At 44.9% G+C, this 118,492-nt stretch overlaps 4 protein-coding genes and 1 pseudogene across 8 annotated transcripts; 2 read left to right on the plus strand and 3 right to left on the minus strand.

Annotated features, from left to right (window-relative positions):
• Positions 1-875: 875 nt before the first annotated feature.
• LOC129840021 (mucin-5AC-like) lies at positions 876-55,579 on the minus strand. The gene is made up of 6 exons (XM_055907824.1): positions 55,152-55,579; positions 37,050-37,787; positions 36,665-36,746; positions 10,423-10,580; positions 7,765-10,254; positions 876-5,018 (listed from the first exon to the last, which is right to left on the minus strand). Exons 2-6 carry the CDS (start codon positions 37,684-37,686, stop codon positions 4,087-4,089), a joined length of 4,299 nt encoding a protein of 1,432 aa, XP_055763799.1. The 5' UTR covers positions 37,687-37,787; positions 55,152-55,579; the 3' UTR covers positions 876-4,086.
• Positions 55,580-59,232: 3,653 nt separating this feature from the next.
• On the minus strand, positions 59,233-84,151 carry LOC129840022 (mucolipin-1-like). Of its 2 annotated transcripts, XM_055907827.1 has the most exons (14): positions 83,873-84,150; positions 73,179-73,450; positions 72,697-72,864; positions 72,250-72,406; positions 71,424-71,505; positions 70,976-71,072; positions 69,154-69,253; positions 66,448-66,554; positions 65,859-66,008; positions 65,576-65,677; positions 65,375-65,497; positions 64,709-64,915; positions 63,779-63,909; positions 59,233-63,490 (listed from the first exon to the last, which is right to left on the minus strand). In XM_055907827.1, the coding sequence occupies exons 1-14, from the start codon at positions 83,916-83,918 to the stop codon at positions 63,454-63,456; spliced, it is 1,779 nt and encodes a 592-aa protein (XP_055763802.1). In that variant the 5' UTR covers positions 83,919-84,150; the 3' UTR covers positions 59,233-63,453. The 2 variants fall into 2 exon arrangements, with proteins under 2 accessions (XP_055763802.1, XP_055763801.1); XM_055907826.1 differs by having other exon boundaries at positions 65,375-65,677; positions 83,873-84,151.
• Positions 84,152-85,141: 990 nt separating this feature from the next.
• On the minus strand, positions 85,142-87,308 carry LOC129840025 (trafficking protein particle complex subunit 5-like). The gene is made up of 3 exons (XM_055907830.1): positions 87,235-87,308; positions 86,569-86,841; positions 85,142-86,305 (listed from the first exon to the last, which is right to left on the minus strand). The coding sequence occupies exons 2-3, from the start codon at positions 86,836-86,838 to the stop codon at positions 86,009-86,011; spliced, it is 567 nt and encodes a 188-aa protein (XP_055763805.1). The 5' UTR covers positions 86,839-86,841; positions 87,235-87,308; the 3' UTR covers positions 85,142-86,008.
• A 1,507-nt stretch (positions 87,309-88,815) lies between these two features.
• LOC129839604 (uncharacterized) lies at positions 88,816-95,952 on the plus strand (annotated as a pseudogene).
• Positions 95,953-98,090: 2,138 nt separating this feature from the next.
• Positions 98,091-113,934, plus strand: LOC129839569 (ras GTPase-activating protein nGAP-like). 4 transcript variants are annotated; one of them, XM_055907094.1, is made up of 18 exons: positions 98,091-99,304; positions 100,323-100,462; positions 100,700-100,778; positions 102,423-102,490; positions 102,678-102,745; positions 102,834-102,966; positions 103,225-103,323; positions 104,068-104,736; positions 104,852-104,996; positions 105,119-105,263; positions 105,424-105,660; positions 107,201-107,402; positions 111,227-111,318; positions 111,452-111,770; positions 111,963-112,073; positions 112,712-112,902; positions 113,028-113,112; positions 113,252-113,934. In XM_055907094.1, exons 1-18 carry the CDS (start codon positions 98,680-98,682, stop codon positions 113,366-113,368), a joined length of 3,525 nt encoding a protein of 1,174 aa, XP_055763069.1. In that variant the 5' UTR covers positions 98,091-98,679; the 3' UTR covers positions 113,369-113,934. The 4 variants fall into 4 exon arrangements, with proteins under 4 accessions (XP_055763069.1, XP_055763070.1, XP_055763071.1 ...); XM_055907095.1 differs by having other exon boundaries at positions 102,837-102,966; XM_055907096.1 differs by lacking the exons at positions 98,091-99,304; positions 100,323-100,462; positions 100,700-100,778 and adding an exon at positions 101,144-101,450.
• Positions 113,935-118,492: the final 4,558 nt, after the last annotated feature.

Raw genomic sequence — 118,492 nt, forward strand, 5'->3', positions numbered from 1 at the left:
CGTGGGGAATGAACCCACAACCCTGGCGTTGCAAGCGCCATGCTCTACCAACTGAGCCAACTGTAGCGTTTTTTGACAGAGGCGGCATTCACTGGGTCTCTTCTTGGCGAGAGTCACATGCCATTTCAGCATACCACCCTGCATCCCACTGCTGGCTTGCTTCTGAAGGTAAGCGGGGTTGGTCCTGGTCGGTCCCTGGATGGGAAATCAGATGCTGATCGAAGTGGCGTTAGAGGGCCAGTAGGAGGCACATTTTCCTCTGGTCTAAAAAAGATCCCAATGTCCCAGGGTAGTGATTGGTGACATTGCCCTGTCTGGCAAGCAAGACTAAGAAAGACCAAAAACATTCTGGGCTCCCGAGTGGCGCAGCGGTCTAAGGCACTGCATTTCAGTGCATGAGGTGTCACTACAGTCCCTGGTTCGAATCCAGACTATCACATCCAGCTATGATTGGGAGTCCCATAGGGCGTTGCACAATTTGCCCAGCGTAGTCTGGTTTTGGCCGGGGTATGCAGTCATTGTACATTAGAATGTGTCATTGTACATTAGAACCTTTTAACTAGGCAAGTCAGTTAACATATTTTTTAAAAAGCATTATCCCCTTCTTGACATTTATGGACTGTAAATCTAAGCAATGTAACAGACCATAAGTAGAATTCAATCTGTTCCGATTAAGTGGACATATGCAGCACTGACCATGAAATGCAGTCTCCACAGATCTTCTGCGCTATGGATTGAATCTAGCCCCAAGGTGGTATTTGGAAATGAGCTGACTTCTCTGTACTTGCTATGGCCAACACTTACCCTGCGAGGGCCGCAGGCCACCATTTTAAATAGGTCATGAGTTGGAAGTGTTAATAATGAAAGAACAACAATGGCAAAAGAAAATCATTTTATTTTCTCTAAATAAAATGCATTGAAACATTGACAAACACATCAGTCCTTCACAGTCACAGAACCTCAAGGAATTATTACGTATTTAAACAAGCTGCCGTAATTTGAACTCCAATGTCAAAATGCCAACCTAATTTCAACAAAAATAGACATTAGAAGGGGGTTTCCCTTCATTTTAAAATAAAATTACAGAACTTTACAAAAAGAGGGGAAGACTCCACATCTTTCAGTACTAGTGATTCCCAGACATGTCAATTGGGTGTGATAGTTCTGTAACTTGCATGATATTGTAATTTACTACAGTGTAATTTCTACACCAGCTAGACGTGAATGTTTGTAGATGGTTTGATCAGTTACATAAAATACAAAAATGTACCAAAGCGTGTTCATGGAAGCACGGGCACTGAACACGGTCTAGTCACTTCATATCCCCTGATAACTATCGAAAAGATCTTTAAGAAATGCAGGCAAAACATCATACAAACAAAAGAAAAAAAAAAGGTCTACAAGTGTAGTGCCGACAGAAGTTCAAAGGTCACATCTTGGAATTTAAATAAACCATTACATCTACAACCATTAACCTTCATTCTCTAAAACAGGATCTGCTTAAATCTATAAATAATGTCACCTCTTCATCTACCGTACTTTAAAATATTCTCTACAAAATAAAAATCCAGTGGGTTCACGTCATTGCAATAAATGGTCCGAGTCTCCCCTTTTGGTAATACTATACACTAACAATATACAAAACACTACAGTGAGGAAACATTTAAAAACACACGAGATAAAGTCCAGCTTTGACCGATGCCTTGTGCGAGTCGCTTTGGGATTTTGGAGTAGAAGTGGCAGAGCCCTCAAATCGGAATGTACCAAACTGCCTTAGAAAATGGCAGCCACTTGGCTACACATGGAAAACGGCTTGAAAAAGACACTGGAGAATCTAGCTACCATTTCTATAAAAAAAAGGGCCCTTGCTTGCTGTGCCTGTGGTGGAAAAGGGTTTGATTCCCAGATACCTATAGTATCTACTAGCTCTGGCCTCACAGCAGAGTGGTTGTATCAACAGTCGAGTCCATCCCTATGGTATATGAAGGAGTGTCTCAGCGTTCACAGCTCTTCCAACCCCTGTTGGGACAACCACCCGTTTCTGTCCATCCAGGATCGTTGCCCCACACAGTGGACTGTCCTTAGGGCTCAAAGTTCAACCACAATTACAAAATTCATGTTTCTGCTAAATAGATGACACTCCTGTTGGAAAATCATCTTCAGCGAGGCTTAATGCAAGTTCCCATTTGAACACAAGTACCCTAATAGTAAAGACAGTGTTTGACTCATGTCAGATCAGGTTTCAAACTGAAGGTACATGGAGCAATAAATCAATTTTCAAACGCTCTATAAATCTATAGTATAGGCTTACTCATTTACTATATTCACAATCCACTGAGGTAATGCAAATTGTTTTCTTCACATGCAGTACCTTTCCACCCAGACACATATACACATCCACAAGGTTAACTCTGTACCACCATCCTTCAAATATAGTTCATGACTAACCCCTATATTAACCCGCAAAAACCCATGACTGGTCCCAAATCGGTTTGTGTCCATCTTGGCAATCTGTTGGTGCTGACCATCTGCCTAACGCCTATGGTCTTCATCACACCAAACAACCATAGGAGTTGGGCAGATGGTCAGCACCAACAGATCTGGTACCAGGCTAGTACCCAGCAGCCTCACAGAAGAACCGGTTATATCCCCAGAGTAATCTACTCAATAGTCTGTGTTTTCTTACACTCTGACCCTCTTCAATTACCTACTCATTTCTCCATTACCTCATATCAATGTCATGACCACTCCCACCCCCATTATGACATCATCCGTAACCACAGAAACAAGACCAAACATGAGGAAAACCACCCAGGATATGGGGCCAAGTCTTCAGAACAAAAACGTGAGTGCTTCTGACAAAGATACTAAAAATAAACCGATATTTCCGGTGGCCTTCATCGGAGTCAGCAGTAGCATGCAACAGAAACAATCCATTTCATTAGCACCCAGGTGTATTTCACTAAGCTGGATCACAAAATAGATCCTGCTTAGTGAAATACCACCCTGAAATGGTGGCATTCATCATAGAGATGATAAATAACCTTATTCTAACAGATACGGCCAACCAGTGTTCCACCTCAGCTGGTTCGAAGGCCTCTGGTTTGATGTCAGAAAAACACAGGAACTTGGCACATAGAAATAGAATCCCTAGAAAGGATAAAGGCCCTCAGCAATTGGAATGGGGATCCTGTGACTGTTCTAGGGATTCTATTTCTATGACTTGCTGCTCTCGAGTAAATCAAACCGTTTTGAAGCACAAAGCTAAGCAGGCATTGAGTGAGTGACAGGTTCAGGGTGATCATTATAGGATACTGGTCTAGTCAAGTGCAGTTTTTCATCAGTAATTCAGACCAATAATCATAAACCAAGTCAGTAGTGCAACATCTTCAGTGTTAACTGAACCACCTAGGACCCCCCATCAAAACATATTGCGTGTGTGTGAGGCTAGTGGTTAGAGCGTTGGGCCAGTAACCGAAAGGTTGCAAGAAAGAATCCCTGAGCTGACAAGGTAAAAATCTGTCTTTCTGCCCCTGAACAAGGCAGTTAACCCCGTGTTCCTAGGCCGTCATTGTAAATAAGAATTAGTTCTTAACTGACTTGCCTAGTTAAATAAAATGTTAAAATCCAGTAGTTTTAGCTTCAGTGGCTAACAAGTTGTCACTATTCTACCCAAATAGCTGGCCCAGAAGCTTCAGTCACCAGTCTAATCAAGGTAGTAACCCTCTGGGGCTGCTGGTGTGTAACCTAACATCGTTTTGGCATGAGAGAGAGGTGTAAATCCCAGTGTGAGTCAGTCTGTGATTGATATGACCGTGGTGTCAGTGTCCTTTGCCACCCATTCAAAAGGGATCATGTTTGAAAATACAGTGGTATAAGTTCAGTGTATCAAACAGTAGTGTTGTATTTGCAGTGGTGTTGAATGGCAAGTAAAGTAAAAGTAGCGTTGTGTACAGCAGTGATGTGACTGACAGACCTGGAATAATACTGTGGAGCAGTGTGTGCGACCATTAGTGGTGAGTCTTCACTGTGTGCGCACACACACACACACACACACACACACACACACACACGTCTCTACATCCCTCAGTGGTGTGTCTCCAGCTCCACCACTGTCCACTCACCCTGGGGGGACTGGCCGGGGGCCTCCGGGGAGAAGCTGCTGACCGACGTGACCGTGGCTGAGGGAGGGGTGAGGGGGGGCAGCAGGTTGGGCCACAGGCTGGCCTCCAGGGGGCTCAAGGTGCCTCCGGGCAGCAGGAGCAGGGAGGAGCAGCCGTCGCCCGTCAGCAGCAGGGTTTGGTTGATCAGCTGCTGGACAATGTCCACTTTCTTCCCCCAGTCCAGGTCCAGGGGAGACGGGCATTCTGGGGAGACGTCCCGGGACTCTTCCTGCTCGGCGGAGTCTGGAGAGGGACTGAGAGTGGAGGTGGAGTTGCTATCAGCTCCGTCCTCATCCAATACCTCTCGACGGTCACTGTTACCGTCAACCTTTTTCTCCAGCCGGGCTTCTTCGCGTTGTTCGAGCTGGACATTAACCTCAATTTCCTTCCCCTCTTCATCACTCTCCAGGGCTTCATAAATGGTATGGAGACCAGAGGAAGGCGAAAGCAGCACTGTTGCCTGCCCTTTTTGGGGCTGTTGTTGCGGTGACGTCTGCTGTGCCTGCTCCTCCAGCTCCTGCTGCCACTGCATGATCTGCTGCCTCTGCTTCAGCTCCTCCCTCAGCTTCTCCTCCTCCTGCTGCTGCTCCGCCTCCTTTTTCTTCATCTCCTCTCTCTTCTTCCTCACCTCTTCATCCTTTTCTTCTTTGGGTTTTCCCTGCTGTTCTCTGCGTTGCTGCAGTTCTAGTAGTTGTTGCTGGTGCCGTTCCAGCCTGCGGAGCTGGGGGCTGGCCTGTAGGCGAGGGCTCCGGGGGGGCAGGTCAGCACAGGTCAGCCTGGGTGGGGTCAAGAGGTCACAGTGGGGGTTGGGGTGGTGGTCACGGCGGTAGTGTGGCTGGGGGAGCACGTTGAGCCCTGCGAGGAAAAAGTGGAGATCACACCCGGTGGGAAGCGTGCGTTAGAAAGAGAGAAAGACAGACAAGTGAGAGGGAGCAGTGCAGTGTGGGTATTGTAGTCTACCAAGGAGACGTTAGTGGGAGGAGTTTAAGACCGAGTGATGTAGTGTTCTGGTGTTCTACACACGCAGTAAATATGTAGCGTCGAGATATTGTAATTTGCCTGTTAGTGGCTTGAGAAGTGATGTATTATGTATCATCACAGGCAACTTACAACTATTATAGTGTATGGGTAACTGCCAAAATAAAGGAAATGCCAATGTCTTAATAGGGTGTTGGGCCACCACGAGCCAGAACAGCTTCAATGCACCGTGGCATAGATTCTACAAGTGTCTGGAATGCTATTGGAGGAATGCAACGCCATTCTTACATGAGAAATTACATTTTCGGTGATGGCAGTGGAAAATGTCAGGCGCTGCTCCAAAAATCGCCCATGTGTGTTCAACAGGGTTGAGATCTGGTGACAGATTGCCAAGGCATATGGCTGACATTTTCCTGCTCATCAAACCATTCAGTGACCACTCGTACCCTGTGGGGGGCATAGCCACGGTAGCCAAAATAATGGCCAACCCAGCATATTTATACATGGCCTAAGCATGATGGGATGGTAATTGTTTACTTAACTCAGGAACCACACCTGTGTGGAAGCACCTGCTTTAATATACTTTGCAACCCTCATTTACTCAAGTGTCTCCATTATTTTGGCAGTTTTTCATACAATTCTGTTTGAACGCTAAATTGACAATTGTAGCTGGGCCTAATGGTTTAGGATAGCCCAAGTGTGTCTATATATGACTACTGAACCCAGGAACTACCTCCTCACTCACAAGGTATCATGGGCAAAGTGTGCAACATTGACAGCCTGAAAAGCAAAGCGTGTAAAAAGAGGTGGGGGCAGGGGTGAAGTGAAGCAATGGGAGAACAGGAGAAATGATGACAGCAGGGAGAGGCGAGAGGGGCGGGGCATTGGCTGGGGAAGTTAAAAGCAGAGAGCAAATATAGCAAACCATTTTCATTAACCTTTTCAAAATGTGACTTCCCAAAACAAAATACGCCGATAATATTTTTTTGTGTGCAATAAAGCAGCCCAACTTCCTGTATATGCAGTAACTACCAACTATAGTCTTGTGAAATTGGAGAAAAAAAAAGCTTGTGAGCAACCAACCATTTCCTTCAGTCCCCGTCGGGAGCTGGTGAGTAAGTGAAACATGCAAGACAAGACCTTTCACCATGCATCAGTACATAGACAGCAGCACCACCACATGTGAACTGGACTGCGTCTGAAATGCCACCCTACTGCCTATATAGTGCACTACTTTTGACCATGGCCAGTGCATTATTTAGGGAATAGGGTGCCATTTCGGACCAAGCCCTCAAACCAAACCAAAGCCAATGAGTGTCAGTCAGTGACATGCAAACAAGGCGTCCCAAGGGTAAAGTAGTTAAACAGTGCGGTTAAAATGGTGTGGGGTGGACATGCACTTATAGATATAACAGAGACATCTCAAACAATGTAGAGGCCAGGCAGAACGGAAACAAAAAAGGCAAAACACACATTACTAGAGGAAAAGAAACACTGGTGGGTATGCTCTTCTGTTCGGATGATGGTGAACCTTCTTGACGTTGTTTCTCAGTTCGTTTGGTGATGGAGGAATCCAGTGGAGCAAGGAAGGGTCACTCCACCAGGTCTTACATAAGGGGGGGGGGGGGGGGTCACAGTGCAGAGGAGCAGCAGCTGAGGGAAGGTGGGAGTTTGATTGACATACTCCATAATGTCTCTGTTGAGCCCTATTCTAGATGGTGGGAGTCGGGTGAGGAGTGTGTGTGTGTTTATAGGTATGTGAGGATGTAGGTATGAATGCTTCCTTGCTGGGAGACCAGTAGTGCTTTTGAATCCATATGCCCCACGGGTACATAATGTCTCCCCACATAAGGTTGACACAACCTTGACTCCCATGTTATAGGACTTAATATATGTGATAGGTACAAAATGTGCCATCCAAACTCCCCAATCCCCACTTGAATAAAACTGTCCGGGAGAGAGGAGTCATGTTAAATATCTAATCTTTATTTAAAGCTTGGTAATGGTAAATACTCCAAAAGGACAAACGTAAGAAAGAGGGGCAGTCTAACCTTAAAGTGCAGAAGGAAAGGGGGAGTGCTTGGGGGAGGCGGACAGATGTCTGTTTCTTAATGATGGAAAACAGCAAGAAAATACAAGATTAACATTCATCTGCATTTTCTTGTTCAGTAAAAAAGTAGCGGATAAATACAAAGTTTAACATTTCGTTCCACATTTTCTTTCGTTATGTTTCTTCTTGGTTTTCTTAAGAGCTGCGTCACAACAGCCCAGTCAATGCAAATCAAACCAAACCAGTTCATGTTTCAGATCTGTTCATTAAAAAGAAAAACACACATTCTAATAGTAATAGTCGTAGCTATTGCACATACAGGAGTTAAGCCATATACTCATAAGGTAATATCATACGAGGGAAGTGGCACTGCTGTATTGAAAGTCTTTATTTCTTCCCGTCCCTATTTTTGCTCAGTTTTTTTATTAGCATTTTGATCACATCCACCCCAGTTGAAGGTTGGGGACAAACAATGATGACTAAAACAGCAGAGGGCTCTGGGGAGGGGTGGGTAAAAGGTGTGTTACTGGGTATGTAGGGAAGTAGGGGGGGGGGGGGGCGACTATACGTTACCTGTGAGAGAGTTCTCAGTGTTTTCACAGACAGTGGAGTAGTAGGGCGGTTGGGTGACACGGGGGCCCTCCCCGGGCTGCTGGGGGGCCACGAACAGCGCAGGGTCCAGGGGTTTCAGATCCCCCATGTCCCCTAGCTCTGTCTCAAGCGTCCCACACAACATGTACTGCTGCTCCTCTGGGTTGGAGACTAGAAGGGAGTCTGCCGAGGCAGCCTGTTGCTGGGGCGACGGCATGGTCAGCTCCTGGATGAGTGACGGGTCCTTGGCCTCCTCAGGCAGCTCCTCCAGGGAGAAGATGCCGGGGCTCTTGGCGCAGCTCTCAGCCGTGGAGTGGTTATTGGAGTTGGTGTTGGACGCCGTCATGTCATAGGCGTAGGATGCCGCCGAGTTGGCAGACTGGGGGGTGTCTCCGCCCTCGTCTGTGCCTCCACTGGTCTCCTCCCCTTCCTCCAGGGCAGACAGGCAGCGCTGGGCGCCGGGCTTGCTGTCAAAGGCGGCAGTGTGGATGCCCTGGCCCAACTCGTCCAGCTGGGCCTCGCCCTCCGTGTCGCTGGCCTCATCCTCCGTGGTGGAGGAGGACGAGGGGTTGGACGTGGGTGATGTGGCGGGGTCCCCTGGGACCTCGTTTGCTGGCAGGGTCTCTGCCACCTCCCCGTCTCCGTCCTCTCTCACCAGGTGGATGCCCAGGTCCTCCAATTCAGGCTGGAGGGAGAGCACGGGGGCCAGGGCAGCAGGCAGGGTGTGGAGCTTCCCCCCCTCAGAGCGGGACTCCACCCCGGAGCTGCTATTGTAGTCACAGAGCTCCTCTGGGGTGCTGGTCTCGCTGCTGCTGTGGACAGCCAGCTCCGTAGCGCTTAGGGTGCTGGAGTGTGACATGCCGTGGCCAGAGGCAGCTATGGGGGACAGGGAGTGCAATGGGGCTAGGGTCTCTTTCTCAAGTGGAGATGCAGGGGCAGGCTGGTGTGAGGGCTCATGCAGAGCTGGAACAAATGGTGTGGCAGGCAGCCAGGGCTGAGCAGAGTACTGGGTGGGTGTCTCCATATCAGCCTGCCAGGGGTCTGAGGGGCTGGTAGGGGTCTGCAGGGGGGAGGCTGAGGCAGCCTGGGGGTGCGGCTGGGCCCAGGGGTCAAAGGAGTTGGGGTTGGGTTGGTCCCACTGGGCGGCCAGGGCAGAGGGCAGCAGCGGGGCAGGCAGGGCTTGGTTCAGGTTGTCCAGTCTCTCATCCTCCGCAAAGTCATCCTCGTCTGCATTCCCGTAGCTCTCCAGCCCGCTCTCTGTCACCCCCTCACTGGCCATCTCCACATCGTCATCCTCATCCTCGTCACGCCTCACTCTTCTCGGGTCATCCGCCCGTTCCGAACCCACCTCCATGTCGCACACCCGGTCTCCGTCTTCATCGTCGTCATCAAAATCATTGGTCGGGATGTCGGGCACCTTCTCGAAGTCAGGCGAGCCAGCCGAGGCAGACATGCCCTCCATGTCGATGGCACCCTTCAGACTGGCGTCTCGTAGGTCATCCATACTCTCTGTGCCCTCCAGGACGCCCGGGGCGCTCAGCTCCGACGCCCCCTGCTGGCTGCAGCTCACCTCAGAGTCCAGCTCCGATAGCAGGGTGCCGCCTGCACGCCACCCTGAACCCGCAGGGCCGGCTGAGCCAGGCCTGGACTCTTCCGTGGGCTGGGAGCCGCTCATTTCTGACACAGACACCTGCTGGCTGCCCTCCCGCTCCTCGTCCTCTTCTTCATCCATGTTGAGCTGGGCTTTCTCTGAGGCATCCGGAGGGCTGGATGTAGCCCTAGCTACTGCTGCGGGGATGTCCTGGTGTAAGGTCTGGTCTGGTGCTGGCTGTGTCAGGGCTGCTGGGACAGTCTCTGGTCGTTCAGACCTCTCCTCCTGTGCAACAGTGACTAGTGAGTCCTGTGGTGGAGCAGGAGCCAGTCTGAGTGGGCTCTGTGGTGGAGATGGAGAAGTAGTATCCTGAGGAGTTGGGGCTGAAACCTCTTCTCTGGGCTCCAGGGCCACTGCTGGCAAAGACGCAGACACTGGTGCTGGGACTTCTGAAGCTGCCATTTCTGGCTCCGCTGCGGCTGTCATGGCGACTGTTGCCACGGCAGCTGCTGCTGCAGACTTGGGAGCTCCAGGTCTGGCAGTGAAGGGCAGGACAGACTGGGTTGGTTTGAAGGCTCGTTTGACCGACTGGGGGGTGGTGCTGCCCATGGGCTTGTTGCTGGGGGAGGTAGGGGGGGTCTTGCCCTGGGGCTGTCGTGTGGCAGGGGGCCGCGTGGTGGGAGGGGCTTTACGTGTGGGCAGGGGCTTGGGGTCCTGTGATTTAGGGCGGGCTGGCTTGGTGTCTGCCGCCTTGGTGGGATGGGGCCTTTTGGAGGCGGGCTCGGGTCTGGAGGATGCAGTCGCTTCAGGTTTGGTCGTTTTGGTAGTGGCGGATGTTACCGGATTTCTGGCTGCGGTAGTGGTTGCTGGTCTGCTGACATCTGTAACAGAGCAGAAATAATTTAAACATGTTTATCTCTTCAACGAAAAATATAAAAATGGTACCTTCAAGTTGATTTTGAGATACATACAGGTGATGCTCACAAGACCAATCCAAATAGAATCAAGTGGGTTTCATTCATGGTACAAAACTTGTAAGGCATGTGCACCTTTCTTGGCAGGGCCTGTAGGTTTGGGTGCCTGCGCTGCGGTAGTCCTGCCAGTAGAGGGGGCTGTGGTGCCGACTCTGGAAGCTGCAGGTCTGCTGGAGCCTCCAGTGGCTGGCTTGGATGTGCCCATTAACAGTCCAGTGTGACCAGTGGCAGGCCTGGGGAAGAACACACTTTATTTAGCCAGGTAGGTTATGGAGAACACATTCACATCAACAATAACCTGACCAAGAGGGCGCAATGATGGGCTCCCGAGTGGCGCAGCGGTCTAAGGCACTGCATCTCAGTGCTAGAGGCATCACTACAGACGCTGGTTCGATTCCAGGCTGTATCACAACCGGCCGTGATTGGGAGTCTCATAAGTCAGCGCACAATTGGCCCAGCGTCATCCAGGTTAGGGTTTGGCCGGAGTAGGCTGTCATTGTAAATAAGAATGTGTTCTTAACTGATTTGCCTAGTTAAATTAGGTAATTATTTTATAATTAAAATGATAAAATAACACCGACAGATGGCTGCCTCGTTTCTAGCTCCTAGGAAACTTTGTAGTATTTTGTTTATGTATTATTTCTTACATTGTTAGCCCAGAAAAATATGCATCTTACATACAGCTGGGAAGAACTATTGGATATCAGAGTGGAGGTAACTCACCAGCATTACAACCAGGAATACAACTTCCTCGAAGCAGATTCTTTGTTCGCACCCCCAAGGTCGACACAAAACAACACCGGCGAAGGAGAGGTACTCGGAGCAGTCTTCTAGTCTGATTTAGGAGGCACGCCCCACCACCCACCACTTCTGAGTATATTACTCGCTAATGTTCAGTCTCTGAATAATAAAGTTGACGAGCTCAGGGCGAGGGTGTATTTCCAGAGAGACATCAGGGACTAACACTCCGTTTCATGGAAACATGACTCTCTTAGAACATACTGTCCGAGTCGGTCCAGCCAGTTGGGTTCTCAGTTCATCACGCAGACAGGAATACCTATCTCTCCGGGATGAAGGGCTGGGGTGTATGTGTCATGATTAACAACTCATGGTGTAAGTGTGATAACATACAGGAACTCAAGTCCTTTTGTTCACCCGACCTAGAATACCTCAATCAAATGCCGACCGTATTATCTCCCAAGATAATTTTCTTCGGTTGTAGTCACAGCCGTGTATATTCCCCCTCAAGTCGATACCACAACGGCCCTCAATGGACTTTATGCAAACTGGAAACCACATATCCTGAGGCTGCATTTATTGTAGCTGGGATTTTAACAAAGGAGATTTGAGGAAATGGCTGCTGAAGTTCTAGGAACATATCAACTGTAGTACTTACGTAAAAACTCTCAACCAACTTCTGGGATGCCTACCACACCCTCCTTTTGGCAAATCTGACCACAACTCCATTTTGCTCCTCCATTCCTATAGGCAGAAACTTAAACAGGTAGTACCCGTGCTAAGGACTATTCAACGCTGGTCTGAAAAATTGTAATCCGATGCTTCAAGATTGTTTTGATCACGCGGACTGGGATATGTTCTGGATACATTCCAAGAATAATAGACAAATATACTGATACAGTGACTGAGGTTATCAGGAAGCATATAAGATATGGTTGTACCATCTATTAAAACCTACCCTAACCAGAAACCGTGGATAGATGGCAGCATTCGCGCAAAACTAAAAGCGTGAACCACCGCATTTAACAATGGCAAGGTGACTTGGAATATGTCAGAATACAAACAGTGCAGTTATTCCCTTCGCAAGGCAATCAAAACAGGCAAAGCGTCAGTAAAGAAACAAAGTGGAGTCGCAAACCAGCGGCTCAGACACGAGACGTATGTGGCAGGGTCTACAGACAGACTACAAAAGGAAAACCAGTCACTTCGGACACCGACGTCTTGCCCCTGGACAAGCTAAACACCTTCACCCGCTTTGAGGAGAACACAGTGCCACTGATGAGGCCCGCTACTAAGGATTGTGGGTTCTCCTTCTCCATGGTCAACGTGAGTAAGACATTTAAGCGCATTAACCCTCGCCATCTGAGCCAGCAGCCTTGAATCTCAAGCCACGTCCTCAGAGCATGCGCAGACCAGCTGGCGGGTGTGTTTATTGACATATTCAATCTCTCCCTATCCCAGTCTGTTGCCTCCACATGCTTCAAGATGTCCACCATTGCTTTCTTGGGAACAGAAACAAAGGTAACTGAACTAAATGACTAAAATCGCCCTGTAGCACTCAGGTCATTCTCATGAAACCATTAAAATACCATGGCAGTAATGATTTTAAATATAAAAACATCTAACTTAGTAATATAACAAAATATAATAAAGATGTGTTCTCTACCTTGAACAGAGTAATTTCAACATAGGAATGAATTATTCTTGTATTTTATTGCATTTTCTGCTGAATTTTTCATTACAACAATGCGTCCAGCTCTTTGGAAAAATTAAGTGCCCATGACTGTTTACACAGAGAATTTTAAAAATAAAGTTTGATTTTTGAATGAAGCAACACATCTGCCAGTACCTTCAAAATGGCTACCAGTTAAGCAGATCTCTTCATATTTCCAGTTAAAAGTTAAACATTCTTTTGTCAGACTGCATACACGACAGTATTGATTATCATTACCGATACAGGTAGTTTAACATTTAGAAAAACGTTACATTTTAAATCTATGAAAATATACTTCATTAATCTCTAATTATGTACATCGAATAAAAATCTGTTTAGTCATCATGTCTTCTCTATTGTTAGCAAAACATGCTAAGGTTCGTCATCCTCAGCTCTCACAACACCATTCTCACTTAGCGCTGCAATTTAAGGCCAGTTGCGGTAGAGAGAACTTGTGTTTCGGTAATGAGAATTTAATCAGACTATATTAAAAAATATATATAATGAACTATTCATTTAAATATGATTTACTAATTGTTGATATTTTGCTTTCTGTCCTGTTTAATTGCAGACAGTCAGCAAGTGACAAAAAGAAAGCTTTAGCGAAGGATAGGCTGACAATTGAGAAAAAGTTGACATCAACCCGGAACTGCTGGAAAAGTACAGAAGGCGAGAGATAGTTTAGGTGTTGGAGGTTACAACAAGCGTAATTAGTATATATAGTCTACAGGAAGCCTACACCCTCATACAGTGTCTGTAGGATGTCAAATCCCTACAGTGTTAGGAAGTATACACATCCACCACAAACAATCAGTAAGCCATTTAGTTTATACCATAGGATGTCCACACACAGTCTAAGTGTAAGCTATTCAGTCCCTTCTATCGGACACACACACGGTCAGTAAGCCATTCCGTCTCTACTATAGGATGACGTGTACATAACAGCAAGATTTTTCCCATGTTTTGAGACATGCTAATTTCATGTCATGCTTCCTTTCCATTTCCAGATATCAAAAGCAAAATTGTAAACTCAAAACTCAAGATCTGACAAAAGAAGCAACATGAAGAAAAAAAGTGCCAGGAAAATTCAAAAAAGGTATTTCAGAAAAAAAACAGAACAGAAGAAAGAAAACACTATTGAAATTGAGATCAAAGTTGCGCTACACAGAAGAGAAGCTGCTGGAGAGGACCAAAGAGATGATCAACCTAAAGAAAATACTTGATGATGGCCAAGAGGAAGCAGGTAATTGTCAACATGGAAGGCAGAGCGGTCCAGAAGAGAACTACAAAGCGAAGTCATCAGAGAACATTACCCAGTAACCAGCCAGAGAAGACTAATGCGTAAACTTGTTAGCCACTTTTTCACTTTCGTAAACTTGTCTCCACTGTAATAAAATGGGAAATCCAGAGACATTCGGACAAAGGGCCAGATATTCTGAAAGAGAGCCTTAATGGAAACTATAGCAAATCTTAATATAAGATGTGTCTGAGAATCCAAGGCTCAATTCTTTAAACTTAAAACCATTTTGGATTGGCCAGCGACGAGTCAGACAAAGAAACATGCTTGCAAATGGCATGAACACTTTGGCTTGAAGATAAAGAAGCTGCACCAGCTTGGGGTCATAGAAACATCATCCCCAAGGGACACTACAGGCCAGTGTGTGTAGTGATGATGACATGTGCTGTTTTTATGTGTTCTATTTTTTTATGTACTTTTGAAGCACTGCAAAATTAAATTGATTGTACTTGAATCCATGATTGTGCCAATATTCTAATTTATTTTCTACATTCAATTTTTGTTTAAACATACCTCAGCCTTAGAATACTTATGACCAAAATCAACCTCAATTCCGAAACCTATGTATCATTACCGCAACAGGTGTTCGTTTTATTTTAATTTAATGAAAGGAAAAACTGTAGTTTGCTTTTAATTGCAGGCTTGACACAATTTTGAAAATATGTCATGTTTCAATGAAATATAAATTAGGTTGTAGATTTCGGAAGGTGTAGCGGTAATGAGCAGTCAAAATCAAATAAAAATGTTAATTTAAAAATATATATTATTTCAGAGTTTCAAGTAACTGTGCATGGCTTAAATTCCTTTAAAAAAATGAAAATGTATTAGCTTTCCAAATGGTCTTGACGTTTTCAGATTAAGGACTTGTTTTGGAAAATATGTTCAAAAAGGTGTTAAAATGTCAGTAAATGTTTTTTAATTAATGCTCAAACACTTCAGACGTTGTTATTAATGCCTAAAAAGGAAATTTGATACAAGTCTTTAAAGATTTCATGTTTGAAATCTTTGAAACCAAGATTGTGAGAATCACCCACTCCTGTCATCATGAAATGAGAGACTTTGAGAGACTAGTCAAGGATCATATCACCTCCACCTTATCACCCTAGACCCACTTCAATTTGCTTACCGCCCCAATAGATCCACAGATGATGCAATCGCCGTCACACTGCCCTATCCCATCTGAACAAGAGGAATACCTATGTAAGAATGCTGTTCATTGACTACAGCTCAGCATTCAACACCATAGCACCCTCCAAGCTCGAGGCCCTGGGTCTGAACCCCGCCCTGTGCAACTGGGTCTTGGACTTCCTGACGGGCTGCCCCCAGGTGGTGAGGGTAGGAAAACAACACCTCCACTTCACTGATCCTCAACACTGGGGCCCCACAAGGGTGTGTGCTCAGCCCCCTCCTGTACTCCCTGTTCACCCATGAGAGCGTGGCCAAGCACGCCTCCAATTCAATCAAGTTTGCAGATGACACAACAGTAGTAGGCTTGATTACCAACAACAACGAGACAGCCTAAAGGGAGGTGGTGAGGGCTCTGGGAGTGTGGTGCCAGGAAAATAACCTCACTCAACATCAACATAACAAATGAGATGATCGTGGACTTCAGGAAACAGCGAAGGGAGTACCCCCCTATCCACATCGATGGGACCGTACTAGCCGGCAACCACCAGGTACTCAACCCTGCACCTTAGAGACTGCTGCCCCATGTACATAGTCATTGAACACTGGTCACTTTACAATATCTACATATGAAGTAGGGTAAACATTACTATTCTAGTCAAGGATCATCCTATAACTACTGCTCTACATTTTCTATTCATAATGTCTACACACACACACCATCATATACATTACAGCCTGACATTGCCATATCTCCATCTTAATTCCTTTTGGAGATTTGTGTGTATTGTTAGGTATTATTGCACTGTTGGAGCTAGAAACAAGCATTTCGCTACACCCGCGATAACGTCTGCTAAATATGTGTATGCAACCAATAAAACGTGATTCGATTTTGACAATAGAAGACATGAGATTTTTAAGAGTAGTCTTGCCATACAATAAAAACAGACCTGTTTGCTTTAATGAAAACTGAGTTCAGAGAAGACCCTCAAGGGCTAAATGGACACCATCTGCTGTTCACAAGAAGGAATACCTACTGACATTGCACAGTGTACAAACATATTTTGAGCTGTACCCGGTTTGCCCTCAGAACAGCCTCAAATATGTATCGACTCTAGGTGTCAAAAGCTTTTCACAGGGATGCTGGCACATGTGTCAAGTTGGCTGGATGTCCTTTGGATGGTGGACCATTCTTGATGCACACAGGAAACTTGTGAAAAACCCAGCAGTGTTGCGGTTCTTGACACTCAAACCGGTGCACCTCGCACCTTCTACAATACCTGGTTCAAAGGCAGTTAAATCTTTTTTTTACCCATTTACCCACTGAATGGCACACATACAGAAGCCACGTCTCAATCTCAAGGCTTAGAAATCCTTTAACCTCACTAGGGTTAGTGGGACGGTAGCGTCCCACCTCGTCAACCGCCAGTGAAACTGCAGGGCGCCAAATTCAAAACAGAAATCCCATAATTAAAATTCCTCAAACATACAAGTATTTTACACTATTTTAAAGATACACTTGTTGTAAATCCAGCCACAGTGTCCGATTTCAAAAAGGCTTTACGACGAAAGCACAAACAATTATGTTTGGTCAGAGCCAAGTCACAGAAAAACAGCAATTTTTCCAGCCAAAGAGACGAGTCACAAAAAGCAGAAAGAGATAAAATTCATCACTAACCTTTGATGATCTTCATCAGATGACACTCATAGGACTTTATGTTACACAATACATGTATCTTTTGCTCGGTAAAGTTCATATTTATATCCAAAAATCTGACATTACATTGGCGTGTCATGTTCAGTAGTTCCAAAACATCCGGTGATTTTGCAGAGAGCCACATCAATTTACAGAAATACTCATAATAAACATTGCTAACAGATACAACTGTTATGCATGGAATTTTAGATCCACTTCTCCTTAATGCAACTGCGGTGTCAGATTTTTTAAAAAATGTACAGAAAAAGCACACCATGCAATAATCTGAGTACAGCGCTCAGAGCCCAAACAGATATCCGCCATGTTGTGTAGTCAACAGAAGTCTGAAATAGCATTATAAATATTCACTTACCTTTGCTGATCATCAGAATGCACTCCCAGGAATCCCAGTTCCACAATAAATGTTTGTTTTGTTCAATAATGTCCATCAATTATGTCCAAATACCTCCTTTTTGTTCACGCGTTTAGCCCAGTAATCAAAATGAATGAGGCGCGATCACTAGGTGCAGACGAAAAGTCAAAAGGTTCCATTACAGTCTGTAGAAACATGTAAATCGATGTATAGAATCAATCTTTAGGATGTTTTTAACATAAATCTTCAATAATGTTCCAACCGGAGAATTCCTTTGTCTTCGGAAATGCAATGGAACGCAAGCTAACTATCACGTGAATACACATGGTCAGCTCGTGGCAGACCTCTGACTCAATCCCCTCTCATTCGCCCCCACTTCACAGTAGAAGCATCAAACAAGGTTCTAAAGACTGTTGACTTCTAGTGGAAGCCTTAGGAAGTGCAATATGACCCCATAGACACTGTTAATTCGATAGGCAAAGAGTTGAAAAACTACAAACCTCAGATTTCCCATTTCCTGGTTGGATTTCTCTCAGGTTTTTGCCTGCCATATGAGTTCTGTTATACTCACAGACATCATTCAAACAGTTTTAGAAACTTCAGAGTGTTTTCTATCCAAATATACTAATTATATGTATATTCTAGCTTTTATGGCTGAGTAGCAGGCAGTTTAATTTGGGCACGCTTTTCATCCAAAATTCCCAATGCTGCCCCCCTACCCTAGAGAAGTTAACCGGTCTCCTGCCCTTCATCTACACTGACTGAAGTTGATTTAACAAGTGACATCAATGGGGGATAATAGCTTTCACCTGGTCAGTCTCATAGAAAGAGCAGTTGTTCCTAATGTTTTGTGCACTCAGTGTAGGACTTCGGTTCAGTACCATTCGATCAGCTGCCTAAATGTCGGCTAACAGGCTTGGGACTTTTCTATGATCAATTCACTCTAAACCTTCAAAAGTCAGTAGTGGTTATTCACCTGCTCAGTGCCCACCATACAGTAAGCTAGAAGAGTCTAGGGCTGTCCTGCACTAAATAAAAGCAATTTCAAGAGGCAACAGAAAACCATTAACAAGGCCCATTCATTGTCTGCCTGCAACGCATTGCTTAGTCATTTTCTGAACCCAGTCAAGTGGGGGAAGAGGAAATGATACAGGGAATGATGGAGTGGGAAAGAGTGATTGTGGAAAAATAACAGGATGTGGGGGAGGGTCGCACTCAGAGGGTTGAGAGGTGTACTATTCCAAGGACAGAGGAGAGACTAATCGATGGGCTATCAAGCTCCCAGTCTACCCCTCATATTTTAGGGGGTTAGAGTCAGACATGAGCCACTGATCCATTAAACACTCCCAATTCTTAACAGTGGAGCTCAACCTTCCCAAGGGTCATGTTCAGTGGGCACAAAAAACTGAACAGTAGGTAATATACTTGTCTAATAGAGGTCAGTTTCTAAATTACCCCTCTCCTGGCTGAGGTTATGGATTTGGATGGTAAGCTGATCCTAGATCTGCCATTCGTTCACTTGAACAGGTGCCAGGCAGCTGTGGAGAAGCCACAGGATCCAGACTTGCCCTTTTCCAGAGCAAGGCAGTGCCCATCCCCCTGCATTCTACTGAGTGAACTGAATGTCAAGTGTGTGTGTGTTTGTGTGTGTTTGTGTGCCCTTGCATTTATGAGCACACTTGACCGATTATCCTTACGCTATGCAACAGCAGAGCAGGGAATAGTAACGTACATCTACAGAGCTATGCTTGGACACGTGTGATACTGTTGTGTGCAATCTACATGTACAGACTGGTGGAGGCGTTCACATTGACAGGCTTGTGCGATGAGTTGTAGCCCATGCTACAGAGCGCTACATTCAAAACAGTTGCTTAAAAAAATGGGCAATTCATTTGATTAGCTTAAGGCTATACTACACTATGCTACCAGCGTTTTTCTGCACACAGAAGAACCAGGTGTAATGAAACAATGGCAGCACTGTATTTGTGCAAAAATCGATGCTTTGCTTATCATTTCTATAGAACAGATTCATACGTACACAGTGTCTAAAACAAAAAAGGGATAGGAAACAGAAGAACTGACCGTTTTATGGCATCGTTGCGATTCAATCAATTACCCCAATATCCGTCATGCTGTTCTTCTGATTGGTTCGCCATGGTTTGGACACAGATTCAATCACAATGACAAAAACTCGCGGTCGTACGAGGGGCCTGAAGTGGTTCGGCCGAGCACGCCTGGCCACAAACGCCTCTCCCACAAGAACGGCCATTTGTTTCCATTTGTTAGCGGGATCAAATAAAGGCTGCGAGACTCAAAAGGCCTTGAGGTTTCGCCATTATTATACTGTAGTAGCGTGCGTCGATGGGACAGAGGGAGCAGGACCTTGATTGTATGGTAAAGAGCAGCGAAACAAGAAAGCGGTCATGCTGTACCTTCAGATGACATGGGGAATTAGTTGAAGACAGGCGGGGTGAGCCGCGTTAGACGAGATTGCATTCAACGAGGGAGGAAAGGAAGAAAATAAGGTTGAGGGAAAGAAACTACAAACAGGTACGCAGTGATGAAACGAGCAAGCGACAGAACTAACATGACGGAAGAAAGAGGGAGAGAGTGGACAGAAAACTAAACGCACATGGAAGCAGATTGCCTTCCTATCTGGGTCAGTTCCACGTAGGGAACGCGAAATGACAAGAGCACTGAATTAAGGTGGGAGAATGGAGAGCGAGAGATTGCCTCTGAAAGGAAGGAGGGAGAGATGGGAGGCGAGGCCAGTCATCTGTGCGTGCAGCGGTAACCTCACATGACCCTCCATCTCGTTTTCACAGAAAGACTCAGAACTGCCTGATCCTCAGGGAGGGAGTCAAGGAGGGATGTGAGTCAAAGCTCAGTGGAGTCCATCAGTATTAATTGCTTGGGTGGCACAGTAGTTCAGCGGCTTTGGTATATTTGTTGCGGCTACAAGGGATTGGTTAATGTCAACAAGGGATTCAAAGCCAATACTTGGTTGATATGCCTTAGTGGTGCAATAGATTCACAGCCGGTTTAAGTATACAACACGACAGGTTTATCCAAGATGTCACCAACCTATGAAAGCTTTGCCATAAAAAGAGGCTTAATTTCTAAACTTCAAAATTATTAATCATGCTCGACACGAGCCCTTTTCTACAATAAAATGTCAGCTTCCTCTGCTATTGAAAAAGTAATTCAATGGCAATTAAAAATATGACAATAATACAATAGGCTGTAACATTTGTTGGGTAAGAGTGAAAGTGTTGCCGGGATAGTTTCATTTGAGTCTCCCCCCTCCCTCTTTTCACTGTCAGACACAGCCAGGCTCCCTTGGCACCGCAAGTCGATAGATTAAAAATGCTGTTTTAAATCAAGCAGAGAGCCCCAGAGGTATACTTTATCCCTGTTGGAGGATGGCCATCTTCCCTGTCAGTTTCTCCTCACCCTCTCTTCTCTCCAGGGCCACCTTTCAGCAAATGGAACCTTGCCTCGGACAGTGCTCTGCTTGGCTAGTGAGCCGTCCAAAAAGAGCCTCTCGTGCGGCTTATTGAGACAGAAGGCATTCCTGGGGCTTGTGTTGGCCCACTGGAATGAAACATCCAATTACCAGAGAACAAGACCTAAAATCAGCTTTGTCTAGGTTTCAATGAAGTGGCTCTGCTGTGGAAGCCTCTAGCAACTGATCCAGAGACAGCCCATTTACTGAGGCATTGGGTACTATACTATCATAATGCGTATAGGGCATCTGCCTTAAACAGTAACTATGGCCTGCCAAGGCTGGCGCCAAAACCGCATGGTTTCATCCCCAGGGGGGGGGGGGATGGGGGGGGGGCAGGAACATTGTGTGACTGCATTTCACAAGCGCTAGAGTGAGAGTCAATTGTCTGCTTTTAGTTATTCAACAACTCTGTTATAATGCACGTTTGAGTCAGACTGCAACTCAAAAGGTATCAGACCTGCATAGATGGTCAATCTAATAGATCACATGAGGTGTAACTGCCATTTCATTACTGTGACCATTTTGATGGCATTCCCATATGGATGGCTCTCAACACATATTACCCCGTCTTATACAACACCCTGGATTCCTCCCATTCTCAAAGGGAGTCTTAAGGCCCACCAAAATGACAGATGCCCTCACAGGGGGAGGGAGGGGAGCAGCGGGAGGGTTTGGAGAGGGTGCTGGCTAAATTCCTGGTACTGTACATAAAGATGGGAGGAGTAAAGGAGGAGAGACAGAGGGATGGGCAGACAAAAACAAACTGCTTAAAACAGGACAAGGACACTGTCTCCAGACAGAGAAAAGGAGAGACTACAGACAGGGAATTAGAATCCCCCTCCGTCGCCATGGCACCCCCATACTGTGGCCAGCCAGATAATCAAGCTGTCAGACAGGCTAGTGACTGGTTGAAATCTTTAAAAAAGACTTACGTTAACAAATGTCCTTTTTAGGCATTAATAACAAGGTCTGAAGTGTTTGTGAGTATTAATTTAAAAACATCTGACAATTTAAACACCATTTTGAACAGGTTTTCCAAAACAAGTCCTTAAAAATCTCATTAGCGCAACGGTCTGAAAACGTCAAGACCATCAGGAAAGAAAATAAAAAAAACAACACTCAGTGTTAATGAGTGTTACTTGAAACACTGAAATATATATTTTTTAAATTAACATTTGATTGACTGATCTCGCCTTAAAATCGCAACACCTTCCGCAATCCACAACCTAATATTTTTTAAATTTAATTGAAACCTGACATTTTCAAAATATGGCAAGCCTACAATTAAAAGCAAACTACTATTTTTCCTTTCATTAAATTAACATAAAATGAACACATGTTGCGGTAATGATACATAGGTTTTGGAAATGAGGTTGATGATTTCGGTAATGATAATAAGTATACTAAGACTGTGGTATGGTTAAAAACTAAATTAGAAAATTAGATATTGGCACAATCATGGATTCAAGTTCAATCAATTTAATTTGCAGTGCTTCAAAAGTACAACGAACATAGGCTAAAAACAGAGAACACATAAAAACACCACATACAAAAACAGCACATGTCATCATCACTACACACACTGGCCTGTACAGTGTCCCTTGGGGATGATGTTTCTATGACCAAGCTGGTGCAGCTTCTTTATCTTCAAGCCAAAGGCTATGCCATTTGCAAGCATGTTTCTCTGTCTGACTCGTCGCTGGCCAATCCAAAATTGTTTTAAGTTTAAAGAATTGAGCCTTGGATTCTCAGACACATCTTATATTAAGATTTGCTATAGTTTCCATTAAGGCTCCCTTTCAGAATCTGGCCCTTATACAGAAGGTCTCTGGATTTCCCATTTTTTTATTTATTTTTTATTTTATTTAACCAGGTAGGCAAATTGAGAACACGTTCTCATTTACAATTGCGACCTGGCCAAGATAAAGCAAAGCAGTTCGACACATACAACAACACATAGTTACACATGGAGTAAAAAAAAACATATAGTCAATAATACAGTGGAAAAAAAAATAAGTCTATATACAATGTGAGCAAGTGAGGTGAGATAAGGGAGGTGAAGGCAAACAGATATATGTATAAATAAATAAAAATATAAAAAGGCCATGGAGGCGAAGTGAGTACAACACAGCAAGTAAAATAAAAAAAAAATAATAAAAAAAAAAAAAAATAAAACACTGGAATGGTTGGTTTGCATTGGAAGAAAGTGCAAAGTAGAGACAGAAATAATGGGGTGCAAAGGAGCAAAATAAATTAATAAATAAATACAGTAGGTAAAGAGGTAGTTGTTTGGGCTAAATTGTAGATGGGTTATGTACAGGTGCAGTAATCTATGAGCTGCTCTGACAGCTGGTGCTTAAAGCTAGTGAGGGAGATAGGTGTTTCCAGTTTCAGAGATTTTTGTAGTTCGTTCCAGTCATTGGCAGCAGAGAACTGGAAGGAGAGGCGTCCAAAGGAAGAATTGGTTTTGGGGGTGACTAGAGAGATATACCTGCTGGAGCGCGTGCTACAGGTAGGTGCTGCTATGGTGACCAGCGAGCTGAGATAAGGGGGGACTTTACCTAGCAGGGTCTTGTAGATGACCTGGAACCAGTGGGTTTGGCGACGAGTATGAAGCGAGGGCCAGCCAACGAGAGTGTACAGGTCGCAGTGGTGGGTAGTATATGGGGCTTTGGTGACAAAACGGATGGCACTGTGATAGACTGCATCCAATTTATTGAGTAGGGTTTTGGAGGCTATTTTGTAAATGACATCACCGAAGTCGAGGATTGGTAGGATGGTCAGTTTTACAAGGGTATGTTTGGCAGCATGAGTAAAGGATGCTTTGTTGCGGAATAGGAAGCCAATTCTAGATTTGACTTTGGATTGGAGATGTTTGATGTGGGTCTGGAAGGAGAGTTTACAGTCTAACCAGACACCTAGGTATTTGTAGTTGTCCACATATTCTAAGTCAGAGCCGTCCAAAGTAGTGATGTTGGACAGGCGGGCAGGAGCAGGCAGCGATCGGTTGAAGAGCATGCATTTGGTTTTACTTGTATTTAAGAGCAGTTGGAGGCCACGGAAGGAGAGTTGTATGGCATTGAAGCTCGCCTGGAGGGTTGTTAACACAGTGTCAAAAGAAGGGCTAGAAGTATACAGAATAGTGTCGTCTGCGTAGAGGTGGATCAGAGAATCACCAGCAGCAAGAGCGACATCATTGATGTAAACAGAGAAGAGAGTCGGTCCAAGAATTGAACCCTGTGGCACCCCCATAGAGACTGCCAGAGGCCCGGACAACAGACCCTCCGATTTGACACACTGAACTCTATCAGAGAAGTAGTTGGTGAACCAGGCGAGGCAATCATTAGAGAAACCAAGGCTGTCGAGTCTGCCAATGAGGATGTGGTGATTGACAGAGTCAAAAGCCTTGGCCAGGTCAATGAATACGGCTGCACAGTATTGTTTCCTATCGATGGCGGTTACGATATCGTTTATGACCTTGAGCGTGGCTGAGGTGCACCCATGACCAGCTCTGAAACCAGATTGCATAGCGGAGAAGGTGTGGTGTGATTCGAAATGGTCGGTAATCTGTTTGTTGACTTGGCTTTCGAAGACCTTAGAAAGGCAGGGTAGGATAGATATAGGTCTGTAGCAGTTAGGGTCAAGGGTGTCCCCCCCTTTGAAGAGGGGGATAACCGCAGCTGCTTTCCAATCTTTGGGGATCTCAGACGACACGAAAGAGAGGTTGAAGAGGCTAGTAATAGGGGTGGCAACAATTTCAGCAGATAGTTTTAGAAAGAAAGGGTCCAGATTATCTAGCCCGGCTGATTTGTAAGGGTCCAGATTTTGCAGCTCATTAAGAACATCAGCTGACTGTATTTGGGAGAAAGAGAAATGGGGAAGGCTTGGGCGAGTAGCAGAGGCGAGGGCAGTGCTGTTGTCCGGGGTAGGGGTAGCCAGGTGGAAAGCATGGCCAGCCGTAGAAAAATGCTTATTGAAATTCTCAATTATAGTGGATTTGTCGGTGGTGACAGTGTTTCCTATCTTCAGAGCGGTTGGAAGCTGGGAGGAGATGTTCTTGTTCTCCATGGACTTTACGGTGTCCCAGAACTTTTTTGAATTTGTGTTGCAGGAAGCAAATTTCTGCTTGAAAAAGTTAGCCTTGGCTGTTCTAACTGCCTGTGTATATTGGTTTCTGGCTTCCCTGAAAAGTTGCATATCACGGGGGCTGTTCGATGCTAATGCAGAACGCCATAGGATGTTTTTCTGTTGGTTAAGGGCAGTCAGGTCAGGAGAGAACCAAGGGCTATATCTGTTCCTGGTTCTAAATTTCTTGAATGGGGCATGCTTATTCAAGATGGTGAGGAAGGCATTTTAAAAAAATGACCAGGCATCCTCTACTGACGGGATGAGATCAATATCCTTCCAGGATACCCCGGCCAGGTCGATTAGGAAGGCCTGCTCGCTGAAGTGTTTCAGGGAGCGTTTGACAGTGATGAGTGGAGGTCGTTTGACCGCTGACCCATTACGGATGCAGGCAATGAGGCAGTGATCGCTGAGATCTTGGTTGAAAACAGCAGAGGTGTATTTGGAGGGCAAGTTTGTTAGGATGATATCTATGAGGGTACCCGTGTTTACGGAATTGGGGTGGTACCTGGTAGGTTCATTGATAATTTGTGTGAGATTGAGGGCATCAAGCTTAGATTGTAGGGTGGCTTGGGTGTTGAGCATGTTCAAATTTAGGTCGCCTAGCAGCACGAGCTCTGAAGATAGATGGGGGGCAATCAGTTCACATATAGTGTCCAGAGCACAGCTGGGGGCAGAGGGTGGTCTATAGCAGGCGGCAACGGTGAGAGACTTGTTTTTAGAGAGGTGGATTTTTAAAAGTAGAAGTTCAAATTGTTTGGGAACAGACCTGGATAGTATAACAGAACTCTGCAGGCAGTCTTTGCAGTAGATTGCAACACCGCCCCCTTTGGCCGTTCTATCTTGTCTGAAAATATTGTAATTGGGGATAAAAATGTCTGAATTTTTGGTGGTCTTTCTAAGCCAGGATTCAGACACGGCTAAAACATCCGGGTTGGTAGAGTGTGCTAAAGCAGTGAACAAAACAAACTTAGGGAGGAGGCTTCTAATGTTAACATGCATGAAGCCAAGGCTATTACGGTTACAGAAGTCATCAAAAGAGAGCGCCTGGGGAATAGGAGTGGAGCCAGGTACTGCAGGGCCTGGATTCACCTCTACATCACCAGAGGAACAGAGGAGAAGTAGGATAAGGGTACGGCTAAAAGCTATGAGAATTGGTCGCCTAGAGCTACTAGAGCAGAGAGTAAAAGGAAGTTTCTGGGGGCGATAAAATAGTTTAAAGGAATAAATGTACAGACAAAGGTATGGTAGGATGTGAATACAGTGGAGGTAAACCTAGGTATTGAGTGATGATGAGAGAGATCTTGTCTCTAGAAACATCATTGAAACCAGGTGATGTCATCGCATATGTGGGTGGTGGAACTGAGAGGTTGGATATGGTATAGAGAGCAGGGCTAGAATCTCTACAGTGAAATAAGCCAATAAACACTAACCAGAACAGCAATGGACAAGGCATATTTACATTAAGGAGAGGCATGCTTAGTCGAGTGATCAATAAGGGTCCAGTGAGTAGAGGTTGGTTGGGGTCGTGGCGATCCAGACAGCTGGCCGGGTATATGGCTATCGGTAGCAGCATAGGATGGAGGTCTGTTTGTAGATACCTCGTGCGTTTCCGTCGGTAGGTTCCGTGTAGTGGGGTTTTGTTCAGATAGCAGCCGATAAGACAGCTAACGATTAGCGGGCCTCAGATGAGCGTTCAGGTAACGTCGGGACGGAGGTGCCGGTTGGATAAATCCCTTGGGCAGATAACGTCGGCAGTCAGTCGTGAAGGCCCGGTGGGGTTCCGTATCTGCAGCAGCAACAAAAGAAACGGGTCCGGATGGTGATGGAACTCCTCAGCTGGCTAGCTCCAGCATGATTTGAGTTTGCTCCGGGGTCGACGTAAGCCAATAGTCACACGGTATGCAGCTAGCTAGCTGCGAAATCAAGGTGCAAGTGTCCAGAGCCTGCGGTTGGAATCCGGGGAAACTGAGAGAAAAAAAAGTCCCGGAATGCTCCGGTCCGAGTCGCGTTGCACAAAAGTGCCGGTAGATTATCGAGCTAAAGGAATAGCTGATGACCGCAAAACGTGGGCAGCTGAAACACCAACGCTAGCCAGCAAACCGGCTAATTTCGGGGCAGCTACAGATTAGCTTCTGGCTAGCTATCGGAGTAGCTTCTGGTTAGCTTTCAGGCTAGCTTCTGAATTAGCCCCTGGCTATCTTCCACGATGAATTTTCAGATTGAGGTAAATAATACTTATTGTAATTGGTGAAGCGGGTTGCAGGAAAGCTTTTGCAGGAAAGCTTTTGTGGTTGAGTTCTTGGATAATAAAATAAATAAAAGATATGTGAAGAAAAGGTGTAAATATATATATATACACAGGACACGACACGACAATACGGAAAAAGACGTCTGAACTGCTAAGCCACCTTGGAATTTATTACAGTGGAGACTTCATCTTGATGAAGGAAGCGGCTAACAAGTTTACGCATTAGTCTTCTCTGGCTGTTATTGGGTAATGTTCTTTAATGACTTCGCTTTGTAGTGCTCTTCTGGACCGCTCTGCCTTCCATGTTGACAATTACCTGCTTCCTCTTGGCCATCATCAAGTATTTTCTTTAGGTTGATCATCTCTTTGGTCCTCTCTAGCAGCTTATCTTCTGTGTAGCGCAACTTTGATCTCAATTTCAATAGTGTTTTCTTTCTTCTGTTCCTCTTTTTGGGTGATTCCTTTGGGGTAGATGTCTTCATTGGTCCTGGTGTCTGTAGAGATGTCTCTCTTCTTTTAGGAGTTGCGTTGATGGCAGGGACATTTACCTGCTGAGGTGAGAATGGCTGTTCTCTTGGGGAGGATGGGTCTTCTTGAAGATTTTGAATAACTTATTCATTTTGCTTCTTGAACATGTTGAAGTGTATAATCTTCCTCGCTTGGTGTTATGTCCAATTCAGTTTACTGTTTTTCTTCTGGAATACCTTTTTTGAAATTTCCCGGCACTTTTTTTCTTCATGTTGCTTCTTTGTCAGATCTTGAGTTTTGAGTTTACAATTTTGCTTTCGTTTTTGATATCTGGAAATGGAAAGGAAGCATTACATGAAATGAGCATGTCTCAAAACATGGGAAAAAAATATTACTGTTATGGACACGTCATCCTATAGTAGAGACGGAATGGCTTACTGACCGTGTGTGTGTGCGCGCATCCTACAGTAGGGACTGAATGGCTTACACTTATACTATAGGATGATGTCCACACACAGTCTAAACTAAATGGCTTACTGATTGTGTGTGTGGTGGATGTTTGGGTACACATGAGTATACTTCCTAACACTGTAGGGTATTGACTTCCTACAGACACTGTATGAGGGCGTAGGCTTCCTGTAGACTATATATACTAATTACGCTTGTTGTAACCTCCAACACCTAACCTCTCTTTCGCCTTCTGTACTCTTCCAGCAGTTCCGGGTTGATGTCAACTTTTTCTCAAAATTGTCAGCCTATCCTTCGCTAAAGCTTTCTTTTTGTCACTTGCTGACTGTCTGCAACTAAACAGGACAGAAAGCAAAATATCAACAATTAGTAAATCATATTTAAATTAATAGTTAATTATAATTTTATTTTATTTTTTTAAATAGTCTGATTAAATTCTCATTACCGAAACATGTTCTCTACCGCAACTGGCCTTAAATTGCAGTGTTACGTGAGAATGGTGTTGGAGAATGAGGAACCTTTATTGTCTATCATGTTTTGCTAACAATAGAGAAGACATGACAAAGCAAATTTTTACTCAATGTACAGTTGAAGTTGGAAGTTACCATACACCTTAACCAAATACATTTAAACTCAGTTTCACAATTAATTAACTGACATTTAATCCTAGTAAAAATTCCCTGTTTTAGGTCAGTTAGGATCACCACTTTATTTTAAGAATGTGAAACCTTAGAATAATAAGAGAGAGAATGATTTATTTCATCACATTCCCAGTGGGTCAGAAGTTTACAGACACAATGAGTATTATGTAGCATTGCCTTTAAATTGTTTAACTTGGGTCAAACGTTTCCGGTAGCCTTCCACAAGCTTCCCACAATAAGCTGGGTGAATTTTGGCCCATTCTTCCTGACAGAGCTGGTGTAACTGAGTCAGGTTTGTATGCTTGCTCGCACACGCTTTTTCAGTTCTGCCGACAAATTTTCTTTAGGATTGAGGCCAGGGCCACTCCAATACCTTGACTTTGTTGTCTTTAAGCCATTTTGCCAAAACTTTGGAAGTATGCTTGGGGTCATTGTCCATTTGGAAGACCCATTTACGACCAAGCTTTAACTTCCTGACTGATGTCTTGGGATGTTGCTTCAATATATCAACAATTTTCCTCATGATGCCATCTATTTTGTGAAGTGCACCAGTCCGTCCTGCAGCAAATCACCCTCACAACATGCTGCCACCCCCGTGCTTCACGGTTGGGATGGTGTTCTTCGGCTTCCCGCTTTTTCCTCCAAACATAGCGATGGTCATTATGGCCAAACAGTTCTAGTTGTCTCATCAGACCAGAGGACATTTCTCCAAAAAGTACGATCTTTGTCCCCATGTGCAGTTGCAAATCGTAGTCTGGCTTTTTTTAATGGCGGTTTTGGAGCAGTGGCTTCTTCCTTGCTGAGCAGCCTTTCAGGTTATGTCAATATAGGACTCGTTTTACTGTGGATATAGATACTTTTGTACCCGTTTCTTCCAGCATCTTCACAAGGTCCTTTGCTGTTGTTCTGGGATTGATTTGCACTTTTCGCACCAAAGTGCATTCATCTCTAGGAGGCAGAACGTGTCTCCTTCCTGAGCGGTATGACGGCTGCGGGGTCCCATGGTGTTTATACGTGGTACCTTCAGGCGTTTGGAAGTTGCTCCCAAGGATAAACCAGACTTGTGGAGATCTACAATTTTTTTCTGAGGTCTTGGCTGATTTCCTCATGATGTCAAGCAAAGAGGCACTGAGTTTGAAGGTAGGCTTTGAAATGCATCCACAGGTACACCTCCAATTGACTCAAATTATGTCAATTAGCCTATCAGAAGCTTCTAAAGCCATGACATCATTTTCTGGAATTTTCCAAGCTGTTTAAAGGCGCAGTCAACTTAGTGTATGTAAACTCCTGAATCACAATTCCAGTGGGTCAGTGAATTATAAGTGAAAATCTCTAAACAATTGTTGGATAAATTACTTGTGTAATGCACACAGTTGATGTCCTAACCGACTTGCCAAATCCATATTTGTTTGTGGAGTAATACATTCAGACAAAGCTGGACAAGTGAGACAAAGCTGGACATTTTCATTTCTGCTGAAATGAAAATTTCAGCAGAAAATGCAATACAAGAAAAATTAATTCCTATGTTGAAATTACTCTGTTCAAGGTAGAGAACACATCTTTATTATATTACTAAATTACATGTTTTATATTTAAAGTCATTACTGCCATGGTATTTTAACAGTTTCATGAGAATGATCCAATAACACCACAATGTCAAATATTTGACTAGGCTATCTGTAATTAACATCCAATCACATTAACCATTACTCTCTCGTGGGGAATTCCACTAACGGTCCGTACGTAGCTGCTGCTCATGCCGTTTGCTCGAAAAGGTATCAAATGGCAACAAAAAAAAGGCCCGCATCCATAGAGTACCAAGTACCAAGTACTGGTACAACCAGTACTACACCTGTCGACGACAAGTTGTTCCGCTTCCACGAGCACATCCAATGCTAGCATCAGTAATTCTACATGTGTTGTTAGCCCAGCTAGCATGGACACTGACAGTTGTGAATCTGATGCAGCCGAAGAGCTACTGCCCCCTTGACCGGGAAAGCACTGAACAGACAGGGACGGACCATCGAAAGAGGCGCAAATATGATGAGAAATACATTGATTTGGTGGTTCACTTATATTGGGGGTAGTGCCTTTCCTCGGCCACAGTGTTTTATATGTGCAAAACTAATGTAACAACTCGATGAAACCTTCACTCTTGCTCAGACATTTAGAAACAAAACATGCCAATTTGAAATAAGTTTGAGCGAGAATTAGTACAACTTTTGAGTAGTACGACATGTATAAAAGCAACAGATACCATTAATAAGAAGGGGGTAGAAGCATCTTATATGGTGAGCTACCGAGTGGCTAGGACAGGCAAGCCCCATACTATTGTGGAGGACTTAATTCTTCCTGCTGCCGTGGATATGGCCGGGACAATGATGGGGGAAAAGGCCCAAAAAACTATACAGACAATGCCTTCATCAAACAACACTGTTTCACGACGCATCAGTGACATGGCAGGAGATGTTTTGAAACAATTACTGCTTCGTATACAAGCCAGTGAATTATATGTGTTACAGCTGGATGAGTCAACAGCCGTGGCAGGCTTGGCACAGCTCCTGGTGTTTTTCCGTTACGTTTATTAGGCGATCAATTAAGGAAGACATCCTCTTCTGCAAACCACTGGAAACCAGGAGAGGATATTTTTAAAGTACTGGACACCTTTGTGACATCAAATGGATGGTCAAGATGTGTTGGTATCTGTACTGATGGCGCAAAAGCCATGACAGGGAGACATAGTGGAGTGGTAAAGCGCAAGCAAGCAGTTGCACCCAACGCCACTTGGGTACAGTGCAGCATCCATCGAGAGGCTCTTGCTGCCAAAGGAATGCCTGACAGCTTGAAAGACGTTTTGGACACTACAGTGAAAATGGTTAACTTTGTTAAAGCAAGGCCCCTGAACTCTCGTGCATTTTCTGCACTATGCAATGATATGGGCAGCGACCATGTAGCGCTTTTACAACATAAAAGACTGGCCTATCTGGGTGATGTTTTTTCTCACCTGAATCTAGGATTACAGGGAATCTCTGCAACTACACTGCTCAAAAAAATAAAGGGAACACTAAAATAACACATCCTAGATCTGAATGAATTAAATATTCTTATTAAATACTTTTCTTTACATAGTTGAATGTGCTGACAACAAAATCACACAAAAATTATCAATGGAAATCAAATGTATCAACCCATGGAGGTCTGGATTTGGAGTCACACTCAAAATTAAAGTGGAAAACCACACTACAGGCTGATCCAACTTTGATGTAATGTCCTTAAAACAAGTCAAAATTAGGCTCAGTAGTGTGTGTGGCCTCCACGTGCCTGTATGACCTCCCTACAACGCCTGGGCATGCTCCTGATGAGGTGGGGGATGGTCTCCTGAGGGATCTCCTCCCAGACCTGGACTAAAGCATCCGCCAACTCCTGGACAGTCTGTGGTGCAACGTGGCGTTGGTGGATGGAGTGAGACATGATGTCCCAGATGTCCTCAATTGGATTCATGTCTGGGGAACGGGCAGGCCAGTCCATAGCATCAATGCCTTCCTCTTGCAGGAACTGCTGACACACTCCAGCCACATGAGGTCTAGCATTGTCTTGCATTAGGAGGAACCCAGGGCCAACCGCACCAGCATATGGTCTCACAAGGGGTCTGAGGATCTCATCTCGGTACCTAATGGCAGTCAGGCTACCTCTGGCGAGCACATGGGGGGCTGTGCGGCCCCCCAAAGAAATGACACCCCACACCATGACTGACCCACCACCAAACCGGTCATGCTGAAGGATGTTGCAGGCAGCAGAACGTTCTCCACGGCGTCTCCAGACTCTGTCACGTCTGTCACATGTGCTCATGTGCTCAGTGTGAACCTGCTTTCATCTGTGAAGAGCACAGGGCGCCAGTGGCGAATTTGCCAATCTTGGTGTTCTCTGGCAAATGCCAAACGTCCTGCACGGTGTTGGGCTGTAAGCACAACCCCCACCTGTGGACGTCGGGCCCTCATACCACCCTCATGGAGTCTGTTTCTGACCGTTTGAGCAGACACATGCACATTTGTGGCCTGCTGGAGGTCATTTTGCAGGGCTCTGGCAGTGCTCCTCCTTGCACAAAGGCGGAGGTAGCGGTCCTGCTGCTGGGTTGTTGCGGTCCTGCTGCTGGGTTGTTGCCCTCCTACGGCCTCCTCCACGTCTCCTGATGTACTGGCCTGTCTCCTGGTAGCGCCTCCATGCTCTGGACACTACGCTGAGAGACACAGCAAACCTTCTTGCCACAGCTCGCATTGATGTGCCATCCTGGATGAGCTGCACTACCCGAGCCACTTGTGTGGGTTGTAGAATCCGTCTCATGCTACCACTAGAGTTAAAGCACCGCCAGCATTCAAAAGTGACCAAAACATCAGCCAGGAAGCATAGGAACTGAAAAGTGGTCTGTGGTCACCACCTGCAGAACCACTCCTTTATTGGGGGTGTCTTGCTAATTGCCAATAATTTCCACCTGTTGTCTATTCCATTTGCACAACAGCATGTGCAATTTATTGTCAATCAGTGTTGCTTCCTAAGTGGACAGTTTGATTTCACAGAAGTGTGATTGACTTGGAGTTACATTGTGTTGTTTAAGTGTTCCCTTTATTTTTTTGAGCAGTGTATATTCAATGTGCGGGACAAAATTGAGGCTAAGAAGTTGGAGCTCTTTTCTGTCTGCATTAACAAGGATAACACACAGGTCTTTCCACCATTGTATGATTTTTTTGTGTGCAAATGAACAAGCTTACAGACAATGTCAAGTGTGATATAGCAAAGCAACTGAGTGGATGCGCAATTACACAGGTACTTTCCCGAAACGGATTACACAAACAACTGGATTCATTATCCCTTTCATGCCCTGCCTCCAGTCCACTTACCGATATCTGAACGAGAGCCTTAATGAAATTGCAACAAGCGGTTCTGTGAAAATGTAATTTAATTAGAAGCCACTGCCAGATTTCTGGATAGGGCGGCGCTCAGAGTTTCTTGCCTTGGCAAATCGCACTGTTAAGACACTGATTCCCATTGCAACCACGTACCTATGTGAGAGTGGGATCCCGGCCCTCACTAGCATGAAAACAAAATACAGGCAAAGACTGTGTTGAAAATGATTTATGACTGATACTCTCTCCAATACAACCCAACATTGCAGAGTTATGTGCATCCCTTCAAGCACACCCTCCTCATTAACCTGTGGGGAATTATTCACAATTTTTGATGAACAAATAAAGTTATGCAAGATGGCTAAATAAAGAGCAAAATTATATTATTATTAGTGCCCTGGTCCTATAAGAGCTATTTGTCACTTCCCACGAGCCAGTTTGTGACAAACTCACACTCATTCTTATGTTTAATAAATGTTTTGTATAGTGTGTGTGGCAGGCTTACAATGATGTCAAAAAAACAACATTTGAGAGTGTGCTGACCCTGGAGCTAGAGGGGGTACGCAGCTGGAGGCTGAATGTTTGAAGGGGTACGGGACTATAAAAAGTTTGGGAACCACTGCATTAGGGGATTGGTGGACTCATTCACCTGGGGTACGTTCAGTAGGGAAAACAGTAGCACAACATTTTGCAACAGAAAGAAATGAGCGTTTGTTACTGGACAAGTTCAGGTAGAGCATTCCACTTTCAACATGTTTTTGTCCTACTGAACACAACCCAGCAGTGTGTGTGCCAGAAGTGTGGCAGGCGAGACCAGGTGTTAAAACAGCTCTGCTATGCCTCAAGGTACCAGCACATCTGCTAACTTAGTCGACAACCCTTTTCCCTTCAATCCAATACCATAACTCAGCCTGCCACACTACCCAATCCCCTTGCCAACTGTATCCAATCATCTTGTTCTGAGGCTCCCGTCCAATCTCACTCACCCTTGTTGCGGACCGTTCGCCTCTAATATATTGATTTATGCTTCATATCCTGTACAATTTATTTCACCCCTTAGGGCAATTAATATGAATAGTTTAAGGAACCCCTATTTCTCTGACAATGTGTAACTATGGCAACGTATTATAGGCCATTCTTTCATCTCGTTTTGTATTATGGCCTGTCTGACGTTTTAGTTGTCGTTGCAGGTGGTGAAACGGAACAGTAATGTTATATATGAGCCCCGTGCCGCCTGCCCTGCTCATAGACTCATGACTAACGGAAGAGAGCAGCAGTCACAGCTATGGCTGGGAGAGGCCTGTTCACCAGCCCTGGCTCACCCAGGGAGGCAGGAACAGGGCCCAGCATGGATGGAGAGACGGTCTGGCTGCCACCCGCGCCTGTCGTCAAACACAAGCAGCATGCTCTCACACACAACCTGCTTCTCCTGTCGTCAAACACACTGCTCCTATTGTCAAACACGCACTGTATGTTCACACACAGTGACCTGCCGTTTCTCTATGTCAATCCATCAAAAAATCACACCATCCACCCCCCACATGCCTGGCAAGTCGTCACACACAGAAAAAAAGCCTGATGTCACAATGTTCCAAAACAAGTGTCATTCCCTCTGGGAAAGTCTTACAACCACAATCCTGCAGCTGAAACCATCCCACATCTGCATAATTCAAAGGATAAGGACACTGGGATACATGCATTAATAAGACATGCTGCGATTAAGTGCCAACCCGAGGCCAAACTAGATCTCCACTCCACAAGTGGTGCCAGTTTCAAGTCCAACACATACACCTGTTAAAACACCAGCTGAAATTAACAACTCGTACTTGTCCTTAGTCCAACTAAAGAGGGGGTGGTAAAGCGGTGTGTGTTCCCGGATTCAACTGGTTTGAGTCAGTTCAATATTTCGTCTCAGAATAAAAGCAGAGCATTGGGGAGGAAGTGGGAGAAGAGAAATCTAATTGAAACTAAGAGCTGAACAGTATGTCCTGTGGAGCACTAAGTGTGGATTAATCGCGTAATTGGTCAGATGCTCGATTAAATTCTGGGTCCATACACATTAGGAGAAGATAGGTTTCGATCCATGGTCTAACAAAGAGCTCCACCCACTCTCTTTGCAAGTTACGGGCAAGTCTACGGGCCAAATGTCCCCTCTCGAAATTCAAAAAATGCAAACACCTATGAAATCTTGATTTGGCCAAAGCACTGGAACTAACGCTGCTCTTTATCTCACGCGCCGTTGTCTCATAACAGATCTACGGTACCATTTATGTTTACATAGTCTGTCTACAAGAGATTAGATGTGGAGACATAATACTGTTCAGTGGGTATATCTCAATAGTCTAAAAGAACCTCATCTCCTCTCCATCAAGAGACGAGGTTGCCACTAGACCATTACAATTATTGAGACACCCATAGAGTTGCTAGAACATCCCAGTGAATAACACCTGCCCTGGTGGGGGGGAGATAACCCATGTTATTCAGTAACACTGTGGTGCTGACTGGGGCAGTGTGAGATCGTGCTCTTCTGTCTCAGGTATATTTCTGTTCGTGTGACTCAGAGTAGACTAGGGGTGCGTCCCAAATGGCACCGTATTCCCTATAGAGTGCACTACTTTTGCCCAGGACCCATAATGCTCTGGTCAACAGCAGCGCAAGATATAATATAGGGTGCCATTTGTGACACAGTGGGAGACCTAATCCAATAACAGACCGGCGGGACCCACAATGGCCATTTTTCAACGACATTCCATTTCAGCTCCTCGCAAAACAAGTCGGTCACTGATCCGATTTATCGAGTGATGCCTTTTGTGCGAAGCGGCTCCTCAGATCTTGGGTGATTGTATTATGTATGCGATGGGAGAGGTTCTTTTTTAAACTATAAACAGTGCCTGGGTTCCCCTCCCCCCTCTGAGTTCATTCAAATGTGCACTTTCCGGCCACAAATGGCACTGCACGGTAAATCACTTTGCATGCCCGGTGGTGGTACTGGCTCGGGATAGGCTGCCTTACCTGGTTGTCTTGGAAACCAGTGTCCTATCGGGTTTGGCCGCAGCTGAAGTGCTGGAAGGCTTGGGGGCAGCATGTCTGGAAGCTAGAGGAGAGGGAGAGTGAATGAGAAAGTGCATGAAGAGAGAGATGGGGGGAGGAAAAAGGTGGGATGAAGATGAGGGGTGGAGGTGACGACTGGGATGAAGGATTGGTGTAGTAGGAGTTGAGAGCAAATATGTCTGCAGCCAAGCACAGGTGGGTTTGTGTGAGCTCTAAAACACATAGGACAGTAACTAAAAGACTCAACATGGGACAAAGGAAAACAAAAGCTGTGTGTCTAACCAAAGCATGGTTAAAAAGAAAATACTCAGCAGTATGTGTGTGTGTATAGTCTGTGGCTGCTCACCTGTGGTTTTGGGTCTGGCCCCAGCCCCATTAATGGGCACAGCAGCTGGAGGTCTCCTCGTTGGAGTGCCAGGCCCCGTCGCCGCAGTCCATGTAGCGTTGGTTGGCCTGGTAGCAGAGGTGGACCTGGGGACTCCGACAGCTACCTTAGTTTGGGTCCTGACAGTGGAAGCCACGGACCTCTTTGTGGCTGCAGCCGGTGCTCCAGCTATAGTGGTGCTTCTCTTTTTGTCCAAAGCAGCTTTCTTGGCCAGGTCACTGGCTGAGGACTTTAATCCATTGGCTATGTGGCTTGGGGCCGTGCCCGGACGCGAGGTGCTGGGTCCTGATGCCGGACCCGTTGCGGTCTTGGTGCCAGCTGTGCCTGGCCGTGGTTTAGCCAAGCCCACGGTCTTAGCCTTGGGTCTGGGGTCCGCTGCTGCCTTGCCATTGGCCCCATTGACCTCCTTGGATGCAGAGGGGGCTGTGGGGTTTTCAGGCTGCGCTGCGCTGTTCTGGGTGTCTTCAGGCTGTGATGGAGAGGACGGGGAAGTTGAAGGAGCTGGTTGGGTGGGAATCTCGTCGGTGGCCATCCCCTGGGCCGAGGGCTCGGCTCCTACGGCTTCTGTGGGCTCCATGGCAGCCCCATCCGGTTTCATCCTTTTGTAGGCCCGGCAATGGTCTCACTCACCGGATCCAGCGGCTCACAAACGCACTGAACCCGGAGTGGAGCCAACGTCCTCTCAACAACCTCACGGATCTGGATGGGGAGAAGAGCGATTCATAAAAGGTTGAAATTGGTGTGAGAAAAAAACATGTTTATCATAGAACTGGTAGCAGAAGTCAAGTATATTATCAGAATAGCCACACATGAAATCATGCAGTCGAAGACGAGTATCATTTTAAAAACATTAAAACCAACGGAAATGCCACGAGGCACATGATCTCGCCGAGGAATGTGAAACTATTGGAAAAACACGATGAGAGCAGCCAGGGAAGCCAACATGATGCTTTGTTTCTAAATTGCACAATCACTCACACTGTCTGATAGCAATACAATGTGAGGATCACAGAGACTGAGAACAGACACATTTACAATCCATGATTAAAACTGCTATTGTCAGAGTACTACAAAAAGCTTGACCTGCAATAACAGAAAACAAAACGTCCTTCAGGCAAGGCCTTGCAATCTCCTGACAGTCCACAGGAGAGAGAGTCTGGAAAACCAGGACCACATGTCCCATTTGTCAGGGATTCTGTTGTTCGGTGCTGCCAGCCCAGATGCTGACCACGATGACAGCCAGCGATTATTAAGAAAAGTCATACGCTGGTTCTGGGAGGCCTCAAATGGACAATACTGTGCAAGACAAATTTAGAGCATGGATGGACGTTTGGGTGGGGGGTGGGGGGGTGAGCAGGCTCTGGGGATCATTAGCCTTACTGGAGCCCCTCAACCTGACAGGCTGCCTTCCCAAGCCAACATGGCCTCCCCTCCACTGCTTTTTCTCATATACTCTACTTTCCACCACCCCTTCTTTTCCTATCACAAGCCCTCCCACCCACTCCTCCAGCTCTCCCCGTCCAACTGCCCCTCTACCCCAGCACCAACCGTTTCTTTTTTTTCAGTATTCCCCCCCTTCCCTCACTCCTAGATTTTCTTCTTAGCCACTTGTTCCATTTTCCGCTACTCTACCGCCTCGATACGCTATGAGATCTGCTCTCAGTCAACAGATGGTCTGGGCAGAAATCAGTGTTTGGAGCTCAACAAACAGGCTTGGCAAGGGAGGAGGAAGAGAGCGCAAGAGTGTGAAAGGCGGGGGGGGGGGGGGGGGGGGGGGAGTGAAAGAGATGGAAAAGGAAGGAGAGCAAGAGAGGGAAAGGGAGGGAAGAATGGAAGAGGAAAGGACTGGGAGAGCACAGACCGAGAGAGACTAATGCAGAAGCCATCTGACGGAGGGCGTCGTTAATAGTTTGACTGAAACTTCCATCAAGGCAACTTTCTATAGAGGGGCTATTCAGTGGGGGCAGATAGAGAAACCTAGAGGCCGAGCAGAAACTATTCAGTTACTTATTAACGTTGACACATACCATAGAGTGGAACATCTTGTCCACAACTCTCCACACAAACCTCAGTTTGCTACTTATTCACTTACTTCAATGTTCAGAGGAATTTCTTTCCGTCAAGACAGTTTGGCCGTGGCCCGTTAGTGAGCGACGCATGAGGCCTAACCGCACATTAGCCCAGTCAATTGGAAAGGCAAATGAACAAACAGACCACTTGTGGGGGACCCGGTGGAACTAGTTGGGCCGGTTTGATAGCAGATGAACAATAGAACTAATACCAACACCCCTCCCCCAAAACACCTGCACCCCTCTCAAATTCCCCCAATCTCTCTCCCTCCAAACTAATGGTCTGACCCTTATTTCAACCAGAGAGGACAAACAAAAAGCCTTCAGTGCCATTTTCCATGATTTCTTTTCCTCTCCTTCTGGCTCTAACTGCAGGCAGACAGGCTGTTCACCTCCTCCTCCCCCTTTCTCCTCTCTACTGTTACACATCTCCAGCACAGAGCAAGAGAGGGGCCAGGGAGGATAAAGGCACCATGAGGTGCCAAGCTTGCAGCCTGCATTCAACTGAGCAGGGCTACGCCAGAGCTGCTAGCTCTTCTTACACATCTCTACATTATTCAATGCTATATAGATATTATAGCATACTTCAACTCGATGACCTAAGATGTTTCTGTGAAACAGAATTTGTTATCAATGACTTGGCTGAATCAAGTTTGGAATATTGCCCAGGAGTTATAGGCCAGTCGAGTCTCAATCAATCGCCTAGTACATTGCGCATTTTCATCAATCTAATTTGGAGAGGAACCATGGCTAAACTACATTTAATAATTGGTCATCATCTCAAGTTCAACTCAATACGCAGTGTTTCAAACAACGCGGTTTGTGCTACCACTGCACAAGGATGGGCTCTGACACCAACGTAGCGACGTAATGATGCGTTGGGGAGATAGCGGGATGAGGGACACCACAGTGAGGGACGACTGCCATCTAAGTAAATGCAGCGGGCAGCGCCAGTGGGCCATGCAAGAGTCAGACTAACGCGCCGTCGCTGTACCCGCGTTCGGTGGACAGCAGCAGGGTAAAAGGGGGATGTTTTGGCCGTGGGCAGAATGGGCACTGGCCTGGCTTTACTTGTGCCCATCTCTGGTCCAGCAAATGCCAGGGGCTGCTGACTTGACCACTAATGCCAGGGGCTTACCAAAGTACAGCCTGTATCGCATTCCTTACCATGAACTGAGCCCACCTCTGGGTTGTGGTAGGTGGCATCACTAAAACCCTAGACATGCATATCACGGGCTTTGTTGAACTGTAGCAAGGCGATTAGTGAGGGTGTTAGAGACTCCTCTGCTTCAGAGCAGCTAGCTGTGGATTGTCCTACTTGAAAACTATTGCATGGCATCTTAAAACCACTCATCACCAAAAATGTCCTTATGACAAATTCTCAGGGAATTTCAGAGCAGCTTTCCATCCCAGGCTGAGTCTTGGCATAGATTTGCAATTGGAATGATTAAAAAAGGGGAACACCCCCCCCCCACAAAAATAAAACAATAGAATAAATTGCACGGCTGATAAAAATGCATGATGCCTTTCATATCTATGAAATAATGAGCCATTGTGCTCCCTTCCATTAATTTGCATAACAAATACCATTAAAAAAAGAGGGCTAATACCATATTCAGGACACAGCATGCTTACTTTCCAGCTAGCACTGCAGCTAATATCACAATTACCTCAATACCCTTGGCAACAATTACCATGTGTTGGAAGTATGCAAATTCATAAGCCGGTAGGAAATTGCTCCCGGGCCGCAGCCTGACAACACAGTGGCTGGGTATTAACCGACTAGCTAGTGTCCGTGAAAACAAACTCTGCAAGTTGTCTGCTTCTCTCTCTGGGTGTGGGGTGAACGCTGCCATCGTAAGCTTGTTGGGGTGGGCTGTCTGGACGGAAGAAACTCGTTGCCCCTCAGGCTCAGTCTCATATTTGCATCCAACTCGCCCCTCGCTTTCTTTCTTGCAGTTTAATCACAGCCGTTTGTCTGCAATCCCCCTAGAGTGCCAGCCACGTTTTAGCAGCGCAAAAAAAAATGGGTCACTTATGATATCCCTTTAATACAAAACAGAGGGGGATTTAGCTGTGTTGAGAGTGGGTTGGAAATGCAGTCGGACTACAGTGAGAACAAAAAAGAGAGAAAAAAAGAGAAAGAAGGGTAGCGGATGGAGCAGGGTGGTGTTACTGACGACAGCGTAGTGTCATAACAGTCTCAACCACGGGTTAAAAAACTAAGAAGATACATTGTTTTCTCTGCTAGCTCACAGAGGGAGCTGAACGAGGAGAGCGCGGAGGGGAAATATGAGGGGGTGCTTCAATGATAAATCCACCATAAAGGTTTGAGGTTGAGGTCCAGTGTCACGTGCACTAGAATGCCTGGGGAAGCTCGGGCCAGGGCGTCTGTCGGTGACCCGAGCCACCCCGTCCACATTCCAGCTCGGCCTGTCAAGACTCCTCAGGGAAGCAGCCTATAAAACAGCTGTCAGAGGAAGGGTGTGTACGAATATATACACTGAAGAGTTGGTCCCATGTTTCATGAGCTGAAATAAAATAAGACTGCAGATAATTTCCATATGCACTAAAAGTTCTCAAATGTTAGGCACACATTTGTTTACAATGTAGCATTTCTCCTTTGCCAAGATAATCCATCCACCTGGCAGATGTTGGCATATAAAGAAGCTGATTAAAAACGTGATGATCATTACACAGGTGCACCTTGTGCTGGGGACAAAAAAAGGCCACTTAAAACGTGCAGTTGTGTTCCAAAACGCCACAGATGTCTCCAGTTGTTAGGGAGTGTGCAATTGTTTTTGTCCCACACTGAAGAGGTGTGGGACAACATTCCACAGGACACAATCAACAGCCTGATCAACTATGCGATGGGAGGTGTCACGCTGCATGAGGCTGCATCCTACCTTTTTTTTTTTAAAGGTATGTGTGGCCAACAGATGCGTATCTGTATTCCCAGTCATGTGAAATCCATAGATTAGGGGTAATTAATTACAAATTGACTGACTGGCTTACATAAACTGTAACTCAGTAAAATCTTTTACATTGTTGCATTCATATTTTTGTTCAGAATACACTGTGTGTGAGAGAGCAGGTTTACCACACCGTGCATTCCTCTGATTCCACTGTGCTGTACAGAGTACTTGCATCATCTTTGACTACAAGACTGTGGACAATATACCTCCATTTTAGACTGCACTGCCAAAGCAAACCCTGTGTCTGTGACCAACCTTCCCTGACTGCTCCTGTGCCTGACAGAGACAACCCAATTGAGCATTTAACAGTGTCTGCTAGCTAGACTAAACTGGGCCTGGAGGGTAGAGAGTATGGTGTAACTGAGCTATATAGTGCCATGGGTGTTTGACAAAACAGGGGCCTCAAGTCTCTGGCTATTCATTAATGGACTGCTGTCTGAGTGAGGCCTTGCTGTGTGGATGCCTCCGAAGTACTGGGGCTCTGGCCAGAGGAAACATTGGCCTCATTCATAGTGTGTGTGTGAGTGTGTATGTATGTATAAAGGGTATGACAAGGAAAGGAGGGTGGATAATGAGGGAGAGAGCATAGAGGCTTTAGAAAGACGAGTTTACAAGGAGAAAAGAGTATTGGAGAATGAGGGATTTATTGGGGAAGGAAGGGGGTTTCCAACATGGAACTTTTTTATAGGACCAGTTCCCTGCAGACAGGAAAAGGGGCATTCACTAGTCAAAGTCAACAACTGACCAAGCTCACTAGAAGTTACAACAACGCATTTTGATGAGAGGTCGACCGATTAATCGGAATGGCCGATTTCAAGTTTTCATAACAATCGGAAATTGGTATTTTTGGACAACGTTTTTTTTTTACACCTTTATTTAAGTAGGCAAGTCAGTTAAGAACACATTCTTAATTTCAACAACGGCCTAGGAATGGTGGGTTAACTGCCTTGTTCAGGGGCAGAACGACAGATTTTTACCTTGTCAGCTCGGGGATTCAATTTCGCAACCTTACGGTTAACTAGTCCAACGCTTTAACCACCTGCCTTACATTGCACTCCACGAGGAGCCTGCCTGTTACGCGAATGCAGTAAGAAGCCACGGTAAGTTGCTAGCTAGCATTAAACTTATCTTATAAAAAACAAACAATCAATCATAATCACTAGTAAACTTCACATGGTTGATGATATTACTAGTTTATCTAGCGTGTCCTGCGGTGCATATAAACGATGCGCATTCGCGAAAAAGGACTGTCGTTGCTCCAACGTGTACCTAACCATAAACATCAATGCCTTTCTTAAAATCAATACACAGAAGTATATATTTTTAAACCTGCATATTTAGCTAAAAGAAATCCAGGTTAGCAGGCAATATTAACCAGGTGAAATTGTGTCACTTCTCTTGCGTTAATTGCACGCAGAGTCAGGGTATATGCAGCAGTTTGGGCCGCCTGGCTCGTTGCTAACTAATTTGCCAGAATTTTATGTAATTATGACATAACATTGAAGGTTGTACAATGTAACAGCAGTATTTAGACTTAGGGATGCCACCCTTTATATAGAATACGGAACGGTTCCGTATTTCACTGAAAGAATAATCGTTTTGTTTTCGAAATTATAGTTTCCGGATTCGACGATATTAATGACCAAAAGCTCGTATTTGTGTGTTATTATGTTAAAATTAAGTCTATGATTTGATAGAGCAGTCTGACTGAGCGGTGGTAGGCAGCAGCAGGCTCGTAAGCATTCATTCAAACAGCACTTTTGTGCATTTTGCCAGCAGCTCTTCGCAATGCTTCAAGCATTGAGCTGTTTATGACTTCAAGCCTATCAAGATTAGGCTGGTGTAACCGATGTGAAATGGCTAGCTAGTTAGCGGGGTGCGCGCTAATAGCGTTTCAAACGTCACTCGCTCTGAGACTTGGAGTAGTTGTTCCCCTTGCACTGCAAGGGCCGCGGCTTTTGTGGAGGGATGGGTAACGATGCTTCGAGGGTGGCCGTTGTCGATGTGTTCCTGGTTCGAGCCCAGGTAGGGGCGAGGAGAGGGACGGAAGCTATACTGTTACACTGGCAATACTAAAGTGCCTATAAGAACATCCAATAGTCAAAGGTAAATGAAATATAAATGGTATACAGAGAAATAGTCCCATAACTCCTATAATAACTACAACCTAAAACTTCTTACCTGGGAATATTGAAGACTCGTGTTAAAAGGAACCATCAGCTTTCATATGTTCTCATGTTGAGCAAGGAACTTAAAAGTTAGCTGTTTTACATGGCACATATTGCACTTTCGCATTATTTAAACCAAATTGAACATGTTTCATTATTTATTTGAGGCTAAATTGATTTAATTGATGTATTATATTAAGTTCAAATAAGTGTTCATTCAGTATTGTTGTAATTGTCATCATTACAAAAAATATATATATATATATATATATTTTTTTTAAATCGGCATCGGCTTTTTTGGTCCTCCAATAATCGGTATCTGCATTGAAAAATCATAATCGGTGGACCTCTAATTTTGACCAAAACAGATCCACACACACGGGTTGTGTTCATTAGGGAATATCGTAGCAAAGTGTTTCGCAATGGAAAACGAAAACTAGCATTTCTTATTGGTCAAGTTCAGGTTATCCCTCCCCAGTCCATTTTCTTACATTGAGTGCCTAATGAATACAACCCAAGGCAGTCATTAACCTACCAACTGCATGAGATAAGACAGCCTCCTAAATAGTTCCTAACCACTGAGGGGGGGGGGGGGGGGGGGGGGGGGGGGTTGTTGAGCAGGGAAAGCCAGAACCCCCCCCCTCCCCTATCTAGACTGCCAGCCTGTCCAAAGAGGGAGCCAATATATTTAGTAAGAGGAGGAAGTTGAATGAACTCTTAGGACTGGTGGTGGAAGAGCGGAGGATGGGGTGAAGTGTGTGGGGTGTAGAGAGTGAGCTTAAGACTGTTGCTCCGTCTGCCCATATAAGGCAGTGTTGCAGAGTTCTGCTGCATCACCACAGAACACTCAGAAAACATGGCACGCAGAGAGATCCAATCTCCTGATGAAATCCACCAACACAAGACAGTCATTACTCACAGCATGATGACAGGAGAGGCTCTGCTGAGCATATTTTCCCAGCTCGGTTCTCAACCCAGTTGCATGGCTGTCTCAGTCAGTCTCGACTAAATGAAAGATGCTCCCCAACGCACTGCTGTTACCGTAGACCTAGGAGTCGCCTGCTCTCAGTTTGGAAAATCAACAAAGGCAAGCCAGGCAGGTCACTAGTGAGTCGGTATTCGACGTCCATCCAGGTCTGAGGACGTCGGGAGATGACGTGGAAATCGGCCACTAGGGGCAACAGTGAGCGATGTTACCTTCAAGGAGGCTTTGGTTGTGGACCGGGATGGGTGTAAGCATCTGCCTCTGGTTCTAAAGGTTGCAAGTTCAAATCCAGCAATAGAAGTTGTTTTTGATATTTGTCAAGCCCATCCTAAACCATTCGGAGTTGATGCCTAAGCTTAGCCATAAACACTTAGAAATTGGACATTTGAGAAACATGGATGAAAGTCTAATTCTAAGGCGAGACTGAAGTTGTTGAGGCAAACTATACGATCAAGCCCCAATATTCTCCTATTCCATTAATTGGAGAGGGGTTACATTTCAAGCCAGCCCAGCATGTTGGATATGTATTTAATAGATTATCTTGGGTGACAACATGTTTGAATGTGTATGTATTTAAAGGCCCAGTGTAGTCAAAAACATGATTTTCCTGTGTTATTATATATTTCCATACTATGAGGTTGAAATAATCCTGAAAATTATGATCATGCCCTTTTAGTGTAAGAGCTGCTTGAAAAGACTGCCTGAAATTTCAGCCTGTTGTGGTGGGATGGAGTTTGGGCCTGCCTGGTGACATCAGAAAATTAGTTAATAGACCAATAGCTCTGTGCTAAGAAGCCATCTGTTAAAATATTTTTTTGTTGTTGAAAACTTAATTGTTACCCAGAAATGATTTGATATAGAGATTTTAAAAAATGGCTGCATTTGACCTTTAATAGGCCTAAATTACATTGGGCAAAAGTGCAGCATGAGATTATGATAAGATCCTATATGTAGGCTGCAACTAGCGAGTGGTTGTTCGAGGCTCTATATAGGCTAGTAGGCAGGGTATAAGAAGGGTATGTGCCGTAAGTGGCGAGGCGTGTGTGAGTGAGTGATGTCCTCGGCAGACCCAACACTAACCACAACTGCCGCATTCTTACACACACACACACTGCACAAGAGGCAGGAAACCACACAAAACAAAACACAGCTCTACTCCAAAGAATTCATTCTGGGACACAGTGAGGGAGGGAGAGGCGCTAGCATTCCTTCACAGTCCCTGCTGGCGTCTGATAATAACAAAAAGGCTGTGGTTGCCGACCCAACTTTCCCAGGATCTTTAGTCGGCTGCACACAAAGATCCAGAGCTTTTGCATACGTGTATATTCTCTACTTTAGGTGCAGAGAACAGGCTACTCAGTGGAATGGTGCTCGTTTCATAAAGTTAGATCAACGCTGAATCGTTGTCTGCAAGACCACATGGATCACAGTATTCCACAGAAGCGAATATTATAGCATAAAACTACAGTAAGACAAAAACACCACGCATTCAACATGATCATTCGTCAAGTTACCAGGGAAACATCCATGCAGCATCATTCTATAGTAACCATTGGATCTCAATCAGCTTAAATGGGGGATATGTATTCAGATTTTCTTCAGTTATACAGTGTTGTTTAGAAGTAGCCTACAGTGCTGTTTAGAATGATGGAGCCAGCTAAATTTAGAGCAGATTGTGTTAAACTGTAGCATAGCCTACCTGTGTATTTTGCCTAGTGGCGCACGCTGTTGACTAACTTTATACTACTTTGCCCAAATCCGGTTCTGTTACATAGATCGTGCAGACGTCGATCCAACTTTGTTAAACGAGCACCATGACAATTTGCCCAATGACTGCATGCGTCAGTTCTCTGCGCGTAGAGAATATATACACTCGGAAGCTTTTAGTGCTGTAGACGAAAGATCCTGAAAAAGCCAGAGCCACAGCCACACCGTAACAAAAACAGGCCATGGTGGACGACACACTACTGTGGGCTCTCCCAGGGAAGCGATGCACCGCTGCCTTCCCAAGCTCGCCCTATGGTGGCAGGCTTTTCACAGGGACCTGAGGGTGAGGGCAAGGTGCTGATCTCCTATGAGGCATCTCAAAAGGAGAAACTCTCCCATAGAGGAAAACTTGCTGACCTTTACCCTTCCGTTTAACCAGAACCACTGGCACAATGGACTCAGAGTGGAATTACTCAGTGGGAATATGAGCTCATGCCGACCTGAAAAGCCACCGCTACTAACTAACTAAAGCTCATTGCATCTCATCTGGCAGTACACTGAAGAAGTAGCACTCATTTCAGTTTGAGACAGAATTGAAGCATAAAACCGATGATGTCAATGGCAAATCGAATATCAAAAATGACCTATCAAATCCCTCCATGGCTAATCAAAAAACGAACACACAGGATCCCCAAGCCAGCCAGCATTAAATGACTACGGGTACAATCCAAAACAACATGAGACCCGCTACTAGAGCCCTGCACGGGCAAGAATTTAAAGCCCGAACCCTAACCATGCCCGAGACGTTGCTACTCTCCATCTGTCACAAGCTCCTTGCACTCCAAGTCAGTGAGTAACCATAGCAAGGGCTCCACTTGGGCTGCTCTGCTCAATTAAGAGACATGAGAGCAGTTCGCTGTAAACTCAGACAAAACGCAAGGAACATTGTTATGATCCTGGTCATATATGACTGTACTGCGCAGCAGAGCACAAGCAAAGGGCTCAGCTTCAAAATGTTAGTGGTCAATTTAGTGATAACCCAGCCCTGTCTGTATCCTAGTTATTGATGAATAAACAGGCCCCAACCCGATGTTTAATGCCGGGGCCCGTCGGGCAGGGGAGCTCTACCCCACCAAGCACCCTTTCCCTGCATCACCCCACCCGTCACTGGGTGTCCCCTGCACTGTGGTTGGATGATGGGACTTCTGGAAGCCCCGCCCCATGTATAGTTGGCACGCCACAGAGCTGCTTAACTCTAGACTAAGACTTGTACAATGTGTCGGCACTCTCCTACCTCCGTGGATGACTGATGAGAACCCCTTTTGGAGACACCAGGGCACAAAGCCCCTTCGCCAACTTGGTTACACCACAGATATACGGAGAAAACAAAAGATGCTTCTAAGCTATTCTATGGATCAGTAGTGGACATCTCCTAGTCATGGAGGACTGCAGTCTGTGCATGCCCCTGTTCCAGTCCAGCTTCTGCGAATAAACCCTATCTTGGTCAAATGAAAGACCAGAATTAGTTGATTGCTTGGCTGAAGTGTGTCCTGCATTGGAACAAAATCCTGCAAGCGCTGCAGCCCTCCAGGATTAGAGCCGCTGTCGCGGGACACTAAGCATTGGATTAGCCATGCTAAACAATTCATGAGCTGGACTGTGTACTTAAAACACGTTCAAGTTAATTAATTCCATAGGGGGGCACGGAGAATGTGCTAACTTACGTTAAAGCGCTCGATAACGGGATGGGGAGGATAAGGCTGTGGCGAGTCACGCTACAGGCTAAGTGGATAGTTAGTGTAGCCAATTAGCCTTGGGGGAATCAGATGGGGATGGGCTAGCCTAGCCTAACAAGTTAGTGTTAAGGGAAATCATAAGACAATGGGGTAACCTAGTCATGTAGCCTGGGGGGAATGAGAAGGGAATGGACTCGCGGCTAGCCTAGCCACTAGCCTACGTGCTGCAGGCAGTCAGAACAATCTGGATAAAACTGGACCAGGTTCAAAGCAGCACTGAGCCAGGTTTGGTCTGGGGGTCTCTTCAGGACAAGGCATGAATAGGGGCGAATGTTCCCGCAGGGTGGGAGATGGCAGAGGGGAGGTGTGTGTGCTGGTTGTCAGTGGGTAATCTGGGGATTAAAAGGTAACAGACAGGTCCCATTGTCTGCCCCTGTGCCCACTGAGCCCCCTTTGGCCTGGGGCATAGAGGGGCGTATGGATTAGCTCAGCCGAGGCAGGGGGACAGGGGTAGCAGCTGGCACGCTTGGTTTTGGCCAAAATCCCACGAGAACAACCACAGAACAACCAGACATGGGACACCAGGGCTCTAAATTCATAATTCCTTGATTCTTTTAAAAACCACCTCTCTAAAAACAAGTCTCTCACTGTTGCTGCCTGCTATAGACCACCCTCTGCCCCCAGCTGTGCTCTGGACACCATATGTGAACTGATTGCCCCCCATCTATCTTCAGAACTCGTGCTACTAGGCAACCTAAACTGGAACATTCTTAACACCCGAGCCACCCTACAATCTAAGCTTGATGCCCTCAATCTCACACAAATTATCAATGAACCTACCAGGTACCACCCCAAAGCCGTAAACACGGGCACCCTCATAGATATCATCCTAACCAACTTGTCCTATAAAACAGCAGAGGTGTATTTCAACAAAGATCTCAGTGATCACTGCCTCATTGCCTGCATCCGTAACGGGTCAGCGGTCAAACAACCTCCACTCATCACTGTCAAACGCTCCCTGAAACATTTCAGCGAGCAGGCCTTTCTAATCGACCTGGCCGGGGTATCCTGGAAGGATATTGATCTCATCCCGTCAGTAGAGGATGCCTGGTTATTTTTTTTTTTAAATGCCTTCCTCACCATCTTAAGTAAGCATGCCCCATTCAAGAAATTTAGAACCAGGAACAGAAATAGCCCTTGGTTCTCTCCAGACCTGACTGCCCTTAACCAACACAAAAACATCCTATGGCGTTCTGCATTAGCATCGAACAGCCCCTGTGATATGCAACTTTTCAGGGAAGCTAAAAACCAATATACACAGGCAGTTAGCCAAGGCTAACTTTTTCAAGCAGAAATTTGCTACCTGCAACACAAACTCAAAAAAGTTCTGGGACACTGTAAAGTCCATGGAGAATAAGAACACCTCATCCCAGCTGCCCACTGCACTGAAGATAGGAAACACTGTCACCACCGATAAATCTACTATAATTGAGAATTTCAATAAGCATTTTTCTACGGCTGGCCATGCTTTCCACCTGGCTACCCCTACCGCGGTCAACAGCACTGCACCCCCCACAGCAACTTGCCCAAGCCTTCCCCATTTCTCCTTCTCCCAAATTCAGTCAGCTGATGTTCTGAAAGAGATGCAAAATCTGGACCCTTACAAATCAGCCGGGCTAGATAATCTGGACCCTTTCTTTCTAAAATTATCTGCCGAAATTGTTGCAACCCTTGTTCAACCTCTCTTCCGTGTCATCTGAGATTCCCAAAGATTGGAAAGCAGCTGCGGTCACCCCCCTCTTCAAAGGGGGGACACTCTTGACCCAAATTGCTACAGACCTATCTCCATCCTACCCTGCCTTTCTAAGGTCTTCGAAAGCCAAGTCAAACAGATCACCGACCATTTCGGATCCCACCGTACCTTCTCCACTATGCAATCTGGTTTCAGAGCTGGTTATAGGTGCACCTCAGCCACGCTCAAGGTCCTAAACGATATCTTAACCGCCATCGATAAGAAACAATATTGTGCAGCCGTATTCATTGACCTGGCCAAGGCTTTTGACTCTGTCAATCACCACATCCTCATCGGCAGACTCAACACCCTCGGTTTCTCAAATGATTGCCTCGCCTGGTTCACCAACTACTTTTCCGATAGAGTTCAGTGTGTCAAATCAGAGGGCCTGTTGTCTGGGCCTCTGGCAGTCTCTATTGCGGTGCCACAGGGTTTAATTCTTGGGCCAACTCTTTTCTCTGTATATATCAATGACGTCGCTCTTGCTGCTGGTGAGTCTCTGATCCACCTCTAAGCAGACAACACCTTTTTGTATACTTCTGGCCCTTCTTTGGACACTGTTAACTACCCTCCAGACGAGCTTCAATGCCATACAACTCTCCTTCCATAGCCTCCAACTGCTCTTAAAGACAAGTAAAACTAAATGCATGCTCTTCAACCGATCGCTGCCTGCAACTGCCCGTCGGTCCAACATCACTACTCTGGACGGTTCGGACTTAGAATATGTGGACAACTACAAATACCTAGGTGTCTGGTTAGACTGTAAACTCTCCTTCCAGACTCACATCAAACATCTCCAATCCAAATTTAAATCTAGAATTGGCTTCCTATTTCGCAACAAAGCATCCTTCACTCATGCTGCCAAACATACCATCGTAAAACTGACCATCCTACTGATCCTCGACTTCGGCGATGTCATTTACAAAATAGCCTCCAATACCCTACTCAATAAATTGGATGCAGTCTAACACAGTGCCATCCGTTTTGTCACCTAAGCCCCATATACTACCCACCACTGCAACCTGTACGCTCTCGTTGGCTGGCCCTCGCTTCATACTCGTCGCCAAACCCACTGGCTCCAGGTCATCTACAAGACCCTGCTCGGTAAAGTCCCACCTTATCTCAGCTCGCTGGTCACCATAGCAGCAACCACCTGTAGCACGCGCTCCAGCAGGTATATCTCTCTGGTCACCCCCAAAACCAATTCTTCCTTTTCTTCGTTCCAGTTCTCTGCTGCCAATGACTGGAACGAACTACAAACATTTCTGAAACTGGAAACACTTATCTCCCTCACTCGCTTTATGCACCAGCTGTCAGAGCAGCTCACAGATTACTGCACATGTACATAGCCCATCTATAATTTAGCCCAAACTACCTCTCCCCTACTGCATTTATTTTGCTCCTTTGCACCCCATTATTTCTATCTCTACTTTGCACAATCTTCCACTGCAAATCTACCATTCCAGTGTTTTACTTGCTACATTATATTTACTTCACCACCACAGCCTTTTTTTGCCTTTACCTCCCTTATCTCACCTCATTTGCTCAAATTGTATATAGACTTGTTTTCTACTGTATTATTGACTGTTTGTTTTACTCCATGTGTAACTCTGTGTTGTTGTACGTGTCAAACTGCTTTGCTTTATCTTGGCCAGGTCCCAATTGTAAATGAGAACTTGTTCTCAACTTGCCTACCTGGTTAAATAAAGGTTAAATAAAAAATTAATTAAAACATTTCTCGCCTCTTCTCAAAACCAATTGGAGAAGGTCTGAGGGGTTTGCGAAGGAGGCAAGGGGATAGGTTGCGGGGAATCACTGAAACACTAATTGAGAAGAAGCCATGACAGACCAGGGACACCAGGCTTTGGAGGGATGGGGAGGGTGAGGCTGACAGTGGGATGGCTACAGGGCCGCTCCTCTCTGGGGATCAGGAAGAAAGTCAATAGTGGAAAGTAGCTGTGCTCTGTGTTGCTGCTGCCGCAGGGCCAGATCAGTTACCAGGGCTATGAGCAGCCAGGGTGAGCCCAGGCCAGATGGACTGATCCCATCGCGCCTGCCTGGCTGCCCTGCACTTGGGCACACACACCCCATGGCTCTATTACTGAACACACAGACCTGGGTTACTCATGGGTCGAGAGGCAGACCAGAGGAAAACAGGATATGTGTAACCAGCCACGACACACACAGCAAGGGCCGTCATGCACAGCAGGGGTTGTCATACACACACCTCAAACCTTGGGGTCAACACCTAAACACAAATCAAACCTTGTCCCAAAGCACACCATTAAAACAAACCAGATATGGCTAAAGTATATTGGGATGCAGCGTGTATAGATTTGAATGAAGCCTCATTGGAAAAATATGAAATAAGTGGACTTATTTGTTCTTTGAGCAGCCATCTCAAGGTCAGACCAGAACACAGGATCTGACCAAATCCAATTCCTGAATGTGCTGAACACAGATCATAGCAGAGCCACATCTCACAATGCCAGGCGGCCAGAGTCTAAAAGCAGCGTGTGTCCATTGCGTCATGGCTAATAAAGAGAACGCTGAATACCAAGGCACAGACCACCAGTGGCAAGCGCTACAGCAGCACAACCAACCACAGCCTTCCATGGGACAGCCGGCAACTGCACAGCCCTTCCACACTGGAGACCGTGTCTGCGTCCCAAATAGCACCCGTCTCCCTATATTTGGGACAGACTTACTGAGACACCATAGAAACCAGTGAGAGAACGCATGATGAAACCTACTGTAATTGTATTCACAGGATGCGTGACGTATGGAATGCAGCAAATCGAGGGATTTTACGGCTGTTGATAGGGTAGATAATAGCTAGTGAGCAGGTGTGTGGTGTGTAATTAGGTACCATTTCATCTGCTCACTATGCAGGGCATAGGAAATGGATTTGAGCCCATTGACCTTGACATCCATTAGGTAACATCTCAGCAGCTGTTAGGTTGATGCTTTCGCGTGGCCCCAACAAGAGCAAATAAAGGAGCATTAGCAAAGTGGAAAGCCATGAGTCAACAGCACACCTTCGTGACTCCCACACTCCCAAGACTATTATTTAAGTGAATTTGTTGAAGGCACCCAACAAAATAACAGATACTGACCTGCGGAATTTTACGCCTGTATCCAATTTAAATCAGCGGTCCGACAATGCAATGCCAACCACCTGGATTTCTGTGAAAGTCTTACCGAAAATAGACAACTGCAGCTGCCCCATAGGTCGCCATGTTGACTAACAAGGTAGTGTACACTACAGGAGAGGAACCATTTGAAGAGCACCAGTGCATTTACATTCCAAGACTAGTTGGGTGCCTTGAAAAGGAAGAGTCATGTCTCCTTTAAGAAATCAAATGACAATTTAGCTTTTAATTAACAGTTGTCAGATTGAAAGATAGCACTAGATCACTGATAAAAGGCATGCTATGCTATACAGAACAATTGATGACAACAGCAGATATGACCAGACTGATGCTGTCTGATAGACTTTTGAAAACTGATGAAGAATCAGTCATTTGATAGACTTCTGTTGACACCCAATCAGTGACATTGAGATGGGGTAGGTGGGATGGCATTGGCGGGCAGGTGGAAAGCATGTGCCCCATTACGGATTATGTAACATGTATTTGGAGCCAAACCCCAGAAGACAGTATCACTGGGATCTGACATTTCAGAAGCATCAGATGGCACTCTCCCTCTAGCGCTGCCCAGTCTCAGTCTTGTCATGGATGATATCTCTGAATGTGTAGGTGTGAATAGATCTTGGTGAGCAGTATAATCTAGCAGACATCTCCAGACCGACACTCCCGTTTTCACTGACGTGCTGCTGGTGTAAAAACTCAAAATCTTCTTGTGATAGAGAAACATATAGGTCTGCCCATCACAATTTCCCTATCAATTGTGCTCACAGAGTTTCAGCTGGATGTTAATGGTTTGTACAACGGGAGATTGATTCAGCAATGTAACCAACTAAGAAATGATTTAGACCAATGTTCTTTCATAGCGCCACATGTAAAGGATGCACTTTCGATTGGGCTATCAATCGATAATGGGATCGCGTTTACACCTGCTCTCCATTCGAAAACGCAGTTTCATAGCAGAGTTTACTGGTGAGCCACAGAGAATTTAACAAAGCCCAAATCTCAGGACACAATCATGAACGGTAAATTAACCCCGGTTTTGCAGTAGCCATTTGGGGCCCTCTCACTCTCATAACAATGGGAGTCTGAGTTGGGGCTATAATAGGGGTACGTTTGGTGCCGAGGTTAGTCAATAAATTGTTTAAATTAAGAGAACTTAGGCTACGCATACAGTTGTGTCCAGTCACCTCATGCGCCTTGACACGGCTATTTTAGGGAAAGGAAACCACCATCCAAACAGTTCACCGACGTTGTAGGCGTCACATCATATCCAGTTTGAAAACATGGGCTTTCAACAACGAACGTTTGATCGGTGTCATTTCGTGAGCTTTGTTTGGATAACGTAGCAGCCATTGTTTAACGCGAAAGCAGCATGAATTAGCAGAAAATAATAAGACACCGAAATGGCAACAATATATCCAATAAATTGCTTATTGCGAGACGTTTGCTGGCTCGTGCTACAATGTATCAATTCCCACTCACCGTAAGAATGTCGAGGCACGCTTCGCAGCGTTTCCCCCAAATTCTTTCCTTTTTTAAGGCTTCTTCCTCGCTGGCTGGACAAAAACAGACCAAATATGTCGATGCGGAGGTTATAAACGTGCAGCTGGCTCCCTTCACTGCCAAGCTTCACACCCAAGCTGTAGATTCAATTGACTTGTTCAAACGGCGTGCATCCCTCTTTTAGTAACGTTCTCAGGACCGCAGAAGCTCACTCTCGAGATGAGGAATCGAATGAGTGGCGTTACCACACAGTCGAGCGAGGGTGAAATTGCAGGAGAAGCATGCCCCCAAAAAAATCGATTTCTCCAGCTAGGAACCAATGAAGAACATGGCCTGAGGTTTATTTAAAAAAATATGGATGATGTCATATGCTAAACCACTGCCCCTCCTTTTATTTTCTGTGCGCGAGAGTGCCTTGCCCCAATGCCCCATCCCTCACCCATTCTCTGTGTATGAAGTTCCAAAATCCAGCTGCATGGCTAATATTTAAACTACTGCAGGCCTACACTGGATGCCTGTAAGGCCAAACAAATAGGCTAGGCTACATAAGTATGTACACACATTAGTCTGTAAAGGTTTCAGTTTCAGTTGGTTAAAAAAAATCGATTTGAATGCAATTGATAGTTTCTTGATATCAATGAAGAATCGGCATATTTATTCAACTGAGAAAGGCATTGTTCACACTCCTGGTCTGGTTATGTCTTATTTATTAGCATAATGTCACTGTCTGATGAAAACCTTAACTCAGTTTTTACAAAGCAGTAACTCAATGTGCTCTGAACATTTCATAACTCTAGGACCAACAACATTTACCCCAAATTTCATTATTGTATGTTCGTTAATTGGAAAATATGGTCATGTTATAAATTTCCTGAAAAGTTTCTGTTCTGGAGATGAGGTTTTCATCAGACAGCGACGATAAGGTGCGTTTGTTGATGGTGCTTATGAAGACATACAGCCTCAGCTACTTTGCTGCATGGCACTGACTGCCCCCAATGGGAGTGGCAGCTTGCTTCTGTTCCCTCAGTTGCAGCTGCTGGCTTTACAATAGGAATCAATGAAAAGACAGGGAACATACAAAGACTATGAAATTGACAGAAAGAGACTGAATCGGGCCAAGAAATCTGACATCAACTAGTTTGTTATACAGCAAGACGACAAAGAAGAAGAACGAATGAAAGAGGAGGCTTTGGGCAAAGAAAAGTCCAAACTCACAGTGCCAGGAGAGGAGAGGGTTAGACTGGAAACAGACATGATGCATTCATTCACTCTGGACTAGAGTGATGTGAAATATGTGCAGTCGTGGCCAAAAGTTTTGAGAATGACACAAATATTAATTTTCAAAGTCTGCTGCCTCAGTTTGTATGATGGCAATTTGCATATACTCCAGAATGTTATGAGGAGTGATCAGATGAATTGCAATTAATTGCAAAGTCCCTCTTTGCTATGCAAATGAACTGAATCCCCCAAAAAACATTTCCACTGCATTTCAGCCCTGCCACAAAAGGACCAGCTGACATCATGTCAGTGATTCTCTCGTTAACACAGGTGTGAGTGTTGACGAGGACAAGGCTGGACATCACTCTGTCATGCTGATTGAGTTAGAATAACAGACTGGAAGCTTCAAAAGGAGGGTGGTGCTTGGAATCATTGTTCGTCCTCTGTCAATCATGGTTACCTGCAAGGAAACATGTGCCGTCATCATTGCTTTGCACAAAAAGAGCTTCACAGGCAAGGATATTGCTGCCAGTAAGATTGCACCTAAATCAAACCATTTATCAGATCATCAAGAACTTCAAGGACAGCAGTTAAATTGTTGTGAAGCAGGCTTCAGGGCGCCCAAGAAAGTCCAGCAAGCACCAGGACCGTCTCCTAAAGTTGATTCAGCTGCAGGATTGGGGCACCACCAGTACAGAGCTTGCTCCGGAATGGCAGCAGGCAGGTGTGAGTGCATCTGCACGCACAGTGAGGCGAAGTCTTTTGGAGGATGACCTGGTGTCAAGAAGGGCAGCAAAGAAGCCACTTCTCTCCAGGAAAAACATCAGGGACAGACTGATATTCTGCAAAAGGTACAGGGATTGGACTGCTGAGGACTGGGGTAAAGTCATTTTCACTGATGAATCCCCTTTCCGATTGTTTGGGGCATCCGGAAAAAAGCTTGTCCGGAGAAGACAAGGTGAGCGCTACCGTCAGTCCTGTGTCATGCCAACAGTAAAGCAACCTGAGACCATTCATGTGTGGGGTTGCTTCTCAGCCAAGGGAGTGGGCTCACTCACAATTTTGCCTAAGAACACAGCCATGAATAAAGAATGGTACCAACACATCCTCCGAGAGCAACTTCTCCCAACCATCCAGGAACAGTTTGGTGACGAACAATGTCTTTTCCAGCATGATGGGGCACCTTGCCATAAGGCAAAAGTGATAACTTAGTGGCTCGGGGAACAAAACATCAATATTTTGGGTCCATGGCCAGGAAACTCCCCAGACCTTAATCCCATTGAGAACTTGTGGTCAATCCTCAAGAGGCGGGTGGACAAACAAAAACCCACAAATTCTGACAAACTCCAAGCATTGATTATGCAAGAATGGGCTGCCATCAGTGAGGATGTGGATTGCAGAGGTCTTGAAAAAGAAGGGTCAACACTGCAAATTTTGACTCTTTGCATCAACTTCATGTAATTGTCAAAAGCCTTTGACACTTATGAAATGCTTGTAATTATATTTCTGTATTCCATAGTAACATCATCTGACAAAAATATCTAAAGACTCTGAAGCAGCAAACTTTGTGGAAATTAATATTTGTGTCATTCTCAAAACTTTTGGCCACAACTGAAGACATAGGGATCCTCACCATTCAAACTGCCTTTCTTACAGTGTGTGTGTGTGTGTGTGTGTTTCCCACACCTCCATTATAGTGTGCGTGGGAGCGGGTGACTCATACGGTGCGTCTGACCCCTCTGTCTGTCTCAGCTACTCACAGGGCTCTGGCAATTGTTACATCTCCAGCCTGTCAGCCTTTACTATCGTCGAGGGCCAATTGCAGAGACTGGGGAACCGAGAGCCTCTCCCTGACCCCGTAGCTTTTATAGTGTGTATGTATATTCGGCCGCAAACTAAGATCCTTAATTGAGTTGTTAGTAAAACCACAAAATCCAGTTAATTCCTGGTTCTGCCCACCCACCCCAACGCTCTCGAATGTTGTCCTATAAGGGTGTGACTCAGTATTGGTCTCTATGGGAAAGCCTGTGGCAATGGAACAGGGGTTACTTGTTAAACCAAAGTGGTTTCTTTCATCCCCCTATTTGACTTGTTGGCCCACAGTCTTCCAGTGAGGTCTTGTTGTTTCACCCATCTGCCAAAACAACACCAACCCCGGACATACTTTGTGTATGCAGCTCCAGGTACAGCTGCATACGCTGCCCATGGCACAGAGCAAACAACCATGCAAGCCCACACACATACAGAGAGGCTAACAGACAGAGACACCGGCAGATATACAGACAGAAAAACAGACCAGCACACACACACGTATACTCATGCTGAAGAAAAGGGTCATGGTGGTCAATTTCTGGCCTGGGTACGAAGTATTTAGTCCACCAAGACAACAGTTAGAGGGAACCTCATCTCAAAATATCACGGAAGCCTAGTGTGTCACCCCTTAACTACAGTAGCTTCTCTCGGTCATCGTTGTTCTGCAGTCTGGAAACGTGAGGCCACCTTTGACACACTGGAACACATTATCAAACGACAAACGAAATATTATAGAAATAACAATGCCCATTGAAACTTTAGATTGTAGACCATTACCTCAGTGTAGTCATTATGTATTGAGGGCACCATGTAACAACCACAAGCATATCCTCAGGCCATTACAGGTCTCTAGTGCAAAAGGCATATTTCTATGAAAATAACCTGTATGAATAAAGGTTAAATGGAAAAACAATATGGGGGTGTAGTGAGATCCCCAATGGGCTGAACGATTCTCTTCTCATCACTCATCTTAAAAAAAACGTATACTTAAAAAACTTGGGAATCAATCAATCCATCATTAACACAAAGGAATAATCGAATAATTTATTATTGAAATATTGAGAAAAAGAGATAACTGGTACAATTTAAGGCCAAGTGGCAAAGAATAATGGAAGCACTAGAGATGAAGGTGTGAGCATGCGGGTCTGGCAGAGGAGATGTAGTCGTTGTTTGTGTGTGTGTTTATATTTGGTGTGGAAGAAAAACAATAAACACCAACATCAAGTGGTGTGCACATACACAGTGGACACACCCAGTAGACTACTAGAGTGCAAAACCAAAGAGCGTGTCACTGAGATGGGCGTGGGCCAAGAGCTCAGCTAAAGGATGGGCAGCCAGGACAGTACTTAATGGATGATGATATTAGATTTAGTGGGCTGGAAGGAATGATGTGCTGCATCAGCCGCCAAAGGCTGGTTAGGAAAGGTATGTTACCAGGCAGTGAAGGCTGCTGAGGGGAGGACGGCTCATAAAAATGTCTGGAACAGAGCGAATGGAATGGCATCAAAAATAATGGCCGGAACGGAGAAAATGGAATGGCATCGAAAACATGGAAACCATGTGTTTGTTACCATTCCATAAATTCTGCTCCAGACATTACCACGAGCCCGTTTTACCCAATTAAACTTCTTCGGAATCGGTGTCCCGTACACGGGACGGTTGAGCTAACGTAGGCTAATGCGATTAGCATGAGGTTGTAAGTAACAAGAACATTTCCCAGGACATATCTGATATTGGCAGAAAGCTTAAATTCTTGTTAATCTAACTGCACTGTCCAATTTACAGTAGCTATTACAGTGAAATAATACCATGCTATTGTTTGAGGAGTGCACAATTTTGAACATGAAAAGTTATTCATAAACAAATTAGGCACATTTGGGCAGTCTTGATACAACATTTTGAACAGAAATACAATGGTTCATTTGATCAGTCTAAAAACTTTGCACATACACTGCTGCCATCTAGTGGCCAAAATCTAAATTGCACCTGGGCTGGAATAATACATTTTGCATTTCAAAGATGGTACAAAAAATATATAAAAGAACAGTTTTTTTTTTCTTTGTATTATCTTTTACCAGATCTATTGTGTTATATTCTCCTACATCCCTTTTACATTTCCACAAACTTCAAAGTGTTTCCTTTCAAATGGTACCAAGAATATGCATATCCTTCCTTCAGGGCCCGAGCGACAGGCAGTTAGATTTGTGTATGTCATTTTAGGCGAAAATTGGAAAAAAGGGATGGCTCCTTAAGAGGTTTTTAAGGTGCCACGAACTTCCTGTGTTACCAGGATATGGGCACAAGTGTTCTATTTAAGGAGATCTACCATTGCCGTTTTGATATGTGGACTGTGACGAATTTGTGCATATTGAATGTTACATGAATTGTGTAAATGTATCTATGGTATTTGTTGTACTATAATACATTTTGTCTTCGGTTGTATTAGATCCCTATTGTCTCGCTCTACCTAATAAACAGATCTTGGATGTAAGGTGGTCTATTCTCCTCCTTTAGGATGTTATTGTCCGAGTCTGAGGGGTGCAAAAGTCCTTATTCCCCCTTCTGTTAACTTCAGGTAATTACATCCTGAGGTAAACTCATGATTTTCCTTCACACAAGCTTGACTATGGGCTTGAGTTTCATGCAAACAATATATAAAACTCAAACATCAACAAAGCAGCCAGCTTTGTTTGGATCAAAATCAAGTGGTGAAGAAACCAAAGTATGGCTGCGTCCTGATTCTTTACCCTTTTTTAAAAGCTTTGCACTTGCACACTTCCCGTCATGGATTTAACAAGATTAAATTCTTTCTAGCCAACGATTAAACCAATCCATTGGTTTAAGGGTGGAGAATCGGGATGCATCCCAAAGCAATTGCCACCGCCTCCTTCTCCGAAGTATTTCCAGCCACGTGAACAAACAGGCATTTAATCATCAGTGGTTTGGCATCATTCCCGAGTGTGGCACAGAGATCCAACATACTCAAAACAATGTTCAAGTAAGATGAACACAAAAAAAGATTACACAATGAACTATATACATGTCTACAGACTGCTCGGACAGGACATCCAAGTGTCTAATACTACAATATACAAACGCAAGGCCATAAACAAATCCTGTTTGTGTACTGCTTAGTTAAGAACATACATTTCATTTAAATGTACTAAATGACCATTAAAATAAGAGCTACATGACTCCTCACCGACAGACAGGCTATATGCCCAGTACCATTTCAGCCCCTAGCCACTTCTCGTAGCCTCCAGCCCTTTGGTGTTCTCAGATCCTAAAGAACGGATATGGTGAAAGCTCTGCTTTTAGCCTATTTGGGAGGTTATATTCCCATATAACTTTGCCTACACCTTGGTTCTTTAGAATCTATCAAAGCCAAAAGGTTCACTTTTAGAAGAAGTAACTGTGACCGAAATGGAAGCAGGCCTATAACCTATTATAAAAAACATGTTTTCCCCTCCTCCTTCAATAGTGATTGGAGTACAAAGCATGACCACTTTCTGGAGCCTGAGCCTGAAGACCACACTCCCCTTAGGCGTTCCTCTCTAGATACATAAAACAACCCAACATTAAAAAAAAACTAAATAATTTAAACTTTCACAAGGACAAAGCAATTGGTTCGTTTTAAACTAGACATCATTATGAGACATAAAACAGAATGGGAACGAAACCTACGTAAGAGCATTCTTCTGGGTCAACATCACAAGCATTACTGCAGTGCTCGCAAATACCCCATCCCTCTGGCCTCGTTTAGCTGTTCTGCCTGCTCGTTTTCCTCTCCTCGTTACTCGCAGGCAGTCTTTGTTCCGTAGACCAGTCGGATACAATTTGCAGTTCTCCATCAATATTGTCAATGACTGGAGCATAGGCCTTTAAAAAAAAAAGAAAATCACAAAAAAATAGTTGAACTCTCCATTTTCCAATCATGTAGTTTCCTCATTTAAGGAAGTTACATTCAGGTCAGGCAAAATTGGAAAGTCACATTTCCATTGCGACCGGAATGTTGTGCCATGGTGGGTGGTGGGTCTTTGTGAGACTCGGGACTTGACTACTTCCCTCCGTGTCCGTTTATCAAATGAACTCTGACCAAGCAGTGTTCCGCACGTGGCGATAAAAAGCATAATTTGTGCCTCGTGAACAGGACATGTACAGTGTAGAACTTGACACGTGCAAATCGACAATGGCACTGACGTTTACCCTGTGTGCCACGTCATCGGATGAACACCTACTGAAACTAAATGGGACTGTAGGTGTGCTCTTTCTGTGTCCAACTTAAACTATAGGACCATTCTATGGATATTGTTCCTGGAGACCAGAACCAGCACCTGGGTGAGAGTACTGTTTTTTTAATTGATCGGTCTTAAAATGCTGAAATACTATGACAGGCAGCTCAATTCTGATCTTATTTTTACCAATCAAATCAACTCTGAAAAATATCTGATGTGTAAGGTCAAAAGACCATTTAGTGTGGGGGGGGGGGGGGGGGAATCTGAATCTGAATTGCCTGTCTAAACTCAGCCTATTTGGCAGGAGATTTGTACACCGGAGCAAAGATTAAGGTCATTGAGTGAGCCATTGGGTCCAGGCGCAGTGCAGGGTTTAAGTTCAATTTACTTGTACACTTGAGTGCAGCGGTGGTGACCACAAAGCGCTGTGGCCAAGCCAGCCTTGCTCTCAGCAGTTCTTGATGGGCTGGCGCCTCATGACAGGGCAATGACGTTCTTGCATGAGTCATGTGAATTGGACTTAAGTGCTCTCTCCTTAGGGACAGTGGAAGTGCTACTCCAGAGCAGTCTCTGGCCTAGTATACATGCCATTGTCATCCCCTTCATATATAACCAGAACTTCTGACATAAAAAACATGCTTTGTCCAGTTCTTGTAACTTGTGCAGCTTACAGAACACCTAAAAACAAATGTAAAACAATTAAAAGAAGCTACATGTCCTAACAAGACATTCCACATTGCACTATGGCCCTCAGCAAGTATGGATTGTGCGTAAATCCCAATTTTGGCAAAACACTGTTCTCTTTCTGTGTGGGGAATTACTGTGCAACATCCCTATAACATTCACACAACGCAGGTGGTCTCGTCAATGAATCCACTCAAAAAAGACTTGGCTTTCAGCTCATAGTCCTGGCTCATGCCTGACCCAGATTTGATGGTAAAGACAATGAAAATCTGGACGCAGTGCGGCGCTCCGGGCCAGCAGAGAGAGCTGTAGGTCCAGACCCCACAGCCCAGTCAGTTCACCAAAAGGACGTCCTCGTATGTTGTCGTTCTGAGGGAAGAAACAAACACTTAACACGATAGCGCATACACATGTAGAAAAACATAAACGTCTCTCAACCATGATAGAAAGGATAACAGTGAATGCATTGGTTATTGTCTGGTCACTGAAGTGGCATCTACTGCTGATCATTCTACAGAGGAACATCCATCACCGTCAACTTACACCCGTCTGACGCCTTCAGATCTGCAAACACTGAAGAGGTTAGGAGCTGGAGGGTGGATTCTGAACCCGGCCTTGACCTCTACCTCCAGTCTTGACCTGTGCCCTCTAACCCACCTGTCACAGCAGCAGAAGAAGGAGCAGGGCGAGGTCTCGAGGCCCCGGAACATCCCCGAGCTGGGCGTGTCAGTGCACTCTGCGATGAAGGCGTGCAGGTCCGTAATGTGGTATGGCTCCTGGGTTTGGTGCTGGAGGGACAGGAGAGAAGACATGCATCCATGTTAAGGTTACTCACTTTCTGCTTGTGGCACCCTATTCCCTATGTAGTGCACTACCATTGACCAGGGCACTATCCAGGGAATAGGGAGCCATTTGGGACATAGGGCTTTCAGTAGGTGTTGTTGTTTGGAATTGGCTTCTGTTTGTACCGCTATGAGCAGTGAACATGAACGCTATTTATGAGGAATGCAACTAAATATGAATCTACATCCCACAAAATGTATTGTGGAAACCCAACTATACACCTCAACTCCAAATGAAAGTAAAAGACAAGCAGCAAATAAGTATAACAAATTATACAATGCTTATCTTTTACATTAATTTGGATTAGAGTCTGTTCTAAGGGATACTTCGGGATTTTGGCAATAAAGTCCTTCATCTACTTCCCCAGTCAGATGAACTTGTGGATACCATTTTTATGTCTCTGCGTGCAGTTTGAAGGAAGTTGCTAACTAGAGTTAGCGCAATTGCTAAATAGCATTAGAGCAATGACTGGAAGTCCAAGGTGACTGCAAGCATGCTAGCAGATACTATTGTCTTCCAGTTATACTACGGTAACGCAATGGCTTGAGAAATTACCTCTAGCTTCCTTCATAGATAAAGGGCTATAAAGTCTCATGACTCTTGGCTGTACCTTGATCTCTGAAAATGCACATCGTTGAAGAACATTTTCAAATGAAAATCACACTGTGGATTATGAGTTTTACTGTATTTTTGACACATATCTGTGCTCTTTTGGCTGACGAAAATCTTTCCCTTTGTTGTTACCTTGATGGTTTCGTAGGCGCCGGTGATGAGGGCGATGAAGAGCGACAGTACCATGTAGATGAAGAGGGAGATGAAGGTGTACAGGTAGACCTGGCTGAATACCCACACCAGCGTGCTGCTCTCCTGCATCTCCGAGAAGGTCACAAACATGTCGTCGCCGTTGATCAGCGAGAACAGGCACTCTGACACCATGGAGAGAGAGCGGAACTGACGGAGGGCGAGAGAGAGGGAAACAGTTCAATTACATTTAGTGTACTTCACAGCAATGCAGCTTGATGAATTGAATACGATAGGGAGAGAGACTGTTGAATTACACAAACAACCATGTGACTTATCATGACCTTCTCACTATATTGGTCCAAAATTATTCAGGATTCGGTACACAATTATTTATTTTTTTACAAAATAAATCCCTTATGGCCATCTTACTGGCAAGGGCCAGTAAATATTGAATTCTAATAATAGACAAATCACATGTTAATAACACAGTACGTCATTATTGTGCAAAATCCCAAAATGCACCATTTGTGCATCATCACTGAACCATATGGGGTGTCCCCCTCCAGATTCACTGTTTCCTTTTCAATCTGTTTGCCGACCTGCTCTGTTATTGGCCTTCTTCTGTTAGCATGTCTGCCTGTGCTTCAAAATGGTGGCTGTCTGTACCTTGACGTGATAGGGCCCCAGCACGATCCAGCCACAGAAGCAGTAGCCCAGGTAGATGACAGCCACACAGCTGCAGAACCGGATCACGTTGGGGAACGCAGCTCGCAAGGTCACGATCAGGATCTGAGAGGGAGAGAGCCAGGAGAGTGGGTGAATCCCTGTCATCGTTAGTGTGTGTGTCTGTGTGTGTAGGCAACTTACATTGTACTTCTGGAAGAAGCTGAGGTAGCGAATGACTCCGACCCACACCAACAAGGTGGAAGTCCCCAACAGGATGCCACACTCATCATACGATGACAAATTCTGTATGGGAGAGATATTCAACTCATAAATACCTCATGAGCTTAGCACAACAATCTTTATCATAACCCAAACTAGGATACTTTTTTGAGTGGGAATTTCAAATAATTCCGCTGGGAAAAATAAAAGGTGTTCTATTCTACTCTGAGCAGTAGAGGAAAAAGTCCCCAAGAGGGGGACTGACCTTGGACTCGATGCCGATCTTAATGGCGCTGCCGATGATGGTGAGGACGTCACTGATGATGAGCAGGATGTACCAGCCGTTGATGAATTCCATCCTTTCGTTCCAGCTTACTTTCCGGCCCAGGTTAGTCTTGAAGAACTCGACAAACTCCTGTTACACAGAGACGGAGAGCGAGAGGAGTTGGGTGGCCCTACTGGAAAGACGAGTATTCACACCTTCTCAGATTTTGTGTTGCAGAACATTACTCTAAGAATGGAATCACTTCACAGAATGCCAATCACCTCCCATCAATTTAAAAAAAAAAATTCTCTCCTTCTTCCACCCCGCTCCCCAACATTATAACAAGCAAACAAATGTATCTACAGTTTGTTCTCAGATAATATATGCCAGTTAGCAAACGCTTTTATCCAAAGTGACTTACAGTCATGCATGCATACATTTTACGTATGAGTGGTCCCGGGGATCGAACCCATTATCCTGGAGTTGCAAGAGCCATAGAGCTATACTGAGCTATAGAGGACCACCAGATTGGATGTTCCTCCTTTTCACCACTTCCTCTCTTCCTGCCCTCCACCTCCCAGTGACTTACGGCTTGTAGTATGATGCCGCGGAGTATGGAGCGGCCACACAGCAACAGGGACAGTATACAAACGATCACCACCACCACGTCAAACGCTAGCCGTGTGTAGTTCTCCGCTGACATAGAGGGAGGGAAGGAAAGGGAGGAGTTAGTGGCTTTCATCAAGTAGAAGCATAGGGGGCGAATCCTTACTTCCACAAGTCCAAATTTCACGTTGACACCAATGCATGACTAAGTGAAAATTCTTACGAGGCATCTCTAATGTCTCATGAGGTCAACTGAAGATGGCGAAAGGGGAGATTGCTTAGTGTCTACATAGTGTTTGTTCGTGGTAGAAGTTGTACCGGTTAATTTCTGTCTGGTCATTCTGTGTGTAGTTTTGTATTGACCCATGCAAATATAAATATATATATTAGAGGTCGACCAATTAATCGGAATGGCTGATTAATTAGGGCCGATTTTAAGTTTTCATAACAATCGGAAATCTGTATTTTTGGACACCATTTTTTTAATTTATTATTATTTAAAAAATTACAACTTTATTTAACTAGGCAAGTCAGTTAAGAACACATTCTTATTTTCAATGACGGCCTAGGAACGGTGGGTTAACTGCCTTGTTCAGGGTCAGAACGACAGATTTTTACCTTGTCAGCTCGGGGATTCAATCTTGCAACCTTACGGTTAACTAGTCCAACGCTCTAACCACCTGCCTTACCTTCACTCCACGAGGAGCCTCCCTGTTACGCGAATGCAGTAAGAAGCCAAGGTAAGTTGCTTGCTAGCATTACACTTATCTTATAATAAACAATCAATCAATCATAATCACTAGTTAACTACACATGGTTGATGATATTACTAGTTTATCTAGCGTGTCCTGCGTTGCATATAATCGATGCGGTGCACATTCGCGAAAAAGCACTGTCCAACGTGTACCTAACCATTAACATCAATGCCTTTCTTAAAACCAATACACAAGTATATATTTTTAAACCTGATTATTTAGTTAATATTGCCTGCTAACATGAATTTCTTTTAACTAGGGAAATTGTGTCACTTCTCTTGCAAGAGTCAGGGTATATGCAGCAGTTTGGGCCGCCTGGCTCGTTGCGAACTGTGTGAAGACTATTTCTTCCTAACAAAGACAGCCAACTTCGCCAAATGGGGGATGATTTAACAAAAGCGCATTTGCGAAAAAGCACAATCGTTGCACGACTGTACCTAACCATAAACATCAATCCATTTCTTAAAATCAATAAACAGAAGTATATATTTTTAAACCTGCATATTTAGCTAAAATAAATCCAGGTTAGCAGGCAATATTAACCAGGTGAAATTGTGTCACTTCTCTTGCGTTAATTGCACGCAGAGTCAGGGTATATGCAGCAGTTTGGGCCGCCTGGCTCGTTGCGAACTAATTTGCCAGAATTTTATGTAATTATGACATAACATTGAAGGTTGTGCAATGTAACAGGAATATTTAGACTTATGGATGCCAACCGTTAGATAAAATACGAAACGGTTCCGTATTTCACTGAAAGAATAAACATTTTGTTTTTGAGATGATAGTTTCCGGATTCGACCATAATGACCTAAGGCTCGTATTTCTGTGTGTTATTATGTTATAATTAAGTCTATGATTTGATATTTGATAGAGCAGTCTGACTGAGCGATGGTAGGCACCAGCAGGCTCGTAAGCATTCATTCAAACAGCACTTTCGTGCGTTTTGCCAGCAGCTCTTCGCAATGCTTCAAGCATTGCGCTGTTTATGACTTCAAGCCTATCAACTCCCGAGATTAGGCTGGTGTAACCAAAATGAAATGGCTAGCTAGTTAGCGGGGTGCGCGCTAATAGCGTTTCAATCGGTGACGTCACTCGCTCTGAGACTTGGAGTAGTTGTTCCACTTGCTCTGCATGGGTAACGCTGCTTCGAGGGTGGCTGTTGTCGATGTGTTCCTGGTTCGAGCCCAGGTAGGAGCGAGGAGAGGGACGGAAGCTATACTGTTACACTGGCAATACTAAAGTGAAATAGTGAAAGGTAAATGAAATACAAATCGTATCGAGAGAAATAGTCCTATAATAACTATGATCTAAAACTTCTTACCTGGGAATATTGAAGACTCATGTTAAAAGGTACCACCAGCTTTCATATGTTCTCATGTTCTGAGCAAGGAACTTAAACATTAGCTTTCTTACATGGCACATATTGCACTTTGACTTTCTTCTCCAACACTTTGTTTTTGCATTATTTAAACAAAATTGAACATGTTTCATTATTTATTTGAGGCTAAATTGATTTTATTGATGTATTATATTAACTTAATATAAGTGTTAATTCAGTATTGTTGTAATACTAATATATATATATATATATATATTATTTGTTTTAAATCTGACGATTAATCGGCATCGGATTTTTTTGGTCCTCCAATAATTGGTATCGGCGTTGAAAAATCATAATTGGTCGACCTCTATAATATATATATATATATTTTTTTTATTGCCGACTCACTTACCAGGTATCTCAATGAAAAAAAATGGTTTATTACCTCGAGATTCTCCTGGATCGTAATAATTAGGGCACACCGTATACAAATATTTAGCAACGGAATAAGTTCAGGTAGTCCCTACGTTTCAGTCCGTTTCTCCCGTTTGGTGCTTAATTAATATTACCCTGGTGAAATAAATGTTTAATAAAAACCAAACTTCTATCTCACCGTGGCCTGACACACTGGGGTCTTTACACTCCTTTATAAAAGCCTGGTTTTCCAGACTGATCCTCACTTTACCACTGTGAGCCTTGTTGTCCAGGACTATCTGTAAAATCAGATGGAAAGAACAACAGATCAGACATTTATACAGGTACTAGCACTTGCTGTAAACGTTGGCAATAAAATTAAACATAAAAAAGTGGTGGACTCTTCAAGGGATGATAAACTCAGCAAAAAAAAGAAACGTCCCTTTTTCAAGACCCCGTCTTTCAAAGATCATTTGTAAAAACCCAAATAACTTCACAGATCGTCATTGTAAAGGGTTTGCAATGCTTGCTCAATGACCCATAAACAATTAATGAACATGCACCTGTGGAACGGTCGTTAAGACATTAATAGAATACAGATGGTAGGCAATTAAGGTCACAGTTATGAAAACTTAGGACACTAAAGAGGCCTTTCTACTGACTCTGAAAACACCAAAAGAAAGATGCCCAGGGTCCCTGCTTATCTGCGTGAACGTGCATTAGGCATGCTGCAAAGAGGCATGAGGACTGCTGATGTGGCCAGGGCAATAAATTGCAATGTCCGTACTGTGAGACGCCTAAGACAGTGCTACAGTGAGACAGGACGGACAGCTGATCATCCTCGCAGTGGCAGAACACGTGTAACAACACCTGCACAGGATCAGTACATCTGAACATCACACCAGCGGGACAGGTACAGGATGGCAACAACAACTGCCTGAGTTACACCAGTAACGCACAATCCCTCCATCAGTGCTCAGACTGTCCGCAATTGGCTGAGAGAGGCTGGACTGAGGGCTTGTAGGCCTGTTGTAAGGCAGGTCCTCACCAGACACCACCGGCAACAATGTCGACTATGGGCACAAACCCACCGTCGCTGGACCAGACAGGACTGGCAAAAAGTACTCTTCACTGACGAGTCACGGTTTTGTCTCACCAGGGGTGATGGTCGGATTTGCATTTATCGTCGAAGGAATGAGCGTTAGACCGAGGCCTGTACTCTGGAGTGGGATCGATTTGGAGGTGGAGGGTCCGTCATGGTCTGGGGCGGTGCGTCACAGCATCATCGGACTGAGCTTGTTGACATTGTAGACAATCTCAACACTGTGCGTTACAGGGAAGACATCCTCCTCCCTCATGTGGTAACCTTCCTGCAGGCTCATCCTGACATGACCCTCCAGCATGACAATGCCAACAGCCATACTGCTCGTTCTGTGCATGATTTCCTGCAAGACAGGAATGTCAGTGTTCTGCCATGGCCAGCGAAGAGTTCAGATCTCAATCCCATTGAGCACATTTGGGACCTGTTGGATCGGAGGGTGAGGGCTAGGGCCATTCCCCCCAGAAATGTACGGGAACTTGCAGGTGCCTTGGTGGAAGAGTGGGGTAACATCTCACAACTGTCAAATCTGGTGCAGTCCATGAGGAGGAGATGCACTGCAGTACTTTATGCAGCTGGTGGCCACACCAGATACTGACTTTTGATTTTGACCCCCCCCTTTGTTCAGGGACACATTATTACATTTATGTTAGTCACATGTCTGTGGAACTTGTTCAGTTTATGTGTCAGTTGTTGAATCTTATGTTCATACAAATATTTACACGTTGAGTTTGCTGAAAATAAACGCAGTTGACAATGAGAGGACGTTTCTTTTTTGCTGAGTTTATAACAAACAGGTCACAGCTTACCTATAATATACAGACAATGAACAGGTTTCCACCACAACTATTACACACTAAACAGGTTACAATGAGCCACATTTGCAGGAAGTGGTGGGGGAGGGAAGTGGGGTGAGACTCACCGTTATGAAGAAGGTGTAACAGTCAGGAATCTCGTTGTTGATGATGGTCTGAATGTTGATGGCCTTTAGTTGGAACTGTATCGTCACGTTTATGAGTCTAGACAAAGAGTGAAAAGAAAAAAAAACAAGAGGGATATCAGGGTTGTGTCAAAGTGAAAGCAAAGAAAAGTTTTCAAACATTTTGCAACACAAAACAAAAATGTATGTTTCTTATTGGACAAGTCCAGGTAGAACCTCCCTTTTTTGTGTTAGTTTTCCGTTTGGCATCTAATGAACATAACCCAGGGCTATAGGTAGTGTGTAAACAGTTTGGATGTGTGTGAGAGTGATAAAAAATTAACAGTTAGATACCACAAAGATGGATGTCCCATCTATCTTAGTTGTAGACCGACAGAAAACATGAGAGCCCGAAGTCATTTGAAAAGACATTTGAAAAATGAAGCCTTACTTATGGAACTTGAGGGTCAAGTTCTTGTAGTCACTGCCGAAAGGCGCTCGAGGGACTGACAGAGGGTTAACCCCCACACAATCTAGTAACAGAACAGAGAGAGAAGTTAGTCATTTCAGGGGCTGTTAATGTTTTTCCTTATAGAAATAGAATTACACTGAAATAGAATTACCATTACACTGAAATAAATGTCTGATCTAGTAATTATATATCTATGGTTATTCTGTTCTGGTGATCATGTCAAGAGTCAAAAGGGCAGGCCATTTCAATACCAGGTGATTTCTGTTGTTCAATGTGTTTTTAGTCAGTAGTATTGTCCCAAGTGTCAGCTCATATAAGGAAGTGGGGCTGCCTACTACTGTCACATGATTGAGGAACAATACAGTACTTACACATGTTTAGTCATTTTTTTTTTTTTTTTACAGTTACAATTAATTATTACTGAAAGAATGACATAGTACTGGAAACAAGCAGCTTAGCAACTCTTTGGGTAGGAAATGAAATAACTTAAGTTCAGGCTAGACAAGGCTAGGGCATAAAGCAATGGTTAATCATTAAACTTGGCCCTGGAAAGCCACAAGTCGTGCAGGCTTTTGTTCAAATCCGGCACAAAACTCATCCTTTTTCAACCAGTCAACTAATCATCAAAAGCATGATAAGCCGAATCAGGTGTTTTAATGCTGGAACAAAACTACATTTAAGCTGAGTCCCAAATGGCACCACATTCCCACTCCATCAGGTGCCATTTGGGAAGCACCAACACTGTGTAGCTCTAGTACCAGGGTTGGTGACCTCTGGCATAATGCAAGAAAGTAGATCTATGTACCTGTGATAACATGAGGGTCAATGTTGAAGGTATCATTGGCGGGATCGATGCTGCCCTTCTTGTAGTACTGCTGGCAGAGAGAGAGGGCACTCCCGTTCACCCCGACCCCATAGACGTACGCATAGCGTCCCACCGTGGTCTCGGGTAGCACCAAATACTGTGAGGGAGGAGGAAGGGTACGAGGATGGAGAATAAGGCCCTGCCTCTTAGGGCCTAAGAGTTGGAGGCTTTAAGTTGAAAGTAGAGGATGAAAATATGAAGGGGACGAGATGTGGTCCTTCTTTGCGCTGCATGGACATGTTTACATATCAGTCTGTATGCCGGGTCGTGTACATTAGGCACCAAACGGAGCGATTTCCTAAAACCCTCATTAACATTTTCCTTTTAAAAACATTTTCTGTTGCATGCCCTAATGAACATGACCCGGGTGTCGTTAGTGACTGTTACCTGGTCTACGGCGTAGAAGATGTGTTCGTAGACGTCTCTCTGTGTGTACACGGCCAACGTGTCGTCGGAGCCCTCGTCATAGTCCTTCAGGAAGATGTGCTTAAAGGACATGGTGTTCTCCTCCTTGAACGTCACCACCATCTGGTTACTGAGGCCAAAAAACACCAGCTGATGGAGGGAAGTAGGGATTCAGGTGTTTTATTGAAGGAAAGTGACTGTTATAACAACTATTACATAACCCTTTTTGCTCTTAGGGAAATTATAGAAGTTGTTGTTGTAAAGATTGTCGTCCATATTTAAAAGCGTCAGATGCACGGACAACCTATCCACCAATAGGAACGGTACATATGAAACAAGGTGTCAGTTGTTATGGATTTCAGTATTGTTGGTCCCGCCATAAAACCTGAGCTTTGCCATGAAGGCGTTTAAAATGTATTGTTCATACACTCAAGGTGCATATGAAACTAAATGTGTGTAGTTACCTGCACCGTGACAATGATAATCTTGAGCAGCTGCAGGCCCAGTTTGAAGGGCTTGCGGCCCTTCGCGTGGAACTTGTCACAGGGGCTCATGAAGAAGTACTTGAGCTTCCTGCGCAGGGCCTCCTCTTCCTGCTCTGCCCCCAGCCAACCCCCTGCCGTTGCCGTGGGCAACCAGGGGTTGCCATGGCTGTGTCCGTGGTGAACATGCTTGTCGCTGCTGTCGCTGGAGCCGTAGCCATGAGGAGACACAGAGGAAACCAACCTCTCCTTCTCTGGAGATAGATAGAGAGCAAGGGAAGAAAAAACATGTTAGCAGCGATAGAAGGATAGTGAGAGTGACTAATATGGCCAATCAAAGAAACACCAATGTAATCTGCAATAGCGCCCCCGCAACGACACTCCATATTAGTGCCATTTCCTCTGTGAGCACCAACACTGTTTACCCAGTGTACAGTCATGGCCAAAAGTTGAGAATGACACAAATATATTTTTTTTTTCACAAAGTGTTCTGCTTCAGTGTCTTTAGATATTTTTTCTCAGATGGAATATGGAATACCGAAGTATAAGCATTTCATAAGTGTCAAAGGCTTTTATTGACAATTACATGAAGTTGATGCAAAGAGTCAATATCTGCAGTGTTGACCCTTCTTTTTCAAGACCTCTGCACTCCGCCCTGGCATGCTGTCAATTAACTTCTGGGCCACATCCTGACTGATGGCAGCCCATTCCTGCATAATCAATGCTTGGATTTTGTCAGAATTTGTGGGGTTTTGTTTGTCCACCTGCCTCTTGAGGATTGACCACAAGTTCACAATGGGATTAAGGTCTGGGGAGTTTCCTGGCCATGGACCCAAAATATCGATGTTTTGTTCCCCGAGCCACTAAGTTATCACTTTTGCCTTATGGCAAGGTGCTCCATCATGCTGGAAAAGGCATTGTTCGTCAAAAATGACTTTACCCCAGTCCTCAGCAGTCCAATCCCTGTACCTTTGCAGAATATCCGTCTGTCCCTGATGTTTTTCCTGGAGAGAAGTGGCTTCTTTGCTGCCCTTCTTGACACCAGGCCATCCTCCAAAAGACTTCGCCTCACTGTGCGTGCAGATGCACTCACACCTGCCTGATGCCATTCCGGAGCAAGCTCTGTACTGGTGGTGCCCCGATCCCACAGCTGAATCAACTTTAGGAGACGGTCCTGGTGCTTGCTGGACTTTCTTGGGCGCCCTGAAGCCTTCTTCACAACAATTGAACCGCTCTCCTTGAAGTTCTTGATGATCCGATAAATTGTTGATTTAGGTGCAATCTTACTGGCAGCAATATCCTTGCCTGTGAAGCCTTTTTGTGCAAAGCAATGATGACGGCACGTGTTTCCTTGCAGGTAACCATGATTGACAGAGGAAGAACAATGATTCCAAGCACCACACTCCTTTTGAAGCTTCCAGTCTGTTATTCAAACTCAATCAGCATGACAGAGTGATCTCCAGCCTTGTCCTCGTCAACACTCACACCTGTGTTAACGAGAGAATCACTGACATGTCAGCTGGCCCTTTTGTGGCAGGGCTGAAATGCAGTGGAAATTATTTTTGGGGGATTCAGTTCATTTGCATAGCAAAGAGGGACGTTGCAATTCATCTGATTTCTCTTCATAACCTTCTGGAGTATATGCAAATTGCTATCATACAAACTGAGGCAGCAGACGTTGAAAATTAATATTTGTGTCATTCTCAAAACTTTTGGCCATTTACTGATGAATAGGCTACGTGTTGTAATGTTACCCTTCAGTGAGTGACAGCTCTTGTACTAGTTTGGGCAGCTTTCATTCATTACATTTAATCTCCCTCGCCTCATATAGTCATCCTTCATCATGTCTCTATCTAGTAAAACCCTGGGAGGTGACACAGGCCAGCTTATTAAAACAACACCCAGATCAGATGCCCTGGGCTGGGCCGGGCGAGACAGACAGCCTCCATGGAGGAAGAGAAGCGGGTGACTGGTGTGTTTATAGCTGGCCGCTCCGCCACTCAAGGCCGACAGAAACACACCACTGGAGATGGCTGGAAGACACAGAAAGACTCCGGGGATGGTCGGGTTACTGCTACGCTACTACACCCGTCTGACTTGGTAGTCATTTGTCAAAGGAGCAGAGCCTCGAGGTGCGATGCTACACATTTCGATTGTCGTCATCATCCATAACGTAAACCATAAAGGTGCAGTAAAAACCTATATCACTGCACATTCAGCGGAGACCGCTGGTGAAAGCTGAATTCTACCTCAGAGTTGACCAAACAAACATGTGACAATAACAGACTTGGAAGGGAAATCTGGACCGTATAGTTAGTGGGTATAAGAGCTAGTTCAGCAGTAATGGAGAAAAGGGAAGTTGAACTTGGAAATTAACTGCTGTCAACTCTTGGGTCACCTCACATCTGGTAAACAGGATGTGAGTTTATCAGAACTCGAAGACCCAGACCTGAAGACACAAAATCTGGTCTGATGGACGTAGAAGAGATTATCACTGATGTGTGTGTGTGTGGCAAGGGTGATATCTCAATGTTTACCTATAGTAAGCCATCCACAATAATCACCTGCATATCTAACGATCTTTAGTTCAGCCAAGTGAATGAGAGAAGCCTATCGGGGGGGGGGGGGGGGGGGGGGGACCAACCTACATAATATCAACTTGCACACACAGAACCTTGCAAGGTCACAAACACTCACAGACATGACAGCAGTTGCGTGACTCTTCCTGTCAAAAACAATTCAGACCTGTGCTGAAAGAATTTCACTTTGTAACATTTCGTGCCAGCAATAGGAGCCCAAGCCAAGAAATTGACAGATCTTGATGGGGGCATTCGTCAAAACAAAATTGCAGATGATGAGGGCTTGTTGCTGAGCCACACTAAGAGAGAGTCAATCAAACTGAATATATCCGCTGAAGAATCCTGCTGTTCCGGTTCAGTGCAGTCAATGGTGTGTTAGAAAAGGCTTAATAGACAACCCTGCACCTTGTCCGTCAGTCATAGTCAGCACTGTGACCATCAGTCTGCCAGCATCTCTATCGCTACAACGGATCAGCAGCTATCAGTCTGCACTGGGCCACCCAGGGAGAGCAGGCTACACTATGCAACCTCACTGGAACCAGTAAACAAGCAAAGCTGCTCCTCGTCTCTGTCAACTCTTAACTCTCTTGGACTCTATTTCCTGTTTCCATTTCCTCCTGTGGCAAGAGGACATGGTTATATTGTCATTCTCAATGGATGTAAAAAAAAAAAAAAAAAAAAAAGAAAGACCTTGTTTACTTGCTGTTTGAGGCAAAGAAAAAATTACTTTGAGAAGCTCCACAGTGATGGTAAGTTAAGACAATCAGAATTGACTACTCGTAAATGGAATGAAATAAACCCAAACTTTTTCTCTCACAAGTGTAGTCTAGGTTGTGCTTTCTACAAACAACGTGTCCACTACTACATTCAAAGAAACGACAATAAAACGGCACACCTGTATTTGGGGAGTTTCTCCCCTTCTTCTCTGCAGATCCTCTCAAGTTCTGTCAGGTTGGTTGAGGAGCGTCACTGCACAGCTATTTTCAAGGCCCCTCCAGAGATGTTAGATTGGGTTCAAGTCCGATCTCTGGCTGGGCCACTCAAGGACATTTAGACACATTGTCCTGTTGGAAGGTGAACCTTCACCCCAGTCTGAGGTCCTGAGTGCTCTGGAGCAGGTTCTCTCTGTACTTTGCTCTGTTAATCTTTCCCTCGATCCTGACTAGTCTCCCAGTCCCTGCCACTGAAAAACATCCCCACAGCATGATGCTGCCACTACGCTTCACCGTAGGGATGGTGCCAGGTTTCCTCTAGATGTGACACTTGGCATTCAGGCCAAAGAGTTCAATCTTGGTTTCATTAGACCAGATAATCTTGTTTCTCATGGTCTGAGGTACATTTTGGCAAACCCCAAGCGGGCTATCATGTGCCTTTTACTGAGGAGTGGCTTCCATGTGGCCACTCTACCACAAAGGCCTGATTAGTGGAGTGCTGCAGAGATGGTTGTCCTTCTGGAAGCTTCTCCCATCTCCACAGAGGAACTCTAGAGCTCTGTCAGAGTGACCATCTAGTTCTTGGTCACCTCCCTGACCAAGGCCCTTCTCCCCTGATTGCTCAGTTTGGCTGTGCGGCCAGCTCTAGGAAGAGTCTCGGTGGTTGCAAACTTCTTCCATTTAAGAATGATGGAGGCCACTGTGTTCATGGGGACCTTCAATGCTGCAGAAATCTTTTTGTACCCTTCCCCAGATCTGTGCCTCGATACAATCCTGTCTCAGAGCTCTATGGACAATTCCTTCGAACTAATGGCTTGGTTTTTGCTCTAACAACTGTGGAACCTTATGAAGACAGGTGTGTTCCTTTCCAAATCATGTCCAATCAATTCTATTTACCACAGGTGGACGCCGCCTGTTTTCGCTTTGTTATTATAGGGCTTTGTGTTTAGATTGATGAGGGGAAAAAAAATATTTAATCCATTTTAACATAAGGCTGTAACGTAACAAAATGTGGGAAAAAAATCAAGGGGTCTGAACACTTTCCGAATGCACTGCACGCTATTATAGTCGGTATGTTAGGCCAATGTAGAATACTAATGAATCATTTAGTGATCTTGAGAGACATTGTTTTTGCATTTATGGATTTTTTGTTGTTGAAACAAGCACAATTCTGAGAATTGGCGAAGTATGGCTCTGGTGCACTCCAGCAGATCTACGCCCCCGTATAGCAGTAGCCTATAAGTCAGGCTGCAAGAGGGACTCCAAGAAGCTCCTCATTAAATATATTTATAATCTTCATTTCTAAGGTTTTAGCCGAACCTTTCGCAACATAACATTTTAAAATAAATACCTGTAATTCACAAAGAATTTTCAAAGGAAAATGTATATCTCAACTGCGATTTGAACATTGCAAACCGCAAAAATGACCAGAAATTGTTTTGCAACACTGTGGGCTATTTGTCCACTTTAACTTTTGTACGTGTTTTAGTAACTTTGATTAGCAGATGGTGCCGTGTGACTTCTGTTAAAGGACACTCATGAAAAAGTGTTCGGTCACGTCAGAGAGGAGAGGAGGCGAAGCGAGAGGGTTTACGCCGCGCAAAATGGGTACACATAAGCAGATCATTAATATTGAAGCAAGTGAGGAGTTTGTGTATGGGGGGGAAATAAGAATGTTGAATTTAGTCAAGCCATTTTATTATTGCTATTTAGATACATGAGGCTTATTTGATCTAATAGAAGTTTCATAATGCTTACAGGTTTACTGATAGAAGTGTGATGCACATGACATCCCGGCAACTTTGAGAAAAAAACACTTTATATCGGTGTTGTTAAGGTTGCACATTTTAGGGAATATTCAGAGGTGGAAACTATGTCGTAATTAATGGGAATATATGCAAATTAATATTAATTCTATTTAAATGTAGATTTTCTTTGCATTGGCTATATTTACCATATCATATGGCGACAGAAACATAAACCTTTTACCTTATCACAAGTAGACATAATTGCAAATGATTAAATCCTTCCAATAGAAAAATGGAACATTAATTAAATGAGTTGACTCTTCACATGGGATGATTTCACTGAACAACAAAAGGAAATATTGAATGATCCCCGATGATCCATCGCATCTCCCAAAAACGTTTTCAACATACATCTGTAAAATGATAGTCTAGAAACTAAAGTCTTCCTCTCAGGCTTCCAAATCTTCTGCCTGGACCTCCTCAATGTCCACCTCTTAAACATCAAACTGAGGCCTCTTCTTCACTGTCACTTTCCAACCTTGTTGAGGATGGCTCATTGTCAGGCTCAAAAAGACTCAAATTTGCCCAGATGGCCACCAATTTTTCAACCTTTGTATTGGTCAGCCTGTTGCGTGCTTTGGTGTGTGTGTTCCCAAACAAGGACCAGTTGCGCTCTGAGGCGGCTGATGTTGGTGGGATTTGGAGGATGATGGAGGCAACAGGGGAAAGAGCCTCAGATCCACAAAGTCCCTTCCACCAGGTGGCTGATGAGATATGTTGGCACGACCTGCATATTGTATCTAAATCCCAAAGTCCTTGCTTGGAAATGTACTTCGCCAGACTGCCAAGAACCTTGCCCTCATCCAGGCCAAGGTGGTGAGACACGGTAGTGATGACACCATAGGCCTTGTTGATCTCTGCACCAGACAGGATGCTCTTGCCAGCATACTTGGGGTCTAACATGTACGCTGTGGCGTGTATGGGCTTCAGGCAGAAGTCTTCACGCTTTTTGATGTATTTCAGAACTGCAGTTTCCTCTGCTTGGAGCAACAGTGAAGTGGGCAGGGCAGTACGGATTTCTTCTCTTACATCTGCCAGCTGAGTCTGAACATCAGACAGGATGGCATTGTCTCCCACAATCCGTGCAATGGCTACTGATATAGGTTTCAGGAGTTTCAGGCTGCTTACCACTCTCTCCCAAAATACATCATCCAGGAGGATCCTCTTGATGGGGCTGTCCATATCGGCAGACTGTGATATGGACATTTCTTGGAGACTCCTTCCGCTCCAGGAGACTGTGAAAGATGATGACAACACCACCCCAACGGGTGTTGCTGGGCAGCTTCAATGTGGTACTCTTATTCTTCTCACTTTGCTTGGGGAGGTAGATTGCTGCTATAACTTGATAATCATTTCCTTGGCTCTCTTGTAGAGTGTATCCATTGCTTTCAGTGCCATGATGTCCTTAAGGAGCAGATTCAATGCATGAGTAGCACAGCCAATGGGTGTGATGTGAGGATAGGACTCATCCACTTTAGACCAAGCAGCCTTCATGTTTGCAGCATTGTCTGTCACCAGTGCTAATACCTTCTGTGGTCCAAGGTCATTGATGACTGCCTTCAGCTTATCTGCAATGTAGAGACCGGTGTGTCTGTTGTCCCTTGTGTCCGTGCTCTTGTAGAATACTGGTTGAGGGGTGGAGATGATGTAGTTAATTATTCCTTGCCCATGAACATTCTACCACCCATCAGGGATGATTGCAATACAGTCTGCTGTCTCTATGATTTGCTTGACCTTCACTTGAACTCTGCATCCAGAAAATGAGTAGATAAAGCATATCTGGTTGGAGGGGTGTATGCTGGGCGAAGAACATTCAGAAATCTATTCCAATACACATTGCCTGTGAGCATCAGAGGTGAACCAGTTGCATACACAGCTCGAGCAAGACATTCATCAGCATTTCTCTGACTACGTTCCTCCATTGAGTCAAAAAAACTTCTGATTCCTTGAGGTCCACGAGCTGTTGCTATCGATAAGGTGTCTGATTCATCATGTTCACCTTGAATAGAAGTAGAGGGACTTTTATTAGAGGTTGCTTGTTGTGAGCACTGAGGGAACTTTATGCACTTGGCCAGATGATTCTGCATCTTTGTTGCATTCTCACATATGATTTGGCACAGTATTTGCAAATGTACACAGCTTTTCCTTCTACATTAGCTGCAGTGAAATGTATCCACACATCAGATAATGCCTGTGGCATTTTCCTGTAAAGATTAGAAAAAAATGAGTAATAAAAACAACAAATACAATTCCATGTACAAATAAATAGTTAGATTAAACAACTCCTTTGTAAGATAAATGTTGTAAAATTAAACATGGAAACAGGTGAATTAACACTCCTCAGTTAGCAGGCTCAAGCAAGTTAAAACCGACATGGTAGCAAAAACTAATTAGCAGAAATTGTTAACAAGTTAGAAATGATTTAAAACACACTTTGCGGTAGGCTGCTATTTACTAGTTAACAAAAAATCATGCATGTCATATAAAATATATTCACCCCATCCAGTATTGTAATCAAAACTTACCAGAAAGCATGTAGTCCTAGGCTCAGACAGTGTAGTAGTGTGAGTTCAATAGCATCTCACTAGTGTTTAAGATCTTGAGACTCAGCTGTACATGTGATGAAAGAGTGCACTGCACATGTGATGGAAGAATGCACAGTGCATGCAGAGGGTTGAAATTCCACTGAATTTGGGAAAGTTTAATCAAAATATGCCACAAGACCTAGAATTGCCTTGTGTAGCCCACAAAAAAGGTTCACTGTTATAAGCTAACTCTTTCGGTGAATATAAGCAAAATTCCCCAAATTCCAGGGCTTAACTTTCCATGGAAAGACTCCAACCCACAAATTAAACAATGAGTCAAAAGTATACTACGAAATAAGAAAAAAAAATGATTGACAGCTTACAAGACAATTTCTAAACCCCTGACCCACACACAGTGAAGTGCAGAAGTGAAAGCCTATGTCCACAGTCATATGGGCACCGTAGACTACGACACATGTGAGAGGATGTTAAGAAACGGGGTGGTGGGAGGTTATCACAGAATATGGTAGATGGAGAACCTGGGTCAGTCTGGTTTAAAATGTAGCAGACATGCTATGGTGGTAGGAGGGAGCAAGAGTAGTCAGTCTTTGGAGTCCTGGAGGGGGCTCATGAAACAGTTAGTTTCTTTCAGCTTCCAACGCTCTAGAATTTTAACGGAATCCTTGGGACGTCCAACTAATAATTTAAAATGGTTGTGGTAGGGGCTAGTGTTTAGGGTAGAGACGTCCCAGGGATCCCGGATAGCACTAACCCTGGAATTTAGGAATAATTGCTTGAATCAAGACTCATGAGCATTGAAGTACAGCATTGACTGCAATGGCGGGATAGAATAGAACAATTTCAAGGCTACAATTTTCCTCGCTGAAAGTGGCCATCAGGTATAATTTCCTACCCCAAACTTGACAAGTGTAAACTGTTATTAGCAGATTCTGTCAGCAGCAGGTCAACATAAAGTGAACTCTTTGCCTAGTTCACCCAGAATGTCTGTAGGGGAGAGTGGGGTAAGTTGGCCACCCCTTGTTTCTAGGAAACCATACACAAAATGTATAATTTGACCAAATATTTAGGAAGAAGTCATGATTTCATTGAGTCTGTGGAGGAAGAAACCACATGGAAAGTGGTAAGCAAGTTAGGTCCAACAAACTGGTTTTCACCAACTCAAATGAATTTATAGTGCTAGAGGTTTCATGATGCTTGCATATAAACCAAAGCAGATAATTTAAAGATTGTTCTATACATCACTTGGGGTCTCTATAAGCGGCAATATGAGGCCCTAAACCTAGCATGAAAGTACATCCTTGTAGCTCTGTTTGCCTTGTGGTAAGATGAGCCAGTGGCAATGGGGTAAGTTGAGCCAGTGGCAATGGGGTAAGATGAGCCAGTGGCAATGGGGTAAGTTGAGCCAGTGGCAATGGGGTAAGATGAGCCAGTGGCAATGGGGTAAGTTGAGCCAGTGGCAATGGGGTAAGTTGAGCCAGTGGCAATGGGGTAAGTTGAGCCAGTGGCAATGGGGTAAGTTGAGCCAGTGGCAATGGGGTAAGTTGAGCCAGTGGCAATGGGGTAAGTTGAGCCAGTGGCAATGGGGTAAGTTGAGCCAGTGGCAATGGGGTAAGTTGAGCCAGTGGCAATGGGGTAAGTTGAGCCAGTGGCAATGGGGTAAGTTGAGCCAGTGGCAATGGGGTAAGATGAGCCAGTGGCAATGGGGTAAGATGAGCCAGTGGCAATGGGGTAAGTTGAGCCAGTGGCAATGGGGTAAGTTGAGCCAGTGGCAATGGGGTAAGTTGAGCCAGTGGCAATGGGGTAAGTTGAGCCAGTGGCAATGGGGTAAGTTGAGCCAGTGGCAATGGGGTAAGTTGAGCCAGTGGCAATGGGGTAAGTTGAGCCAGTGGCAATGGGGTAAGTTGAGCCAGTGGCAATGGGGTAAGTTGAGCCAGTGGCAATGGGGTAAGTTGAGCCAGTGGCAATGGGGTAAGTTGAGCCAGTGGCAAGTTAAGCAAATGTAAGTGTTTTCTTCCTAGGTGTAATGCAAGATATTATTGCTGGGATATGAGGTAACACCAAGGCCTGGCTTACATTAAAAGTGTTTAAAATATACAGTGTTTGTTGGGTGATAATACTGTGTTAAAAGATGAGTCAAATTATTAAAAGACAAAGCGATAGTGATTGTTTTGAATTTGGTTTGGGAAATATGGACATGGTTTTAAAATGATAGTGATAATATGTAGGCGGCTCAACTTACCCTGTGAATGGATAGTATAACGTTACTAGTTTCTATTGGAAATACGGCATCATTCAGGATTCAGGAATAGCATACACACAAAGACTCATATTGCACACATCAAAGCTGCGTGACTTGCCCAGAAACAGCGATCACATGATTAAAAACAAAACATATTGTGGATAACTGACTAAATATGGTGGATGGTTTAGTACACATTTATGCAATAACGCTTCTTCCAGTCAGTGTTTGGAAACATTGTAACAAAACATTGTTGATGCTGCTGCGTCAACCTCATACAACGTTACCGTGTTGCACAATGCTACTATGTTATACAATGTTACTGCGTTATACAATGTTACTTATGCATTTATTCACGATTAATCACCATTCATTTTGTACCTAGAATGAGATGTATGTTTTATGGAGATGATTGGCAAGACAGCCCACTGTAGAACCACGTTACACAAGTAGAATATACTCAGGGCCCTCCTTTCAATGAAAGGCATGCAACAATATAACAAACCATTTAAAACACACAAAGTAACATGTCAGAAAATTATTGAAAATGACTTGTAAACAACTCAACATACCTGAACTGGCGCCGCCATGGTTGCAATTGCCGCTTGCTGTAGCCATGTAAACGTTTTGAAACTATAAATAAATATGCGACATAAAATCTGAACTGTCTCAGAATAAACAATGGCAAATAAAAGCTGTTATAAAACGCGAGTATATTGTTGGCGTGAAGTTAACTGTCCGAGAAGATAGCCATGAGGACGACGTTTTTCTGGTGTTCTGCATTTACTGTATAGGTACAGCATCGGGACAAAACATAACTCGCTTCCTCAGACGAGATCACGTGACTCATGTGTCATCATGTGACTGCACAAGGTGGCGCTTGTTCTCATCTCTTTCAATTCAAACGGCTTTATTGGCATGGGGAACATGTTCACAGTGCAAAAGCAAGCGAAATAGATAGTATACAAAAGTGAAATAGAAAATAAAAATTAGCAGTTAAACATTACACTCACAAAAGTTCAAACAAAACAAAGACATTTCAAATGTCGTATTATGTCTGTATACAGTGTTGTAACGATGTGCAAATAGTTCCAAGTACAAAAGGGAAAATGTATCAACATAAATATGGGTTGTATTTACAATGGTGTTTGTTCTTCACCGATCGCCATTTTTTCGTGGCAACAGTTCACAAATCTTGCTGCTGTGGTATTTCACCCAATAGATATGGGAGTTTATCAAAATTGGATTTGTTTAAAAAAAATTGGTGGGTCTGTGTAATCTGAGGAAAATATGTATCTCTAATATGGTCATACAGTTTGCAGGAGGTTAGGAAGGGCAGTGTGAACATAGCCTGTCTTCTCTTTAGAGCCAGGTCTGCCTACAGCAGCCTCTCTCAATAGCAAGGCTATGTTCACCGAGTCTTTACATAGTCAAAGCTTTCCTTAATTTTGGGTCAGTCACAGTGGTCAGGTATTCTGCCACTGTGTACTCTCTGTTTAGGGCCAAATAGCGTTCTAGTTTGCTCAGTTTTCTTTGTTAATTCTTTCCAATGTGTCAAGATATCATTTTGTTTTCTCATGACTTGGTTGGGTCTAATTGTGTTGCTGACCAGCTTGCTTAGGGGACTCTCCTCCAGGTTCATCTCTCTGTAGGTTTCTTTCTCCCACTTCAACTTTACCATTTCTTTGCAGCCGCTGGCCAACATTTAATTGCAGACAATATTAAAACACATACCAAGCACAACATCTAATTATGTATAACTTAAGACCTGTTATTGACAATTATCTATTCTCATGGAATTTCTGGTCCATTTCTGGTAATTTCAATGAAATACAAAGGCATTATTTCAGGTATTACAGTATTTATTTCAATTTTGACAAAGCAATATACAAGCACCAAATAAGTTGTGGATATTAAAGCAGCCACACATATATTTACAATGACACAATGATTCCTCGGGTCTAAATGGGGAGCATTGTAACATTTCCCACCCATAAGATATTACAAATAAGACTGAAGTGCATATCATTGTACAGTGCTAGATAATTCTGTTCAATCAGGGGATTCCATTTTACAAAAATGTCATCTTGCTGAACAATCAGTCCAGGATAAAGCTCATTCAATTGTGACCATTTCTGTTTTTTCATCAGTGAACTAGTAGCACATCACTGAGCTGCTCCACCCACACTCCTCTCTTTCCATACTGTTACTCCTCCCTTTAGAGTAGGTCCTTTGAAAGAATGAATACCGTACTATCAACTAGCTTCCTTTCCTTGTTCTATGTCATTGTCCTCACTGATTCAAATGCACCGAATAGGTAAAACAACTCGTAAAGCTAACGTTTCTGAATCAAATCTGTGTACTTTCTGCAAATGCCATAAAGTTAATTTACGGCAGTGGAAGAAGAATAATGCAGTTACAGTGGGTTAGTCATAGTAGGGAACTTCTGTAACTATGTACACAAATTCATGCATTGTTGTAAAAACTGGCTCCACCCACATAGCAATATTCAAGTACGTATGTTGACCTTGCCAACAGATAGGGAAGTTAAAGTGAGTACTTTCTCCGATCTCCCACATCTGTCAGAACAATAAAATGAATAGGGAATAGGAAAGGAAGCACTATACATTATACAGCCAATAGGATATACAGTACATCCTTTTTACATCTCAGTTCACACTTCCTACTACCTCTGAACTCTATCTATGCTATCTGCCCTCCAGTGCCTTGTCTCGGGCGATGACGGCCTCATCAAACTTGATCATGAGAGTGGTGCCCTTGTGCCAGTGCACCGTGACCTTGGCGGGGAAGCCGCTGTGTGTTAGAATGGCCTCCACCACGCCCCCGGTGAAAGCGGCACAGTTGAGCGTGCTGTTCTCTTTGGGCACCGAGATGAAGGCGTTGATCAGGGGCTCTTTCTCAATGATATAGTAGGTCTTGTCGTCGTCGTTGGCCTGCTCCAGCTTGTCCGCTTCCTTGCCGAACAGGGCCCTCCACACCGACACCTGGGGAATCGAGCGGGAACGGAAGACAGAGAAAGGTGAAGGTTTGTTTGTGTTTATGCTTATGTCAGAGGCCAGGTCTGTTGAAGTGGAGGTTAAGTCGCTGCTACATCCAAGAGCCATGTACACCGAGGCTATATTTGTATTACATTATAGCCTAATGTCATGTGAATGTTAGTATAATGTCAAACATTTGTTGTTATTACACTAATGAAAAAGTATAGTATGTGAATCACACACAATGTGCAAAGTTCTCTTGGTCATGCCTTAATGAAGAGCAGTATGTTCAACACTTTGGTTTCCCTTTTTCCATTCTTCTCTCTCAACACCAGCACATCCAGCAGGCTGGCCCCCACGCCTTGACCCAAGTCTGCCAAGCGTGCCTGCAGCTCGGACACAGAGTACACCCGACTCTGGCAGTATTGCACCATTTCAGAGAAGAGCAGGGCGAATGCGCTCACGCTGACCTCAGTCTTGGGTCTGGTGAGCGAGCGCTCTAGAATCGCAGACTTGCCCCTGGTGAAGCGAGTCTCCATTTTCTACACGGGAAAGTGAGGAGAGTGAGTGACTGTCAACAACATCAGAATGCTGGTGTATAATAAAATATCAGCGCATGACTGTTGGTGCTTTCAAGACAACTGGGAACTCTGGAAAAAACGAGGTCAAATCATGACATAAGTGATCTTCAGGTCGTAACTCCAGAAGGATGCCCGAGTTGGATGACAGTTCAAATGATTTTCCCCAGTCATCCATTTCAACACACCAGCAAACGTGCTACTACGGTTAGATACTCTTGAACAGAATATGAATAAAAACAATGATTATTTCGTTCAATGAGCACACATTGTGGAAAGCAGACCCTAAAACATCCACAAAGAAGAAATAAACATAGTGAATATTATAATAAAATTATTCAAATGAATCTTTCTCACCAATTTCTGTTGTTGTTCTTAACAGAACAATTTGCAACCAACACGTTTTACTTCCTGTTCCGGGGATACGTCACAGTGACAGATCAAGATATTAATGTTGAAATATCTTCCGTTTAAACATTATGGTATTGATACAATTATTTTAATTATTACAGTTTTCATAAATCACTATTTTAAATAGATGTTTTTTTTAATTTTTTTTTTAAACCTATACAAATTATTTTAAAAATAGCTAATTATCATCCAGTAGAGGCCACTATTGTCCCATTTATCCACTGGTAGTGGATGTTTTTCTTAATGTCACAAAAGGAAAATTAACATAGGGGCCAAAATTCACTTCATACATTGAGAACAAGAGGGTTGGGGATGTAAAAAAAACACAAAAACAAACAGACACTGGCTGCTATTCTCAATGCAGCAGTCACTCAAATGTAATAGACTTTGTTCCCCTTTACTCCCAACCACCAAAACCTCATAAGCCAATGAACACCACCTGCCATGGGACACTAATGTCATGAGTCAGGAACGTTACTGTCATCTGAAAAAGCATACACACACTGATTATAGTGTATGCCTACTACAATGGCTTGTTTTTGGGGAATTTATTAAGTGTAATTTCCAATAAGGTTTCTGGGCTTCCCTGACATTGACGGTAAACAGACCGCCCCTCTCCTCTATGCATCATGGAACACATTTACCAGACTTCACCATCTGTGTGTGTCTGTGTACATGTGTGTGTAATTACACCCATATGTGTGAAAGGTGGATGTAATAGATGTATATAATGGAACAAAAATACTGTGATGACTAATACAAACCAGCATATCTTCAGCACTTCTCTTGTCCCTTTAAGCCTGATCTCGTCACAAGCTTGAAAGGGCCTTATTTGTTTTCCGATGACAAACTTTGACTTTGGGTAAGAACCCATCAATATTTGGAGAGTTATTTCATCTATTGGGACACCACATTAAAAACACATTGATTCCCTGAAGTGGGAAGTGAAACCAGCTTTAGGTACTTGAAACAAAGCCTTATTGAGCACCTGGACATTCTGCTTGTGGTTTGTCATGAGTGGTTGTGGTTTGTCATAACAGAGTGTTGGACTGTAAGAGAGAAGAAGATTACAACTCTCATCGGCAGCCTGGGTTGACCTTGTCTGGGGATTGTTTGTGGGTTTAGATTAGCCTCTGGATCTGGTGTGATACAGCTGCACTCAGAATGACTACAGTGGTTCTATGGCTCTTCGTTGTGGCTGGAACGTGCTACGGCGTTCTCTGTTCAGGTAACCTGTGTTAATGGGCTGAAATTTCATGTTTATTTGGGTTCATATGTTAGAAAGTATGGCTGCCATACTGTGTTGTCCGTACACATCCTCATTGGCAACATATGCTTCTATCGTTAAACTGAGAGCTCAATTGAACACAAAAAGTCACTAGTGTTTAACTGGTGTACGATACATTAAATACCCCAAGATAGTATGAATATGAGTAGGAATGAAGCCCCAGGTGACTGTTTGCACTGAGTTTGTTGTAGCATGAACAAAAAACATTTGTTTTGGTTTCAGAGAACCACCTGCGGGACATGGACAGTTTCATCAGTGCCGTCTAACCCAGACATGTCCCCACTAGCCCTGGTGAGGACCCACTCACCCTGCACTTCCTGGGGGCCTCCAACAACATCAGCCACACCCACACTTCCGTGTTCGATACTACTCTCTTTGGCTTCTTTGACAAAGCCATCCACCGTTTTGTGACAGACTGTGGTGAGGAGAGAGGGGTCGTTCTGACCCAAGATGGCACCACAGTGGCCATTGCTCCCATGCTTCTAGGCATCGAGGTGGATCTGAAAGCTAAGCTGGAGGGCACCCCTCCTCTGGGCCTGTTTCCCCTCACCAAAAACCTATGGTTGTCGTTCCTTAGCCTCCAGGACTTTCCACCCACTCAGCGTCTGGGGCCGGATGGCTGCTGGGACAACGTGACCCACCCCAGGGTGTTCCAGCTGTCGCGGGTGCCCACCCTGGCCAGCGATGCCCTCATCAAAGGGGGAATTTATGGGTCCATCTTGGGCATGGATCTTGCCACCCTGGCTCCCTCTGAACAGCCTGGTAAACTCTGCAAGGTGCTGAAGTGTTACTACAACCATGTCCTGGAGGGGCAAGACCTGAAGATTGTATCCAGCCACATCGGCCCCAAGTGCAGGGAGATTGTCCAAGCCCTGCTGGGCACCCTGGACAACCAGAGGCAGGTGATGGAGACCCTATACCTGGTGTGGAGGCTGGAGAACAATCAGTGGATAGCCAAGGATACAGGGGTGGAAAAAGCAGTGAGAGACAGAATGCTGGAATTTGTCCACAGGTACTGGGGTGAGTCTCAGGATGGGGGAGAGGGAATCATTTACCCCTGTAATTATGAAATTGTAGGTGATGAATGGCTATTCATTTGAAGTCTACAGAAAATTGGTCTGTAAATATGAAGAGTAATTGAACCTGTTCTACTCTGGTTCAACCTCTCCAGACTGCCCTCCCATCATCCCACGATGTCATTGGAGGGGGGCACCCTACTGAGGGTCTTCCTTCCCTCTTGCCCTGCCCCTTCCCTTCCTGTATATCCACCACACCTACCAGCCAGACAGGCCCTGTCGCTCCTTCCGGCAGTGCTCCAGGAACAAGAGGGCCTTGCAGCGCTTCCACCAAGAAGACCGCGCCTGTGCCGACATCGGATATACAGTAGGTGACCTTTCACCCCCCCATCCATTCGCAGATATTAACAAACCGTTTATACTAAGCTTCGTAGATGGAGACAAGTGTCCTGTACAATTACTGAAGCAGTCATATCATAGTGTAATGAACACGATGGGAGACAGAGAGCTGGTTTCAAGCGCAGGGCGCAGCAGGTGTTTGTTTGTAAAGGACCACAGGAGGAGGCAAGTAGCTGGGTCCACGGGCAGGCAGAAGGTCATATACAGGGGGTCCAAAAAGACAACAGTACAGGCAGGGAAAAGGCTAGTAACGTAGTCCGGGAGATCAGGCAATAGGTTGATAACAGGAAATCCGATAGGCTAAAGTACAGGCAGGGAACAGGAAAAAGGCATCGTTAGTGAGGCAGGCCAAAACTATCATACACTGGATGAGTAAATCACGGGAAATACCAGCGCTCTGAAAGACGTGTGTCACAAAACAAACAATACCTCACAGGGATGGAGTGCAAAGACCTGAACTAAATAGTGTGTGATAATGACATACAGGTGTGTGAACAGGTGATCAGAATTCAGGTGACTGGGATCTGGAGAGTGAGCTGCGTTCAAGGGGATCTATGTGTTTGAGAGTGTGAGTTGGAAGCAGACGTTACACATAGCACATCTTGACATGTTACACGGTATAACTTGAAGCAATATGTAATGACAAGATGCTATAACAGGAAGCAGGGTTGTGAGATCAGTTGTTTTATCACTCCAACTCCTAAATGTATGTCCCCCTCAGCTTTGTGGTGGGTTCTGACGGGTACATCTACGAGGGGCGAGGCTGCCATCACCTTGGCACCCACACTAGGGGACAGAACTCTTACGGTTACGGCGTGGCCTTCATTGGCAACTACTCCTCCTCTCTGCCCTCGCGCCACGCCCTGGATCTGGTGCACCAACACCTGGCCAAGTGTGCAGTGGACGGCGGGCGCCTGCAGGCCAACTTCACCCTCCACGGGCACCGGCAGCTGGTGGACACCTCCTGTCCAGGAGATGCACTCTACTCAGAGATCAGGGGCTGGGAGCACTTTGGGGTGAGAGACTGTTCAGTATTATTGGCTACTATAGTGTTAGTCAATGTCAAATGTATCCGTTTAATACATACACAATCAAAATGGCATCACAGTTGCGCCAGAACACTATTCAGTCATAATACAATTGTGCCCTTTTTCCTACATTAGACATTAGTGATAAACACCAACATTAAGCTGTTTGTGCACTGTTGATATTGATGCTGCTGACAGGTTTTCATCCGGTGTCATCTTGATCACTCATTACAGCAATCTTTCACAGGAAACCAGCTCATCGAAAAAGGACCAATGAAGTGAAAAAAAAAAGGACCAACCAATGAAAAAGGACCAATGAAGAAGACAAGCATGTAAAAAGCAGTGTGGAATTAAACCGGTTTTGTCAAAATGTTTCATCGGATTGTATGGGGGTATCAATTTGTTATGTCCATGATAATAGTGTGTTTTAGAGTTATAACAGCGTATAACACTCCCCCTTATGGTTGTCACTGCTTCACATTACAGTATTGTAACACAACAGAGAGACATGTATACTGAACAAAAATATTAGAGCATCATGAGCTGAAATAAAATATCCCAGAGATTTTCCATACGCACAAAAAACGTATTTCTCTCCAATATTGTGCAGAAATGTGTTGACATTCCTGTTAGTGAGCATTTTTCCTTTGCCGAGATAATCCATCCACCTGACCGGTGTGGCATATCAAGAAGCTGTTTAAACAGCATGATCATTACACAGGTGCACCTTGTCCTTGGGACAATAAAAAGCAACTCTAAAATGTGCAATTTTGTCACACAACAAAATACCTCAGATGTCTCAAGTTGAGGGAGTGTGTGATTGGCATGCTGACTGCAGGAATGTCCACTAGAGCTGTTGTCAGATAATTGAATGTAAATGCATCTACCATAAGCCACCTCCAACGTTGTTTTAGAGAATTTGGCAGTACGTCAATCGGCCTCACAACCGCAGACCACGTGTAACCACGCCAGCCCAGGACCTCCACATCTGACTTCTTCACCTGTGGGATCGTCTGAGACCAGCCACCCGGACAGCTAATGAAACCGAGGAGTATTTCTGTCTGTAATAAAGCCCCTTTGTGGGGGAAAAACTCATTCTGATTGGCTGGGCCTGGCTCCCCAGTGGGTGGGCCTATGCCCAGTCATGTGAAATCCATAGATTAGGGCCTAATGTATTTATTTAAAGTGACTGATTTCCTTATATGAACTTATACCTCGGTAAAATCGTTGAAATTGTAGCATGTTGCATTTATATTTGTGATCAGTATAGCTGAATCTGTTGAGAGAGAGAGACAGTGACACCCAGTGGCATAGGAATGACTACTGTCACCAAGGCTACCAGAGTATTCAGGATGGATCTGTTCCACTCAATGACAGGGTTCCACTCCTCTTAGTCTATATCAAAATGTTCAATTAAATGTTCATTCATTAAAAGTGAATTACAATTAAATTACTGTAAACATCGCATTTAACACAAAACTATCATCAGTTTTAGCGGGTGTAGGGAGACAATTGACCCTATTGGAATACTTTGAAACGGTTTTGGCTAATGAATTATACAACTTGGCTATCTGTCCAATTCATGGAAAACATATTGATGAGGTTGTGAGAGTGAAATGTTTAACAGGTGTGTAAGTTAATATTCATTTAACAGGCCTAAATCCTCGATTTCAATCAAATGATTGTAAACTCAATGCACGAACATTATTTTGAATATTCTTATTCATTTCATCATTGTAATAATGAATATTTTGTCATGTTATTTATTTTCTTCATCAGCATGGGTTGACAATCATGGCATATTTGTTTAATCAACACTGATTTTTCTATTTTCATGCACTTTCAATGTATTAAAAGTACAGTATAATGTTAAATATCCAACACTGGTCAATGTTGATACCTAAGCATACTGTAAATCGTATTGATTAATTAATTTCATATTGCCTACTTTAAATAACCTGTTGTCTTCAATTTTTTAAGCGATTTTTTTAACCAACACATTTTAATGTGTTCTCTAACCATTGTGTATGCGAATTGCCAATGTCAATAAAGCATCATAAATTACTTTTTCCCCCAGTGACATCGAGTAAAAATGTTAGAGGATCTGTATTCATTAGGGTGAAATAGGATTGGCCCGGGGCAAATGATACAACAGGATAAATAAATGTGCTCAGAAATGTACGCACACTGTGCGCAACAAGGAACGTGTCACCATAGAAATGGAATCTAGATTATAATTCTATGTGCGTCACACTGTCCAATAACATACATTTTAATTCCTAAATCTATGTGTATTCCTCAAAGGTTAAGTTATTCGCAATCACAACCCACCTACAGTATATCGATAGCAAACGCGAATTCTTCATTCAAGTCAATCCAAAAAAATCATATATTTTTTCCTGTTCTGAGTAAGGTAAGTAGGTCTTCCCATAATGAGAAGGACCGATATTGCACGCATTCGACATTTTAGAAAATTAACGTTACTTCTGTAACCGATGTGAAATGGCTAGCTAGGTAGCGGTGGTGCGCGCTAGCAGCCTTTCAGTCGGTGACGTCACTTGCTCTGAAACCTTGACTGTTGTTGATGTGTGCAGAGGGTCCCTGGTTCGCGCCCGTGTCGGGGCGAGGGGACGGTCTAAAGTTATACTGTTACACTTGGATCATATCGAATCTATTAGCTATACAACCAATTTATCGATCATCTAAGATGACTTGCTTCCTCATCATAATTAAGGTCTCATTAATCTCATCTGCACTTTCATTGTTTATATTGCATGTTGTTGTTCTATGGAAGGTATAATGTATATTCGTCCCATTTAGATAACTTTTTCCCAGCATTCATTTGAAAAAGACAGATGTACTGCTGTAGACATCTGGTATTGGGTTCTGTGCTCAGTAACCCTCGCTCTTTCTGCAGAGCTTTGCCCAACAAAAACAAATAATCAAAAAGGCCTCATCACTTTCCATGGAGGAGCAGTTAGTTCGTGCCATGAACCAATTCAAATCACTCTCTGCTCGCCACATTCTAACTGGTTTAGTCACTAATTGAAGACTCTATTGCAGAAAATGCTCAAAAGGCAAGTCTGTGCTCTGAAAGCCCAGGAAAGGCTCCCGCTGGACCTCCCTCTGAGACCAATGAAGGCCCGGCTCCTTGCAGGGAAAATAGTCTTCTTGGAGTGAGTGCAGTGTTCTCAGACTATTTTTGAATTCTACGAAACGTTAAACTCAAGTTACCTAAATGACATATATTACATCATTAGACAAGGCTAAATTATAACCTGAATGTATCAAACTATATTAGATGACAGCAATAGTTTGATAGTGTAGACAGACATAGTCTGATACATTTCTATATTCACATGAAGGCGTCGTGGACACGGGCGCCCAACGGAGCCATCCAGTTTCTGAAAGAGAAATGTTGGAAGTTGAACTTCTTGCATCTAAAGGATGAGACATGCCAGGCCACTGAGGTAAGACATACAGGCCATCTGCAATGCCAATATTGTTTCTTTGATTAAAATGTCAAGCCTCGTTGTCATTTCTGTGTATAATATGGTGTTCGAAGTTGGTCAATATTACATATGAGTTTACTATCAACTTTGGATGTATTTGGTGTGTTGTCTTTGTGAAAAGCTATAGGATAGTTATGTATCTCTCTGTCCATTTACAGCTCACTGAGCTGTATGGACATTCTGAGACCTCTTCAAAGGAAACTCTAATTGACGAGAAAAGTCCAAGGACCAAGTGCCCGGCCAGTGTCGCTGGGGCTGCTGACATTCACAACACCAATGAGGAGGCTTCAGAGGAGTCTCCGAATAACAATGTGGTGGATGTTCAGGCTGAGCCGCTGGACCTGGTCAGTGTGGAGAAAGAGGCTGCTGGAGATGGAAAGGTCCTCAAGGTGGTGAAGCCCAAAGGGTGGCTGAAGGAGAGCTGCAAAGATCAGCTAACCCCCAAAATCTATGATATGATTGCAGAACTACCAAAGGTAAGGAACAAGAAGCCTGTTTCGTAAATGAAAGGTAAAGTGTCTTTGCAAGTTGGGTGTATCAGAGTTGTCTCAAACTAGACAATATTACAAAAAACCTGCTATAATCTTTGACTTTGGATGTCTGTGCTATGTTTTGTGAAAAAGGACAAATATCTGTTTTGTTCTTACTCTTTCATTGCTCTGCATTGTCTGCTTAGTCCTATTTCGGATCCACTGAGAGCCTTCCTGAGATGTGTAGCAGAGGTCCTGAGGTGTGCAGTGGAGTGCCTGAGGTTAGTAGCAGAGGTCCTGAGGTGACCAGCAGAGGTCCTGAGGTGACCAGCAGAGGTCCACGGATCTACAGTAGAGGTCCAAAGGTGTGCAATGGAGAGGCTAAGCTGTGTAGCGGTTCTGAGGTGTCCAGTGGAGTGCCTGTGGTGTGCAGTGGAGTGCCTGAGGTGTCAAACGCAGTGGAAGAGGTGTCCAGTGACACAAAGACAGCAGCTGCTGAAGACCTTCAGGACACTGAAAATGTCCTCAGCAAGGTGGTGAACCCCAAAGGGTGTTTGAATGAGGACTGGGAAAATCAGCTGACCCGAGACTTCAATGATATGATTGCAAAACTCCCAAAGGTAAGGAACAAGAAGCCTGTTTCGTAAATGAAAGGTCAACTGTCTTTCTAAGTGGGCTGCATCAGGGTTGTCTCAAACTGGACAATATTATAAATGAGCTACTATAATCTTTGACTTTGAATGTCTGTGGTATGTTTTGTGAAACAGCTAAAGGACAGATGTGGTGTTCTTACTCTTCCACTGCTCTGCGTTGTCTATTTAGTCCTATTTTGGATCCAACGAGAGCCTTCCTGAGGTGTGCAGCGGAGTGCCTGAGGTGTGCAGCGGAGTGCCTGAGGTGTGCAGCGGAGTGCCTGAGGTGTGCAGCGTTATTAGTTATTGGTTGTTATAAAAGTCTGCACGCCAGCATTTGTTGTCTATTGTTATAATTGTCCAATAAATTCGAGGGTTGTCATTATATTCCCCCCCCCCATATGTTTACCTGCATGTAAATGCATGTAAAAACAACCTGAATAACATTTAAGACAGCACCGACATGTGTAGACTTAAAAAAAAATAATAATAATCATTTAAAAAAACATAATATAGTGCCTGAGGTGTTGAACGCAGTGGAAGAGGTGCGCAGGTGGCAAAAAGAAGACAAACGTTGGTGCGTGTGGAAGTTCTTCACACGCACCAACAGCCTCCCCAAAGAGGAGTGACTGAAGCACACACAACTCCGGGCCACACTTTGCCTCAGCGACCGAATTTCTCCACCATCTCCCCCTTTCCTTCCAACTGCCTTTTTGTAATAATAAATATAAAGGGGATCTGAACCCCAACAAAAAAATGTTTTCATGAGTGTTTTTCATATGACTTATGAAGAATGCTTGAAAAAAAAGAAAAATACTAATTCATTATCCAGACTATTAAGCTGTTTGAGAAGTACTTATTAAGTGCCTATTAATCACAGTATTACTGCATTACACACTAGTAAATATGTACGAAATCATTTGAGACACGTTGTAAGTTTGCGGTTGAATGGCTCTACTGTGGGCTATTTTCCTCATCAAAACCAAATCACAACTTTATTTGCATAGCACATTTCTTACAGATGATGCATTTCAAAGTGCTTAGAAAATAAAAAAATAAAAGGTTAGAAATATATAAAATGAGACACATTAAAATAGTAAAATGATAACAGTGGACATGAGACTAATGCATTAAAATACATTCAAATAAATAAGATATACACAATGGCATAAAAATAGATAGGACTAAGCAAAAGCACGGCTAAAAAGTAGCTCTTCTAAATGTCTACAGTTTCTGAGGCCATCAGATTCTCCGGCAGGCTCTTCCAAAGGCCAGGACCATAGTGGCTGAAGGCAGCCTCACCAAACGTTTTGGTTCTCAACTTTAGAACAAACTAAAAGACCCGTGTCAGAGGATCTGAGGTACCGACCAGGCACATACAGTATCTTAAAAGCATGTTAGACATGTATTCAGGTGCAGGGCCACATAGTGTGTTTAAAATCAATTATAAAACCTACAGGCAACCAATGCAGGGACTTTAAAATAAGTGTGACAGTATGTTCAATTCTATCTCCTGAGGACAGTTCAGTTATATTGGTGTTATAGTGCCCTCCAGTGTTTCTGAGTAAAGGTTTAGATAAATGATGGTTGTAGTGGTGGGACTTTGACAAAGCTATTGGAAGTTGTTATGTATGTCTTCTAAGTCAGTTTTAGGTTGCATAAGGAGACAGTTCAAAGAGAATCCACAACTCAAAGGGGAATACTTTGAAAATGGTTCTCTGATCTGGCACTGATCAGAGAGAACTGTAATGTGGAACCCTGTTTTCACCTCTCCAATGGTGTTGGATCAGAATTCTTGGCTGCCTGTCCAATTCAAACTCACAGTCATAATCTCGTGAAACACACACTGACCAGTGTGTGAGATTGAAATATTTAACAGGTGCATGTGTCACAACTGTGCAGCATCAACACAGGAAGTGGTTTAGAGTCTATCGAACCTGTTTGGCTGGCAGGAAGTGCTGCTGGTTTAGACGGGAAACTGAGCCCAACAGCCGCTGAACACAAACAACCACATGTATCCGTGTCAGACGACCCACAGATGGTGATGATGTTCCATTAAATATCATTCAATAAATATTCTACATCTTGTTGTCCTGGATGTATGAACTTCAGGGTTGATCCGAATAGTTGATAGAACTGGTGAATGGGACAGGCCCCAAGACAGAGTTGTGAAATGGATGTCTCAGCTTCCCATTATTATGATAGCATCAGATCATATGTCTCAATCAATGTTTTAAAAATTTTTTAAAAGAGGAAGGTGTGAAGAAATAAGAGCCGTCTGTGTAAAGGAAGGTACAGATGCAAACAATTCATATCTAGGCTAAATGAACAAATCAGAACCAAGCACGCATTTACATTCCATCTACAAAGAAAGAGTAGGCAAGTGGGTAGAACATTTGAAGACGTCCCCTGTTCCTTTCTGGCACTTTCAAAATGATTGAGTGAACTGACACACTTCCTGTGAGGTGGAGGAAACTTCAGACTTAACAACAGTTTTAGTTACCTAAACCATACACGTGAAGAGGTCCTGAGGATTTTACGAGGAGATATTCTTCCATGCAGCGGAGGAATTTAACAATACTCTGTTCAGGACAAGGGCCAGCAAGGCATTAAGAACATTACAGAGGGTGTGGGAGGATTTGAGGGAAAGTAAAAAGAGAACTCTTGGATAGGATGTCAAGGGGAAGAAGGGGAGAGGTGAGAGAGCAGAGAGACCAGTCAGAATACTAAAATACATGAAAAAAAAAACAGAGTTAGTGACACTGTGAAAGGAAGCAACCGTTGAGTGTGGGAGGTTGAGGGTGTGAAGACTCACAGCAAAGGAACTACGCACGAAGCAGTCAGACTGATGTTGCCGGATGACATTTTGGAACACAGAAATCAAAAAAAGAATCAAGAAAGAAAAACAAGTAATGTCCAGATTATCAGTCATCCTACGTGATCATCCTACGTGAGGGGACCTTAAGTAGGGAGGTAAAGACGATTTATTCCATTCTTGAAAACATTGAGAGGAGCAAGCTAAAAAAAGATACTCACAAAAACCAAGATGAAAATGGGCACAAACCAGGACGCTGAATCTGAGCCAGAAGCTAAACCGATTGCAGAGGAGACGGGCCCCACAGAGGAGGAGAAGGAGACACCTGCTGAGCATCCTCATGACGCCCCTCCTCCTGAGGACGTCGACCCTCTCAACACCTACAAGTGGCACACTGGAGCCAAGGCAGCAACCCTTGACGGGACGAAAGGAGAGGGTGGAGCCACAGCATCAACAACAATAGAGAAGATGGAGAAGACTTCCACCACCAAATGGAGTAATAAGATGCAGAACTGGCGGAAAGCCCTGAGCGAGGATCCCGGAGAAAGAGCCTCAACCATTGGACGAGGAGGGGAGACCCCCAGGCTGGAGAAGAACCCTACATCCAGGAAGAACCCCTTCAGAAGGGCCCAGTCTGAGCCTCCAGGGTTGCTGTTCACTACCCAGTCCCCCTCCTCTTCAGCCCAGGCAACATCGGGACCAGGGGCAAGCGCAGAGGCACCGGAACCATCCCCCACGGACACGCCACAGAAAGGGGGTGGAGGGGCACTGTTCAGGAAGTACATACGCACCGTCTCGCAGAAGCTCAAGAGGCCCCGGCTGCTGAGCAGAAACAGCACCCCGACCCTTCTACAAGGTGAAGGCACAGAATGACCACCATAAGCGGATTGCCTTGTTATCTGAATACACACCTAGCGCCACACATGACAATACCATGCTCTGTCTTCTGGTTTTTGAGACGTCCTACATCGCTGTATGTCAACCATTTTGAGTAGTTTTAAATTCTAGGTTTGAATTTGTATAGTTTAGTTAGTCTCTCGATTTTAGTCTAGTTTAGATTTTCCGTCATTTTCCTTCAGTGAAATGCTGACATCTGGTGTTGTATACATGGCATTTAGTGTGTGTCTAAGAACCCACGACGAAGGTAGACATGGTTAGTAAGCATTTTACACGTTAAAGAAGTGAGTTTGCATAAAACCAAAAGCATTATACTCAACCATACAGTCAGAGACCATTTTGAGTGGACTTTTCAGTCAGTCTATTCAAGTTGGAGACTAGAAAAAACCTGAAGATACAGATATGGATAAAAAAAACGTACAGAATGTGATATGATTTAGGAGAAGTTAATACAGCCATACTTAGATTAGAAAACAAACTGACACAGGATGTGTGAGAGTTGTGGTTCGTCACAGATGGGGAGCGAGGAGGGGCGGGGAGAAGATAGAATCAAAACAACAACTACGAATGGGAGTGGCCATGTGCACTGTGTCCGATAACGACATCATGCCATAATTACTCCGAATGAAAAACATCCAAGGGCCAGCGTGTGCACTCAATTACCCCCCCCCCCCCACCCAAATAATTATTGCTGGTTCCCTTAGACTATACTGTAATTAGGAAAACTCAATGTCAGACACAAAGATAGAGTATTGTTAAAATAACTGTGTCCAATCACAGAGGCATGACTAGGGTCATCAAAATGAGTCAAATTAGTGGCATCTATTGTAGACCATGTCATGCAACTGTAGTTAGTTGTGTCACACAGACAGTTCAGATAAAAAGGCCAGGATTTCAAGTGACTATTGGAGTGATTTGGTCCATCCCATTCTGTGCTGATCTAGTGTGCTGTTGTCATGGTGTGTGTGTGTGTATAGATGCGGGTGGGAGCGGGTTTGCAGCTGCGTCCCTAGAGCTAGCCAGGCTGTCATGGGCCCCTCCCCAGGACGTCCCCGTTTGGGACATCAACAACTGTGTCCTGGAGGACGGACAGATCTTCATCACCCCGGAGGAAGAGGTACACGACACAGACCAACAACAACACTGAAAATTACACCAACAACACTTAGGAATGCACTTCCATTAAACAACATGGAGTCAACACAACCTTAAAGCGTCGCATTTAACAGTTAGTACTATTACTGGGAGCACTGCACTCTCAATGGAAACTCACACTTGACTGTATGAAGTTGATAGTCACGGTTTCTCTCTAGGTTATTATGTGAGTGTGCATCTCTTCTACTCCCTCTCTCAGCCAGTGATGTGGACCCGGAACCGAGTCAGCAGCTGCCTGTCAAACCTCAGCATGCAGAACCTGGCAGATGTCAACATGGGTCAGTTCTCCAATACTGCCTCATGGTTTTAGACAGTAGGAGTGTCTAATAGGGTTCCCGGAACTGTGATCAATACCTTGATTTCTCGAATAGCTTTCCCAACGTCAACATCAGAGACGCAAAGGAGAGACAACAGTGAAGTCCATTTTCTCACCAAAATGGTTGATCCTCAGAAATACAGACAGCGCAAGACTGAGTCAGGGCTGTCTTTGCAAGGAGAACATCCAATCGGCAGCATCACAACCACTAGAGAGTCTAGCAGAGTAACGGTAGAGCAGGCACAGAGGAAATAGCTGACTTGATTATGCTTGTGAGTGGCTTTCAAATTGTTTCCTCAAAATTTTGGGGAGAGATACCATCGCATCTGTGTGTGTTCCAGAAGACCAGTCAGGGCTGGTTGAGAAGAAGCAGTGTCTGTAGCGTGGCTTTTCTCGTTCATGTTACTTCTATTAGTATTAGCTTGTGGACTTAGTCTGGCTATAGAATATTAGACACTGATTAGTTCTATGTGATGCCTACATTGGCGAGGCCCATTTGGTGAAGAGAGGAGAACCATGAGAGGTGAAACAGTGTTCACTCTTAAGTGTGATTAGGAGAAGCGGGTTCGACAGATCTCTCGCCCTCTCTCAATGATGGGATTTAGACGCTGGATTGCATGTGGAGGCACATTGGGTAAGCAAAGGATTAGATAGAAGTTCATTTGTACGGTCACAATTGCTATTGATTCAGACAAATATTGCACTTGACTATGTCTATGAAAGGAGAATATCAACAAAGGGGAATTTTTTACGAATGCGCTGAAGAAAAGTGATGTACTGTATGATGGCTTTAGTTACTGCCATAGGTAAATGTATTCTTTAAGCCCAAAAGAGTGTCTCAATGGTTGTTTTATTGACGTGGAGTGACATCACGGCTGATTAACTGCTCTGCAGTGGTACTCAGGGTTTTGGTAGTCTCTAAACCAAGTTCATCAATGTCTGAAATGAAGGCTGTACTTGCAAGGTTCCTGCTCTGTCTCGGCCACTAGATAAAAGCAATATCCGGCGTGACTGCCAGAACAGTTATCAATGGTTGACTCATTCTGACACTGAGCCTAGTCATCCCTCAACCATCTTACGTTAGACATGTCTTACTGTTGGAGAGACTTAAGCTAAAGTGGTTATCAATAGGATTTCAAAGCCGGCGTATTGACGTTCAGTTATACAGTACGTGTACTGTTCTAGATTAGTTATTCAAACTCAGTCGGAATAATCTTCAGCCCTGCAGCATCATCTATTTGAGCAGTTATTTGTTCGGTCTTCAGAGGAAATGCAGAGAGGGGGGAAATGACTACACTTCCCCTGGTGGTTTCAGAGGACTGCAATTTAGTTCGGGGAGATTAGATCAACCACTGGTTGTCTCTCCACAATGGTTTCCAAATGAACAGGAAAATGTACACACGTATGTATGTGAGACGTGAGTGATATGTAACAAGATATACAGTAGGTCTCCATATGAAGCAACAATAACAGAGACTACCCACAATGCCCACTTCCCGCCCGAGACGCTCTGATAAAAGGTTGCCATTTAGGGGAGGGATCATGTCAAGCCAGAACTGTGTTTACATATTTACATGCTAACTCTGTGTATCTCCTGGACCTGCAGAATGCAGCCCCGACCACATGGCCCCCACTGGAGGCCCCAGACCGAAGGGCCAAGATGGAGGAGTGAGGGTGAGCACTGCATACTCCACAGACAAAACACTGTTATTACATGATTCATGACAGCTCTGGATTTCCTGACGATTCTGTATGACTTAGGGCCTGCTAATCAGTATGCCCCTGGGGATGAATTGAACTTCATCTACCCATCTCTCCCTCCCCCCTCTTTAATTGTCTTCTTCCTGCCCTCTGTCTCAAGGGGCTGATCAAGCGGCGTTTCTATGGTGGAGCCATGCGAAAGACCATTGGGTTGAACAAAGGGAGCAGGTATGCGGTCAGTCTCATAGTGCTCTTGGTGTGTAAGGCAGGCTGTTCCTCCTTGACTCCTCTCGTCTCCTCCTCCCTGTCTGTTCAGCAGGCTCTATGGCTCACGGGAGTCCGTGTCCATCCCAGTCAGCGCTGCAGGAAACCTGGATCTGAGCGCCGATACCAGTACGGTCATCAGGCCTGTACACAGTTCCATCCTGGGGGAGAAGTACTGCTTTGAGGTAGAGCTGACCTATAACACCTGCATTGCTTGCTGTTTGGGGTTTTAGGATGGGTTTATGTACAGCATTTTGTGACATCAGCTGATGTAAGAAGGGCTTTATGAATAAATTTGATTGAAATTTGATTCTATACTCGTCCCATGTCTTAAAGTGATTTGACCAGGTTCATGTTAAATACTGCCCAATAACATCTTTGCTTCACGCTGTCCTGTCATGTATTGACTGCTGGCAATTTCCACCTTCATATTGACGTCCTAGGTGATAAACGCAGAGAACAACCACTGTTTTGGGTGCACCTCAGCTGCTGAGCGAGACCGCTGGATAGAGGACCTGAGACGGGCTGCTCAGCCAAATAAGGTAAAGAAACTATTTCAAAATATTCATCTTCAATACCAATTAAAGGAGAAGTTTGATTTGGTTATAAAAAATATTTGATTTATTTATGTAAATGGCATGTTATAGAAGGGTCCAGACACCTTTGGTATTGCACTTGTTTTTGAGAAACTTATCCCAAACAGCAAATCATTTCCTCATCCTTGTTATATATTATGGGGGCCCGAAAAAACAAACAATGGCTCCAAAATCACCCAAATATGTCCTTTTAGAAACAGCAAATCTCTCAGTGTAGTGATGCAGGTCTTTAAATGTTGTACACATGAAGTTGTCATTCCAAAGTTGATCCGCAACGTTATATTCCCTTTTGTGGGACTCAAGTGGTTTCGCCTATCCAGCTGTTCCATTCTTCATGTACGCTGATTCTACAGGTAACTGCCATCATAAATTGTCTTAATAGGGCGTTGGGCCACCACGAGCCGCCAGAACAGCTTCAATGCGCCTTGGCATAGATTCTACAAGTGTCTGGAACATGCTTTCAATATACAGTACTTTGTATCCCTCATAAGTTTTTACATTTTATTTTGGCAGTTACTTATAGAATGGAGAGGAACCACTGGAGTCACAAAATGGAATATTACAAAAGAAATTGATATTTTTGTACAAAAGAAAACATATCCTTTAATGTATGCCACATTTCCATGATATCCTAGGAATCCATATGGTATACTCACTGATTGACGTTCTAACATGTTCTGCCTCCGTTAGGACAACTGTGAGAGGACAGAGAACTCCCTCAGTCTGTGGGTGAACGAGGCCAAGGACTTGCTCCCCAAGAGGCGATACTACTGCGAGCTGCACCTGGATGGCACCCTGTTCGCCCGCACCAGCAGCCGAGCCGTGGGCAAGTCTTCCCATCACTCCAGTTTAGCTGGTGATGGGTCCTCTGGTGGGGTGCTCGGGGGCAGCGCCGGGGTGGTCGGAGGCTGCCAGCTGTTCTGGGGAGAGTTTTTTGAGCTGGACAACTTGCCGTCGGTCTCCCAGATCACCCTGCACCTCTTCCGCGACGAGGAACCCAAGAAGAAGCGTCACTCCCGGGATGAGTCCACCCTGCATCCCCTTGGCAGTGTGGCCATATCCCTGGCCGACATCCGTGGAAGGGCCTTCCAGGAGAAGTGGCACCCGATCACTCCCTACAAGGCGTCTGGTGCCGGTGGGACGAAGGAGCAGCTGGGGCCCCAAGCGTCGCTCCGTGTCAAGGCGCGCTTTCAGAACCTGCAGGTGCTGCCCATCGAGAGGTATAAGGAGTTTGCAGAGTTTGTGACAGTGGACTATGTGGGCCTGTGCAGGAACCTGCAGCCACTGCTGTCAGTCAGGAAGAAGGAGGAACTAGCCGGGGCACTGGTCCACGTCTTGCAAAGCATTGGCAAGGCCAAGGTAAGAAAACAAAGGGGTGAACGCTGCTTCATGATAAGCATTTAAAGTAGACCTTTACAATAGTCAGCTAGTCATAACTTGCTAAAAGCGCTTATTCTGTGTGTTTATGTTCCAGGAGTTCCTTATCGAGTTGGGTAGTGCAGAGGTGGAACGCCTTGGGGAGAAAGAGGCATTGATCTTCAGGGAGAACACGCTGGCCACCAAGGCCATTGATGAGTACATGAAGCTGGTGGGCCAGAAGTACCTCATCGACACCCTGGGTAAGGAATATCTGTGGAAATACAATTTTTCGCCCTGGGTAACAGTGGATCTGTTTTAACACTTTTTTAGACCTTCCTCTTAGAAACTGTTATGGAACACTGTGCCATTGCTCTTCTTACAGGGGAATTCATCACTCGACTGTATGCCTCAGTAGAGAGCTGTGAAGTAGACCCTCTCAAATGCCCCGCCTCTGAGCTGTCAAACAACCAGCGGCACCTGAAGGAGAGCTGTGAGGAGGCAGTGCAGAAAATCACTGAGATGCACGGGTGAGGGACAAAGAGACATGATGGGAAACAATATATAAAGATAGAAAATGGAGAGAGCAGTCTTAGCCAGAAGAATGCTATCAAATGAATGCTGATTCATGTTCACTCACAGGAAATACTAGGCTGCAATTGACCACTCTCGCCACCGTTTACCTCACAGGTCTTTCCCTGAAGAGCTGAACAGGATCTTCTCCAGCTGGGTGGAGCTGTGCGAGAAGCAGGGACGACCTGAAATTGGCCAGCGCCTCATCTCCGCCTCGCTATTCCTCCGTTTTCTGTGTCCCGCCATCCTCAGCCCCTCCCTGTTTGGTCTGACACAGCCCTATCCAGAGCCGGCCACCCTGCGCACCCTCACCTTCACAGCCAAGGTCATCCAGAACCTAGCCAACTTCACCCTGTGAGTTAATTCTTCAAACTATATGGTCCAAGTCAAGAATTTTTAATATATTTTTATTTCACCTTTATTTAACCAGGTAGGCCAGTTGAGAACAAGTTCTCATTTACAACTGCGACCTGGCCAAGATAAAGCAAAGCACTGTGACAGAAACAACAACACAGAGACACACACACACACACACAGTGTGTGCAAATGGCATGAGGTGGTAAGGCAATAAGTAGGCCACAGTAGCAAAGTAATTACAATTTCGCAGATTAACACTGGAGTGATAGATGAGCAGATGAAGATGAGCAGATGATGGTGTGTAAGTAGTGATACTAGTGTGCAAAAGCGCAGCAAAGTAAATAAAACAATATGGGGGTGAGGTAGGTAGATTGGGTGGGCTATTTACAGATGGACTATGTACAGCTGCAGCAATCGGTTAGCTGCTCAGATAGCTGATGTTTAAAGTTAGTGAGGGAAATGTAAGTCTCCAGCTTCAGCGAATTTTGCAATTTGTTTAAGTCACTGGCAGCAGAGAACTGGAAGAAAAGGCGGCCAAAGTAGGTGTTGGCTTTGGGAATGACCAGTGAGATATACCTGCTGGAGCACGTACAAACGGGTGGGTGTTGTTATCGTGACCAGTGAGCTGAGATAAGGCGGAGCCTTATCTAGCATAGACTTATAGATGACCTGGAGCCAGTGGGTCTGGCGACGAATATGTAGCGAGGGCCAACCGACTAGAGCATACAGGTCGCAGTGGTGGGTGGTATAAGGCGCTTTGGTAACAAAACGTATGGCACTGTGATAGACTACATCCAATTTGCTGAGTAGAGACTTGGAAGCTATTTTGTAGATGACATCGCCGAAGTCAAGGATCAGCAGGATAGTCAGTTTTACTAGGTTAAGTTTGGCGGCGGGAGTGAAGGAGGCGAAATAGAAAGCCGATTCTAGATTTGATTTTGGATTGGAGATGTTTGATATTAGTCTGGAAGGAGAGTTTACAGTCTAGCCAGACACCAAGGTATTTGTAGTTGTCCACGTATTCTAGGTCAGAACCGTCCAGAGTAGTGATGCTAGTCGGGCGAGCGGATGTGGGCAGCGAACGGTTGAAAAGCATGCATTTGGTTTTGCTAGCATTTAAGAGCAGTTGGAGGCCACAGAAGGAGTGTTGTATGGCATTGAAGCTCGTTTGGAGGTTAGTTAACACAGTGTCCAAAGAAGGGCCAGATGTATACAGAATGGTGTCGTCTGCGTAGAGGTGGATCAGGGAATCACTCGCGGCAAGAGCGACATCGTTGATATATACAGAGAAAAGAGTCGGTCCGAGAATTGAACCCTGTGGTACACCCATAGAGACTGCCAGAGGTCCGGACAACAGGCCCCGATTTTACACACTGAACTCTGTCTGCGAAGTAGTTGGTGAACCAGACGAGGCAGTCATTTGAGAAACCATGGCTATTGAGTCTGCTGATAAGAATAAACATCTTCTCTCCATATTCCCAAACAAGGCGTTCCCTCCTCCAACACTAACCCATTCCCCATCCTCTTCCATTAACAGGTTTGGGGAGAAGGAGGAGTACATGCTGTTCATGAATGACTTCCTGCAGCAGCACTGGGAGAGGATGAGGTGCTTCCTTCAGACAGTGTCCAGCCCAGACATAGAGATATCAATGACATCCTTCGATGGCTATGTTGACTTGCCTCTGCGTCTGGCTGTCCTACACAGCCTGCTGGTCGACATAATTTCCCCAATGAAGCAGGTAGGCATAAATCAACTAAATCAAAGGCAAGGGTTATGCTATGACATTCTTGTACTCCTGCTACCAGTCACTTTTCAGCCCTGTTTACATGTATATCCGTCTATCGCACCTACACTGACACTCTTGCTATAGCGAAGACGCAGGGAGTTAGGAAACAAGTGCAGTGTCAGTTTAATGATAACAAAACATGGAACAAGAAGCATCTAACAAGGAAATAGAAACAATACTACCTGATGACTGACAGAAAGAGTGTTAGATTTAAAAAAGTCCAGGTGTGACTGACAATGCTGGCCAGGGGGACGGCCCCAAGGGCGAGGAGTGGGCTCGTCCGGAAGGTGAGACTATACTCCGCAGAGGTCTGGGCACCTTGCAGGAGTTGGAGTAGTTGCCCTCCGGTGGATGGTCGAGGACCGCCCTGAACAGAGCCATGAGCCCCTCGTAGGAACCCAGCTCTTCCTCTCCTCTCTCCCAGACGGCCATAGCCCACTCCAACACCCGCCCAGTCAGCAGAGAAATGACCGTGGAAACCTTGGACCTCTCAGTGGTGGGGGTTCCCGTCTGATGAGCAAAATAGAGGGAGCACTGGAGTAGGAAGACATGGCATTTGGATGGCATCCCATCTTATTTGTCCAGAAGGGACAGTTGGGCATCGCTGACCTGGGCAGACTGCTGGGTAGGCTGGGAGACTGGCTTGCCGGGATGAATCATGGTAGAAGGCCCTCCGTTATTTGAAAGTGAATCCTCTCGGGTGGTGTTGAGGTGGTGGAGGACTCGGAGGACCTCATCCATAGTTGCACCCAGTTGCGCCAGCTGATCGGGGTGTTGACGGAGTACAAAACAAGAGAAGAGAAGCGTCTAACAAGGAAACATAAACAATACTATTTGATGACTGACATAAACAGAGTGCTAGATAAATGGTAAGTAATCAAGGTAGTAATGAAGGGGCGCAGGTGTGCGTAATGATGGGCAGCCAGGACCGGTGGTTAGTAAACCAGCGATGTCGAGCACGGAACGGGGGAGAGGGAGTAGACCTGACACTATCGTACACACACACACACACGCACACCCACCCACCTCCACTTATGCTGCTGCCACTGTTTACTATTATTATTTATCCTGCTACCAGTCACTTCTCATAATCCATGCCTATATGTACATATCTACCTCAAATACTCCAGTATCACTGCACATTGTAAAATCTCTTATTTTTATTAGTTGTGCTATAGTTTCTACCAGCATGCATGTGTTTCACCAGAGGAAGAAAAAAAATACTCGAGACCACCTTTACTCCACACACATAGATGCGTACAAAGCTCTCCCTCACACTCAATTTGGCAAATATGACAATAATTATATCCTCCTGATTCCTGCTTAAAAGCAAAAACTCAAGCAGAAAGTATCAGTGACTCTCCCAATACAGAAGTGGTCAGATGATGCGGATGCTAAGCTACAGGACTGTTTTGCAAGCACAGATTGGAATATGTTTTGTGATTCATCCGATGGCATTGAGGAGTACACCACATCAGTCACTGTCTGACGGTTGTCGGATATGGCAGGGCTTGCAAACTACAAAGGTAAGCCCAGCCGCGAGCTGCCCAGTGACGCGAGCCTACCAGACAAGCTAAATGTCTTCTGTGCTCACTTCAAGGCTAGCAACACTGACCATGTTCCAGACGACTATGTGATCACCTTCTCCGTAGCCAATGTCGTTAAGACCTTAAAACAGGTCAACATTCACAAGGCCGCAGGGCCAGACGGATTACAAGAATGCCTTTTCAGAGCATGCGCTGACAAACTGGCAAGTGTTTTCACTGACATTTTCAACCTCTCCCTGACCAAGTCTGTAATATATACATGTTTCAAGCAGACCACCATAGTCCCTGTTCCCAAGAACGCCAAGGTAACCTGCCTAAATGACTACCGCTCCGTAGTACTCACGTCTGTAGCTATGAAGTGTTTTAAAAGGCTGGTCATTGCTCACATCAACACCATCATCCCAGAAACCCTAGACCCACTACAATTCGCATACTGCTCCAACAGATCCACAGATGACGCAATCTCTATTGCACTCCACACTGCCACCTGGACAAAAGGAACACCTATTTAAGAATGGTGTTCATTGACTACAGCTCAGCGTTCAACACCATAGTGCCCTCAAAGGTCATGATTAAGCTAAGGACTAAACACATCCTTCTGTAACTGGATGCTGGACTTCCTGACAGGTGGCCTGTCAGGAAGGGTAGGCAACAACAACACATCTGCCACGCTGATCCTCAACATGCGAGCCCCTCAGGAGTGGGTGTTTAGTCCCCTCATGTACTCCCTGTTCACACACGAAAGCATGGGCACACACACACACACCATCATTAAGATTGCCGACAAGACAACAGTGGTAGGCCTGATCTCCGAAAATGATGAGACAGCCTATAGGGAGGAGGTTAGAGACCTGGCTGTGTGTTGCCAGGACAACAACCTTTCCCTCAACGTGATCAAGACAAAGGAGCTGATCGTGGACTACAGGAAAAGGAGGGCCAAGAACAACCCCATTCACACCGATGGGGCTGTAGTGAAGCAGTTTGTGAGCTATCATGGTCCAAGCACACCAAGACAGTCATGAAGAGGGCACGACAAAGCCTATTCCCCCTCAGGAGACTGAAAAGATTTGGCATGGGTCCTCAGATCCTCAAAAAGTTCTACAGCTGCACCATTGAGAGCATCCTGACTGGTTGCATCACCGCTTGGTATGGCAACTGATCGGCATTTGACAGCAAGACGCTACATAGGGTAGAGTGTACAGCCCAGTGCATCACTGGGGCCAAGCTTCCTGCCATCCAGGACCTCTATACCATGCGGTGTCAGAGGAAGGCCCTAAAAATTGTCAAAGACTCCAGCCACCCAAGTCATAGACTGTTCTCTCTGCTACTGCAAGGCAAATCTAGGTCTAAAAGGCTCCTTAACAGCTTCTACCCCCAAGCCATAAGACTGCTAAACAGTTAATCAAATAGCTACTCTGACTATTTGCATTGACCCCCTTTTTTACGCTGCTGCTACGCGCAGTTTAGTATCTATGCATTGTCACTTTACCCCTACTTACATGTACATTACCTCAACCTGTACACACGCACATTGACTCTGTACCGGTACCCCCCTGGATAAAGCCTCGTTATTGTTACTTTATTGTGTTACTTTTTCTTTTTTTTTTAATTCTTTTTGTAGCAAATATTTCCTTCCTTACTTAAAAGCTATTGTTGGTTAAGGGCTTGTAAGTAAGCATTTCACGGTAAGGTCTACTGTAATGGTCAATGTGTAGCTGGTGCAGAGGAGTCAGGCGCAGGACACCAAAGATGATTAAATAAAAGTAACTTTACTCAAAGTCATCAAAATACAAGAGAATAGCAAGCCCACAATACGGTCCACGATACAACAAACACTCACTCACAACCAAACATGGGGAACAGAGGGTTAATAAACATGTAATTGGGTGAGTGAAACCAGGTGTGTAAGACATAGACAAAACAAATGGAAAATGAAAAGTGGATCGGCGGTGGCTAGAAGGACGATGACGTCGACCGCCGAACGCCGCCCGAACAAGCAGAGGGACCGACTTCGGCGGAAGTCGTGACATCTACACCTGATGTATTTGACGCGTGTGACAAATACAGTTTCATTTAATATTGAATACTGCCGTGTTGGGTAGTGCTTGCAAAATAAGCATTTCGCTGTATGTGACAAATGTGACAAATAAAACTTGAAACGAAGCTGAAACCTCCCATGGTAAGGTTTAGTGGTAGCTAACATGCTGTTCGTTCATATTTCTTCCTCAGGACACCATAGACAAATTGCACCCTCTGCCTTCAATCCTGAACCAGATTACAGAATCTCTGGGCCCAGATGCTCTACGGATTACTGTTAGCAGGTGAGGTTGGCGAGAGCACTTCTGCATGTGTATTGCACATAAGCATTTTTGTAGACCTACTTGTGTGCGTACATAGTTTCACAATCTTTTTATCGTCTCGCTTTATTGTCCTGATTTTTCTTTTTTACAACAGCAACATTGGTCATTCCAAGCCGACCTACGTGCCCCCTAAAGACCTGGGCAAGTACAGCCCTCTGCACAACTCCATGCAGCAGCTGCCTATGGATGCGAAGGGCGGCCAGCGGAAAGAAAGCTTTCAGGGGGTCAAGCGAGACAGGATGAGTGCCAGAGAGAGGAAGCCAGTATCCAGGACCCAGAGTGCTCCGCACAGACGGCAGATGGACCCTAAACAGCAACTGAGGAGACAGAGCAGCACTGAAAATCTGCCGCTGGAGGACCAAGAGGCAGAGCAGGAAGCCAACCCTCCACTTGATATCTCATCACCACAGAACGTGAGTATGGAAATCTTGGTCATGTGGTTTCAATTGTCAACATTCAAACATTCTATTTTATGTTGACATTCTCCTCATGAAGTACATGGTTCATCGTCATAACCTGGCATTGCCATGTGGTTGTTCTGTTGAGAGTCGATGGGTGGGAGGAGTGATTGAATCTCATGAAAGCATCCCCTCTTCTTGTGTCAGAGCGTCGGTGTAAAGGCTCCTCCTGCTCCAGTGCCTTGGATCAAAGTGTCCCAGAGCAAAGAGACATACGAGCGGAAGGTGGAGAATGAAGATATCAACCTACTGGACAGGGTGGGTTCACCTTCATATTATTTATCATCCAGTAATGCTGCTCCTTTCGCATTGATTACTTCAGCTCATCAAAGAAATACTGCAATTCCCGGGTGGCGCAGTGGTCTAGGGCACTGCATCACAGTGCTAACTGCGCCACCAGAGTCTCTGGGTTCGCGCCCAGGCTCTGTCGCAGCCGGCCGCGACCGGGAGGTCCGTGGGGCGACGCACAATTGGCATAGCGTCGTCCGGGGTAGGGAGGGTTTGGCCGGTAGGGATATCCTTGTCTCATCGCGCTCCAGCGACTCCTGTGGCGTGCCGGGCGCAATGCGCGCCAACCAAGGGGGCCGGGTACACGGTGTTTCCTCCGACACATTGGTGCGGCTGGCTTCCGGGTTGGAGGCGCGCTGTGTTAAGAAGCAGTACGGCTGGTTGGGTTGTGCTTCGGAGGACGCATGGCTTTCGACCTTCGTCTCTCCCGAGCCCGTACGGGAGTTGTAGCGATGAGACAAGGTAGTAATTACTAGCGATTGGATACCACGAAAAATTGGGGAGAAAATGGGATAAAAAAAAAGAAAAGAAAAAAAAAAAAAAAAAAAAGAAATACTGCAATGATGAAATTGCTTGATCGCCATGATGTCGATTTGTGATCTAACCAGCATGCACAGGAGCTGTCGGAGCTCCGCCTGGGGGTGGAGCAGGTGACAGAGCGTGAGTTGGAGATGGCCAAGCGGCTGGAGGACTTCATTGTCCAAAGTCAAGATCAGAATGCAGTCTTGTTGGCCGAGGTTAACGAACTGCGGAATCTTCTGGCTGTCCGTGAGGAACAGCTCGCCAGCGCCACTTTCAGGTGAGACAGCGGAGTAGGAGATACAGATCGAAATGTCATCAAATGACATTCACAACCTTTCAAATGAATGAGAGTTTATTTGGTTTGAAGATTAACTAAAATGCCATTGTTAATCGGCGTCATAGGCTGGGGGTTATCGAGGAGGAGAGGGAGGAGGATGAGAGGAAGCTGAACGTCGCCGTGGCAGCAGCTGAGCGAATGAACGTACTGGTAAGACTGGAGATATCTACCACAATCATTAAGATTAAGATGAGTCGTGACGAGTGTTTAGGCTACATATTCATTTTCATTTCTCTTACCTGGTAACATGACTTGAAAAACAAATCTAAATGTAGCCGTGTGTTCTTAGGAGGAGCAGTTTGCAGACCTGCTGAAGGACAGGCACCAGCTCAGTGGAGACTACACCGGTGACCAGAGCAACACACAGTACCCTGGGATCGGTGCCAATCATGTCAACGGCATCTGAAGTCAGGCTGGCAGCACAGAGTTGTAATATAGACATATGCTTAGCTTAGTCCCCATAGCTTTCACGTTCTTCCAAATACAAAACCCTCCAGAATTATGTTGTTTTGCCTGAAGGGTGGCTTACTTTCAGAAATTCAGATACTGTATGATGCTTTTCTCATGAGAAAACTGAGTAAATGTATGCATGAATCTTAACTTGTGTCCAATTGGGGGGAAAAAAACAGAAATGAACTAAAAAGTCACAGGTATGCTAAACCTGTCTAACATTGCACTTACTGTGTACACTGTACTTGAAATATTTGTGGAACATTAGTTGATTTGACAGGAACAGACTGATCTAATTTGAGTGTAGAAACCTAAACATCAATAATAGCCTACGGCAAGAACAATTTCCCTCTGCAGTTTAACAAAATGAATGTAAGGATACCCACACCTTGATATGTAATTAAATACATCGTTGTACTCTTTTGATTCGCCACTTCTTGGAATGTTGTCCATTTTCCATCCATTTTGAATGCAGATTTACAATTTCTGTGAACTTAATTAAAAACTCGAATAAACAATGTACGGTTCAGTGTTTGTGTGAACTTGTGTTGTGTGTGTGCCTATGTGGTCTACTTGGTAAGAATGACTAAATTACTATTGCTAAATAACAAAGTAAACTGATGAGAATGTCCATGTAAGGAGTCAGAGAATAGTTCAATTGGTTTATTAGAGAGTATGTGCAGGTATACGCCGTATACCCACTTTTTTATGGGCATTGTGTATACTCACTTCTTAATCCCCACTGATGCGTATCAAAGTAGTGTAGTGGAGGTATACGCTGTATCTATTAATAAGGCTGATGAAACAAATCAGAATGTCTAACTTAAAATGTTGATATAGTATTATTTCTTCACATTTTAAGCGCAGCAATGTACACCAGGCAGTCGGCATACGGACAAGTGTTCCAAAATGCAATTTGCGGTTTCATGGACAGAGACGAAATATATGTTCGAAATTTATGAAGAAAAGGGTTCTAAAGATGCAACAACTATCATGGGTTGCTAATATGACTAGGATAATGCCTTTTAACCACTAGACAATTAAATAAAGTTTATTTGAAAAACCAATAGAAACGGAGAGCGCATATGTAAGTCTTAAATTAAGTCTAACCATGTTTCTATGGTGGGATTTTGGCTATAGGCTACTTTGAAGCAAGTTAAGACATGCCTCATAATATGAAGTAAAACGTCCAGGTTTCAAACAATTAAGGAACAAGAAAAATATAGCGATGCTAATGATAGGCCAAACCGTCTTCTGGTAAAAAGATATTCTGGTAAAGAGATCTTCTGTTGAATCTGACAATCTTGATGGTTGTACAGTCGCCTCAAATAAAACTGTGAAGGACCTCGGCGTTACTCTGGACCCTGATCTCTCTTTTCACGAACAAATCAAGACTGTTTCAAGGACAGCTTTTTTACATCTAAGTAACATTGCAAAAATCAGAAACTTTCTGTCCAAAAATGATGCTGAAAATGAATCCATGCTGTTTCAATATGCTTTGTGTTGTAGTCACGACAGACAAAGATATATAGTTAAGCAAACTTTATTAGGCATGTTGTCAACCAGCACATTAATAAAGTAAGTAACTACTGGTTTCTGTTTCCTGTGTATCAACAATATGAGTAACATCAATATTGCTACACATGCTTTTGTCACTTCTAGGTTAGACTACTGCAATGCCTTCTCCACGCACCAGTCCGCCTGTGACAGCTCCTCGCACCAGCCCAGTACCACCAGTGCCTACACCACGCACCAGGCTTCCTGTGCGTCTCCAGAGCCCTGTATGCCCTGTTTCTCCTCCCCGCACTCACCCGGAGGTGCGTGTACCCAGCCTGGTACTACCAGTTCCGGCACCACGCACCAGGCTTATAGTGCGTCTCCAGAGCCCTGTTCCTTCTCCCCGCACTGGCCTTGAGGTGCGTGTCCCCAGCCCGGTACCACCAGTTCCGGCACCACGCACCAGGCCTACAGTGCGCCTCGGCAAGCCTGAGCTGCCCGTCTGCCCAGCGCCGTCTGAGCTGCCCGGCGCCGCCTGAGCCGCTCGTCTGTCCGGCGCCGCCTGAGCCGCCCGTCTGTCCGGCGCCGCCTGAGCCGCCCGTCTGTCCGGCGCCGCCTGAGCCGCCCGTCTGTCCGGAGCCGCCAGAGCCGCCCGCCAGTCAGGAGCCGCCAGAGCCGCCCGCCAGTCAGGAGCCGCCAGAGCCGCCCGCCAGTCAGGAGCCGCCAGAGCCGCCCGCCAGTCAGGAGCCGCCAGAGCCGCCCGTCAGTCAGTAGCCGCCAGAGCTGCCCTTCAGTCATGAGCTACCTCTCAGTCATGAACTGCCCTTCAGTCATGAGCTGCCCCTCAGTCATGAGCTGCCCCTCAGTCCGGAGCTGCCCCTCAGTCCGGAGCTGCCCCTCAGTCCGGAGCTGCCCCTCAGTCCGGAGCTGCCCCTCAGTCCGGAGCTGCCCCTCTGTCCGGAGCTGCCCCTCAGTCCAGAGGCGCCCCTCAGTCCAGAGGTCATTTAGGAGGGTCGCCGTTCCTAGGAGGCCACGGAAGCGGGGATTGACTATGGTGGAGTGGGGGCCACGTCCAGCGCCAGAGCCGCCACCGGGGGCAGATGCCCACCCAGACCCTCCCCTATAGGTTCAGGTTTTGCGGCCGGAGTCCGCACCTTGGGGGGGTACTGTCACGCCCTGACCAGAGTTTGCTTTGTATGTTTTATGTTTTGGGTGGTCAGGGTGTGATCTGAGTGGGCATTCTATGTTGTTTGTCTGGTTTGTCTATTTCTGTGTTTGGCCTGATATGGTTCTCAATCAGAGACAGGTGTTTTGCGTTGTCTCTGATTGGGAACCATATTTAGGTATCCTGTTTTGTATTGTGGGTTGTGGGTTATTGTCTGTGTGTAGTGTTTGTGTCAGCACTAGTTTTCATTAGCTTCACGTTCGTCGTTTATTGTTTTGTATTAGTTTGTCAAGTGTTCTTCATTTTCTTCTTCGTTAAATAAATCAAGAATGTATTAATTTCACGCTGCGCCTTGGTCCTCCTGTCTTCAACGTTACGACGAGCGTGACAGCGCTACTTTCCGGCTACCTGGATAAAGCACTAAATAAACTTCAGTTAGTGCTAAACATGGCTGCTACAATCTTGACTAGAACCACAAAATTGTATCATATTACTCCAGTGCTAGCCTTTCTACACTGGCTTCCTGTTAAGGCAAGGGCTGATTTCAAGGTTTTACTGCTAACCTACAAAGCAGTACATGGGCTTGCTCCTACCCATCTTTACGATTTGGTCCTGCGGTACATACCTACATGTACGCTACGGTCACAAGATGCAGGCCTCCTTACTGTCCCTAGAATTTCTAAGCAAACAGCTGGAGGCAGGGCTTTCTCCTATAAAGCTACATTTTTTATGGAATGGTCTGCCTATCCATGTGAGAGACGCAGACTCGGTCTCAACCTTTAAGTCTTTATTGAAGACTCATCTCTTCAGTAGGTCCTATGATTGAGTGTAGTCTGGCCCAGGACTGTGAAGGTGAACGGAAAGGCACTGGAGCAACGAACCGCCCTTGCTGTCTCTGCCTGGCCAGTTCCCCTCTCTCCACTGGGATTCTCTGCCTCTAACCCTATTACAGGGGCTGAGTTACTGGCTTACTGGTGCTCTTCCATGCCGTCCCTAGGAGGGGTGCGTCACTTGAGTGGGTTGAGTCACTGACGTGATCTTCCTGTCCGGGTTGGAGCCCCCCTTGGGTTGTGCCGTGGGGGAGATCTTTGTGGGCTATACTCGGCCTTGTCTCAGGATGGTAAGTTGGTGGTTGAAGATATCCCTCTAGTGGTGTGGGGGCTGTGCTTTGGCAAAGTGGGTGGGGTTATATCCTGTTTGTTTGGCCCTGTCCAGGGGTATCGTCGGACAAGGCCAGAGTGTCTACCGACCCCTCCTGTCTCAGCCTCCAGTATTAATGTTGCAGTAGTTTATGTGTTGGGGGGCTAGGGTCAGTCTGTTATATCTGGAGTGTTTCTCCTGTCTTATCCGTTGTCCTGCGTGAATTTAAGTATGCTCTCTCTAATTCTCTCTTTCTTTCAATCTCTCTCTCGGAGGACCTGAGCCCTAGGACCATGCCTCAGGACTACCTGGCCTGATGACTCCTTGCTGTCCCCAGTCCACCTGGTCGTGCTGCTGCTCCGGTTTGAGCTGTTCTGCCTGTGGCTATGGAACCCTGACCTGTCCACCGGACGTGCTACCTGTCCCAGACCTGCTGTTTTCAACTCTCTAGAGACTGCAGGAGCGGTAGAGATATTCTGAATGATCGGCTATGAAAAGCCAACTGACATTTACTCCTGAGGTGCTGACTTGCTACACCCTCGATAACTACTGTAATTATTATTATTTGACCATGCTGGTCATTTATGAACATTTGAACATCTTGGCCATGTTCTGTTATAATCTCCACCCGACACAGCCAGAAGAGGACTGGCCACCCCTCATAGCCTGGTTCCTCTCTAGGTTTCTTCCTAGGTTTTGGCCTTTCTAGGGAGTTTTTCCTAGGCACCGTGCTTCTACACCTGCATTGCTTGCTGTTTTAGGCTGGGTTTCTGTACAGCACTTCGAGATATTAGCTGATGTACGAAGGGTTATATAAATACATTTGATTTGATACTGGGAACATGAATGAGGACAGAACACGATCTTTGGGTAGGTGATACCCATGCGAGTGAGATGGGACTGTATGGAAGGGAGTTTAGTCCAACGGCAGGTATTCTTGTGAACCCACCCTGGCTACTCCCACCTCTTGTAGTTGATCTAGAAGTGATGGAGAGACTACAGAAAGATGAGGAGAGTGTTGATCCATCTGATTTGTTTAATAGACATCTGGACACTGTGTATCAGCATTGTGGTCATTTACACAGATGGTTTAAAAGATCCAAGGACAGGACGTACTGGGTCAGCATTTGTAGTACAGGAATGTGGGATGGCAGTCAGGAAACGTATTACAGATCATCTGGCGGTACATACGGCAGAGCTGATGGCCATACTGGCCTTGCAGCGGGTGGAGGAAGTCAAGCCAGACAGTAGTTATTTGCTCTGGTTCATGTGCAGTGT

Source organism: Salvelinus fontinalis, chromosome 40 (genome assembly GCF_029448725.1).
Source record: "Salvelinus fontinalis isolate EN_2023a chromosome 40, ASM2944872v1, whole genome shotgun sequence".
Taxonomy (NCBI): domain Eukaryota; kingdom Metazoa; phylum Chordata; class Actinopteri; order Salmoniformes; family Salmonidae; genus Salvelinus; species Salvelinus fontinalis.

Excerpts from the sequence above, each read along its gene's own strand:
- LOC129840021 (XM_055907824.1), bottom strand. The coding sequence starts at position 37,686 with ATGAAACCGGATGGGGCTGCCATGGAGCCCACAGAAGCCGTAGGAGCC. Across the intron at positions 36,747-37,049 it reads GGCCAGACCCAAAACCACAG|CTTCCAGACATGCTGCCCCC; the intron begins GTGAGCAGCCAC and ends CCTCTCCTCTAG. Across the intron at positions 5,019-7,764 it reads CACTGAGAACTCTCTCACAG|GGCTCAACGTGCTCCCCCAG; the intron begins GTAACGTATAGT and ends TTTTCCTCGCAG.
- LOC129840022 (XM_055907826.1), bottom strand. The coding sequence starts at position 83,918 with ATGGCTACAGCAAGCGGCAATTGCAACCATGGCGGCGCCAGTTCAG. Across the intron at positions 72,865-73,178 it reads TTATCATTGTCACGGTGCAG|CTGGTGTTTTTTGGCCTCAG; the intron begins GTAACTACACAC and ends TCCCTCCATCAG. Across the intron at positions 66,009-66,447 it reads GCGGCATCATACTACAAGCC|GAGTTTGTCGAGTTCTTCAA; the intron begins GTAAGTCACTGG and ends TCTGTGTAACAG.
- LOC129840025 (XM_055907830.1), bottom strand. The coding sequence starts at position 86,838 with ATGGAGACTCGCTTCACCAGGGGCAAGTCTGCGATTCTAGAGCGCTCG. Across the intron at positions 86,306-86,568 it reads ACATACTGCTCTTCATTAAG|GTGTCGGTGTGGAGGGCCCT; the intron begins GCATGACCAAGA and ends TCGATTCCCCAG.
- LOC129839569 (XM_055907094.1), top strand. The coding sequence starts at position 98,680 with ATGAAAATGGGCACAAACCAGGACGCTGAATCTGAGCCAGAAGCTAAA. Across the intron at positions 99,305-100,322 it reads CACCCCGACCCTTCTACAAG|ATGCGGGTGGGAGCGGGTTT; the intron begins GTGAAGGCACAG and ends GTGTGTGTATAG. Across the intron at positions 107,403-111,226 it reads TAATTTCCCCAATGAAGCAG|GACACCATAGACAAATTGCA; the intron begins GTAGGCATAAAT and ends TTTCTTCCTCAG.